Source organism: Lissotriton vulgaris, chromosome 1_1 (genome assembly GCF_964263255.1).
Source record: "Lissotriton vulgaris chromosome 1_1, aLisVul1.2, whole genome shotgun sequence".
Lineage (NCBI taxonomy): Eukaryota > Metazoa > Chordata > Amphibia > Caudata > Salamandridae > Lissotriton > Lissotriton vulgaris.
Genome location: NC_141685.1, coordinates 55730705 through 55874883, shown reverse-complemented (window position 1 = coordinate 55874883; position 144179 = coordinate 55730705). Strand labels below are relative to the sequence as shown.

Here is a 144179-nt window from a genome sequence, read left to right as displayed (position 1 = left end):
TCAGCGAGTGAGTGGGTGTGGGGCAGGCTCAGATCTCAGTGAGTGAGTGGGTGTGAGGCAGGCTCAGATCTCAGTGAGTGAGTGGGTGTGGGGCAGGCTCAGATCTCAGCGAGTGAGTGGGTGTGGGGCAGGCTCAGATCTCAGTGAGTGAGTGGGTGTGGGGCAGGCCAGATCTCAGTGAGTGTGTGGGTGTGGGGCAGGCTCAGATCTCAGTGAGTGAGTGTGGGGCAGGCTCAGATCTCAGTGAGTGAGTGGGTGTGGGTCAGGCTCAGATCTCAGTGAGTGAGTGGGTGTGGGGCAGGCTCAGATCTCAGCGAGTGGGTGTGAGGCAGGCTCAGATCTCAGTGAGTGAGTGGGTGTGGGGCAGGCTCAGATCTCAGTGAGTGAGTAGGTGTGGGGCAGGCTCAGATCTCAGTGAGTGAGTGTGGGGCAGGCTCAGATCTCAGTGAGTGAGTAGGTGTGGGGCAGGCTCAGATCTCAGTGAGTGGGTGTGGGGCAGGCTCAGATCTCAGTGAGCGGGTGTGAGACAGGCTCAGATCTCAGTGAGTGAGTGGGTGTGGGGCAGGCTCAGATCTCAGTGAGTGGGTGTGGGGCAGGCTCAGATCTCAGTGAGTGAGTGGGTGTGGGGCAGGCTCAGATCTCAGTGAGTGAGTGGGTGTGGGGCAGGCTCAGATCTCAGTGAGTGAGTAGGTGTGGGGCAGGCTCAGATCTCAGTGAGTGGGTGTGGGACAGGCTCAGATCTCAGTGAGTGTGTGGGTGTGGGGCAGGCTCAGATCTCAGTGAGTGGGTGTGGGGCAGGCTCAGATCTCAGTGAGTGAGTGGGTGTGGGGCAGGCTCAGATCTCAGCGAGTGAGTGGGTGTGGGGCAGGCTCAGATCTCAGTGAGTGAGTGGGTGTGGGGCAGGCCAGATCTCAGTGAGTGTGTGGGCGTGGGGCAGGCTCAGATCTCAGTGAGTGAGTGTGGGGCAGGCTCAGATCTCAGTGAGTGAGTGGGTGTGGGGCAGGCTCAGATCTCAGTGAGTGAGTGGGTGTGGGGCAGGCTCAGATCTCAGCGAGTGGGTGTGAGGCAGGCTCAGATCTCAGTGAGTGAGTGGGTGTGGGGCAGGCTCAGTTCTCAGTGAGTGAGTAGGTGTGGGGCAGGCTCAGATCTCAGTGAGTGGGTGTGGGACAGGCTCAGATCTCAGTGAGTGAGTGGGTGTGGGGCAGGCTCAGATCTCAGTGAGTGGGTGTGGGGCAGGCTCAGATCTCAGTGAGTGAGTGGGTGTGGGGCAGGCTCAGATCTCAGTGAGTGAGTGGGTGTGGGGCAGGCTCAGACCTCAGTGAGTGGGTGTGGGGCAGGCTCAGATCTCAGTGAGTGAGTGGGTGTGGGGCAGGCTCAGATCTCAGTGAGGGAGTGGGTGTGGGATAGGCTCAAATCTCAGTGAGTGAGCGTGTGTGGGGCAGGCTCAGATCTCAGTGAGTGAGTGTGGGGCAGGCTCAGATCTCAGTGAGTGAGTGGGTACGGGGCAGGCTCAGATCTCAGTGAGTGAGTGGGTACGGGGCAGGCTCAGATCTCAGTGAGTGAGTAGGTGTGGGGCAGGCTCAGATCTCAGTGAGTGAGTGGGTGTGGGCAGGCTCAGATCTCAGTGAGTGAGTAGGTGTGGGGCAGGCTCAGATCTCAGTGAGTGAGTGGGTGTGGGGCAGGCTCAGATCTCAGTGAGTGAGTGGATGTGTGGGCAGGCTCAGATCTCAGTGAGTGAGTAGGTGTGGGGCAGGCTCAGATCTCAGTGAGTGAGTGGGTGTGGGGCAGTCTCAGATCTCAGTGAGTGAGTGGGTGTGAGGCAGGCTCAGATCTCAGTGAGTGAGTGGGTGAGGGGCAGGCTCAGATCTCAGTGAGTGAGTGGGTGTGGGGCAGGCTCAGATCTCAGTGAGTGAGTGGGTGTGGGGCAGGCTCAGACCTCAGTGAGTGGGTGTGGGGCAGGCTCAGATCTCAGTGTGTGAGTGGGTGTGGGGCAGGCTCAGATCTCAGTGAGTGAGTGGGTGTGGGGCAGGCTCAGATCTTGGGAGGCCGTGGGGTCAAACGATGAAGTCCTAGAAGGTGGAATCGGAATGATGCAGAGTGACTTTGGGTGTGATAATAGGGTTCGCTTTGGCAATTCTCCTACATGACTGCCACATGTATGTTTTTAGGTAGTCCACAGAAATGCTGAGGGGCGCTTTGAATATGATTTTCAACAACTTGTAGAGAGTGTTCTTTGCTTTATGCGAGAGCCCTGCAGCTCTGTGGTGAAAGGGTGTGGTCGTAGTATTGGGTCTTATCCAGGGGGGAGAACGGATACTGAGAGACTTCAACAGCAGTGGTAGTAACCCAGTCTGCTGTTGAGCAGTGAGTGAATCAGTGCATTAGTAGCGTGGAATAGTAGACGTGGACATATATCATTCATCGATGTGTTACTTGGTTTCATCCTGTGGTGACAGTGATAGTAATGAGCGCTGTTATACACAGTGAATGGTTGAGAAGCACTCCTCAGTTTCTAGCAGAAGAGGAGGACAAGGTACGAGGAGGGACGAGGACCAGGAGAGAGTTACGTGAGGTGATGGTAGCAGAAGAGGAGGACAAGGTACGAGGAGGGACGAGGACCAGGAGAGAGTTACGTGAGGTGATGATAGCAGAAGAGGAGGACAAGGTACGAGGAGGGACGAGGACCAGGAGAGAGTTACGTGAGGTGATGGTAGCAGAAGAGGAGGTCAAGGTACGAGGAGGGACGAGGACCAGGAGAGAGTTACGTGAGGTGATGGTAGCAGAAGAGGAGGTCAAGGTACGAGGAGGGACGAGGACCAGGAGAGAGTTACGTGAGGTGATGGTAGCAGAAGAGGAGGACAAGGTACGAGGAGGGACGAGGACCAGGAGAGAGTTACGTGAGGTGATGGTAGCAGAAGAGGAGGACAAGGTACGAGGAGGGACGAGGACCAGGAGAGAGTTACGTGAGGTGATGGTAGCAGAAGAGGAGGTCAAGGTACGAGGAGGGACGAGGACCAGGAGAGAGTTACGTGAGGTGATGGTAGCAGAAGAGGAGGACAAGGTACGAGGAGGGACGAGGACCAGGAGAGAGTTACGTGAGGTGATGGTAGCAGAAGAGGAGGACAAGGTACGAGGAGGGACGAGGACCAGGAGAGAGTTACGTGAGGTGATGGTAGCAGAAGAGGAGGTCAAGGTACGAGGAGGGACGAGGACCAGGAGAGAGTTACGTGGGGTGATGGTAGCAGAAGAGGAGGTCAAGGTACGAGGAGGCACCAGGACCAGAAGAGAGTTACGTGAGGTGATGGTAGCAGAAGAGGAGGAAAAGGTACGAGGAGGCACCAGGACCAGGAGAGAGTTACGTGAGGTGATGGTAGCAGAAGAGGAGGACAAGGTACGAGGAGGGACGAGGACCAGGAGAGAGTTACGTGAGGTGATGATAGCAGAAGAGGAGGTAAAGTAGACCTCTGTTGAGGATGAGTTCAGCAAGAGGGTCTCAAGGGCTGTCAAATGTTGAAGTGCATTGAGACATGCTTGATTGGATGTGGGAGGACAGGCAGTTGTGGCACTTCCGCTAAGGCAGAGGGACGTTGCCCCACTGCTGCCAAGCAATGAAAGAAAGAACAAATACATTGATAATAACTTGAGATTATCGTTGTATTTGTTTCTGCTGGGCAGTTTTGTGGTACGGGCGGGGCTGCTCTGCTCTCAGAGCAGGGGAGGTAGGGTTTGCCCACTCCCAAGTGCACAATGACTGTTTGGCCGGCCTCTCGGGCCGGTAAAACAGTCATTTTTTTGTTTAGGTTTGTTTATTGGGTTTTAGCATTCATTATGACAGTTATGGTTCAGTACATTAGTGCTATGCTGTGAATACACAACAACAATAATCACCAGATAAACATTCTTCTACATAAGCATTGCATTGTCCGACCTCCCACCATTCAAGTCAGAGGCCACTGAAGTCATTTGCGGCGTGCCTCAAGGATCTTCACTCAGCCCCACCCTCTTCAACGTTTACATGAGCCCCCTCGCGGCCATCGTGCGCCAACATGACCTCAACATCATCTCCTACGCTGACGACACTCAACTGATCCTCTCACTCACCAAAGACCCTAACACCGCCAAAACCAACCTACATGAAGGAATGAAAGAAGTAGCCGAGTGGATGAAGCACAGCCGTCTGAAGCTGAACTCAGACAAAACAGAAGTCCTTATCTTAGGTTCCTCCCCCTCCGCCTGGGACGACTCCTGGTGGCCAGAGGCCCTTGGAAAAGCACCCATCCCGACGGACCACGCACGGAACCTGGGCGTCATCCTGGACTCCTCACTCTCGATGACCAAACAAGTCAACGCCGTCTCATCCTCTTGCTTCAACATCCTCCGCATGCTCCAAAAAACATTTCGCTGGATCCCCACCGAAACTAGAAAAACGGTCACCCACGCACTGGTTACAAGCCGCCTGGACTACGGAAACACCCTGTACGCCGGTACCACCGCAAAACTTCAGAAAAAACTCCAACACATCCAAAACGCTTCAGCCAGACTCATACTAGACATCCCTCGCAAAGACCACATTTCTGGTCAACTGAAAAACCTCCACTGGCTTCCCATCAATAAGAGGATAACATTCCGCCTCCTAACCCACGCACACAAAGCACTTTACGATCTTGGACCTGAATGCCTCAACACGCGACTCTCCTTCTACACCCCCTCCCGCCAGCTGCGCTCTTCCAATCAAGCCCTTGCTGCTGTACCTCGCATCAACAAAACCACCATGGGAGAAAGATCCTTCTCCTACCTGGTGGCTAAAACCTGGAACTCACTTCCCACTCACCTTCGCCTTACTCAGAACCACCTAGCATTCAGAAAGCTTCTTAAAACATGGATATTCAACAAGTAATTTCCCCACCCTTCCTCAAGCGCCTTGAGACCCTCTGGGTATGTAGCGCGCTATATACATTTAATTGAATTGAATTGAACTGTTTGGTCCGTGTTTACATACATCCTATGCCTGTATCGGCCATGTTGTGCACCTTATAATTAAGACCGGTCGGGGGCAGTTGACACCTCCCTTCCAGCGCATTATCGCGTACTTGACGGGTTCAATGTAATGTGCATCTCATGTTGTGGTCCTGTCTTGTTTGTCAAAATGCCTCCCCCCCCCCAAAAAAAACTCTGGTGGAGTACCCCTTTCCAACTGAGCCTTGGTGGGCTGTCCTTCAGCTGCCGTGAGGTGCGGGGCTGTGGCAGCGCGTGTTATGTGGAGGGGGTCGAGGATTCGAGTCGTTGTGGTGATCCTTACTCTGTCAAGGGGTGGCCATTCTGTATGGGTTCCACTCCAGATTGGGCTCGGGGTGGCGGGCGTTGTTGTGCTTCCTCTAAAATAGGGGATGCCGGAACAGCGGCTGGGCCTGTACGTGGGCCTGTGAGGCTATGAGTGTCTCCGGTGGGTTTGTTGTCTGTGTAAATTTGTGCATTAGTTGTGCCCATTCCAAAGAAATAGGGTGTTTGCGGACTCCCTTCAATTCTTCCTCCCGATGTGTCTCTTCCTCAGCTTTTCCCCATTTGATCATGGCGCCTATCCAGGCTGCTTCCGGAGGTCCCGTAGGGGATCTCCAGTACATGGCTTTCCCCTTTTCGCCAATAGGATGGCTAGGGACATGAAACGACATTGTACTTTCTCAGTTTTCCGCCTGCTGAAAATCCCGAGCGTACCTGCCTCCCATGTGGACATTGTTGTGATGTTGGTAATTGCTGTGAGTGACCGATGAACCCGGTCCCAAAAGCCTATAAGTGTGGGGCAGTCCCAAATCATGTGTTTGAAGTCTGCTGCTGGGGCTTGACAGCGGAGGCATGCAAAGTGTGTATCTGGGAAGAATTGATGAAGGCGGTGCGGTGTGAGGTAAGCTCTGTGGAGGATATTTAACTGTATGTTCCGGAATCTCGCGTTTCTTGAGACTTTTTTGGGGTATTCCAGAGCTGTGTTCCATTCTTTATCATGGACTACCCTCCCTATGTCCGTTTCCCACTTTTGACGTAGGGGCTGAAGGGATGGAAGGATTAGTTTGCGCACTGCCTTGTAAAGCCAAGTAACCAAATGGCACCTCACTCCCTTGTGTAGTATTGTGTGAATTACTGGGTGTGTTGGAGGTTCCCCTGTGTTAGGATTCCAGTATCTACGGCTGCTATCTAAAATTTGCCTATGCATTAGAAATTGCCCGGGTGGGAGATCATACTGTTCCATCATTTGGGCATATTTCTTCAGCTGTCCCTCTTCAAAGAATGATTCCATCTCTGTGACCACCAGATTCGTCCATGCCTGGAGGGCGCCCGTTGTGTAGTATGTGTCTCCTTTTGGAAACCTCACTGGAGGCAGTAGGGGCGAGTACGGCAGCCGCGTCCCAGACATACGATGTATTCTCATCATACAGGTGCAGGCTATGGACACCTGCAGTGGCCGTGTGCGTATGGGTTTAGTACCCGGCAGTAGTAATCTGTGGATTGCCTGTTGCGGCACGGGGGCCCACTATGGTGATAGTCTCTCCTATATGGCGCCCCGCCGTCCAATACGATAGCCATTGGAGCTGTGCCGACAAGAAGTATGCTTCGAATGCTGGCGCTCCCAAGCCCCCCTCCGTCGTGGGTAGGCGTAATGTGGATAACGCAACCCGTCGCCGCCCTCCTCCCCATATAAGCTCAGTGAGGAGACTATCCAGTTCTTTAATGAATGATCTCGGTGGGACAACTGGGAGGTTGGTGAAAAGATACAATATTCGAGGGACCATTATCATTTTTGCTAGTGACATGGGAGCCAGAGGTAACGTTTTCCAAAACCTCACTGCCGACCTAAGTCCTGCTAGCGCCTTACAATGGTTCCCCTCGTACAGATCCTCTGGGGTGTGGTGCAGCCGCACTCCCAGATCCTTAAGGGCCTCTGTGTTCCATATGAGAGATTGGGTCCTGATCCTGGCCTCGAATGGGGCCAAGGGATGGCTCAGTGGGTAGAGCGAGGATTTCTCCCAGTTCACCTTAAGGCCTGAGACTTCCGCAAAATCTTTTAGTGATCTCCAGATGGCCGTCAGGTCTCTAGTGGCGTCCCGGACATATATTAATAAGTCGTTCGCATACAAGCTCAAACAGTCATGCGCACCTCCATGTTCTTATTCAGGCTGCATTACAGCCTGCGTGGAGAACATGCCCGGCCCCCATTCACTGGCGAGCACCGATCCACGGCGCTCAGCCCAATTACAATGCTGCATTTCAGTATTGTGATTGGCTCAGGGGAGGGAGCATGGCTGCTTCCTGTTCCGGGCCCCAGAGAGACAACATGGGAAAGAGCAGAAGAGGAGAGAGGAGGTATGGTCCCTCCCCTTCCTCCAGCCTGCCTGACGATCCCTGATCCGTGCAAGCTGCTACTGAGAACAGGGAAGGAAAAAGAAGCAATTATTTGGGTTCTCAATGTAGCAGTGTCAGGAGAAGTTAACTGGCATTGGCAAAAAAAATAGGTTTCGCCTATGTGAGATCTGTTGGCTATGTCGATGATTTTTTAGACCTGTTGTAACGGTGGTTAGTAAAAGTTGCTAAACCTTTATCTTTTCAAAATACTGAACAAGCATTTGCAATGCAATAGGTCTTGTATTTTTTAAAGTTAGAGCGATTGGCGTTGAAAATAAGAATGTTTTTTGCTTTTGTTTTTTAATTTGCAGTGGAGTTGTTTATCTGCTTAGCACTATTACCAATGGTCTAAAAAAGCAAGAGAAACAAAATTGTCATTTTCAACCCCAACAGCTCCAACTAACAAATACAAGACCTATTGCATTGGCAATACAATCGGTCTCGCATTTGTTGGAGTTGGAGTTATTGGCAATATAAATGGCAATATTTTTCACCTAGCCATGTTGCAGGGTGTCGTACCATATGTGGCCAAAAGTGGGCCCATGAGACCTCTTTTGGCCACATATAGTACTGCACCCGGCAGAAGATATGGTAAATCCTCGCTACTACATTGCATGTAAGACAGTGCCACGAGTACATTCAAATAGCTATGCCCATATATACAATTAGTAGCTCTAAAATGTGACAAAAGAATTATTATATTAATTCCGGGTTAGGTTGACTCTGTGTTGTTTTTTTATCTGCAGTGGAGTTATCATATTTGCATACCACTATTGTCAATGGTATAAAAAAGCAAAAGTAAAAAACACTGTCATTTTCAACTTTATAAGTTGGGGGATTAAGTCCTGTCGGCTTGTCAATAGAAATAATCACACTTTGTCTACAGAGTGAAAACAACTCTTGAAGCGAAGCTCTTCACTGTAAGAACCCACAATAGTCTGCTATAGAGCATGTCCAGCTCTTACACATTAGGCACCGAGCCTGGGCTCGACAAGGCACACTCAGGAGCGACGTTTATAATGTTTACATGTTAGATTACTATCCTACTGCAGGATATTACGTTTCATACAGCCAAAGCACAATGGTGACCCTGGAGCCACGCTTTTACAGTTAAACATGTAGGTGTGTACATGTACTTTGCAGCCCGTGCACAGTGGAAGGCCCCGTGTAAAGTTTGACTGGTTTCATTTATTTTGCTATCTTAACCCCTTTTAGATCACTGCAGTTTGAGGATCAGGGCCCTAAGGTGACACTCGGAGTTAGGAGGTCGAGTTTTCTCAGTTTGAGACCTCCGCTTCAAATAGATGGCGTCATTGCAGATCATGCCTGTCTTAATTAAAAAATAAAAACACGGCTATTTCAGTTGAAGTGCAGTGTGTGTTTCAATTAGGTCCTCAGTGGCAGCCCCAAATAGTCCTAGTTAAAGTAATCCCATCAGCTGAATAACGTGCACATTACTATTCATCAAATTATCGGGCCATCACTGTATCTTGATTATAATTCCTGCCTTCATGTTCTGAGTGCAGATAGGACAATTCACGTAAAATGTAGCTTAAAGTAATGCAGGCACTGTTAGCAGCAGTCGTAGCTGAAGTCCATAACCAACTGAAGCTCACACATCATCTATAGTCACTTGCATATAAGGTAAAACTCAACCAGTCAGCTCAACGCCCACTGCTACAAAAAGTGAAATTCCATAATAAAATAAAGTTGCATTGATCCATTACATAGATATTATAAAAGAAGCTCTGGCAGCATAAGTAAGGATGTACTTGTTCAAAGCTGTCCCCAGGGTTAGCCATTGCAGTCAGGCAAACCCGAGCCTCATTCTCATGATAGCACGGATATAGAAAGTACAGTATTTAAAACAGAACATTTTTGCATATGATAGCATAGAAATCAAAAGTATAGTATTTAAAACATAACATTACGAATGCTGATGATAGCATGGAAATCGAAAGTATAGTATTTAAAACATAACATTACGAATGCTGATGATAGCATGGAAATCAAAAGTATAGTATTTAAAACAGAACATTACGAATGCTGATGATAAGAAAACTTTGATGCAGGCCTTGGTGCTTAGTAGATTTGACTACTACAATGCCCTCCTATTCTCAGCTAATCAATCTGCCATAAAAAGACTTCAGGTGGTGCAGAATATCGCTGCCCGACTTACTGTCAACGCCCCAGCTAGAACACCCTCTGCACCTCTCCTGAACCAACTCCATTGGCTCTCTATAGGAAAAAGGGTAAAATTCAAAATAGGCTGCATTATTCACAAAGCCCTCAATGGTCAAGGCCCTTCGTATCTTGCAATTAAACCCTCTGCTTACACCCCGGCATGAACTCTTAGGTCATGCTCTGATCATCTGAGTCAAAAAGGCACGTAGTGGTGGGAAAGCATTCTCTCATCTTGCTCCAGCATTTTGGAATAATTTACCCTTTCACCTGCGCTCTGGACTTACTCTGGCTCAGTTCAGAAAGATGTTAAAAACCCACCTCTTTCAATCTTTCCTTCGTTTCTGGTATTCCCCACTGTCTTAAGCGACGAGATACCCTCATGGGTGATTCAGCGCTATACAAGTCAATAAACTTCAAACTTCATATAGGATATACATGAAAAGACAGGGTCTGTGGAGCAAATACCTATAATGACAATAGAAATTTAACTAAAACACAATATTCAAAAATAACAAGTAACACACCAGGGTTGTCAGCTGTGCCCACAGATCCTGGCGATCAAACCGGACCCGGCAAGATGGTAACAGCAAGGGTGAAGAACTAAATATACAGCCACAATAGACAAAGAGTTAGCAAGGAGGAGTGCTTAACAGGAAAGAATTGAAAACAAAGGGCACACTTGGCAGAAAGTGAGAAGCGAAAACCACTAGGATACAGGAAGCTAAGACTAAAGGAACAGGAAGACAAGAAGGTAGGAACTGGAATAAGAGGTAAATTTTCAAAAAAAGGCAGGGACTCGGAATAGATAAATACAAACGGAGAGAGACTAAGGGTGCACTAAATTGTACTGGTTCAGGAATCAAGAAAAGAAGGTAGCACTGAAGGCAGTGTTAGTTCAAGGAACAAGGAATTAACTCTATCTCAGAAATCAAGGAATCAAAGTACAGAAAAAAAGGGGAAGAAATTGCACACTTGGCAGAAAGCAGGTAACAAGCATACAGGGGAAACCAGTAGCAAGACCGTAGGCACAGGAAGACAGCAAACTTGGAATGGGAACAAAGGTAATGGGAGGGGAAGCAAGGACTGGCAAAACGGAAATACAGTAGGGAGGCTGCAGGGGTGCACTAAACAGTACTGGTTCAGGAATCAAGCAAACAAGAAGTAGCTAAGGCTCAGGAGTGAAGATAGCTGTGAAAGCAGTGCTAGTTCAGTAACAAGGAATCGCTATAGCTCAGAAAGCAAGGAATAGGTATAGCTCAGGAACTTTGGAAACATTGATAACAAAAGCTCAAGAAACAAGGGTCGGCCTCGCAGGAACACAGCTACAGTGACCAACACTGGACTGAAGGGAGCTGGGGCTTCAAAGAGCTCACAGTATTCACATGCAGCAGGTGTGAACAGGCTACCAGTTGCCAGCTACAGGTGTGCTGTATTCCTCCACCCATGCTTGGCCTGCAGGGGCGAAGAGGGAGTAGTGAGCAGGGCATTATAGGTAATGGAGTTTCAAGCATGATCAGAGAGACTGGCTTCACAAAACCCGGCATGGATTGGGAATGGATGGGAAGTTCCAAATAGCATCAAAATGGCTGGAGGTCAAGATATGCATAGATGGGAAGGTCCAGAAGCTTATTAAAACACTGGAGAGTCTCACAATTCAGCACAATGGTGGTGGGCACAAGAGAGCAGGGAGCGAGTCATGACATTTAGCATTTGGACCATGAGGACTGGAGTCAGTTGGCCAGCGTCTACGCCAGGAGGATAAGGGACCAGGACAACAAGGGTATGCAGGACTGAGAAGACAGAGGGAGCCATAACCAGCGAAGACTAGAACCAGTAGTCTCGGCTACAAGAACAAAGACGAGGAGGACAAAGAATACTAGGACATGGCCCAGAAGCACTTTGACCTCAAGAATGAGCTGCAGCGACAGCAGGACCAGTGGGCACTTGAGGACTAGGATCAGGAGAAAAAGCAAGAACATATGGACCAAGACCTGGATATCCAGATGTTAATGGTTGGGACCCGGCCTTGAGGACCAGATCTAGGAAAACCAAGGATCTAGATTAGTGAGACTAGAATGAGTTCCAGCTGGACGACTAGTGTTGTGATATCCCTCTAGGGATGGGTGTTGCGCTCTATAAATACAGTAAACAAAATAGAACCATGACGGCCAAGTGTACAAGTACCAGCGCCATGGAGGACAAGGAGAGCCTGTGGGACCAGACCGAGAAGGACCAGTTCCTGAAAGACCAGGACTAAGTGACTTATACTGCCTGGTGCCCACCAGACTTATACTCTTTCCAAGTCAGTGCCTGCCCCCCCTCGCCCCAACTCCACCTCCAAAAGATAGAAATTAGTGCTGCTGCTTTCACATTTATCCGGGATCCAGCAGCACGTCAAATACCTGCTTCCAGGCGATATATTTTGGCAGAAAAATCCATTTGAGATATCAAGTTTGGTTTTGTATTTTTTCCACACAATGTTGTTTATTAGTGCGACACTATGTGTATTTTGTACTACAAATGTGCGACTTTCTGTGTTCAAGTTTCTGTAGTTTAACACTAGACTATATGAATGATCGTATTTCATCACAGGAAACAAGGGATTATTCATTGATGAGGTGCAACTTTTTATTACACCCCGGTACTCAAGTTCTTGCAGGATTTCCCTAACTTGTTTTTTAGCTTCATGCTTAATGGAGTATTATCTTTGAGGTTATGGAATTGTCCTCAGTGGTACTTCATGGTAAGGGCAACTGTCATACCACCCTCAGGGTTGGGGTATAACGTAGGAGCTAGTTCTAGTGCCCACTCCTTGGCATACAAGTGTATAACCGATGCTTGAAAACTTGAGCGCGTATGGAGGAAAAATTGGTCAACGGAATCCAAAAATGAGTACAGAGCCGCTATCAAGCTCTACAAGAACTCCATAAAAATTACACAGGCCACCTTCTTCGAAGGAAAGATTGCAGCAGCGGCCAATTCTGCGAAGGAAACTTACCGCATTGTACGCCTCCTGACAAAAATCCAGGATCCCCTACCACCGCCAGACCCAGAGGGCGTTAGATGCAATCAAATGGCCGACTTCTTCTCCGCAAAAATCAACAAAATACTTACTTCACTCCCTATACCCATTGCCCCTCACCATGCCACCGCACCTCCCCTTCATCCTGAGGCTCCATACCTACGAGCCTTTGATCAGATCACCACGGAGACTTTCTTAGCCACCCTGCAAACTGTGAAAAGTGGCTCCCCATCTGACCCAGCCCCCATCAGCAAGTTAAAACTGGTTGCCCCCACGGTAGCCCTACCCTTCACCAACCTCATCAATGCCTCTTTCAACCAATTGGAAGAAGGCTACCGTCAAGGCCCTCTTAAAAAAACCCCACCTAGACCCCACGGATCCCAATTTCAGACCCATCTCGCTCCTCCCCGGGATCAGCAAAGAGGCCGAACGAATAGCTAACCAGCAACTTTCCAACTTCCTGGAGTCGAATCACTTACTACGCGACTCCCAGACCGGTTTTAGACCGGGGCAAGGCACCAATACCGCCCTCCTGGCAGTTGTCGAAGAGGCGAGAAGCATCATAGACGCAGGAGGATCAGTGGCAGTGATCCTCCTCGATCTAAGTGCCGCCTTCGACACGGTGGACCACGCCATTCTGGTCCACCGGCTAAGTCGAGTGGGAATCACCGATTCTGCCCTTGCCTGGATTAAGTCCTTCCTTGAGGGAAGATCCTTTCAGGTGTCAGATGGCACTTCCACGTCCAAAGCTCTGCCCATGCAGTGTGGGGTTCCCCAGGGCTCCTCCCTGAGCCCCACACTTTTTAACGTCTATATGTCCCCCTTGCAGACGTTATCACTCTTTTCGGCGTCAAGACAGTGATGTACGCTGATGACACTCAGCTGGTGGTCTCCATCAATCAATCAAACACCAGCCTAGAAAATCTCGCCAGATGTCTCGAAGGAATCTCACAATGGATGTGTGATTCTCGACTAAAACTTAATGGTGACAAATCGGAGATCCTTCTCCTTGGCAACCCGAACAAACTACCTACCAATCTCTCCTGGCCACCCTGCATGGGTACCTACCCAACCCCAAAAACCGAGGTCAAAAGCATAGGCATCTGGCTCGACCAGGACCTTAATTTCAAAACCCAGGCTAGAAAAACCTCAGGGTCCTGCTTCGGCCTTATTCGCATGTCCAGAAAAATCCTCCACCTGATCCCCTTCCAGTCCAGGAAGTTACTGATGCAGGGGCTGGTCAACTCCAGGTTAGACTATGGTAACGTCTTGTACCTAGGAGCCCCTGCAGCAGTCATCCAGAAACTTCAGGTGGCTCAGAACGCGGCAACTAGAGTCCTTACAGGAACCAAAGCGAGATGCTCGGCGAAACCAGCCCTCAAAAGCCTACACTGGCTCCCAGTGAAGGAGCGCATCACCTTCAAGACACTATGCATCTCGGAGGAGCCTAACCTGAATCCGAGATGGCCGCCTGATCCCTCGGCTCCGCCGATCTCTCCGCTTCTCTCCCGGCCCGTGACTTTTTCTGCTGCCCATCCTGTTTTCACGCTGCATTTTCGGGGCCGGGAGACGATTTGCCATCCAGCGGTGTGCTTCCCTGCTCGCTCCGTGGAGTGGAAGTGCCGTGACGCCCTTGTCTCTTACTCGGCGCTGGCGGCAGCTGGACGGTTCCTTTGTTTGCGGCATGACCGGCCATCTTTGCGTTCTTCATGGAAACGCTGCGGAGGTGCTTTGACCGGCAGGGAAAGACAGCGGCGCCGTGTTTTATGCTGCGGGGCTCAGTTTAGCCTCGACGGATATTGTGCTTTGATACAGTTGTAGCCGGTACTGGTACATTGTATCTGCGCCCTAATTCCTTCTCGGAGCTGCTGGCTCGCTACCCTCCGAAGGCGGAAGGGTTGATGCCGTATGGTTCATTGTGCTCCTTGCCCCTGTGATTCCTCCGGGCTGCTGCCAGCGAGATGCCTTGCTGCTTCTACTGCGTTGGCGCCGTGCATGGCGCCGGAATGGCGTGTGCTGCTCCTGTGCTCCACGAACGCACGTATCCTGCACCCGGACTATACGTCCGTCCAGACGGGAGAGATGGTGATGACCAGCCTCGCGAGCTGCTACTCTGCTGCGAGCCCATTGATCGGAGATCTGATGCCCGATGCGCCTCTGCAATGCCGGTGAGTTTGAACGACATCATGCGGGCGTTGGGCTCTCTCCGCTCTGAAGTGCTAGCCAGTGCCCGGGACTTAATGGCTCGCCTGGATGCCTGCGCCCCCCATACTACTCCCATTGTCTCTGATTGTGCCCGTCCGCAGGACGCTTCTCCGTATCCTGATCCCTATTACAAGGGGGAGCCTACCCAGTTGTGTCCGTATATCCTGACAGTGAGGGAGACTGGTGATGCTCCGGCACGGCTTGATCTCCGTGAGCGGCTACCTGTGGACGGAGACTTTGAGGTGTGGCTGGCGAGCTGTCCTTGGACGCCATGTTTGGTTCTTCCTCTGTGTTCAGCTGGCACTGATCGCAACTCTCCCCTGATGCGGATGGCTTTGTTCTGGCTGGCTGCTTCGAACGCTCTGAACCGACAGGGGATCCCCCTTCCTGGTATCGTGGATTGCAGGACTTTGATGTGGACATGCTCTGCTGGGCGACGTTGTCCTATGTTAAGATCGCTTCAACTATCTCTCCAGTCCACCATGGCCATTGTACAGTCTGACCACGTCGGTGCCCCAGATCGTAGGGGCCAGGGCTAAAGATGCTATTATTATCCTGATCTGCGGTAGAGTGTACTGTCGGGGTTGTAGGACTCAAATGGTGAAGCTGATTCTTTGTGTTCCTCTGTGGTTCGAGGGTCCGGGTGTGGGTGGCTGAGGGTACACCAGCTGGTTGTTTTCTGATTGCTCCTGTTTATTGAGGTGGAGGGTCGGTGTGGGTTGTGGGGTCAGAGCTTCTGATTGATTTTGTGCCGACACTTTAGTAATGGACGACAACTACGCTGTGGGAGTCTGTGGAGGGCCGGGATCTCCGGGTGTCCTGCTATCGAGTGGGCTCCTCCCCACCTTCTTTTCTTTGGGAGTTTAGGTTGATTTACTCTTTCCTACTCCCTATATTATAGGTGTTACTGTTATTCCTTTTCCTTTCTCTTCTCTCTTCTTTCTTGTCTAAATTTCGGGTTCTTAAAGGGCGACAGGCACTCTGTGGGGGGGGGGGTAGGCCGTAGCCTCCACAATGTTGCAGGGTGGGTGGGGTATTTTGGAAACTTTTTAGTTCTATGGGCCTTCTTTTTTCTATTTTCTTCGCTTTTTTCATCTGATTCGATTCTGGGTCCGGGTTGGGGTTGGCAGGGTAGGAGCGGCGCTGGGTGAGGTGCGTAAATGATGGGTGATGACTTGCAGTTGTTTTGCACCGCCACATTGTCATTGATGTTAACCTCCATTATTGTTTTCAGATACAACGCCGCTTACCCATGGTGTGAAGTTATTGTGTGGACTCGAATCTTCTTAGTTCTTAATCTTCACTGACTTATATTATGATGAAAACGCAAAAAAACCTAAAAAATTAACCTTCAATTCTCCTCTTCCCTGGCGTCATGATTCTTCCCAGTGTAGTGCTTATTGATTGTTGAACTTTTAACTATTGCTGCTGGGGACCTGTAATGCTTGCACTTGTGCTGACAAAGTATCGTGGCCGGCCTGACGGTTGTAGGCCCGTATTTGTTCTTTTATCCATGCACAATAAAGGTTTTCAAAAATTAAAAAAAAAAAAAAGACACTATGCATCTCGCACAAAATTATGCACGACAAAGGCCCCCCAATTCTCAGACCCCTGATGAAGCCCCACCAGTCTACCAAAAATCTAAGATCTGACGCACTTGCCCTTGCCAACATCCCAAGAATAAAAAAGTCAAGATCCGGCGGCCGTTTGTTCGCCTACAACGCGCCAAAGCTCTGGAACACCCTTCCAGTAGCCATGAGGAGAGAACACAACCTCTTCTCCTTCCGGAAACAATTAAAAACTTGGCTCTTCCCTTAAAACCCTGTCTTCCCAACCGTCCCCCTCCCCCCTGGAAAAACTAGGTCCTCTCAGCGCTGGGATGCCCAAGGGTAGCTATGCGCTCTACAAATCCAATTCCAAATTCCAAAATTGAACAAGCTCGGAAAAGGCAGGTAAAATCACAGTTTCTCCGTTTAGGCAATCCATTACGAAATCAGGTCGACAATCCTTTTTAGCCAAAAGAATATTCTTAACCTTTAGTGAAGTCCTTCCAAAAGAGAAAATTAATGTTTCTAGGTACCTCCCCCTCCAATAGAAGTTGTATTTTGTATAAAAGATGGGGGACGCTTAACCTAATATCGGTACGAGCATCATGGCCTCTGGGGTCTCTTCCTCCTGGTGAGAGAGCGCGGAGCAGTCAGCCACCGGAATTCAAACGAGAGAGGAAGTGTAGCGCTGCGAAGCACATCAAGCAACTACAGCGCATTTGGCTATTTCTCCCCTGAGGCGGAAGCCGGGGGCGCTCTGTACTATCCCTGTTTACTCGTGAATTTCCCGTTTTTAAAAACTGTAGATATTTTAATCTGTAATTTTTAATTACCTAGTCATCCGTACTTCGGGGCGAGATTTGCGTCGCACTGAAGGCACCAACACCTCGTTTCCTCGCACGGCGCAGCCGATTCAGGCGCTGACACCGTGACTTGATCCACCTTAGCCGCCATCTTGCTGGGAGGAAAGGGTTGCGGTCCAGTTGTTGGACGCCTCCCACCCTCCTCTAACATGTATAAAAACACCTGGCCTTCCCGTCTGCGCCCGTCCGCGCCTGGACCGGGCCCAGGGCCGCTACCCCTGGTCCAGACGCCCCAGCTCCACGTGTCTAATACTCAAACACTATGCTGCACAAGTTGCGCCCACGCGATCATAATGACTGCCTAATGCTTGATCCTATATTCATCTCTGGTCCATCCATGCAGTCCTGCCCCCATTGTAAGGCCTCCATTCTTCTGGCAAATAAAACAATTCTCTCCGGCAACAAAAATACCCCTAAGAGCACACTGATAGCCCTTACCAATGTCCGTTCACTTGGTAAACATAGACAGGATATAGCAGACCTGATAGAGGATCGGAAATTAGACATATTATTCATGACTGAGACATGGATGGACAGCCCATCTGACCCAGACTTAGTCATTGCGGTCCCAAGAGGCTTCACGGTTCATAGACAGGATAGACAGCGCAAAAAAGGGAGAGGACTAGCCATCATCGCTCGCGACACATTTAATGTGAGGACCATCGCTATCTCCTCATCCTCTTGTGAAGCCATGCAATTTGCCATCAATCTATCCCCCTCTAATAATTTCAGAGGGATTCTCGTATACAAACCACCAGGACCATGGTCAGATTTCCTCACTGATTTAAGCTCTATCCTCGAGTCTCTTGCACTTGAAGAATCACTAACAGTACTGGGTGACTTTAATTTTCACTTAGACAAATTAGAGGACAGGGACACGTCCTCCCTTCTCTCGGACATGAACACCCTTGGTCTCCCCCTATTGGTCAATTCCCCCACTCACGACGGCGGTCACACTCTGGATGGCATTTTCTCCAATTTGGAGGATTTTCATATAACTCACATCCTCCCACTCACATGGTCGGATCACAATGACATTCTGGGCTCAATCACCATCTATGAAACACCTACACCCAAAGTACCCATTACCTGCCACCAACCTTTTAAAGCCTGGAACGACATAGATAGCTCAAGCCTAAAAACTTTACTCGATAATTCCCAGCCTGTATTTTCTACTGACCCCAACACAGCCACTAAGCAATTCCAGGATTGGCTGGGCACTGCCACTAATTCATTGGTTCCTCTCAAACATGTGACCAGAAATAGATCGGCCCCCTCTGCCCCTTGGTTTACCGAAGACCTAGGGACCCAGAAACAACACTGTAGGAACAGGGAGAGGCACTGGCGGAAGTCCTACAGCGAAGAAAACAAAATTCGCTATAAGGAGACGTTGGTCAAATACAAATCCATGATCACTGAGGCTAAGAAGAAGTACTTTAGCGAACGGATAGAGCTAGCCAAGAATTCCTCCAAAGAACTTTATGATACTACCAAGTAGCTAGCAGGGTACTCCCCTGATCTAAACCCACCTCCCTCTCAATCCCTCTGTGATGCCTTGGCCACTTTCTTCTTTACAAAGGTCAACAAATTTTTTTTCAGCCTTTTCAGATAATATCAATACCCCCTCAAGTACCACTAACCTCAAACACCCTGTTCCCAAATTTACTCACTTCAAAGACATCACCGACGCTCAAATAGCGGATATCATCACCACGATCAAAACTGGTTCTGCATTAGACCCATGCCCCTTTAAAATTCTCCCACCAATCATGGATTCCCTGATACCCGCCATTACCCAAATCTGTAATGCCATGTTTAGATCAGGAACCTATCCAGATTCACTCAAAAAAACTCTCCTTAAACCATTATTAAAAAAAACACATCTTGATAAGGACGAACTGAAAAATTACCGGCCAATAGCAAGCCTCCCATTTCTGGCAAAAGTCGCTGAAAAAGCTATGAACTCACAGTTATCTGAATTCATAGAAGAACATCACCTACTTGACAACACCCAATTTGGGTTCTGTAGGTTCCATGGCACTGAGACCGCCTTGATTAAAGCCGCAGATGACATTAGAACTATCGAGATCAGGGAGGAACAGCAGTACTAGCACTACTAGATTTATCTGCAGCTTTCGACACGGTCGATCATTCGATCTTGGTCGACCGTGTCGAAAAAATGGGCATTCAGCAAACAGCTAAAAAACTATTGGCATCTTTCCTGTCTGAAAGAACTCAGGCTGTTATACTGGGATCGTTCCAATCGTCCAACCTGTCTCTGCCATGCGGGGTTCCACAAGGCTCATCCCTGAGTCTGACACTCTTTAACATCTATGTGTCAGACCTAGCTAACATCATTCGAGCACATAGGATGAGCCTAACCTCATATGCGGATGACACGCAGTTAGTCCTGGCCATCAAAAACAACGGCGACAAGGTGGCCGAGAGTTTTAAAGAAGGAATGTTGGCAATTGGGGACTGGATGGCCTCCAATTGTCTAAAACTCAACTCCAAAAAGACGGAAGTTGTCATATTTGGACAACTTACTCCAAGTTGGTCCCCCGCATGGTGGCCAACGGCTTTCGGAACCCTGCCTAAACCTGCCCTCAAGGTAAGGAACCTGGGAGTTGTCTTTGACGACCACCTCAACTTCGTCTCCTATGCCAACCAAATCGCCTCCTCAGCCTTCCACAAATTACTTAATAAAGAAAATCATCCCCTTCCTTCCTGAAACTGCCGGTAAAACCTTGGTGACCTCTCTAGTGCTGTCCACTTTGGACTACTGTAATGGTCTTTTTGCAAACGCTCAGGTCAGGGTCATCAAAAAAATGCAGACTGTTCAAAACTCAGCAGCAAGACTACTTGCTAGAATCCCTAAATACAAGTCTGCGACTGACACCATCAGAAACTTTCATTGGCTCCCTATCAGAAGCAGGATTAAGTTTAAAACTCTCTGCATTGTATACAAGGCACTGCATAAACAAGGACCCTTGTTTCTCAAAGAACAATTAATCCCTTATTGTCCATCCAGATTGCTTCGATCTACCACCCTCAACGATCTAGTGGTCCCCCGCACCAAAACTGTTTCTTGGGGAGACCGCAGGTTCTTGGTCTCGGCACCTAAATTGTGGAATACCTTACCCCAGTCAATCAGGACCAGTCCCACTCTCTGGTCCTTCCGTAAACAGCTAAAGACCTGGCTGTTTAACCAGTAACACCGGAACACACTTTACGCAGCAGGAGAATTATTTGCAGATGTTGCAGCGCCGAGACGCCCACGGGCATTTGTTCGCGCTTAATCAAATGTCATAAAATAAATAAAAAATAAATCGGGTGTCTCAACGGTGATGTACTCACTCAGCGCTACTTCTACTAGACAATCCATCAGGTTCTGGCGAACTATTGTGACTGCTGTTGCGCTTTTTAGCATGGTCACTGCCCAGTCCCTGCTCAGAAGCAGTGTCCTGAATATGCGGGGCATCCCTGACTGTAAGTCCAGCTACTTTCTTCTTTTTGAATTGAGGTTTGGAAGGTTTAACTTCCTGTTTAATGATGTAGTCAGATGAGCATTGGGATCCTTCGGTTTCACGTTCTCCCCCGATCTGGGCTTTGACCGTCCACCTCTCTCCAAATGTTTTTCGGATAACTCCTGAAAGGAACGAGATGAACATGTATCAGTATCCTGATACCTCCTAGGTGGTCTAATGTTACCGCAGTTAAGCAGATTGTAGTTTTTTTCAGTAGCTTCCTGTGTAGGAGACCCACCCTGTAGTTTTATTTTATATTTGTTTTTCTTATTCTCCTTCTACTTCTTTGTTCAAAAGTCAGGTGCTTGTTTAGAGTTATCATTTGCAGAATAACTCTTCATTGTGGTTTACCAGGTCTGGCACTCAAATGATCTCTATCCAGCGTAGCTTATGTTTCTTCGATAATTATAGGAAATGTGTGCTCCTGCTATGCAGGAGCCAAATCCTTAAACGCTGGCATATAGCCAACGCTGTTGCTTCCCTCTTTATGTTAATCAACATTATGGAGGACATCGTTGCAAAATTGCCCATCAGTTTTATTCCCAAGTCCAGGGCAGGTACTACCCCGTACATTCTGGATCGGATTAAGCACTTCTATCAAAACAGCCAATGAAGGGGTACCATGTGCTCTGAATATACTGCAGCAAAAACTATACCTCAAATTGTACAGTCTTCTAGTGAGGGAGCCATCCCCATTGGCAAGCTAATTGTTAATATTCTATGTTTTTCTAGTGAGTCCGCATGGGAAACACTGTCTTGAGCTGTCTTGTTTTTTGTACTCGCTGCCGTAGACAACATCCACACCCTCCTCGACCAAAGGCACACTGCAGCTCTGATCCTACTCGATCTCTGTGCGGCATTCAACACCGTCTCCCACTGCACCCTCACCGGCAGACTTTATGACGCCGGCATACAGGGAACCGCCCTTGACTGGATCTGCTCCTTCCTCACTGGCTGAACCCAAAGAATCAGACTGCCACCCTTCCTCTCCGAACCCACAGAAATCAATTGCCGAGGACCTACAAGGATCGTCGCTCAGCCCCACGCTCTTCAAAATCTACATGGCCCTCCTCGCCACCATCATCAAACAGTACGGACTCAGTATAGTATCCAACGCACATCCAGGTCATCCTCCCTCTCACCAAGGACGCTACACAATCAGACAATAGTACATCTACTTAACCAGTTGGGTTTTACAATCATTGCACAAAAATCTCACCTGTGTCCGGCACAAGTGCAATCCTATCTGGGTGCTTCCATCAACACTCTCAAAGCTCTAGCCACTCCTAATATAGCCAGGATTCACAATATCCAGGCCACACTATTACAATTTCAACCCCACCAATCATTACCAGCTAGAGTCTTCATGCAACTGCTGGGAATTATGGCATCCTGCGTTGCAATCGTACCTCATGCAAGGCTTACATGCGTCCTCTGCAACAATGTCTAGCAAGTCAGTGGAATCAGTCACAGGGGACCAGATGTACGACGTTATTTTGCATGCGCAAACGGGTTTGCGAACCCGTTTGCACGTTCAAAATCACTGTTGGCCATGTACAATTCCAAAATAGCGAGTCACAGTTTATTTGCGACTCGCTATTTAGGAATTGAGAGTCACAGTTAGTTAGTCCCTTCCTAATTGCGTTCTCAATGCTATGTGTGAATGTATTGCAACCACAATTGCGGTCGCAAATTACCACCCTTTTCAAGAGGGTTGCTCCCTCCTTGCTCCTCTCCCTGTACTGCTGCTATCTTCCTGGGGATCGCACTGCTGAATCAACTTCACGGTATCGCCTGCATTCTTTATTTCAGTGGTATCGTCTGCATTAGACTAAATAGTGCCGTGTTTAAAATCGGCTCGCCTGCATTTCACAAATTTGCGCAGTGTTTTGTTTAATCTCATAGCTCTCAGCGCTTGTGACTATAGCGCCGCCCGCCCTGCACTGCATTTAACTGTATTGGCCCACCTGGCAGCAACGTGCATAATTGGATTTATTTTCGCTGGCGACCTACTGCCCCTGCCTCGCCTCCCCTCTGACCTCCATCTTGTTTGCTGTTGTTGTTTTCCCTGCCCCTCCTCCCCGCTACCGCCTCCCATCTGCTGACCCTCCCACGCTCCGCCCCCTCCACCCTCCATTTATGGCCAATGTCTCCACGCGCAGCGTCAACGCGCTTCGGACACGCCGAAGGTGCGCCAAAGGTAAGCCCGTCTACGCCCGTCCGCGCCTGGACCGCGCCCAGCGCCAGACCCCCTGCCCCTCGCGCTGCCCTGCCCCCCGCGTTACCTACGATGCCGCCACCCTCCTAGCCCTTGACTCCGGTCGCGCCCCCAACTGCGTCCAAGCCGCTCCTGGACGCACCCACGGACCGTTCTCCTGCTTCTCCTGCAAATTTAGCGGCACCGACAACATCTCCGCTACGACCACACCACAGATTCCCGACCCCAATCACCTAGAATGCATCCTTCTCAACACCCGCTCGGTCCACAGGCACGCCATTGACCTTTGGAACCTACTAGACACCATCTCTCCTGACGTCGCCTTCCTAACGGAAACATGGATGAACGCTTCCTCCGCCCCTGACATCGCCATCGCTATCCCTGATGACTATAAGATCACACGCAAGGACCGCACCGACCATACAGGAGGTGGAATCGCTATCGTCCATAAGAAAACAATCCGCATCTCAACCAGCTCTGATGCCAACCTCGCCAACTCCGAACACCTTCACTTCCAGATCCACATCGACCCCAAGACCACACTCAGAGGCACCCTCCTCTACAGACCACCTGGACCACGCGCAAAATTCAGTGAAGACATCACGGACTTCATCACCCCACACGCGCTCCCCTCCAAAGACTACATCCTTCTGGGAGACCTCAACTTCCACCTTGAAAAGATCAACGACCACAACACCGCTACCCTCTTGGACAACCTCGCCAACCTCGGACTTAAACAACTGGTTACTTCCCCCACCCACATCGCAGGTCACACTCTCGACCCCATCTTCACCTCCAGCAACCATGTCTCCTTCAGCCACACTACGGATCTCCTCTGGACTGACCACAGCTGCGTTCACTTCACCTACAACAAGCCGAAACCCATCAACCACCCCCAACCAACTCTGCAAAGAAACTGGAACAAAATCACCACAGAACAGATCTCCACATCACTCCTTCAATCCTCCCCAGCCCTCTCTTCTAACGCCAACGAAGCCGCCTCCAACCTCACCCTTTGGTTATCCAACACCGCCGACACCTTAGCACCACTGAAAAAACGTCAACACAAACTTGGCTTCAAGAAGGCCTCATGGTTCAACGACGACCTCAAGAAATCCAAGAAACTGTGCCGCTCCCTTGAAAAGGCCTGGAAAAAAGACCCATCCACCAGCAACAAGGACGCCTTCAAAAGCGCCATCCGTACTCACCACCAACTGATCCGAAAAGCCAAGAAAACAGCATTCAAAGATCGACTTGACAACAACGCCCACAACAGCAAGGAACTTTTCAACATCGTCAAGGAATTTTCCAACCCCTCGGCCAACTCCAACGACATCACCCCCTCTCAAACCCTCTGCGATTCCCTAGCCTTTTTTTTCCACAACAAGATTGCTGACATCCACAACAGCTTTGACAACCAACCCGGAAGGCAACCCACCCTACCATCAGCTGACCATCTTCCCCCCGTTAACTCCCTTAACGCCTGGAACCCAATCTCCACTGAGGACACCATCCGCCTGATGAATTCCATCCACTCTGGATCCCCCACAGACCCATGCCCTCACCACATCTTCAACAAAGCAGACTCCGTCATAGCTCCGCACCTCCGAGACGTCATCAACTGCTCCTTCAACTCCGCTACCTTCCCAGAAGACTGGAAACACGCTGAACTCACCGCCCTTCTGAAAAAACCAACAGCAGACCCCCACCGAACTCAAAAACTACCGCCCCATCTCACTTCTTCCATTCCCGGCCAAAGTCATCGAGAAAGCTGTCAACAACCAGCTCGCCGCCTTCCTCGAAGCCAACAAATGACTCGACCCCTCACAATCTGGCTTCCGAGCCAAACACAGCACTGAGACCGCCCTCATCGCAGCAACAGACGACATTCGAACTCTACTGGACAATGGAGACACAGTCGCCCTCATCCTCCTCGACCTCTCTGCAGCCTTCGACACAGTCTGCCACAGCACCCTTCTACAACGCCTCAGAAACATCGGAATCCAAGGAAAGGCACTGTCAGCGCCGTATCCTCTTCCTGCTTTAACATTCTTCGCATGCTCAGAAAAACATTTAGCTGGATCACCTCGTTCCTCACCGGAAGAACCCAGAGAGTCCGCCTCCCACCATTCAAGTCCGAGGCCTCTGAAATCATCTGCGGCGTACCACAAGGATCCTCACTCAGTCCCACCCTCTTCAACGTATACATGAGCCCCCTCGCAGCCATCGCCCGCCAACACAACCTCAACATCATCTCTTACGCGGATGACACTCAACTGATCCTATCTCTCACCAAGGACCCCAGCACCGCCAAAACTAACCTACACGAAGGAATGAAAGAAGTCTCCGAATGGATGAAACAAAGCCGTCTGAAACTGAACTCAGACAAAACAGAAGTCCTCATCTTAGGTAAATCCTCCTCTGCATGGGACGACTCCTGGTGGCCGGAAGCCCTCGGAAATGCACCCATCCCGACAGACCACGCTCGGAACCTTGGCGTCATCCTGGATTCATCACTCTCAATGAACAGACAAGTCAGCGCCGTATCCTCTTCCTGCTTTAACATTCTTCGCATGCTCAGAAAAACATTTAGCTGGATCCCCTCCGAAACAAGGAAAACAGTCACCCACGCTCTAGTCACGAGCCGACTGGACTACGGAAACACCCTCTACGCAGGTACCACCGCTAAACTCCAGAAGAACCTACAACGAATCCAAAACGCCTCAGCCAGGCTCATATTAGACATCCCACGCAACGAACACATCTCTGGTCACCTTAAAGACCTCCACTGGCTACCCGTCAATAAGAGGATTACTTTCCGACTGCTTACCCACGCACACAAATCACTCTACGACATCGGACCAGATTGTCTCAACTCTCGACTGTCCTTCTACACCCCCTCCCGCCAACTTCGCTCTTCCAGCCAAGCCTTCGCCACTGTACCTCGCATCAACAAGACCACCATGGGAGGCAGATCCTTCTCATACCTGGCTGCCAAAACATGGAACTCACTCCCCGCTTACCTTCGCCTCACCCAGAATCACCTAGCGTTCAGAAAGCAGCTTAAAACGTGGATATTTGACAAATAATCCACCTCCCCTTCCTAAGCGCCTTGAAACCCTCTGGGTATGTAGTGCGCTATATAAATGTTATGACTTGACTTGACTTGACTAATGCAGTTGCAATTTCGAATGGGTCCCCTTACTTTGTGACTGTGTCTAAAAATATTTTTTAAGAGCAGGCAGTGGTACCAGGGACCACTGCCTGCCCTTAAAGTATGAAACGAAAACGTTTCACTTTCTAAAAATTAAATGCATCCCGTTTTCCTTTAAGAAAAACGGGATGCATTTAAAAAAAAAAAGCTGCTTCATTAAAACGCAGTCCCAGAAGTGGTGGTCTGTTGAGCCCACCATCCGTGGCCTGCTGAGCTGGGGAATTGCGAGAGGCTCATTAATATTAATGAGCCTCGCAATTTACAAGCCCATTGGGAACCGCTAATTAGTGTAATAACAACAACTGTGCATTTCATTTAGCGCCTCACAATAAGTCGCAAATTGCGAGGCTCAAAATGAAAGGGTCGTACATCTGGCCCAGGGTCTATTAACTGATCTAGTGTTGGTAGACCGCCGCAACCATCGCTCGCTGCAGTGGTGGAACCCTCAAAACTTAGCAAAAGGACAGCCTTTCATAGACCCGATTCCACAGACACATCAATAACCGGTTGGGGTGCCCATCTTCAACATTACAGAGTCCACTGGCTGCGGTCGGACAAACACAAACGTCTCCACATCAACTACCTGGAACTTCTAGCAGTGTTCCTGGCACTCAGCTTTTTTAACCCAACGCGTAGGCAAGACTGTCTTAGTGTGCACTGACAGCATGACAGCAATGTACTACCTACAGAAACAGGGAGGGACTCACTCTCTCCAGCTGTCGTGCCTTGCACAAAGCATTTGGTATTGGGCGATTCACCAGAAAATCAATCTCCTAGCAGAACACCTCCCAGGAGAAGACCATCAGATGCAGACCTGCTCAGCAGACACAGGCAGCAAGTCCACGAGTGGGAACTTCATCCCCACTTCTTCTTCCCTACGTGCAAAAATGAGGTTTTCCACAGATAGATCTGTTTGCCACATTGCACAAAGCAAAATGCCCAAACTCTGCATCCAGATTCCCACACCCAGCATCCAAAGGCAATGCCTATGGACGATTTGGTCAGGGATATTTGATTACGCTTTTCTGCCTCTCCTGCTAATTCCATTACTAGTTCGGAAGCTCAGACAAATGTCCCTCACTGATCTTATTTGCCTCCACATGTTCTCGTCAACCTTGGTACTCTCAACCTTAACACTATCAGTGGTTCCACATCAAAAGCTACATCTCACAACGGGGCCCCTGCGGGAGAAGTGGACGCATGATTGTGGGAACATTGAGGATTCGGAGTGGCAAGAGGCGATTGCGTCCCCGAAAGAATTAGGCATCCCCTCACTTCTCCGCTTGGTACAACTACGCATATTACATAGATCATATCTCACTGGTTAGAGGCGGCAGACCCGAGAGCAGAGGACGGCCCGGGACCAGGGCTCGATTCCCGGCGCGGCAGGTTTCTGGACCAGGGTCAGCGGACTCGTTAATTCTCTCGCCTCGGTGCCCACTCTGATCAGCGATCACACTCGGCAACTCTGGGCATTAGCTTGCCTCATCTTCACTAACGGCCCTACCAGACCGCCGGGGATGCCTGGTCTCACCCTGGAGATACCCATTAAGGGACCATCTCTCAGGGAAGCCAGGAAGGGTTTCGCAGCGGTCGAAGCGCCTTGGGACCCTACGGGTAAGTAGTGCGCTATATAAATGCCTATACATTTACATACATTTACATACACTGCATAAGATGAGACGAATAACACATCCTTACTGCCTGCGGGGTTGTGGTGAGGAAAGGACCTTCTATCACACTATATGGGACTGCCCGAAAATTGCACCCTACTGGACACAATTGATGCGAACCATGTCTCAATCGGAGGGGGTCTCAGTACTACCAGATCCTAGACTTAGACTAGACTATCGCAATCAAAATCCCCCCCCCCACCCTGCCTCCCTGCCAAGCAGATACAGAACCATCCACCACCCCCAACTGAGCAGAGTGCTTACTTCCCAGAACAAAATGTAGTGTTCTTGAGGGTGAGACTACCGTGACTGCTATAGCCTCCTTCCCACCCATCAATGTCCATGCAGCGATACCAACATCACGGTAGGTCCTACCTGTAGGAGTCTTCATAACTTGCCTGTGTATCGCGTCCTTAATCGACCCATTGTAAGGAAGGTCAATGTAACAGTACCCACCACCTTGTGCTCACCGCCCAATCTCGGGCCGTGTCCATATCATAGTCTCCTACTGCGTTGTTGTGAAGCGTGGCAGCCTGTGAGTTCCTTAATCCTTAAAAAGCCAAGTCATAGCGTCGCTTCTGTGATGCAGTTTGTTGTGGGCTTCTGTCTTTTCCATTATCGGTTATTATGTCTTGCGTCCCGGTTCCTGGGTTTCTCTGTCTGCCGCCAGCCCTCCAACCATTCTTGCGCATCTTTGGGCGATTCAAAAAACCAAGTTTTTCCCTCCGCGTCAACACGCAGCTTCGCTGGGAAGAGCATTGAGTATTTGAGTTCCCTAGAACGGAGTTCCCTTTTCACTTCCGTGAAATTTTGTCGTTGTTGTGCCACCGCTGCCGTGTAGTCTGGATAGAAGGTGACCTCTGCGTTGTCAATTTTGACTGTTGGAGCCATTCGAGCTGTCTGCAGGATGGCATCGCGGTCGCGAAAGTTGAAGATCCTCGCTAAGATTGGACGCGGTGGTGCCCCTGGTTTCGGTTTCCCCCCTGGCACCCGGTGGGTACGTTCCACTGAGAAATTATTTGACAGGCCCTTCGGTTGCAGCGTGGTTTGGATCAAGTCTTCTACAAATAGGTCCAACGCAGGCCCCCTGTTGTTTCCGGTACACCCACCAGGCGTACGTTGTTGCGCCGTGAACGGCCTTCCTGTTCGTCAAGTTTCGCCTTTAATAGCAGATTGTCATCTTCCAGTTTCTGTACTTTGTGTTTCAAGGCCGCCGTGTCGTCAGTTAGCCCCGATGTAGCTTTTTCCGCCTCAATCAAACGGTCTGACAACTTGGAGAAGTCCGCCCTTAGCAGGGAGATATCAGTGGAGATAGTGCCCATTGAAGTTTGCATTGTCTGCAATGCCGCCATGACGTCTTTCAGGGTGACCTGTTCGGCGTCACCAGGCGGGTTGGTCGTCTGGGATGATGTGCGTGGCGCTTTGCTTTCGAGTGACCATTCTGGGGTTCTTTTACATAGGCATATTTTTCCAAGCGCGGAGGCTGTTGCACCTTGGGCCCCTTGCCCGTCATGGTACTTGATCGCAGTGGACACGCACCCAAAAATTCGTGAGGACAGGAGAAGAGCCCTGTTTGTCAACTGTTCCTCGATGTGTTGTACAGTGTGTTCCTTGGTGACTCCGGGAATGCGTGTGGGCCTGCGCTGCGCTGGGCTGGTCCGCTGTGTAGGACCAGCGGCCTGTGGTACCTCCAGCTCCTGTCTTTCAGCCTTGGAACTGCTCCCTATAGCCCCCGCTGAGCTCGTGAGACTGCGCCGGTTGTCTTCTCACAGTGCTATCTAGGGTATGCCCCTTAAAATGCCTGCTGGTGTCACTGATTTGCAGCTAGTGCTTCGTGTGGGGCAGGTGAGCAGGCTGGTATGCTCAGCGGCGGTAACAGAGAGGCCGGTGGTTCCAGGATTAAGCCGCCATTTTGTGCCGCCATTTTGTGCTGCCGTACTGCGGCGTCCCCAGTCCCTGCCCGGTAACATCGGGTTTTCACTCAGAGCCCCCTCGCTGCCTCCTCTAGCAGTCGCCAGTACCTTGTAGTCCGAGGATGTCCTGTGCGCGCAGCCGCGTCCGTTTTGGTTTTCGCCGTCTTTATTCTGTGTTCAGGAGCAGTTCTTGTCGGGTCATCTGTATGCCGGGCCGCCGTGAAACTTTAGTCCCCGGCTTCCGTAGTGCTGTTAGGCCTCGGTTGCACTGTCTCGTAGCCGCTTGAGTTTTAGGAGTCTGGAGTAGCGGATTGCTTCACCGGGAACCAGAAGATCTCCCGTTTTTATACAGCCGTAGCAGCGCCTGCTGAAGTCAGGATTATTGTGCGGATTGTCGAGGAAGGTGCCCTGCAGTCACGGAGCTCTGCTGGAACGCGGCCATCTTTCTCGGCCGGTAGCCACGCCCGGAAGTGGTTTTTTTATTAGTTTTTTTTCTTTGTTTCTTGTTAGATTCATAATTACTTATCCCATGTTAGGATGAGTTTGTTCACACTTTTTGGCTATTCCGCATACAACACCTCGGTGGAGCAACCTGGAGAAATTACCGTTACAGAAGGCCGTTGAGTTTTCTTTAGACCTATCTGCTGGCTTAGCAAAGTTGCATGATCTTTTTTTTCTTTTTTATCTTTCTCTCTAAGCTCCGGGGCATTTAGAAGCTGTATCTTTCATTTGGCTTATCTAATAAGAGGAGGAGCTGATTTATATTGATCAATGCACTTTGTCCACCTGTTATAATTCTGTTGAGGCTTTCTGATCCCCTGCGTGGGACCAAGTGATGATGTAATTTTTGCCTGTGGAAAAAAAAATTAATAAACACATTTTTGACATAAATCAGGTGTCAGGCCAAGGCTCCTCTGTGCCCTCTGTGCCCTGCAGCAGCCACCGCATGAGCAGCACCAGCAGCGCCTTAGCACCGCGGTGCTGGCAGCGGCCATTCCTGCCTCCATCGCAGATCTGTAGAACCTAAAGGGCCCGTATACCAGGACGCGGGTGAAGCGGGAACCGGTCACAAAACAAACACTGGCAGTCGTCCCAGGCTCCGCTCCGCTTGCTCGTCAACTCCTCCTTTGCTCGGCCCCTCGGCTCTAATCGATACGCTCTGCACTCAACACCGAATCACAGGCCGACAACAACTGTGAACACCAACAGAGGGAAGAATTGTGTGTTTCCCCCAGTTAGTGAAAAAAAACAGCATAAGTCTTAGCTGCTTCTCCTGCACCCAGAGTCTTATGCGTCTTTTCAGTCTAAGTTTTCTGTCTGGAAAAAGATTGTGTCCTAGTTTTCTGCGCCCAGTAAATCCAGGTGCAGAAAAACCTAACAACTAATGATCAGGTGGAATAAAATGAACACATGAAAGTACGCCTTAATTTCATTGCCCTTGATTCACACTCTGGACCATAGTTGAGGGATAGGTCTAGGCATAGTCCTCACAGCACACAATAGATTTGCTTGAGGCAGAGGCCAAAGTAGGTGGTAACTCAGGGCAGGGGAAAACGCCTGTTGTCTGTGGATGAGTCATTCCCTTCCCAGAAATCTGCATTACAAATTAATTAATAGTATATATTTTTTAAATATCTGTTTGGTGCCAGTCCATATGACTTTCATATCTGCCTTTGGGATTCTATGTTGCAACTCCATAGGGTACATGTATCCTTTGTGAGCTTAATAAAATGTTGAATATTCTACAAAACCTCATTCCTACATCCAAGTACTCTCAGGCTACCATTCTACACTCTGCTCTGTCTGAAAAACAGCTCAGCATATTCAAAATTCTGCATTGATTTGGCTTGTAAATTATATTTTTGGAAATGTACATGTATTAACTATTTAATTTTAATAATATAAGTGATTGAAATTACGGACGAAGAAAGCAAGATTTAGCACTAAGCAACTGAATGTCAGTGCCATAAGAAGGATTATTTTGAAAAACTGAAGGACATCCAGCATTCTACGTTTAAACAATTTCCAAAAATCTAAGTGTGGCGAGGAAAGTACTATACCTGTAAGTGAAGTCTCTAATTTTGCATTTCATTAACCCAGAGCAGAGCCATATCTGTGCACACAGCATCAGAAATAATGTAGAAAGACCGCTTCAGCATCCTCATCTGAAATATTATCAGAAAGACAAATTGCCTCAGCATGACAGAATAACGTTCATCTGAAGCATCATGTAATTCTAGAGAGAAAGCACACACTACATAAAAGAAAGTTACAACTAAAGGCTTCTTCTGGATCCCATCAAAGAAAAGGCGCTGAAAGGAGACTCCGAAGCTGACACGTTAACAACCAAAAGATTGGAAAATCACCTTTGTTCAACAACCGTTTTTAACCAGTTATGCAAGTTTGAGACTATCTGCCTCGGGATATAACACCTCGACCCACTCTGCTCACTCTTGTGAAAACCTTAAAAATTCACCACTTTATTGTGTTCATGACCATCTCAGATTGTTTCCTTTTTATTGTGTACTGTTCTGTAATTCTATGTAAATCGCCTCAACATTATCTGTTGTGCAGGAGTGATATGTAAAACTGTTAAATATAAAAATGGATTAAATGAGCACCGTTGCGCTAGCTAATGTAAATAAATCCTCATCCTCAGAACTACAAACCTTAACCTTACCCCAAACATAGAAAGGGTAGAAGGAACTGATGTTCTGCGACTAATGATCCACAATAGTACTCTGCACGTTCTAACGCCCTCAGTTACTGCCATTACACCAGTGCAAAAAGGTGCTTATCAGTTTAATCATTAAATATCAGACTAACACCTTAATACTGCATTGCTAAGAACCTATACAAATAGATTTGAGAAAAACTTTAGTCACAAATTAAGTTGATGCCGGAGAGGCTATTACCTAAAGACTCTTATCTGTTAGAAAAATTTCAACAGGTGTTACAGGACTGCTTCCCGACATTTTTTGTTCCATTCAAGTGTTGAGAAGATTACACACAATTTCTTTTAGAGATAAGTGCTGAACATTATCTAAACAAGCCCGACTCTAAAATCGAGGCAAAATAACCGAAGTTAGGGAAAAAAGTTACCTGTGCCCAAAAAGAAACAGCCATAAATCTTATCTCACAGAATTTGACAGAATGCACACAGGGGAAAACCACTCTCAGTGCAAAATATGCCAAAAAAATTTAAGGCGTAAATCTTATCTCACTGAGCATATGAGAATCCACACTGGGGGAAAACACTCTCCGTGCAAAGTATGCCACAAAAGTTTCAGGCGTAAATCTTATCTCACTGAGCATATGAGAATCCACACTGGGGAAAAACTTTTTCAGTGCTATGAATGTCAGAAAAGGTTTAGTATCAAACCGAGTCTATATCGACATGAGTTAACCCACTCTGTGGAAAAACTTTATCAGTGCTCTGAATGCCAGAAATGTTTCAATGAAAAAAGACATCTCATGCTGCATATAAGAACCCACACTGGGGAAAAACCTTATCAGTGCTCCGAATGCCCAAAAGATTTCAAACTTAAATCACTTCTAACTGCACATGTGAGATCCCACACTGGGGAAAAACCTTATCAGTGCTCTGAATGCCAGAGATGTTTCAGTGACAAAATGAGACTCACTAAACATACAAGGACCCACACTTGGGTAAAACGTTATCGGTGCACTGAATGCGACAAATGTTTCAGTGAAAAAAGCAGTCTCACTCAGCATATAAGAACCCACACTGGGGAAAAACCTTATCAGTGCTCTGAATGCCACAAATGTTTCAGTCAAAAAAGCAATCTCACTGAGCATATAAGAATCCACACTGGGGAAAAACCTTATCAGTGCTCTGAATGCCAGATATGTTTCAGTCGTAAAAGCAATCTCACTGAGTATATAAGAATTCACACTGGGGAAAAACCGTATCAGTGCTCTGAATGCCAGATATGTTTCAGTCAAAAAAACGATCTCACTGAGCATATAAGAATCCACACTAGGGAAAAACCTTACCAGTGCTCTGAATGCCAGAAATGTTTCATGTACAAAAATAGTCTCACTAAGCATATAAGAATCCACACTGGGGAAAAACCTTATCAGTGCTCCGAATGCCAGATATATTTCAGTGTAAAAAGCCGTCTCACTCAGCATATAAGAACCCACACTGGGGAAAAACCTTATCAGTGCTCCAAATGCCAGATATGTTTCAGTGTAAAAAGCCGTCTCACTCAGCATATAAGAACCCACACTGGGGAAAAACCTTATCAGTGCTCCGAATGCCAAAAATGTTTCAGACAAAAATCTCATCTCACTGAACATGTGAAAATCCACACTGGAGAAAAAAAATTATCAGTGCTCTAAATGTCAGAAAAGATTCAGAGGTAGAGATGGTTACAAGGGCCATAAGAAAACACACCATCAAAATAATCAGTTCTCTGAATGCCAGAAAAGCATACATTTTAAACTCAATCTCACTCTACATGAGCAGACGCACACAGGGGAAAAACATTACAAATTTCTGTGAATGCCAGAAATTCCTATTTGATAGGCACAGCCTCACTAACCATAAGCGACTCCATACTGATGAAAAACCTTATAAGTGCTCTGAATGCCAAAAAAGCTGCAGAAAAAACGCTATTTCACCATGAGAAACTCCACATTAGAAAAATCCTTATGCCATAAAAGGTTGAATCTGAAAGACAGTGTTATGCTTTATGAGCGATCTCACTCTGGGGAAAAACCTTATGAGTGCTCGAAATGCAAGCAATGTTTTGGGTACAAATTACTTCTCACTTGACATGAACGAACTCACACGGGGGAAAAAAGCCTTATGTGTGTTCTGAATGTCAGATAAGGTTTAGTCTTGAATACAATGTCATTTCACATGAGAGAATTCACACTGGACTAAAGCCATATACAGGAGGGGAAAGCCAGAAACGTTATACTCAGAAAGGAGATATCACTAAACATGAGAAATGCATCCACACCAGGTGAAAAGTAAGGCGTATATTGAGTTGCAGAAAAGCTTCTAACAACATGACTTTACATGAGAGAGCACATATTGTAGTTGCAATAGAATTCACCAAGAAACTCTTGCAGGATAACGTAGGCTGCCGCATGCAACCTCCAAAGAAATGTCAGGCCTGGAAATATTTTTCATTGCAACAGAATCCACAATTTGAGTATCTGAAAATTACAAAACTCTCAAGGTCTTTACTTTACACAGGGAAGTGTTAGTGCTTGCAAAAATCAACTAATTGCCCAAAAAATCACAATAATAATGTCTTATATTTTACTTCACCCAAAAGGTTTCTACTCACCCTTGTTTCTTAACATATGACTGATATCTATTTTTTCATGATAAGATTAAGCCTATGCGGAGTTCCTCAGTGAGGAACTCCGCAAAGTGACAAAAAAACTCTGGCGGTCTACGCGGAGTTCCGCAAGCAGCGGAGTGCGTAAGGGTCATGCAGTTTGTGGTGATTTCATCCCATGTCGGAGGATCATGCGGCCTCGTGTACCACTTCTGCCAAGATTGCTGAAGAAGATCAAACGCGATCAGTCCCAAGTCTGGTACCCCGAGCTCTTGAGCATGGCCTTCGCTCCAATTATTAACAGATTTCTGATGTGCATTACTCATCTCTTTTCTCCTTCTCCTTTCGTAATGCCCTAGTGGGAGTTGACCTCACTTATCTTATGTGTGCTCCCTTTGAGCGCCTACATAATTGTCCTCTTCGCCTCCTTAGAAGACTGCTTTTTTGCTTGCCATCACCTCTGCTTGCAGGATGAGTGAGATTCAGGCTTATCTTCCAGACCTCCCTTTCTTGCTGTCCATCCGAACAAAGTAGTCCTCCGTGTAAGCCCTATTTTCTGCCCAAAGTGATTGCCTCTTTCCACATAGGTCAGACCATCAGATTACCTACCTTCTTCCCACCTCTGTTGTGTTTTTCTCTGCCAGGCGCACGACATATAGACTGTTCACACACTTTCTGTAGTATGCTTTGTTCTGGGCAGATAAACTCAATCCCCACTCTACTTCTATCCTCGTGTTAGTGCAGACCGATGTAAACAGTAATTGTAATGTATTTAGATTTACATAACACTTACTACCCCATACGAACTTTGAAGCGCTTTTTCGGCGAGTAGCACACTACTCTAGGATCCAAAAATGATTAGTGGTGAATTAGTATAGGGAAATATAAAATGTATATGAGAGCTGGACATGTTGGCCTGTTAGTTGGGTTAATAAAGAATGTGGGGGGATAGAAGAGGGAAGGTTTTGCATTTATATAGCGCTTGCTACCCCTGATGAAGTGCTTTTCGGCGAGTAGCATGCTAATCCAGATCCCAAAAAGACGAAAAGACAGATCAATTATGGTGGGGAGGTTGTTTTATTGTATACACACAACTGTACACAAATTAATAAAATTCCGTTGTAAAGTTGTATCCAAGAGGCAAGTATAGTCTCTTATAATAATGTATGCAATATTGATAAGTTTTAAGTTGGCTTGCCATCAAGACTGATGCCCCGTAATGTTGATGCAAAGTCATCTGTGCTGGAGTATCTTAGACTCTTGTTGAATTGTACCATCCACCTTGTAGGTACTGCTATTTGTATCAGGTCCACGTTGTAGGCAGACACAAACGCCTAAATTGTGCACTATTTAAATTAAGCATAATAAGCATAATGTAAGTGAGCAGATGACAAAAAGCACCTTACAAGCTGTATTAGGTGCTTAGAAGTAGAGTGACATAGAGGGCAATAAACACTCACTAAATCTTTTTTTATTATTATTAACAGTCCTCATAAGACCATACAATTCAATACGATGTACAAATAGCCCATTGGGGAACAGTTCAGGCATCATCTGGGGATTACACATCCGAGAAACACAAGTGTCTTTCATGAATACAAATTGACTACTCCTCCAAGGACTGCACTGTATTATTGACACGGGCGAAAAGGCAAACAAGCAGTCAGGAGGCGCACTGATTGTATACCCCCCACCTGACAGGATAGTGACAGACCCCAACCACCTGCAGGGGAAACGTGCCACCTCATTTAATAGCTGCCAGACGCTTTACTATGTTAACAGACTGGTGGTTTACAACTGCGCCTATGTTGGGGCACCACATGTTTTTTCCAGCATAATCTGGTGTGCTCCCCCCTGTGTGGGATGATAGCACCCACTGAAAACTGCACCGTTGTGTAGTCTGGGACAGTGCACCTTCCATGTAATTCTGAACTGGGCCTTTAAATACTGTACTATTTTGTGTGCCTATTTAATTCAGGTATACAAAGAATGTGGCACTACTTGTATACTAAGGTAGGGCAAGGAAGATTGAATTCCTACGGTGGCGGCAATGTTTTTTGTCAAAGTGCTTTATGCCCTAAATACTCTCCTGTACCCTGAACATAATGAGATTACATAGAATACACCTCTGTGTGCCTAATGCTGCCATTTGTATTTCAAGACCAGTGATTAATGTGGCTTTATCAAGTTTAAAGCCATTAGGCGTTTCCGACCTGTCTGATACTTGCATATGGAAAAGATGGGTCATTTGAACCTAAAGATAGATAAACATATTCATAGGTCACGATTTATGTCTGCATCTAATATAAAACTGTAAATTAGGAAAGGTGATAAGTGAGAAGTTAAAGGCTGCCGCTAATCGAGCTGCATTTGTACATAGGCATTCCTATATTATGATATCTATTCCTGCTTAAGTCTTTAATTGTAATGAATACTTTAATACCCAGGCATGGTGCCATCGTCGAGCTGTTTAGATAATCCACCTGTCTCGCCACCTCTTCCCGACTGCATCCTTAACCAGTGGCCTAGCCAGTGTGCCCTGGGCCCCAAGGCAAGAAAGGAAATGTGACCCCTGCCCTTTATTTGGACTGTGGAAAAAAACAATAATCATTGTTCTGTGGGCCCCTCAGGCCTCTGTTTGAACTGTGACAAACAGTAGTTATCAGGGTTCAGTGGGCCTTTAAGGCATCTGGGACCTGGTGCCACTGCACCTGCTGCACCAATGGGAAGCTAAGCCCCTGCCCTTAACAGCTTCTATTCTAGCCCCACTGGAGAACCGAAACAGCCAAGTACTGATCTGGCCATATATGTAGGCATGCAGCCGCCTCTTCCATTGAAGGGATTTAAGTCGCATGAAAGCAGCATGCGGGAAACAACCATTATCTGAGGCAAAGTCAACCAAAACCTCTTCTGTTCCAACCTGAATCCATTTAAAACCAGGGACGAAAAAACGGTTCATCGTCATCCCTTGCTTATCAGAAGGGTAAAACAGATGAATCCAACATTACAGTGTACCACATAACAAATTGTGATTCTGTTTACAAATTAAACTTGCAAGCATATAGAAAGGGCAGCCTTTGGCCAAAATAGCCATTTTCCCTACCCATACTTTTAACACATCTTATACAAAAAATGGTAATTACATTGTCATCCAGAAATAGTCAATAGCGCCTACTCATAACCAAATGCCACCCATAGAATTGTCTTTCACTTCAAGCTTTCAAAAGTAAATTGATATAAAAGCAGTATTGAATTTTTTGACGTTGTGCACTCTTACCAAAATTTAGAGCATCAATTTTATATGACGCCATAGAAAAAAGGAGTTGTTTATATATACTAAACCTCCAGAAACGTTTGACTAAACAGTTATAAAGTCACGTCTAGCTTAATTAGTTTATAGTCTTCTTTTTTTTAATAGTAATTATTTCATATTGTTACTGAATGTGCATGGCTAAACACTTATGAGGTCCCAAAGGCGAGACCTATTGGCTATGACAATGCTTGTTATTGATTGAGTACATTGAGCGGCAGAACTTTTGATTAAGTCCTGAAGAATGCTGCAAACACCTCTTTGGAGGGTTAATAGGCTGAAACATGTTGACCTCTTATTGACTCTAACAGTGCATATATATTTCTCCCAAAGTGTCCTGTTTTTAATCCTGGCCCAGGGGCGTACAAATAATGAAAACCAAATACCCTTTAGCAAGTTTTAATTTTCACTCTGCTGCCCCCACTACCCTGAGCTCATTATTGTGATATTTAGTATACCTTTCTCTATAACAAAATATGCCTGAACTCCTCCCTCTTAGTGAGTGGGTTGTTTCATGGTGCAAAGAGATTCCCAATAAGGAAGCATGCCAACTATGTTGGGTGAGGGAAATCGTCCTTTTAAAGGGATATTTCATCTTAGCTAGGTCTTCATTTGCAACAGTAATCGTCAGAGACCCAAGGGTTTCCTGATTGTGGTAGAAATGCATTTTTACACCTTCATTGTTCGTTCAAGCACAGACCATTGCATGAAATGTTGTGATCTATGTAGGGAAAATACTCTGTGCACTGAGAAAATGTGTTAAAATAACAGAAAGTTGATACTCTCATTTAATACCTTCTCATACCTGGATTTATCTAGAAGAGAAGTCTGTTAATTCTATCATATTTTTGATACCACAAGGCATAAGAAATTAGGGGATCTTTATCTGATATCTTTATCAGTAAATTATCTGAAATTATTGAACATAAACTTTTCCAAGTATTATTTGTAAAGATTAAGGAATTGGTCTTTTCTAAACTAACCCAGTGCCTATGACTACAATAACCACCTCTCTCAAATCAATATTGTGCTTGTTTTAGTGAGAAAGCTAAATGATCTAGGAGAAACCAGGAACTGGCGTCAGTATTTTTCTTAGGAAGCTTCAAGTTAGAGAGTGAAAACACTTAACACTTTTTAGAATGCCCCAAAAATTGTGATAAAGATATTTCAATATGTTTGACAAAAATAATAGGTACATTTCATGACAATATTGAAAGGGGAACTAACAGGAACAAATATTTACACAACATTACAAAAATATTTGAGACTAAATTTCAGCAATTTAGGAAATACTGAGATTCATGTACTAATAATCCATTTGGTTAAAAGTGGTTGCTTGTAGAGTCTGCACACCACTTTGTCTGTGATAGCTTTTAAATAAGGCATTTTTAATGCACCCCATTTTACTTTCAGATTCACAAATGTCCCCTTGGGTTACTACCTCCTGTTACTGTTTTTCAGTCCACATATGGTTTCAAAGCTCAATATATTCCTTAACAATGTATTAAATATTCAGAAGGGAAACTATTAACATTCCCCTTCCAAATTCTGAATTGTTAATTGGGATTAGTACATTTCAAAAAGGGGTTTAGCATTTGCAAATTCTGTGAATCACTGAACCAGTGTATTTTTTTAACAATAAAACATGAGGCCATTTTTCTCAATTCCCTCCAAATTAAGTTTGCTAATAATGTTAGTTGGATGATAACCGGTGCATGTACTTATTTAGTGTTAGTGTTGCTTCAGATCAAATAAAAACCATCACACATAACTCTTACACAATACTTAAAGACAGAATTTCTGACATCCAGCGTTAATGTTGTGTTAAATATAATTGCAAATGTCACTTAAACAGGAAAGCAGCTAAAGCAGTCTCTGGACATAAAATAGGATGTAATCATAATCTTTAGATACATTTTCTGAGTTTCAGGAAAAATGTGTGTCTTCTGGGTTTACTCTAAACCACTATAATAAACATATTCAATGATTTTAGATTTGATCTGTTTGTACTGGTTTCTATTGCAGACAATAATCTAGATTTAGACTAAGGATCGATTCCACCCATGGCTTTTAAAATCTATTTATCAATGATCTCTATTAGTGTTATCGCAACTAAAACTGTACTAGAACTGATCTGAGAGATGGACCTTTAAGTATTATGCTCAGTCAATTTATTGAACACACTATGGAGTTTAAATCTGAATAGATTAGATGCACAGGCATTGCCTGACCACTGTATTTTACATCAATAGATTACTTATCAGCACATTTTCTCTAAGTACAATTCAGTCATCTTCTATTTTTCGGTGAGCTTGTGCTGGGTCTAATAGAACTCTATCAAAAATATGACATTTAAATGTCCAAAAAATCAGGAATTCTAGTTTCAAGTCTGGTCAAACCTTAATAAATGCTACACCAAAATATGCCCTTGTGTTCCTACATTTTATTGTGCACCATGATTCAGAAATGGCATGTTTTTGCTTTCGGAGGTTAAATTCTAAACATATTTATTGTTGTTGCCAGCCGAAACATTATCACTAATTGGGAAGATAACAAGTGGTCTTATGATGCTTGCTGGAATGGGGAGAGTTTAATCAAAAAGTGGATGGAATTCAAGTTTAGAAGACAATTTTACAAAAGTGTATGGATTTTGTATATATTTCAAATTGTTGATCTCTAAAATGGCCTAAATCAATAAATTGAATTGAAATTCAAGTTTATCATTTGAATCCTATTGTTGGAAAAGATGTGATTTTGAACCCCATGAGGTGGTTCCTTTCCAGAAAGCATTCAGGATGTAATCATGAGTCAAATAATGCTGAGGAGGATACAATATTCAAATTGAATTCTAATTACATATGAAATGTTCATTGTTCAATATATTTCTCTTAGTATTATAATGTGAGGACTTTATTGCCTAAGCAAAATAATTAGTATTTTTGTTTTTCTATATGTAGGAAGCATTATGTTATGTTATGTTAAGTTGGTTTTATATAATGCTCAGCTACTCCGAGGAGCAGCAGGGGCGGACAGACCGAACATAAGACTATTGGACAAAGGGCCAGGACTTTAGCTCCCTCCTGAAACCCAGAAGATTAGTGTTCAATCTCAGGGAGACAGGCAAAGAGTTCCAAAGTTTAGGAGCAAGATAGCGGAAGGAACGACCACCAATTCGGGCTCTTCTGATAGATGGAACATGTGCCAAGGCCAGAGAAGCTGACCTCAGAGTCCTCGAAGGCAGGTAGAAATCCAGTCGGTTTCTGATGTATTTTGCTCCTTCGCCATGGAGAGCCTTAAAGGTCAGTGTGAGAGCCTTAAAGGCCACGCTTTTTTTGATGGGAAGCCAGTGAAGTTTTTTTAATAATGCCGTTGCGCTTGTTCTGCTGTGAAAGCCAAAAATGACTCTGGCAGCAGCATTCTGCACAACCTGCAGGCGAGAGAGGAGAACCTCCGGCAGGCCCAGGTAGAGAACGTTGGAGTAATCCAGGCGCGGACCTATCAAAGCCTGAACAGTCACTTTCCAGTGACAGAGAGAAAGCATCGGAAGAAATTTCCTAAGCATCTTGATGATGCTGAAACACTTGCCGACGAGGCCCAAGATCTGGGGTTTCATCGTGAGGCCATCATCGATCTGCACTCCCAGATTCTTGGCCATGGGGGAGGCAGCCGTGGGGGGAAACATGGCCGGCGGCCACCAAGATTGCCATCTGGGGTCAGAAGGACAGCCGAAAAACAGCAGCTCCGATTTATCGGAGTTGCATTTAAGGCTATGTTGTTCAAACCACTTGAAGACAGCCCCCAGACAGCCTGTGATCTGCCCGCCATTGAAGTCTGCACCCTTCTGACCGGTGAAGAGAAGCTGGGTGTCGTCAGCGTAGGACACGATCTGGGCGCCGAAAGACTCCGCCAGAGCCGCCAGGGGTGCCAAATAGATGTTAAACAAAGTAGGGCTCAAAACAGAGCCCTGGGGCACCCCTACCTCCAATGGCGGCATCTCGGCCGAGAAGGGGGGGGCCCAGACCGTTTGGCGGCGGCCAGCTAGGAAGGACTTAAACCAATGGAACACCGCTCCCCGCAGCCCGATCTCCCTTAATCTGAGAAGGTGACCGTCGCGGGGAACGGTGTCGAAGGCCGCCGCCAGGTCCAACATTACCAACATGGCCTTGCCTCCTGCGTCCAGCACCTCTCTGATGGCATCAGTGACCTCCAATAATGCCGTCTCCGTACTCATATTGGCACGGAAACCCGACTGGGTATCATGCAAAATGTTATTGTTTCCCAGGAAGTTTGAAAGAGAGGCGTGGACGTGCTTCTCCACAACTTTAGCCAAAGCCGGGAGGAGGGAGATAGGCCTGTAGTTAGCGTGCAGCAAAGGGTCTAGATTAGGCTTCTTCAAAAGCGGTAGGATCAGGGCATGCTTCCAGGCCTGAGGGACCACGCCCGTGCTCATTGAACAGTTGAGCACCGGGTTGATAAGATCATTGATCACTGGGGCCATTTTTCCCAGGCACTTTGCAGGACAAGGATCCAGAGGTGAGCCAGATTTGAGTTTAGAAATCAGATCTAGAGAAGAAGTCGACGAAAGAGGGGAAAAGTTGGCCAGAAAAGAACCATCATCAGGAAGGAACATAGAGGAAGGGGCACCTATTTCAGACGGAGTTGTTAAAGTGGTAGGGGGAAAGGAATGGTCTTGATTTTAGAAATGAAGAATTTGGCCAGTTGAGACACCCAGGGTTCAGAGTGATGGTGCGTGGGCAGAACAGAGCTAGGTACAGTAAATTCCTTAACAATAAGGAAGATTTCCTTGCTGGCAATAGCTGCGGCCTCAATTCTTTTAGCGAGATATGCTTTCTTTTCTAAAGTGATGCTGCAGTGATAGAGCTTGATGGACTCCCTATATACATTCTTGTCCGAAGGATCATAGTAACGGCGCCAGACTCATTCCGCTTTCTTACAGCTACGCCGCATATCCGCAAGAGAAGCTGTAAACCACGGGGCAGAAGCCCGTTTACAGTTTTTACGTGAGGTAGTAGTGGGAGCTAGTTCGTCAAATCTCTCAACCAGCCAGCTTTGTAGGAGGTCTAGATAGGCTTCGAGGCTGCCAGTCAGCTGGCAGGGGTGGGAAGAGAGAGCTTGCACCAACATATCCGGGGATACTCGATTGAAGGCTCTCGATGTTTGACGCGAGCATTCTAAAAGTCGGGATGGATGTTTATTGGCCAAAGAGATCTGGAACTTAACAAGATAGTGGTCCGACCATAAAACGGGTTTGGGGGGAAACACAGCAATGGAGGTGGTGGAAAACACTTGGTCCAGGGTGTGTCCTTTGTTATGTGTGGGAGTAGTGATGAAAGGGACCAAACCCAATGGGGTGCTAACGTCTAATACCTTGATGGTATCAGCATCAGTGCCTGAGTCCATGTGTATGTTGAAGTCCCCCAGCAGCAGACACTGGTCCGTTTTAAGGCACAGAGCTGTCACAGCTGTGTAAAGCTCTTAAAAAAAAAGAGCCTAGGGGTCCCGGGGGTCTGTAAACTAGAAGCCCAGCCCAAGTTTGATGAGGGGATAAGGAGAGAGAAAACCCCAGGGATTCACAGCCCGCAATATCGTCGGTGGAAATGATAGTGCAGGGAAAACGTTTATCGACTATTAGGGCTAAGCCGCCTCCTCTGCCCTGAGCCCTATCTTTCCTGAAGATAGCATAGCTGTGGGGAATGGCTGACGCTAGGTCGGGTCCCGAACATTCACCCAATCAAGTCTCTGTAAGAAAGAGACACAGAGGGTTTGTGTCGGCCAAGAGATTGTAAATGTCCAGGGAGTGTCTAGTAAGGGACCTAGTATTAAGAAGAAGACAAGACAGAACTATGGGCTAGTCACGAGGAGATGACACAGGAGGGCCACCCGTACCCCATCCGCAAGCCGAACAACGTTTTTTACAGACATGTCTTCCGGGGAAGAATCTGTAGCAATTACTAGACTTTCCTCTTAAGGAAAGAAGCTCCTCAGAAGTGTATGTGCGCATGCTGTAAGAGGCCTAAGACCAAAAAGGATGAAGCTCCGCCCGCACCCGTCCGCCTATGGGATGCTGACGGGCGCAGACGGGCTTACCTTAGGCACTCCTTTGGCGCGATAGTAGGTGCACCCGCACCGCGCGTCTGCTGCGCGGAGATGAGGGCCTCTAAATTTATAAAAAATCCGACGAAGGTGAGGAAGACCGCACCACTGGTCCGCCGACCAGCGTGCCAGAAATCCTCCTAAGATGGCCGCTGAATACAGAATGCAGCCTACTAGCCTACTGGTCCCAGGATACCTTGCGGCCCCTAGTCAGCCGGGCAGGTATGGGGAAATGAGCCAGAAAATCCACTGCGATGCTGATGCCACCCAGCAAGACGGGGAAAAGAGGTAAGGAAAAGATACGAAAGTCAGGAGCAGGAGAACACCCGGCTTTCCGCCTCAGGTGGTGAAAATGAGGAGAGCAGGAAAAAAGATGTACCGTCAGGTAGGCAGTGACACACAAATGAAACCAGCGCTAGCAATCAGCACGCAGAAGGTACAATACAGCACTAGAACAGCTATCTGAAGCGCTAGCAATCAGCGGGCAGTAGCAATAATGCACCAAAACAACAAAAAACGATTTAAAAAGTTTTAAAAGGCGCTCTAAGTCAGCGCAAGTAACAGTTGCATTAATGAAATCACTGTATCCTACCTTCTTTGTTTCCTTTCCTGTTCTTTATGTACATTTCTATTGTTGAACTTTAAAGATTGCCCGAAATTAGGAATTATGCTCTACAAAACTTTGCTGTGTTACAGTATGTTGATTTTTATGTACTACTTTTGTGTCTTATGTGTATGGCAACTGACGTTTTGTTTTGCTTTAAAAATCAGCTTATGTTTATTAGGTTTTATTATTTAATAAAATGTTTCAAACACAACAAATGGTAGTTGATATGTATTTACAACTGCAGCATTTTTATTGTATGGGCAGTTTCAAAGGGGCCAAAAATATGGTCTGTGGGATGACGGAGGACCACATTGGCATCAGCAGGGAGAGGTTTGGGCAGGTGATTGGGGGTACATGTAAGGTTGTAAGTAGGGGGGAACAAAGCATGTATATTGTGTGGACTGTGACTCCTAGAGTTATTGTGAGGGATACCATGCTACCCTGAAAATGAATCCCCTAGTGATTATTATCAACAAACTTTATTCGGTTTTATAAAAAAAAAAACATCTTCCAAGTTACAGATTGACAAATATAATATGTCCAAGTTAATCAGAACACAAGATAAAAATTCATGAATTACAGCAGTAGCATTTTGCGTCTGTGAGATCTCAATGAATGCAGTTATCAGAATCAGTAGCCGCTGGGGACAACACAGTGCATGGGCCGTTACTGGTTCAACCAAAGTATCAACATCCGTTGGCATGACTGATGGGAGTGTGAGACATGTGTCTAACACACATTCTTCTCCGCATAGCAGGCAGCATAGAACAGGTAGGATGCAATCTTGCCAAATTGGTCTGAATGACAGAAACCATGTGGTATTTAATTCTCTTAGACGAGGTAGTCCCAACATTTGGACGATGCGCTCACGACACTTCGTTGCTAGTAGAGTTTTCTCCATGGAGAACTAGGTGTCGTTTGTGAAATGACTTGCCATATCGCAGCAATAGGAGCAAAAATAGTATTCCTGCAGCGAGTTCCAAAATGAGAGGCAATCCGCCAAACACAGAGTGCCCCAAGTTTGGAAATATTACTAGGACTGCTTCTAAAGGTGCTAACAGTCCAGAAAATACGGTCTTAAATACATGTACAATACCACTCGTATCCGACATGTTTAAGATACGACTTAACATTTCTGAGAAACCTATAGGGCAATTTGTAGTTAAGAGGGCATGTAAGTCTGCAGAAGTCCTTGCGACTTGCAGATCATAGGTTTCTTTGGCCGAGGTCAGTGGCACAGTTTTTAAAAAAAAGAATGGCTTTCATTCTGCTTAAAGTATCAATTTGTATAGAAGAGATGTTCAGTGAAGGCCAAAGTGGCGACTCGTGGCTGTCTTGGTTTTAGGAAACAATACTTGCATACAGCAAGTGACCCTGGCTGACAGTTACTAGATATGGTATGCCTGGCAACATGCCACAGCAGCTGCGATCATTCAATGTAAGGTAACTCCCATTCCAGAGTTGTCCAAAAATTGGATCAATCACCGCGGCTGGTGAACCTTGCAGGTGGCAGGATAAGTTTTTAAAGGAACTATTGCAGGCCCCGTTTATGCCCTGAAATAGGAGTGAACCGCTTGGTACATTTTTACAATTTTCCCCGCTAAGAAGCACTTCACTACCCCCACTCCAACATCTGTATGTGTACGGCAATTCCCTGGATGTCTTGATGTATTATTTACCCAACCTTTTATATGTGCCTACTGGTATATGTTGTAGGCAATATTGAAAATAGAAAATTGTAACAGGCAGAGTGATTGTTCCATGTATAATCCATTCCATAACTGGCTTTTCAGCGACAGTAAAATGGCAATCTTTCCAGTTTTTCAATGCTCAGCACCGTATTGTCTGCTCCCCTATGTGCCAATTTGATCTGTTTATCAGTGAGATTGAATTCTGAAAACAGAGACGTAGTATTGATTAAATGTCACAGCACATAGCCTGAATGAAGGTTTTGCAACGTCCAGCCTAATAGCATGATAGAACGTAATTGCGACTGACCATGTTGCAACATGACCGAGTCCTGTTCCATGATGTCTATGGCAGAAGACACTATGCTACATAAAGAATATATCCTGGACCACAGAGTTGTTAACCCATTGTCAACCACAGAGAGAGATTTCTCAAAATGAATACGATCAATTTCTCGTATTCGTTCTGCAGTCTCTGCTTGCGTAATTTTCCATGCTTCATTATAAGCAGCAAAGACACCGGCATATATAAAATGTTTATGACGTGATGTTCTTGGTCCTAGCAACAATTCCCTAAGATCAGCGCCATCTTTAAGTAAAAATAAGTGTTGCTTTACTTCCTTAAGTGTAGATCTATGTATCCAATCAAGGCAAAGTTTCCCTACACTGTATGTTGTTACTATTCCTGGATGCTGTCCTTGAACATATCTTGGTTCTGGCCTAATGAATGTGAACCCCATTGTTTTATTCAGGAATCTATCTTGACAGTTGTTTGTGTCTGTGGGCCAAGATCAACCATTTATTCCAATCTGGATCTGTTCTGTTGTGATGCAAAATAGTATGTACATCGACTCCCCCCTCTGAAGTGTTATCACTAGCAGGTGTAGGAGCAGGTATAGACGGATTGTTCAAGTCTTTTATCTTGGCTAACCCAAGATAAGACATCTGTTGGACAGTGTCATTCAAAAACATAATTTGCTCAGGGACGATGTGTAGGAGAGTAGGGTCTGCTATCCTATGGTCACCCCATTATTTTTTGCTTTTTGCTTCACTTATTTTTGACTTAATGTGGCTGTGGGCCTGCTAATCAGACCCACAGCCCTGCTGTTCTCTCTCTAAATTCACAACCATGTATTTTAGGTACATCACCAATTGGGATTGGGTCACCTTATGAGCCCCTGTACAGAGTACTATAGGTATCCAGGGCATAAGTGCATCCAAGGCCTACCAGGGGCTGCAGCATATCTTTTGCCACCCCTGGCTGGCCATCCAAACTGACATAACTGGCTGATCACTCAGATGGGGCAAGGTCGTGTAATCACCCCTTGCTTAGATATTGTATACCTATGTCTAACCTTATATCTGGACACATATACACCTATAAGTCACTCCTATGGCCGGCCTTAACAATCCTGGAGGCAGAGTGCTTGGGTTTATGTGAGATGGTGCTCTAGCATGAGCTGAGCCTGTCTGCAGCTTTCGAATCCATGTCCTTATAGCTGTTCTGGGATATTGCCATACCATATACTCTTAAGTGCATTATAATCCTCGCGATTAGATGCTATCTTTGGTTTGGCTTTATCAAAACATGTCGTGTAAGGTGTCATACGCTTTGGAATACTACCCCCTCGCCAGTTCTGGCAACGGGGGTAGCATTCCACCCTTCTAGAGGGAGAAGACATGTTACTAACCTTAATCCCGGTTAAAGTTAACCAGAGCCTCAGCATCACAAAATGGACGCTGCTGCCACAGACACAAGTCTGGCCTCCTGCTGCTGACCGAAACTCTGGCAGGGGAGGCCTGGACAATAGGTTTCCTGTCACAGGGAGGTGCTAGCACCACCCCAGACAGGAGATAGTGGATTGGGGCAGGGAGGGCTGAATGAAACCAGACACTGCCTGGGGCACACAAGGTGGCCCATGCATAGCCCAGTTCAAACCGGTGCTGGGGCACTCCAGCCCCAGCTCTGGCGCGAAACTGGACAAAGGGAAAGGGGTGTAGCCACCCCCTTCCTGGGTCCCACCCGTAGGAGGGACCTAGCAGGTAATCCAGCCCCTTGATTTGGAATAAAGGTAGGAGCTGTGTACATAGACTTTAGATAATCCTGACTGAAACTTTGAAACGGAACTCTGGACCCTTCGACATCCTACTCGACGTAGAAGACTGAGGAATCTCCTTTGTGGTCAAGGAGGGACCACCCTGTGCAAGCAGGCACCATCAAGCGCTCAACGGTTTGCTTTATCGTTGCTCCCGCCGGAGCTCAAACAACAGAGCTGAAAAACCGGGCCTTATGGGTCTGACGGCGCAGGGCATGCCTAAAATCTCCGGGTTCACCTGCCTTGTCGGACGGAGACACGAGACACTCCGTTAGGCGTAAAAAAACAGGTTTATTAGCTGCAGCTGAGCACAGTTGTCCCAGAAGTACAGAGTAGGTTCTCAGGAGACTGCCACTTTGTGGCGCACAAGCTTTTATAGCACACATATTTACAACATATACTCCCAATACATACAATGGTAACCAATAGGAAAAGTTGGAAAACAAGCTATCAAGTGTCCCAAATACGCCCTTCTTTCAGGCCCTGTGTGTTACCCCTCCCCACAAGTTAATCAGTGCTAGTGCCTACAATCCAATTTGCAGGTGGCGGGACGTATTCGTGTGCCTCAAAGGATAGTTGTGTAATGAGAATACAAGAAGAGAATAGCGAAGGCCAGTCGGATAAGATAAAGTAAGGGAAGAATTGGGAAAGCCAAACAGTAAGTCAAGACAGGGATCAATCAGCCTAGAAATTGATTAGTGGACTTGGACAGACCCTGACATCGGTTTCCTAAGCCAGGGCAGGGGATTACTTTTTAACAGAAAGACACATAGCAGCTGGAAAAGGCAAAAACACTCAGTTCGCCGCTTCGCCTGAGTGAGGGCAACACAAAATGGTGACAGGACACAAAATGGCGGCCGCATAAGGCGATGTCGGAAACCAAAGAACCTCAGAGCCTGACAAGAACCGGACTTCCAGACATCCAACAGCCCGATCCACACCCACAGCAAAGCTGAGACCCGTGGAGGAGACGTGAGACGTGGGACCGGCCATCTTTGAAAGCCAGCTAAGTGCTTTCTGTGCAGCTTCTGAGGCACCCTCAAAGCTGTGCATTGGGGATTGAGAAGCCCCAGCCCCGAGCAGCTTTTGCACCGAAGATCCCCTCTCCACACTCACCGAGTGCTGCGTGGAGCCCTTTTGCATTTTCCTGCTCGATACGTCTGTCCGGTCACTTGCCCGTTGGCTAGTGGCCTCTGTGACGACGAGCCTTCGAATTTTCAATGCTTGTCTGGTTGCTCCAGACTGGCCCTTGCTCCCCTGAAAAGGAGCAGCCCATCAGACCTTGCTGGTCTGATCCAGAAGCCATCTTCGAATCCTGCGTGGGTTGCATTTGCCAAGGCCTGTTGACTCCGAATCGAGAACCAACACCGCCGACAGCGAGAGCCTTCGTGGGACAGTTTGTGTCCACCACCTGGTCGTCGTTGACACCTCCTGGTCCACGTGGCAGCGGAGACAAGCTTCACGACATCACCTGATAGCAACCCGACATCACCTGGTTCCTTCCTGGTTCCTTCCTGGTCACTGGCTAGTGACCCAGACTCTGCCCCCTTTTCTTTCAGGTACTCTACATCTTCGATCAACCCATAGATCCAAACGGACTCTTCTCTCCTGGTCGCCTGCAGCACCTTTTCTCCAAGGCTCCATAGAACTCCACGACGAAACCCGACACACTTTGACACCTATGCACCTGCTTCCTGTGGGTGAGGTAACGCGAGTACTGTGGTGCTCCTGTAGAGATTTACATCCCTAGTGTCCTAGTTTTAAGTGGTTAAGTTCTAGTCCAGCCGGAAGACTTCCAAATCTGCAACTTTCTAACTTTACGCACCCATTGACTTCTATAGGTGCACCCATGTGCATTTAGATACTGCACCCGCATCCTGTGGGCCTCCTGCTCCCTAACTGCTGTTAGTCCAGTGTAGCCCCAGCGATTCCCAAGGCCCTAGGCCTTACCATTGTTTGTGACGTGGTTCTTATACCACTATTTTAATATATGGTTTTAGGGGCCACCAGGGCCTATCCATATTTGTGCAACTTTTGTATGCTATATTAAGTGTCTTGTTATACGCTTGTGCTCCTGTGCTCATAAAGAGTTAAGGGGATTTGTTTAGAAATAAATACATATATATTTTGAATATATAACCTGTGTGGTGTCCTTTCATTTGGTATTACAAGGTTTGCATATGGTAAAACAGCTGGCTTCAATGCCCTCTTGAGTTTAGCCTAAGACTGCTTTTGTCCATGCTACCACTAGGATAGCTGGTCTATAAGGTTGACTTTAAACCATCAGCATAAGGGTTGTTTGGACTGGTGCAAGGTGCTCACTAAAATAGTGAACATCATATACCAGGCTAACTTCTCACATGATGCAGGCTCTAAATAAAGCTTCTATCCCCTGCACTTGCCAATCTTTTGTGCCCCAGACAGTTTTTGTCTCAATATTGTCTTTCCAAGATTAAAAACCTAGTGAAGACAGTTGAGCATAAAAGGCTGGAGAATAAATGTGCTTGGTATTTGTTAACATACTTTTCATTCCTGTTTTTGTTTACATTTTTTTAGTGAAATGATTCCGGATTGGATACATTGAACTCTGAAAAGTACGGACATTTTCTAAAAAACGTTTTTGAGCTACCCTTTGGTGGCGTAGGACAATGTTCCCATTGGTTATACATTAATAAATTTCTAGGATTTGCATATTTGTGCAAGAAATGATGACCATAGTGATTATAACAATACATGTGTTCATAATCTGATGAACTTTCTAAGTATCCATGATTTGTAAAGTCCGACATCATATTATTAACAGTCTCGAAGTCCCAATCATCAGAAAATTTACTAGATGAAACAAAGTCATTCAAGGAAATCTTGAACTGGTGTGGAATCTTCAACAGCTCTGACGGGCCAAACATGTCATAATTAGTTCTGTCCCAAGCTATACTCCCTGGTATAGGACCCGCTGTGATGTTCACTGATGACAAGTCTCTTTGTTCACGATGAGATGATTTGTGTGGCTTGAGAAGTAAGTTGATGTTCTTACTTGCTGTGTCCATTGTGACATATCTTCCATTTATCAGCATTCCCAAAGTTATTACCAGAGTCAACCAAAGTAGAATAAAAAGCACACCCAACATAATCCAAAGTTCAATCCATGGTGAAACCAAATAAGTCTTTTCCAGGTGATGAAAAAGGTCTGTTGCTTGTTCTTTCAAAGATCTTTTTACTGGCGCAGTTTTAGGTTCGCTTGGATCCTCGGAAAATGTATCAAAGTTAATGAAATAGCCAGAGGCAGTTCTGTCAATTGTTGGGATTGCATCGGGATTCGTTGAACTCGCTGGAACCTCAGGATTACTTGTAACATTTGTGCAGTCAGATGCTACTTCATTGTAGACAGGCGTTTCTTGACTAACTGTTATTTGGGTTTCAAGAGGTACAAGTGCCATAGCTTTGTTGCTTAGTCCTTCATTTCGCACTGCAGATTCTTCAAAGGTGATGAGTCTCTCAGTTTGAATCTCTTGGATAGGAGCCAGAGCTGGGCGTCTGCTACATTGGCGGAGTCCACTTGGCCTACTGCTTATGATCGGCCACATGAGGTGGTTTGACCAAGTTGATAGACACGAACCTGCTCTCCTTTTTTCCAGCAAGGGGCGGCAGTAATACTGTTCTTGATCCGTGGATTGCTAGGACAGGTACGGGTTGTCAGTAAGAATGCCCAAATTCCTTCTTGTCCACGATCTTTTCTCTGACCAGATCACCAAGCATTGGGATCCAGAAAGGCCTTGCTGGGACGGTCCGTTTCTCTTCAGTGGTGGTTGGCTTCAGGAACACGTTACTTTGTTTTCTTCTTATTTCATTTAAGTCCTGTAAGACAGCCAAACTATCTTTGATATCAAAGAGTTTTTGGTCTACCATTAAAGTCTGACAATCGAGGTCCGCTCATCGACGCAGGCCGTTGGGCCTATCCACGCCGTGAGGCCCACACCTCATGGAAAGGATGCCATTCAAGAAATGCCCTGTGTGTGAAGCAAAGTTTCCATGCAGTGACCACCACGAGGTCTGTAACCTGTGCTTATCGCCAGAACACGACGAATTCAGCAGTACAGCCTGCGCGTCCTTTCGATCCAAGAAAACCATCCGAGATCAGAGAGCCCGTCGACACGACATGCAGAGATCAGCTCTGGAATCGGTGGATATCTTCGACGAGGAGGTACCGCTCGTTCCTGAAGAGGATTCCGATGATCTCCAAATCGAGGCAGACGACTCGGATGACTCCATACATTGGGTCAGTGCATGAGTACTACTGCCCCTGCACCACACACAGCACCCAAACCGAAGGCAAAGGTCAACACTCCGCCTCCGGGGCCCAGTCGAGACCGAAAAATCACTTCGAAAGCCCCGCCATCGAGCCCGGCTCCGAAGAAAATAAGTAAGCCTTCCGAGCAAGCCGCACGTGCCGATCCCACCAGCTCCATCGGCAACGAAACCGAAAGTAGTCTCTGCTCCTTTGACTTCTAAAGACAAAGGTGCGAAGCCAGCATCTGAAGCCTCGAAGCCGACGAGACCAGCTTCCACTCCGAAGCCATCTCCTTCGGTATCGAAACCGACTAGGTCTGATTCGGATGCACCCAAGCGCTCGAAATAGCCTACCACACCGAAAACAACACCTTCGGTGCCGAAAACTACGCCAAAGGACACTGTAACACCTCCTAAGGCTAAAGACAAGCAGCAACCTCGTTTGGATTTGAAAAAATCGGCGCCGGCAAAGGTTACACAAGGAGAAGAACTTTATCAACCTGATCCTCTGCAAAAGAAGATCTACATTGATCCAAAGACAGGTGCTGTATCCACCATACCACACAAGAAGAGGAAGGCAGATACAACACCCACTGTAGTACCTACCAAGAAGAAGGACTCTGCCACATCTCCTGTGCACCGTTCTTCTCCTATACTTCCTTCTCCTTCATCCCCTGTTCCTCTTAACAATTCAATATAGTAATACCAACAAAACAATCTGGTGGTCTATGATATCTAAAAAACCAAAGGAGAGAGGAAACATAGAAAGAAAATGTTGGTACTTACAGACAAGTCGAATTCAAATTTAAACAACCCCTATTCAGGGAAGATGAAAGAAGGATTTCCATCAACTGCCCTTCGTGGCCAGTGTCATCATTTGGAATCCTAGCTTCCCTGTCACATCACCCCATTAACTCAGGGGATGATACCGTGATCTGAGATTGTGACCCAGAGAGTCAGAACATCTTACACGACAATGTTAGATGACTAAAAGCCTGTAGTCCCAAGTACTCAGATTGAAACAAAAAATTGCAGTGCAGTGTTAGTGAGAGAATTTAAAAAGAGCATAGTAGTGAACCCAACAATTGTATTAATGTCCACTCATATGCCTTTTAAAAACAGTGCAGGTGCTGCGTTTCTAACAAATATGCCGCAGGTCTTAGGTCAACTAGTTTCAGCCAATAGAGCACACTGCCCCGGCTTTCTTCAGGACCTTCTTATATATTAGCTACTGCAACAAATAAAACAATAAAGAAATTGTAAAAAGAAAAAACATAATCACAGTGTTCACATTTGTGAATACCACAAATACCTCTATACAGGATGGAGGATTCCCACACCTACAGAGGAAGAAACACAACTATACCTTTAGATTAATCATGAACTGAGTACCACACAGTCCCCTCTCTTCTCCAATATAAAACTTGTAAGTAGGTACACTCACCTATCCTGTGTAGGGTTAGGCCTCACCTCACCTGGCACAGACTCAGGTTTTGCAGGAGACCCCGCCCTAGAAAAGAATGTGATGATAAACTCTCATTCACATTAAAACACATAAAAGCTATGTATGAACCACAGTGATTGCCTAAATGACGATCTCTGATACACTGTGATCTCTATCCTGTCTCCCTAACAAGCTAGACTGTCTGTCCTATTCTGTCAATGTGTATATACAAGGCATCCACAAGGTTTGATTTTAAATCCTGTGTCTTGTAAAAATGGAAGAGCTCGATTAATTGTGTGGAAAATGGTGTCACGAGGATTTCAAAGCGCTTCCCTTGTCAAACAGAGCCTGATTGACTCGGAAAAAGTAACCTGCCAACTGAGCTCAGACATTGCTCACGGCATCACCAGAAACACATGCGTGAGTGAGAACCCAGCTCCCAAGAATATATTAACCACAGCTTCATTATGCCGATTTGGGTCCCAATCCAAAAATAGAAAGCTGTAAAAGGAATATGAAATGCTACACCGAACTGAAAGAAAAACAAGGCCTGAGGAATATGTTAAATATGTAAACCACAGCTCCATTCTGCCGGTTTTGGTACCACCCCAGTTACCAAGTGCTGTCCCAAAAATATGCGATGCTACACAAAGCTACAAACCACTTGACCTAAGTAATTTATCCACCCTGCTTACCTTTCCGTCGGTGTCCCAGTCTGTCTTCTGAGCCCGGGGAAGGTAGCAAACACCAGCAAGCGGCCATTGTTAACTTTGAGTACGAGTCACATGAGACCAGTTACGTGGTCTCAAAAAACAAGACAACTACAAAATGACATCATCGCCATTCAAGGAGTAGTTCATTTATTATTCGAAACACCCTCACTGATCATAAGTGCAGATCTTCAATACCCGCTCTATGTCTAATGTGCGTGGTTCGTAAAGGACCAAAAGTCATGTTTATGTAGACTAAAAGAAGAAATCTAAATGTTCATAACCCTATTGCAAACGGCAGAAGCAGAAATTCTTACTGTTGCCAATTCTTAAGGTCACATTTAGGCATTTGTATGTTGATAAACACAAGCTGTAATTCATTTTGCCACATTCAGTCTGTTACTCCTATTTCTAGTTTGAAACACAGACTGCTCAATATCGTCGTCATGTCGTGCACTGTAATTGCCCAATATCGAGCTTCCAGAAATAAAAAGATATTTATTAAGATATTTATTTGAAAAAGCGAGGTCCAAAAACTTTGTGCTAATGTGGCCCTATCTTGATGTCTTAATGTTGCCTGCCTACCCCTAGGTAATCCATGTCGATATTTTGCTGTTAATAATTCCTAAGAGTGCATACACACATTTGCATGGTGATAAACATAGAAAAGGGGCCTTTTGCCAACTACAGTATGATACTCCTATTCTGAGGATAAGCCACTCATTGACCTCATCATATCGTAAACTGTAATTTCCAAATTTAGCACACTTGGAAGAACCCAGAAACTCGATAGTTGTACCACACCAGCGCGGTTTAGCAGTTGTCTATCCTTCTAGCATCTGCAGCTGATAGATCTTCGATCCATCTCCATAAGACAAAGTTTAATGTGCCCACCACTAGAGTGGAACTAAAACATTGGGACGAACAGTGTCTATATGGGAATCAAGTGGCCCTCATAATAGGGTCCAAGGAATCTATGCAACCCCTACTAGTCTGGCAAGTGAACTATTCCGTAAATCAATGGCATGTAAATCACTACTGCAATATGACAGCCAACATCCCAAGTCTTTAAGGGACAATTTACCGTTTGGCAAATTTTTGCGCGTGAGGCGCAACTGTTCCACTATGGACAGGTATAAACATCATGCCAGTAACTTATCGATACACCAGATTGTTTTGTTGTTATTAAGTAGAGGATTGGGGGATTCAATCTGCTGTAGGTCTTTAAATATGTTCCCCTTGACCCTTACTTCATAGAGGATTTGTGTTTGTGGCAATTGTGTGCAGCTGATGGCTGCGGGTCTTTTATTTCACATTATTTGTTACCGGACAAGTACACACACGTGGGTGTATTGTGTTCTGTCCTGGTTCTCTAAAAGTAAGAGCCAGTTGATCTCTATATCCTGTCTTCCTTCTATTTGTGACTAGACGTTTTTATCCTGTTCCAATCTTGCTGATCAAGACGTCGTCTGATCATGGCGGAGTTCAGCGGTTTGGCATTTGATGATGCCACCTATCAGAGTATACTTGATAATACTCCTAGTATATTAGACAACTTTATCAGTCCATCTACATCTGCAGCTGATGACTGGGATTCGGTTACCACCCTGAAGAAATCCCACTCACTCACCGTCATACATGGTGCCATTATGGCGAAGTATTTGCGCGGTAATTGCGCACCTCCAGGATTGATTGTGACCAATGCATCCAGGCTACTTTTTGCAGGACAAAGCAATTCGCAAGCATTGGTCCCTAATAGCCTGGGGGGTGTATCAGGGACTGGTTACTTTTAATTATATGCACTGCCAAGAGGATAGCTGATGCTATTTTGATGGAAATACAGGTGATGGAAGCCCAGATAAAGACCAAGGTCACTAGCATTATCTTCAAGAAAAATCAAGAAGAATCCAACAAAGCCAACAAAGATCTTAAAGATTCCATTCTTAAATCCAAAATTGATAAATTCAAAAAGGATTTGGCAAAGTTCAAGCATGAGGTGGTGTATCCTTACACCAGTGACGATTATGTGGAACCTACCTTTAACAACAGGGGTAAACGCCTGGGCTCTACATACTCTGGGAGTAGTTTGGATGGGATTCAAGTGATTCTGATCTCACAGTTAATAATTGTCAAAAGTATAGAGGCGGGTGGAGGAGATCTTTTAGGAGAGGATACAGTGGCCCAGCTTATCAACATTGGTGGCCACCGACCCCATGGGGTTTTCCTCCTCATTTTCAACCACCAGGCCCTTGGCAGTCATATCAACCGGAATTTCCTCACCAGCCTTTTTTAGGGGCAGGCCAAGGCAGATCAAGGGGCCGATGTTGGAACCAACAGAATTATCAAACACAGGTCCATTGGAACCAACCTCCGGAAGTACCCAACCAGATTGAGACCCGCTCCAAAACCAAACAAGGCCAGAATCAGGGGTAGAGGGAGGGACAATGCAACAAGATTTGATAGTCAACTTGAGTAAGAGGGTACTGACACAAAATGAGATTGCAGTCCTGAACAGGGGCCTGGGTTTTGTGACAACTAATAGTGGAGATGATTTCACAATACATTGTGAACTAGCACATTTTTTCCGCAAGGTTTGTTTGCACCATTTCTTTAAAGATAAAAACAGCCTGAAAATGAACAAGATCTTATCAATACGGGGCTGAAGAATCGGTCTACATTTAACCCTCCTCTGCACAGTGTGCCCCCTCAAGTACTAGCGTTTGAAAGGGTGGTACTAGAAGAAGTCAAGACCCTCTGTGCCAACAAATTGGCTTTTGTAGTTTGGTTTGCCCTGTTCCCATCATGCACTGGGACAGGAACAGACTAATTTGCATACAGCCAGGTTCTGAAACTGGGATGGTGCAGTGAGCTAAAAAACGGTGTTGGATCTAGCCCAGATCTCTTGACTGGGTGAGAGTTTTCTGCTTAATTCAGAGACTCTGTCCCTCACCACCCCTTGTTGTAAATATTTTTGTCCACCCTAAGCGTGGAAGGGTATACTCAGACATGAGTCCCTTGCTCATTGCACCATCAGGATTCAAGCAAACCGGGCCGAAGACGGCTGTAATGCCAGAAACCGGTCCCCGGGAGCTTGTTTCCTTCCCAGTGTAAGAATTGGCTTTTGTAGTTTGGTTTGCCCTGTTCCCATCATGCACTGGGACCGGAACAGACTAATTTGCATACAGCCAGGTTCTGAAACTGGGATGGTGCAGTGAGCTAAAAAACGGTGTTGGATCTAGCCCAGATCTCTTGACTGGGTGAGAGTTTTCTGCTTAATTCAGAGACTCTGTCCCTCACCACCCCTTGTTGTAAACATTTTTGTCCACCCTAAGCGTGGAAGGGTATACTCAGACATGAGTCCCTTGCTCATTGCACCATCAGGATTCAAGCAAACCGGGCCGAAGACGGCTGTAATGCCAGAAACCGGTCCCCGGGAGCTTGTTTCCTTCCCAGTGTAAGAATTGGCTTTTGTAGTTTGGTTTGCCCTGTTCCCATCATGCACTGGGACAGGAACAGACTAATTTGCATACAGCCAGGTTCTGAAACTGGGATGGTGCAGTGAGCTAAAAAACGGTGTTGGATCTAGCCCAGATCTCTTGACTGGGTGAGAGTTTTCTGCTTAATTCAGAGACTCTGTCCCTCACCACCCCTTGTTGTAAACATTTTTGTCCACCCTAAGCGTGGAAGGGTATACTCAGACATGAGTCCCTTGCTCATTGCACCATCAGGATTCAAGCAAACCGGGCCGAAGACGGCTGTAATGCCAGAAACCGGTCCCCGGGAGCTTGTTTCCTTCCCAGTGTAAGAATTGGCTTTTGTAGTTTGGTTTGTCCTGTTCCCATCATGCACTGGGACAGGAACAGACTAATTTGCATACAGCCAGGTTCTGAAACTGGGATGGTGCAGTGAGCTAAAAAACGGTGTTGGATCTAGCCCAGATCTCTTGACTGGGTGAGAGTTTTCTGCTTAATTCAGAGACTCTGTCCCTCACCACCCCTTGTTGTAAATATTTTTGTCCACCCTAAGCATGGAAGGGTATACTCCGACATGAGTCCCTTGCTCATTGCACCATCAGGATTCAAGCAAACCGGGCCGAAGACGGCTGTAATGCCAGAAACCGGTCCCCGGGAGCTTGTTTCCTTCCCAGTGTAAGAATTGGCTTTTGTAGTTTGGTTTGCCCTGTTTCCATCATGCACTGGGACAGGAACAGACTAATTTGCATACAGCCAGGTTCTGAAACTGGGATGGTGCAGTGAGCTAAAAAACGGTGTTGGATCTAGCCCAGATCTCTTGACTGGGTGAGAGTTTTCTGCTTAATTCAGAGACTCTGTCCCTCACCACCCCTTGTTGTAAATACTTTTGTCCACCCTAAGCGTGGAAGGGTATACTCAGACATGAGTCCCTTGCTCATTGCACCATCAGGAATCAAGAAAACCGGGCCGAAGACGGCTGTAATGCCAGAAACCGGTCCCCGGGAGCTTGTTTCCTTCCCAGTGTAAGAATTGGCTTTTGTAGTTTGGTTTGCCCTGTTCCCATCATGCACTGGGACAGGAACAGACTAATTTGCATACAGCCAGGTTCTAAAACTGGGATGGTGCAGTGAGCTAAAAAACGGTGTTGGATCTAGCCCAGATCTCTTGACTGGGTGAGAGTTTTCTGCTTAATTCAGAGACTCTGTCCCTCACCACCCCTTGTTGTAAATATTTTTGTCCACCCTAAGCGTGGAAGGGTATACTCAGACATGAGTCCCTTGCTCATTACACCATCAGGATTCAAGCAAACCGGGCCGAAGACGGCTGTAATGCCAGAAACCGGTCCCCGGGAGCTTGTTTCCTTCCCAGTGTAAGAATTGGCTTTTGTAGTTTGGTTTGCCCTGCTCCCATCATGCACTGGGACAGGAACAGACTAATTTGCATACAGCCAGGTTCTGAAACTGGGATGGTGCAGTGAGCTAAAAAACGGTGTTGGATCTAGCCCAGATCTCTTGACTGGGTGAGAGTTTTCTGCTTAATTCAGAGACTCTATCCCTCACCACCCCTTGTTGTAAACAACAATAAGCATGCATATAGTAACATCCCCTCCAAAGAGTTGAAAGCCTTGACTGCACTGACCAAAGATCAGACCATTACAATCAAACCCGCTGATAACGGCGGGGCCACGGTCATCATGGACACTGAGATGTACCGAGCTGAGTGTCTACGCCAACTGAGCGATAGAAGGTGCTATCGCCCCCTCAAAGAAGATCCTACTCCCAAGCTAAGCAGGATAATAATGGATTCTGTGGATGAGGCCCTGAATGAAGGATGGATCACGAGCCAAGAGTCGACTTATTTACAGACAAGTCACCCTGTGATGCCCTATTTTTATATCCTTCCAAAAGTGCATAAAGCACAGAGGCCACCACCAGGAAGACCCATTATATCAGATATTGGCTCATGTTTGGAACCATTGTCTACCTTTGTAGATTTTTTCCTGAGACCCATTGTACGGAAAATGCCCACCTATTTGCAGGACATAAAGGATGTGCTGAGGCTTTTACCAAATGTGGATTTCGACCCTGAATGTGACCTTTTGGTTTCATTCGATGTCGAATCCCTCTATACCTCCATACCCCAGGACGAAACCCTGGAAACTATTTCAGACATTCTAAATAATACTGAATTGAATTCCATCACCCCAGTAAGTTTCATTATGTCATTAGCATTTTTGGCTATGAAGGAATTTTTTTTCCAGTTTGAGGACACGTACTATCTTCAAGTGTCCGGCACGAGTATGGGTAGTGTTTATGCGCCCAGTTTGGCGAACTTATACGTGCATAATTTTGAACAGAACCATGTGCTGACAAACACCAACCCCTTCCACAAGACGATTAGACTGTGGAAACGTTACATTGACGATATCCTGGTGGTATGGCGATGCAATAAAGACTCTGTACAATCATTTCACTCGTGGCTAAATGCACAGAGTGACTACCTGAAATTCACCCTAGAGGTGGATAGGTCCAAAGTCTCTTTTTTGGATCTGTCAATCTATGCAACCCCTACTGGTCTGGCAAGTGAACTATTCCGTAAATCAATGGCATGTAACTCACTACTGCGGTATGACAGCCAACATCCCAAGTCTTTAAGGGACAATTTACCGTTTGGCCAATTTTTGTGCGTGAGGCGCAACTGTTCCACTATGGACAGGTATAAACATCATGCCAGTAACTTATCGAAACAACTGAATGATAAAATGTATCCTCATAGATTGATCAAACAAGCGTGCAAACGGGCCTCTAACAACCACAGACAGGTTCTTCTCGAACCGAAAGTGGAGATAACTCCTCTGGGCCGGATGACTTTCGTAAACACCTTCAGTACCCTGAGTAATGGGATACAGAAATGTATCCGGAGAAATTGGCGGTTTCTGAATACTAGGACAGAAAAAATTCCAATGCCCCTGTTTGTTTTTAAACGCGGACGGAATCTGCGTGACACCCTTGTACATACCCGTCCAAGTATCCAAACACAAATTGAACCTAATACCCTGTGGAACTTGCCTCCGGTGCAGGGGCACTTTCCAAGTTGAAATTGTTCTGTATGTCCCCAAACAAGACAGTCGAAAACGGTAGACATTGGGACACCAAGACCATGGATACAATCGCATTTCTCGAATTGTAATAGCAACAATTTGAAATACGTCCCTTTCTTCCGGAATCAGCCATTAAAACATTGGTCACCTCTCTTGTCCTCTCTGCTCTGGATTACTGTAACGGCCTTTTCCTCAATGCCCAATCCAGAGTAATAACCAAACTACAGACAATCCAGAACGCAGCAGCACGTCTGCTCTCTGGTAAAACAAAATACGAATCAATATCCAAAAGTATAAAGGATTACCACTGGCTCACCATTCGAAACAGAATCCATTTTAAGTCCCTCTGTATCGTGTTCAAGGCGCTTAACAACCAAGGACCCCACTTTCTGAAAGAACAGCTACAACGATACAGACCTAGCAGAGTTCTACGCTCAAATACTCTCAGTCAACTGGTCGTTCCTCGCACAAAAACGGCATCTTGGGGCAATCGTCGCTTTTTGGTGGCTGCCCCAAAGCTCTGGAACACCCTACCCCTAAACATCAGGGAGAGTTCCTCCCTCCTTCAATTCCGCAAGCTCCTAAAAACGTGGCTCTTCGATCAATAACTGCTCCTTCCTCACGCTAATTATCATAAATAACTGGTTTTATTAGCGCCAAGACGCCTGAGGGTATATGATGCGCTTTACAAATACCAAAAATAAATAAATAAATAAACATGATCGAGTGTCCCTGTAGAGATCGTTATGTGGGAATGACTACCCGTAAAGTGCGTCAGCGGATGTTGGAGCACAAAAGCACCTTGCGCTGTAGAAAGTCCAACACTAAATTGACAAAACATTTTACAGAGGCTAATCATAGGCCAGATGACTACCAATGGACGGTGTTAGAAAAACCCTGTATACCACCCCATGTTAAAGATAGAACCAAGTTCCTATTCCAAATAGAACAAAGATGGGTTTTCAGGCTTAATAGTGATACCCTAGGTCTCAACGACACGATTCCTTGGACCCTATTATGAGGGCCACTTGATTCCCATATAGACACTGTTCGTCCCAATGTTTTAGTTCCACTCTAGTGATGGGCACATTAAACTTTGTCTGATAGAGATGGATCGGAGATCTTTATTTTATTTATTTCTTTATTTTATATTCTTGTAAAGCGCCAGACTAGACCCTCGAATGGGTATCTCCGCGCTATTGCTGCAACAAGGAGAGTTCTGATTTAAATTGTATGTCCAAACTAAAATAAAAAGCTACAGGGCATTATTTGCTAGGGTACAAATAGGTTTTTAAAATTTTCCGGAAAGTCAGGTGACTAGAGAGAGATCTTAATTCCGGAGGCAGAGAATTCCAGAGTATTGGTCCGGCATGGGCTAGTGCACGGCCGCCTTGTCTGGTCTTTTTTACTCTGGGTACTTGCAGTAACTGCTGATGACTTGAGCGCAAAAGGCGCCCTGGGGTGTAGGGCTGGAAAATTTTGGTCATGTATTTCGGGCCCTCCCCTATCATACTCTTATGGATAGTACATAGCGTTTTAAACTGGACTCGTTTCCTCACTGGGAGCCAGTGGAGTCTCATCAGCAGGGGATATGAGGGTGTCCTTGGAGGGGCATTCAGGATAATCCTTGCAGCTGTATTTTGGATTACCTGCAGTTTACTAAGTTGCTCCTCGTTAGCTCCAAGGAGCAAACCATTGCAATAATCAACCCTGCTGATGACAAGAGCCTGTACAAGCGTCTTTCTATGATGGTCCGGTATGAAGGGGAAAACACGTCTTAACATACCAATAGCCCGAAAGCAGTTTCCAGCAACTTGGTTAACGTGGCCTTTGAAAGTAAGTTGCTGATCAAAAAGCACTCCCAGGTTCCTGACTGTACTCTTGGGAATAGGGACAGGGCCCAGCTCTAAGGGCCACCAGTCGGATGCCCAGTGTGTCGCCGCTTGCCCAAAACACATGACCTCCGTCTTCCCTACATTACACTGCAGACAGTTAGATGACATCCACTCTGCAATGGCTCTCATGCCATCTGCAAAAGATCTTTTTATTGCAGGTGTAAGGTTTTTGAAGGGAAAAAGGAGTTGGGTGTCGTCGGCATACGACACTGGGGTGAAGCCGAAAGATCTAGCTAAGTTGGCTAAGGGGGCCACATACACATTGAAGAGTGTAGGACTCAAGCACGAGCCTTGTGGCACTCCCTTATTGAGCTCCCTAAGAGTGGATTTGTGGGAGCCCAGCCTAACTTCTTGATAACGACCAGTCAAAAAGCTCTTCATCCATGCCAGAGCCTCTCCCTCTACACCCACCTCGCCTAGGCGGCTGAGGAGCACCGTGTGAGACACCGTATCAAAAGCGGCGGAAAGATCCAACAGCACCAGAATCATTGAGCTGCCTTCATCCAGTGCCATTTTGATGTTGTTGGTCACCGTCTGAAGGGCTGATTCTGTGCTGTGGTTTGGCCTGAACCCTGATTGCGAATGGTCCAGGCCGTCCGTCGCCTCAAGATGTTGAGAGAGATAGGTGTTCACATGCCTCTCCGTAACCTTGCCCAGGTAGGGTAGGAGGGAGATAGGTCGTAAATTGGAGAGGTCTGTCCATGGGGAAGATGCCTTTTTCCTAATCGGGTTCACCACCGCCTTTTTCCAGTCTGCTGGAACCTGACCTTTAGTTAGTGAAATGTTCACCAAATCTAATATGGGAGGTCCCAGGAGGGAAGTCATGGGGCCAATCATCTTGGCGGGAATAAGGTCACTTGGCGATCCTGATTTAATTTGGCTGCAAAGGGAGAGGAGCTCTGTATTAGTAATTGGGGGAAAGGATGTTAGAAGTATTTTATTGTTGTTTGTTGCCGGGGTCAGAGGATGACCATTGGTAGTTTTATTTATAGCGCTGTTGGCTGCTACTATTTTTTCATAGATGTTATTTATTTTATCCTCAAAAAATGTCGATACTTCATCACATAGGTCTTGTGAGAAGTCCTCTGAGCTCTCACATGCGGTCGGTTTAATGAAGTTCTGAAGAATATTAAAAAGCTCCTTAGAGCAATTGCCTGCTTGTGATATCTGTAGCGTTATGTGCTGTTTTCTGGCAAGTTTAATATTCTTGTAGTACTTTGATTGAGCGTCTAAGAAAACTGCTCTGCTACTCTCGGTTTTCCTTTTTCTCCAGGCTTTCTCAGCTCGCCTACAGTTTTGCTTTTCTGCTCTCAGTTCGTGGGTATACCAGCTATCTTGTTTGGACACAGGATATTGTTTATGCTTTTTTAAGGGGGCTACAATGTCGATGGCTTGCTTTATAGAAATGTTAAGTTTAGCTAAAGCCGTATCGGCTGTGTCTGTTGCCAAAATTTCCGGATCTTTCCAGAATTCCTGGATTTTGTTAGCAGTGACTTTGTGCCATTGTCGTCGCCAGATGGGAGGAAGAGAGACACTCTTAGCAGTACTTAATGGAGTTACTAATAAAAATTCTAACATTGAGTGGTCTGTCCATGATACTTCTTTTGCTGGAGAGCAGATGACTTTGGCACAATTAGAAAAAAGTAAATCCAGCATATGTCCTCCTCTATGAGTGGGACCTTGGTTTTGTAATTCTAGACCTAGATTAGAAAGGTCAGTAATCAGGTCAGTGGATTCGGAAAGTGTGGGTAAGTCTACATGTATATTAAAATCACCCAAAAGAAGAAAATCTTCTTTGGATTTAATGTGAGGGGCTAAAATTTCCTGCAGAGTAAGTGCAAATTTAGGGTTAGGTCCTGGGGGTCGATAGACCAGAGCACCTTTCCAGGTGATGTGGTTAGTAAGTGTAAGTTTAAAAATCATTGTTTCTAGCTGTGGGTGCATATGTTGTTCACTAATAGTCACTTTTATACAATCTTTATATATAATAGCAAGACCCCCTCCAGTTTTAATGTCTCTGTCTAAATGTTTGATTTTATACCCAGAGGGAATCCCCATAGCGATGGCAGTGACTGTGTGGGGTTTTAGCCATGTTTCAACAAGAAAACAAATATCTGGCTGCATAGTATGAATTAGATCCCAAACCTCATGTTGATGTTTGGGTAAAGATCGCACATTTAGTAGAAAGCTCTTAAGGCCCGGTAAGGGGGATTTAGGGTCTGAGGGAGGTATGTCATTCTTTGCAAGACGCCGACATTGCAAACAGGAGAAGGCTCCCTCTACACGGTGCCATGGTATTTTGGTGCTACATAGCAACGGTGGTCTAAGGGTCAGTAGCGTTTGGCGGGAATACGTAATTAGCCGTGAACCCTTACCGGTAGAGGCATTTTGCGAAATATCATAGTCCATAGCCCCTCGCCCCGTCCTGTCGCGGACGGGCGCAGACGGGCTTTTCTTCGGCGCTTCTTAGGCGCGCTTCTTAGGCGCCCCCTGCGCGCAACCGCTGCGCGCTTCCTGGAAGGGCGTGGCTAAATAGCCCGGAGTGAGGTAGCCACTAGAGCGCTAACCTCAACTCCGGGACAACCGGAAGTGCTGCCTGCCTGGCTCTGCCTGTCCGCCCTCCGCTCAACGGCACTGGTTGCCGAGTCGGACCGAGGCGGGCAGGCGATGGAATCGAGCCCAGGCTATCAGCTGCAGATGCTAGAAGGATAGACAACCGCTAAACCGCGCTGGCGTGGTACAACTATCGCGCTTCTGGGTTCTTCCAAGTGTGCTAAATTTGGAAATTACAGTTTACGATATGATGAGATCAATGAGTGGCCTCGGGATAAGAGTATCATACTGTAGTTGGCAAAAGGCCCTTTTTCTATGTTTATCACCATGCAAATGTCTGTATGCACTCTTAGGAATTATTAACAGCAAGAATATCGACATGGATTGCCTAGGGGTAGGCTGGAAACATTAATCATCGAGATAGGGCCACATTAGCACAAAGTTTTTGGACCTCGCTTTTTCAAATAAATATCTTTTTATTTCTGGAAGCTCGATATTGGGCAATTACAGTGCACGACATGACGACGATATTAGGCAATCACTGTGGTTCATACATAGCTTTTATGTGTTTTAATGTGAATGAGAGTTTATCATCACATTCTTTTCTAGGGCGGGGTCTCCTGCAAAACCTGAGTCTGTGCCAGGTGAGGTGAGGCCTAACCCTACACAGGATAGGTGAGTGTACCTACTTACAAGTTTTATATTGGAGAAGAGAGGGGACTGTGTGGTACTCAGTTCATGATTAATCTAAAGGTATAGTTGTGTTTCTTCCTCTGTAGGTGTGGGAATCCTCCATCCTGTATAGAGGTATTTGTGGTATTCACAAATGTGAACACTGTGATTATGTTTTTTCTTTTCACAATTTCTTTATTGTTTTATTTGTTGCAGGAGCTAATATATAAGAAGGTCCTGAAGAAAGCCGGGGCAGTGTGCTCTATTGGCTGAAACTAGTTGACCTAAGACCTGCGGCATATTTGTTAGAAACGCAGCACCTGCACTGTTTTTAAAAGGCATATGAGTGGACATTAATACAATTGTTGGGTTCACTACTATGCTCTTTTTAAATTCTCTCACTAACACTGCACTGCAATTTTTTGTTTCAATCTGAGTACTTGGGACTATAGGTTTTTAGTCATCTAACATTGTCGTGTAAGATGTTCTGACTCTCTGGGTCACAATCTCAGATCACGGTATCATCCCCTGAGTTAATGGGGTGATGTGACAGGGAAGCTAGGATTCCAAATGATGACACTGGCCACGAAAGGCAGTTGATGGAAATCCTTCTTTCATCTTCCCTGAATAGGGGTTGTTTAAATTTGAATTCGACTTGTCTGTAAGTACCAACATTTTCTTTCTATGTTTCCTCTCTCCTTTGGTTTTTTAGATATCATAGACCACCAGATTGCTTTGTTGTTATTAAGTAGAGGATTGGGGGATTCAATCTGCTGTAGGTCTTTAAATATGTTCCCATTGACCCTTACTTCCTAGAGGAGTTGTTTTTGTGGCCTCTTAACAATTCACCACAGATTTCCCCTTCACATTCTCCTCTTCTGTCTTCACACTCACCTGAAAATGATGATGAGTATAGTTTAGGAAGAGGGATAGACCCAGATGAGCCTTTCCCATACCCTATAGATGATACAGACTGGGAGTACCCGAACCCACAGGATGCACCAGATATTCCTGACCCACAGTCATACCCATCAAAACCTTCTCCCTCAGAAGATAATATTAGTTTTGGACACCTGCTGAACAGAGCTGCCATTTACCATGGAGTCACTATGCACTCTGATGAGGCAGAGGAAGATTTTCTTTTAGACACATTTTATTAATCGCAAAGGTCTGTTCAAATTCTTCCTATGATTAAAGGGGTCATCAAACACGCTCCAGAGATATTTAAAGACCCTGTACGTACTAGGATCCTAAACCCTAGAATTGAGAAAAAATATAGGCCTGCACCTGCAGATCCAGCCTACATTAAAGGACAACTACCATTAGATTCACTAGTTGTATCAAATGCTAGGAAAAGGGCAAATTCACAAACGTCAGGTGAGAGACCCCCACCTGACAAAGAATCTAAAGTAATAGATGCTTCAGGCAAAAGAATAGCTGTGCAAGCTTCGAACATATGGCGTATAGCTAACACACAAGCCCTCCTTTCAAGATATGATAGGGCTCACTATGATCAGTTAGAGAAAGTACTGGAACATCTACCTCACCAATATAAGGTGCAGGCAAACAACCTTATACAAGAAGGCAAGCTAATTTCCAATACCTCAATCAAGTGTGCACTTGATGTGGCAGACACTGCATCCAGAGCTGTCAACACTAGTGTCATACTTAGAAGACATGCGTGGCTACGCATTTCAGGATTTAAACAGGAAGTGCAAACTACCATTTTAAATCAACCATTTAATCAAAAACAATTGTTCGACCAGAGGTAGACACATCACTTGAAAAGATGAAGAAGGATACAGATACTGCCAAATCTATGGGAGCTTTACAGTCCACACAAGCTAAAAGTTCCTTTCGTCGCTCCTTCTACAGATGAGGCTCCAAACATTCTGGAGCAGACAATACAACATCCTTTAAATCAAACACACAAACATCCTCTAACAAAGGATATTTTAGAGGAGGATATAGAGGATTCAACAACAAAGGAAGAGGTTGGGGTAACAACAATAATCGAACCTCCTCCAACACAAAACAGTGACTTTCCTCTGCTCCCCAACAGCATTTCACTCCTGTGGGGGGGCAGATTAACACAGTTCCTACCTGTCTGGAATTCCATCACAACAGACAAGTGGGTAAGACAAATTATCCAGTCTGGCTACTGCCTGGAACTTACAGCAACCCCTCCACACATACCACCCAGACAGCGTCCAATGTCGGCAGAACACCTTACTGTGCTCAAACAAGAATTCCTGTCACTTCTTCAAAAGGACGCAATAGAAATAGTTCCTTTACAACACCAAGGAACAGGGGTTTACTCACTGTATTTTCTAATACCCAAGAAAGATGGGACTCTAAGACCAATTCTAGACATCAAGCCCCTCAATAATTACATACAATCAGATCATTTTCACATGATCACTTTACAAAAAGTGCTCCCACTGCTGCAACAAGGCGATTTCCTTACAACACTAGATCTAAACGATCACATTCCTATGCATCCTGCTCACAGGAAGTATCTAAGGTTTGTACTTGAAGGACAACATTATCAATTCAAAGTCCTTCCATTCGGAGTTACAACAGCACCAATAGTATTTACAAAGTGCCTAGCAGTAGTAGCAGCACATCTAAGGAGACAACAAATACATGTCTTCCCTTATCTAGGCGATTGGCTCATAAAAGCCAAGTCATTCAATCAGTGTGTTCAACATACACATCAAACAATTCAAACATTGCACGACTTAGGGTTCACAATCAACTACACCAGGCCACACCCTCTCATACACATCAGTATCTAGGGGCTACAATAAACACGTCAACAGCTCTAGCGTATCCCAGTCCAGCAATGATACAGAGCATTCAGTCCTTAGTCGCAGTCTTCCAACATCAACAATCTCTGCAAGCCAGAGTGTTCATGAGACTGATAGGCATGATAGCATCTTGCATTTCCATAGTACCATATGCAAGACTGCAGATGCGTCCGTTACAGGAATGTCTAGCACAACAATGGAACTAGGCTCAAGGGCAACTAACAGACCTAGTGTTGTTAGACAACCGCACACATCGCTCTCTGCAGTGGTGGAACACCAAAAACTTGACAAGGGGGCGGCCGTTCCTCGAACCAGTTCCAGAAATAGTACTCACAGCAGACGCATCTCTCACAGGATGGGGAGCTCATCTCCTACATCATACAACTCAAGGGCAATGGACCACTCAACAAAGACTGCTCCATATCAACCATCTAGAGCTGCTAGCAATATTCCTAGCACTCAAAACATTCCAACTACAAGTACAAAACAAAGCTGTCTTAATCCGGACGGACAACATGACAGCCATGTATTATATACAAAAACAGGGGGGGGGGACGCTCTCTACAACTGTCCCAGCTCGCACAGAACATTTGGAGATGGGCCATCCCACAAAACATATATCTGATGGCAGAGCACCTTCCAGGAGTTCACAATCAGATAGCCAATCTGTTGAGACGGCAGACACAACAAATTCACGAATGGGAACTACATCCGCAAGTTCTTCAACCATTCTTTCACAAGTGGGGGCAATCAAACATAGATGTGTTCGCCACACATGAAAATGCAAAATGCCCACTCTTCGCCGCCAGGTTTCCACACCCGCTGTCCAAGGTCTATGCGATATGGATGAACTGGTCAGGCAGATTTGCGTACGCTTTTCCGCCAATACCACTAATACCACTAGTAGTACGCAAGCTCAGACAACAGTCTCTCAAATTAATCCTGGTAGCTCCCACATGGGCATGCCAACCATGGTTCACCACACTGTTAGAACTCTCTCTAGTTCCACACCAAAAGCTACGTCTCACACCATCTCTGCTAACGCAGAACCATGGAGACATCAGACATCCAGACCCAAATCATTTGAATCTGGCGATCTGGCTCCTGAAGTCTTATAGTTTGGTTATCTTAACCTACCACCAGACTATATGAACATCATTAAAGAGGCCAGGAGACCTACTACTAGAACTATGCTGCTAAATGGAAAAGATTTGCCATTTATTGCACCAATAACCACATTGATCCTTTGGATGCTTCTATCCAAAATATTATTTGTTACCTTCTACATTTACAAAGATGTAACTTGTCACATTCATCTATACGCCTGCACCTATCAGCAATTGCAGTATATTTACAAAACAGACAACATCTGTCTCTTTTTAGAGTACCTGCTATTAAAGCATGGATGGAAGGATTAAAGAGAATCATTCCCCACAGGTTACCACCTTCTCCAGTGTGGAACCTAAACGTTGTTCTTACAAGGCTCATGGGACCACCTCATGGGGCCACCTTGTGAACAAATGTGAACTGCAATTCCTCACATGGAAAACAGCTTTCCTTATTGATATTCTCTTAGAAGAATTAGTGAGATTCAAGCTTTCACAATACAAGAACCATTTTTACAACTACATCGTAACAAAGTGGTTCTAAGAACTAATCCCAAATTCCTTCCAAAAGTCATTACTCCTTTTCATTTAAACCAATCTGTAGAGTTACCTGTGTTTTTCCAAAACCCTGACTCTGTAGCAGAAAGAGCTCTACAAACACAAGATGTTAAACGAGCTCTTCTCACCTATATAGATAGGACTAAATCTTTTTGAAAAACAAAACAATTGTTTGTATCTTTCTCTCCACCGCATAAAGGCAACCCCATCTCAAAGGGTGGAATTGCAAGGTGGATTGTAAAATGTACACAAATATGCTATCAAAAAGCAAAATGTACATTAACAGTTTCTCCTAGAGTGCACTCCACACGCAAACTAGGAGCCTCTATGGCTTTCTTAGGGAACATCCCCCTAGAAGACATATGCAAGGCAGCAACATGGTCTACAACACACACCTTCACTAAACACTACTGTGTTGATGTGCATGCCAAGCAGCAAGCTGCAGTAGGCCAAGCTGTCCTAAAAACTCTCTTTCTAACTACTGCAACAGATACAGGTGACCACCGCTAGGGTAGACACTGCTGCACAATCGATGCAAAGTGTAGTATCTGCAGCTCATATGCCTGGAACGGACAATGCTACTTACCAGTAGGCATCTGTTCTTGGCATGTAGAGCCTCAGATTACTGCACGCCCTCCCGCTTCCCCGGGACCTGTATCTGTTCCAGTTTTATCTTATTTAGATGGACATCCTTTTCTTTACTTCTGCTAACTCCATCATTTCCCATGGCGAAAAACAATCTAAGGATGGAGCCGATGCCCATGCGCACTATGCCCAAGGGAGGAGTTACCTATCTCCTGACTACAAAAGACTTCTTCCAAGACGACAACAACATGCAATCATCTGAGCCCAACACCAGGTGGCGATCTAATGCAAAGTGTAGTAATCTGCAGCTCTACATGCCAAGAACAGATGCATACCGGTAAGTAGCATTTTCCTTCTCCCACATTGCCCCGATTTTAATCCTGGTCCAGGGGCGTACAAATAATGGAAACCACATACCCTTTAGCAAGTTCTAACTTTCACTCTGCTGCCCACACTACCCTGAGCTCATTATTGTGGTATTTTGTATACCTTTCTCTATAACAATACATGCCTGAACTCCTCCCTCTCAGTGAGGGGGTTGTATCACGGTGCAAGGAGATTCCGAATGAGGAAGCATGCCAACTATGGTGAGTGAGGGAAATCGTCCTTTTAAAGGAATATTTCATCTTAGCTAGGTCTTCATTTGCAACAGAAATCCTCAGAGACCCAAGAGTTTTTTGATTGTGGTAGAAATACATTTTCACCCTTCATTGTACGTTCAAGCACAGACCATTGCTTGAAATGTTGTGATCAATGTAGGAAAAATACTCTGTGCACTGAGAAAATGTGTTAAAATAACAGAAAGTTGATACTCTCATTTAATACCTTCTCATACCTGGATTTATCTAGAAGAGAAGTCTGTTAATTCTAGCAGATTTATGATACCACAAGGTATAAGAAATTAGGGGATCTTTATTTGATATCTTTGTCAGTAAATTATCTGAAATTATTGAACATAAACTTTATTTCTAAAGATTAAGCTCTCAAATAAATATTGTGCTTGTTTTATTAAGAAAGGTAAATGAACTAGGAGAAACCAGTAACTGCGCGTCAGTATTTTCCTCAGGAAGTTTCAAGTTATAGAGTGAAAACACTTTTTAGAATGCCCCAAAAATTGTGATAAAAATATTTCAATATGTTGGACAAAAATAATAGGTACATTGCATGACAATATTGAAATAGGAAATAAAATAACAAGAACAAATATTTACGCTACATGACAAAAATATTAGAGACTAAATTTCAGCAATATAGGAAATAATGAGGTTCATGTACTAATAATCTATTTGGTAAAATCGGTTGCTTGTGGAGTCAGCAAACTACTGTGTCTGTGATTTAAATATAGGCATTTTTTAATGCACCCCATTTTTTTGGGGGGAAACAGATTTTATTAGTCAAGTAGCACATATCAAGCAGCACCCTGTAACCCAGAGGCAACTGCACAATCATTACAACAAAGTCACAATTGCCCTTGACTGTTCGGTTCAAAGTCTTTCAGCCCCCCAGGAATTTCTGTCCCCAAAACAATAGCGTACAGAAACCCCCCCTCCCATACTCCCAACTCCCCCCCAAACATCCCCCCCAGGTCACTCAAGTTCACAGTTCCATAATCATAGTTATACAGAATAACCATATACCACAAGGCACTCACAGTCCACCCCACCACTCCTTCGGCACATTCCTTTGTATTCGCCTGCAATCTCCCCCTAACCCGGCAGTAACTGCTCATCAGGAGGGTCCAGCCACAGTCCCCGATATTCTGCCCACCTGTTCCAGATTTTATAATGCTTGTGTGGACACCCCCTCGCCACAAAAATAGGCTGCTCCAGCCCCATGCAAAAATCTAGATAATTTTTCCAGACTGCTACTGATGGGGCCCTTGTCGGTTTCCACGCCTGTGCAATGTCTCGTTTTGCTAAGGTGAGTCCTAACAATAAGAGGTGCCGTTTGTATCTGTTACCTCCCACCCCCTCCATATGCACCCCATTTTACTTTCAGATTTACAAATGTCCCCTTGGGTTACTACCTCCAGTTAATGATTTCAGCCCACATTTGGTTACAAAGCTTAATACAAACCTTAAGGATTTACTACAGTATCCTGAAGGGACCCTATTAACATTCCCCTTCCAAAGTCTGAATTGTGAAGTGGGCTTAGTACATTTCAAAAAGGGGTTTAGCATTTGCGAACTCTCTGAATTACCGAACCGGTGAATTTTTGAACAATAAGACCCTTGGTACATGAGGCCATTTTTCTCAATTCCCTCCATATTAAGTTTACTAATAATGTTAGTTGAATGATAACCTGTGCACGTACCTGTTTTGTGTTAGTGTTGCTTCAGATCAAATAAAATCATCACACATAACTCTTACACACTACTTAAAGACAGCATTTCTGACATCCAGCTTTAATGTTTTGTTAAATATATTTGCAAATGTTGTGACTTAAACAGGAAAGCAACTAAGGCGGTCTCTGGACATGAAATAGGATTTAATCATAATCGTTAGATACATTTTCTGAGTTTTAGGACCAATGTGTGTCTTCTGGGTTTACTCTAAACCACTATAATAAACATATTCAATGCTTTTAGATTTGATCTGTTTGTACTGGTTTCTATCGCAGACAATAATCTAGATTTAGACCAAGGATCAATTCCAACCATGGCTTTTAAAATCTATTTATCATTGATCTCTTTTAGTGTTATCGCAACTAAAACTGTAATAGAACTGATCTGAGAGATGGACCTTCAAGTATTAGGCTCAGTCAATTTATTGAACAAACTATGGAGTTAAAATCTGAATAGATTAGATCCACAAGCATGTATTTTACATCAATAAATTACTTATCAGCACGTTTTCACTCATCTTCTATTTGTCGTGGAGCTCGTGCTGGGTCTGTTTGAACTCTTTTAAAATATGACATTTAAATGTCCAAAACTTCAGGAATTCTAGTTTCAAGCCTGGTCAAACCTTAATGAATGCTACACAAAAAGATGCCCTTCTCTTCCTGCATTTTATTGTGCACCATGATTCAGAAATGGTATGTTTTTCCTTTCGGTGGTAAAATACTAAACATATTTATTGTAGTTGCCATCTGAAACTTTATCACTAATTGGGAAGATAACAACAAGTGGTCCTGTGATGCTTGCTCGAATGGGAAGTGTTTGATTAGAAGGTGGATTGAATTAAAGTTTAGCTGACAATTTTACAAAAGTGTGTGGAATTTGTATTTATTTAAAATTGTTGATCTCCAAAAAGGCTTAAATCAATAAATTGAATTGAAATTCAAGTTTATCATTTGAATCCTGTTGGAAAATATGTGATTAGGAACCCCATGAGGCGGTTCCTTTTCAGAAAGCATTCAGGTTGTATTCATGAGCCAAATAATGCTCAGGAGGTTGAAATATTCAAATTGAATTCTAATTACCCATGAAATGTTCATTGTTCAATATATTTCTCTTAGTATTTTAATGTGAGGACTTTATTGCTTAAGGAAAATAATTAGTATTTGTTTTTCTATATGTAGGAAGCATTACATTAATGAAATCACTGTATCTCACCTTCTTTGTTTCCTTTCCTGTTCTTTATGAACGTTTCTATTGCTGAACTTTAAAGATTGCCCGAAATTAGGAATTGTGCTCTACATAACTTTGCTGTGTTACAGTATGTTGATTTTTATGTACAACTTTTGTCTCTTATGTGTATGGCAACTGATGTTTTGGTTTGCTTTAATAATCAGCTTATGTTTATTAGGTTTTATTATTCAATAAAATGTTTCAAACCCAACAAATGGTAGTTGATATGTATTTACAACTGCAGCATTTTTATTGTATGGGCACTTTCAAAGGGGCCAAAAAGATGGTCTGCGGGATGACGGAGAACCACATTGGCATCAGCAGGGAGAGGTTTGAGCAGGTGATTGGGGGTACATGTAAGGTTGGAAGTAGGGGAAACAAAGCATGTACATTGTGTGGACTGTGACTCCTGGAGTTATTGTGAGGGATACCACGCTACCCTGTAAATGAATCCCCTAGTGATTATTATCAACAAACTTTATTTGGTTTTATAAAAGAAAACCATAAAAGTCATATATAAAATGATAAAACATTTTCCAAGTTACAGATTGAAAAAATATAATATGTCCAAGTTAGTCAGAACACAAGATAAAAATGTATTAATTACAGTACAGAAGTTAATCGCAGCTTGACCTGAGTCTAACAGCGACCCGTAAAAAGTTAAGCGTATGCAAAACAGTGTCATCAGAGCAGTTATTAAAAGATAAGAGCTGGTCTCACCCTCCTAAAGAGGGAATGGGAATAATAAATAACTTTCTAGGAACAGCATAAAAACTACAAAACCTTAAAAAGTGCATCATGTCCTGAGGAGACTTCCCATTGCAGCCACAGGGCATGAGGCACAGGCCTCTGTGGGAGCCACGAGGGTGTGCCAAGAGGTAATGGAAGAGGTTGAGCCGAAACAGGGTCAATAGAAAACGATCATGGATGCTTTTAAGCCCTAGAAGATAAGGTTCGGTGGTTGGTACAGTTTTTAACACAATGTACTTACTCACACTAGACTTACACAGCTCATTTCCCTCTCTTTCACAGCAGCTCATTCTTAAAAAACACTCTTTGACCAGAGAAAGGTCCCTCTTACGTATGCACTCGGTTTAGCAAATAGTTTCTACCTACCCTGGAGAGACCAACTCTTATAACTGGAGCCATCGGATGCTTGAGACATGATCAAGTGAAAGTCATTCCGTAGGACATCTTTGCAAGTGTATTTTCTTAAACCCTTGGCTGCAGGGCATATTCCCCTGCTGTGCCGGGGGAGGGGAGGGGCGCGCACAGTGTTCCAGTGCTCATGACGAGCTCAGCTCGTCATAAGCCACGGTTCTTGTGTGCTCATGACGAGCTGAGCTTGTCACAGACACGCCCGTTTCAATAGAACGCTCAGCACAGCAGGGGAATAATCCCCGGGTGTGAGCATTCTAACGGCCGTGACGAGTTCAGCTCGTCATGAGCACACGGGAACCGTGGCTCATGACGAGCTGAGCTTGTCATGAGCATGGGAGGGGTTCATAAGCCCAAATATTAAGCCACAAAGACAGGGGACGGAAAGCCAGTACATCTGAGAGGAAAGAAATCCCCAACTCTTCGTGCATGACATAAAATGGGTTGCTTTGTGGGCAAGTCGCTGGAAAGAGTTTTCAACACTTTGCACTGACCCTACCCCAATGTGACCGCATATCTCACTCCCATAACTAACCTTTGAGATATATTTGGCTTCATATATCTTCAAAAGAGCCCCTATTGGCTTCCCTTCCACTCTGCTGGCAAAGTTAAGAACAGCTGCAAAAGCTTTCACTAGATCCCCTTTCTTGCAAGTCAGCAAAGGGCACCAATTCAAGGAATCGTTACACAACTCCTAAATAGGAGAAAAAATTGGTCTTCGGTATTGACAAAAGGTGAACTGCTTAGCTCTACGAGGTCCCACCTGCAAAAATGAACAAATTGGAATGATTAAACGAAATGTTCAAGTCCTTCATAAAAAGGACAAAAGAATTAAGAAGAAGTTGTTGGCCCCTAGTTGTCCTCGCCCAAGGACTGCGTCGTCCGCGTAAAGGAGGACTGGCAGGCTACGCTTGCCTACCTGGGGACAATCAGCATTTGTGCTTTGCAACATCTACATGAAGTCATTACCGGTACTGATCATTCAATTTCACCTCACGTGCTATAACTATGCAGACGACACACAAATACTCCAACTGGAACACCCCAAAGACATTGGAAAATCCCCAATTTTCTGTTGTCTCAGAGCTGTGGATCAGTGGATGACTTGGAGCCATCTCAAATTGAATGCTTCCAAAATGGAAATACGCAAATGTGGCGATTGGAATCATTATGATCGCTTGCCGCCTGGCCTGATGAACTGGGATCACCGCTTAAAGTATCGAAGGAAGTTAGAAACCTCGGAATGACCATAGACTCCAAGCTATCAAAGAATACCCAAGTGGACAAACTAGCAAGATCAAGCTTTGTCACTATAACAACACTGCAACAAATTTTCCCTCATTTGGGATTTCCACACAAGGTCCAAGCTATGATCTCCCTTGTTCTGTCCAAACTCGATTACTCCAATAGCCTCTACCGCGGATCACATTTAATGACCATGAAAAAACTACAACGGATCCAGAACTCGGTTGCCAGACTACTCTTGCATATCAAACCAGGAGACCACATCTCATCTGCCTTGAAAGCCCTGCATTGGTAACCGGTTGCCAGAAGATTCACATTCAAGCTACTTTGTATCACCCACAAAGCACTACATGGAATGGGACCGCTCTTCATTAGGAATAAAATCACCAAACATATTCAACAAAGGAACCTCTGCTCTAAAGGGGGTTCTTGCCTCAAAATCTTAAGATACCAGAAAAAAACATGGGTGGCACATCCTTCTCTGTTCAAGCAGCCAAACTATGGAACTCTTTACCACCCTGAAGGAGGTAGACTTGAATGTGAACTCTATACCAAACCAATGGCGAGGAACTCTCTACTTGTTTTCAATAGTCACCACCCACGGGCCCTTACGTGAAAACCTCCCCGTCGGCCAATTCCTGCGGGTAAGAAGAAATTGCTCCTCCAAAGCATTGTTTGATAAACATGCAAAAACTCTATCCATGCAACTAAAAGAGCAACAATATCCTAAACATCTGGTCAAAAAGGCTTGGAAACGGGCATCCAATAATAACCGAGAGGCCCTTCTGGATAAGCGGCCTGAGAAGGCTCCACTAGACAGGCTCACTTTTGTAAGCACATTTAGTGCCCTCTCAAATAAAATACAAAAAGCAGTACGTAGGCACTGGGGCATCCTCAATGTAGCAGACACTAGCATACCTCTTCCTTTGTTCTCCTTTAAGAGAGCACCGAGCTTACGTGACAGCCTGGTCTATACGAGACCTAGAGTACAAACAATGGACAGCACCAATACACTTTGGAACCTCCCACCAGTCCAGGGTCACTATCCGTGTGGCTCTTGCAGCGTTTGTCCACAGACCTACAAAACAGATAAAGTAGACCTCTGAATGGGAAAACCTTGGCTACTCAAAAAACATACGAATTGTAACTCAGAGAGAGTTATTTATATGATAACTTGTCCCTGTTCACTTGGGTACATTGGTCATACAACCCGTAAAATTAAGCTTAGGATTAGTGAACACAAAAGCACTATCCGGTGTCACAAACAATCCACTCGCCTAACGAATCACTTCCTGTCCATGAAACATACACCTGAAGACATGAGGTGGGTGGAAATTTTTAATAACAGAATTTGTGGCTCCTGAAGAAGGCGTCCCTTGAAACGCCGAAACTCGCGTTGAGAAAGCATTGATTGCCACTCCTTGGTTCTTTTAAATATTATGTGATTATATTGCTGTAAAATTGTATAATCTGTTTTTTCTGGTCTTTGTCTAATTCTATGTAATGTTGATGTATGTGATATTTGGTTTTAACATGAACACTTATTAAATGAAATAGAGTTTTTTGTATCTAATTGAATTTGTGGTTCTTTTTTGCAATTACCCTTCCCTTCTGCTTGCCATGATTATGCTGTGATATACGCATTGTTTATAAACAGACACAACATTGGTGGGCAACTTGCAAGATCAAAAGATGCCTTAAAGATAAGCAGCAAAATTTGATTTATTCACCGTTTCAGTACAATTCGGTGATTGAGTTCACCACCTATCAGTATAAACATGTATATTGTAGAGGTATCATTGTAAGCCGCCAAAAACAAAGGCACTGGATGTAACCACTTGGTAGCAGGGCTCGGAGAACAGAGTAGCACAGCCCTGCCACTGCTGCTTTGTCTAAAAATAAAGAAAATGTCTTTACAACCAATTGATCTTCAATAGCCCAGTACGTCAATACAGATACATGGCCTAGAATACTCAAGTCGTTCTAATCTTACTGGCACTAGTCCTTTGGTGTAAGCTGTAAGACCGTTGTGCATTATAAGCAAACATCCAATTCATACATATGCCAACAGTCAGTTTGGGCTCCCACAGGGACTGAACAACCATATATCTGCAGTGGGGCACTCAACCTTTGAGTGAAAGACGGGAAGGGGGCCAGAAATGCTGCCCAATTTCCCATTCAGGAATACCCACCCTACACCATCAACCAGGTACTGGGCTGTGCCATCTGTGCCCCCTCTGTTTGCACCTGTGGCCCCTGCGCTGTACTGCCTTCACTGCCTACTCAGCTCTCCCCTACTGTGCCCCCTTGAGAAGCACTGAGGTCCTGGAAGCTATTGTGCCGTGAAGCGCTGTACCTGAGAAGCGCTATTACTTAGACTGCCTGTCCTGCTAGAACTGCTGTGACTGCCCCCATAGCGCGTGTCACCCAAGCGCTGGGCCCCCAGGAGAAGCGCTGCGTAGCCTTGCTAGCTCTGTGCTTTGAAGCGCTGAGGAGAAGCGCTGGTGGCCCCACTCACCGCCGTGGCCCTTGCCGCCCCGCCAGAGCCTCAGGCGCCGTTCGCGGCCTGTGCAGGCCCAGAAGCGCCGACCTCATCACCCCCACGGTGGCTCCCGGGGGCCAGGAGAGGACTGCCGAAAATCTTAGTCAGGCCGCGATCTGAGGAGAGGGCCGCGCTAGGCCCTGAAGCCTGCCTCCACCATCACGTCACAGGGGCATCGTCCTGGATCCTGCCCCCGTCAAACGCCACACAGCCAATGGTCCCCCACACCGTTGACATCACGACAGGCCCGGGAACCAGCAGCTTCACCATCGGAGGGCTCCGGAAGAGCCTGAGAGCCCCTCCGAGTTGTGACGCCCTCTGGGCCGGCCCTACCATCAGCGCGGGGCCCGTGCCGCCCTGCTGTGTCTGCAGCCGGTCCCTCTCACCCAGAGGCCTGCTGACATCGCCGCAAGGGGCCGAGGAGGCCTGAAGAGACCAGGTAACACCCAGGGAGGAGGGAGGAAGGCTATTGGAGGCCCCTAGTTCACCCCTCCCCTGGGGAATACTGTTGTTGGGCCCCGTTGGCCCTGTGAAATCCTTCCAAAGTACTGGAACTGGGCCGGAGCCCCAAGAGACACCTTTGGGGCCTAAGTTGGTCCAAGTTAACCCCTGGTTGGGCAAAGTAGTTGGTTACAGGTGACTGTTAGACCCTACTACCAGGAGTGTGCTGATTGCCTTACATAATGTTACTCCTGAGTAAGGAAATGTTTATACCTGCCGAAAGAGGAGGTTCACGCTGATTTAAGGATGTTGCCTAGTTTTCAATGGAAATGTCTATCCTGGCCTGATGTAATGTTCATACTGCTTATTTATTGAGAAGCTGATTGTGACCTCATGCACCAGATCTGCCCCTGCTAAATGCAATATTGAAGGAGGTTCCCACTAGTGAATTCCTTGAAGGGGGTGATACGATCTAATTTTGAAAAATAAGTTATTACCGTGTATTTTCTTACAGGTACTGACTAGGAGCAAGGCTGATGCCAGGCCTACAGTTATTTACTATTTATGTTTTATTTATTTATCTGTTTATGGCTGAGAAATGAAAAGTATACTCTTTCAAGGAAATGTGAATTGAGTTAATGCTATTGTTATAATTCCTAAGTTTTTATGTACATATTACACATTGCTACAATTGCTACAATCCACAATGTATTTATATACATGTTATAGGTCGCAAATAATCCTTTTATTAAGGTTGGCTATGCGCTAGCCCTACACAGGTTAAGGTATGTATTTTAGGTATGATGTTATTAATTACTTGGTATCTTCCTCCACCCCTCCCTCTCATTCCCCGTTGGAATGTTCCTTAGCCCTGGAGGCTGCTTTACAATGTTGACAGCCAGGAGTTGGATCTTGAGGAGAGCGATGTACTGAAGGGTCCTGTTATACTGGTGGCACTGTGGAGGCCGTGATTAAAGAAGAAGTTTAATCAGCTACCTGTCTGGTTTACTTTTTAACACTGGCGACATCTGGTCTGCATGAGGGAGCAGAGCGGCCATCCTTCCCTTTTTTATCATCCACCAGCTAACCTTGTGGCCCGCAAGGTTAAGATATTTTTATATTTCAATGCCATTGGACATTTCCTCTCCTTCATCAAGATATTAAGCAGTAGCAGCAGTATCAGCGCTGTAAATTATATTTTTCCTGAAGTAAAGCTGCCTTTGGAATAAACTGTCTTAGAGGTTAATTGAGACTTTGACATTTCCCTGCATTTAACACGCTCGAGAATTAAAGGCTTGTTGTTTCTGGCTATTGTCATTAATAGATCCAGTCTTTTTTTTTTTTCTTTTTTCTTTTTTTTTGTGTACTCATATATGCCACCAGAAAGTATCAACTCTAGATGGGATCTCTCAGGGCCACTGGACAAACCAATTTTGATTCCGCCCCTGGATTGAGTGCTAGGCCTACAGAGGTCACCCAGAGTTAGGCTGTCTCCTTGTCCAACTCCCAATGCTCCCTCAGAGGACCGGACCACAAACCTCTGGCATAATCATATTTTTCGGACCATGCTTTCAACGCAGACCAGACCTTAATAGCACCCTCTTCCCTACATAACATATCAGACTGACTAATAGCCATGATGTTTCTTAGGCAATCGGCAAATCTTGGGGGGGGGCTCAGATTTCCACTCTCAGCATATCTCCCTCCTTGCAATGACAAAAACATAGAATAGAAACTGTGAGGTGCTGTCTCTGATGTTATATCCATGTGGCAGGCCGAAGAGGATAAATCTTGAACTGCAAGTAACTGGTGTTAATAATACCTCCTCTAAAAACCCACACACCTGCCGCAAGTAACTAGTAATTTCTGGGCAGTCCACAAACATATGTATATCGTCGGCTGTAGGGAATTTACATCTTGGACAATAATATGAGTTCGCTGAAATCTTTGAAAGATTTCCGGGAGTCCAGTATACCCTACATGCAGTGAACAGGTGGTTCCTTCTGAGATTAGCAGGTTTTATGATCTATTGTGAGATTATAAATGAGTCTGTCCAGACCTTCAACATCTCATCAATATTGTCTATTAACAAGTTATCCCAAAGTTTCGTAATTTCAGACTATACTATCCTTTGCACCCACTAATGAGTTGTACCAAAATGAGACTTCCCCTTTCCATCCTATCCCTCTATTGACTGAGTCTAAGATCTGGATCTCCTCCTCTTTCCCCCAGCACTGCCTCCCCCACCAAGAAGACAATTGATAGTATTTAAATCTTGTGAGGGACCCCCCGTTAAGTTTGATAAAGATTCCCAGTCCATTAGTTGAAAATAATCGCTGAGGTCACCCCATTTCACAAAGCCTGCCTCCCTCAGTGGGAGAGCCAATCAACATTCTGGGGTGCCTGGGGAATCCCATATTGGGGCTTGGACATTATAGTACGGGATCCCCATAATCTTGCACTTAGACTGCCAGTTCTTAAGTGCCGCCTGTAAAAGCTTCAAGCGGACCTTTTTGTAGTATTTTTGGTCTCCAAATTTGTAGAGGAAAAATTCAATGCCTTGTGGCTGGTCTGATAACATTGCTCGAAAGAGACGGCCATGCGAGGAAGGGTCCAAGTTATTGGCGAGGAGTCTGAAATTTTTAAACTGAAAAGCATAACAATAAAAGAGCAAATCAGGGAGAGCCAGACCCCCCAATTTTAACCTCCTTCTTAATTTCCTCCACGCTATCCTACGGGATTTAGTGGCCCAAATAAAGGACCCGATCTTCCCTTGAAGATTACTGATGTCTTTATGATTAAAGATCAGAGGAATATTGTTGAATAAGAAGGTGATTTTAGGGAGGATGATCATTTTGATCAAATTAATTCTACCATAAATATTCAAGGATAAACTGCCCCATCTGATTAACAGCTTGCTTATCTCCTTTACCACTGTCTGCCAACTAGTTTTTGAAACGTCCACTAATTTCTGGGTGAGGTATATGCCCAATTATCTGATTTTTTGTTTGGCACCTGGTATCGGGGTCGGAATATTCCAACTCATTATGTCAGTTTTTTCTTTGTTTATTTTATATCCTGACACTGTGCCAAATTCTTCTGCTAGCTTAAATAATCTGGGAATAGCCTCAGCGGGGTTGGCAGTGTAGAGTAGAAGATCATCAGCATATAATTCAGTCTTTAATTCTAATTCTCCCAATTTAAATGGTATGATTACAGGATCTCGTCTCAAGGAGCAGACAAAGGGCTCAATATATATATCAAAAAGAAGCGGGGACAGGGGGCAGCCCTGCCTCGTTCCTCTGGAGATATTAAACCAGTTGGTTAAGCCGCCATTGATCAAAACCTTGGCACAGGGGCTCCTATATAGTGATTTTACTCCTTCAATAAAGGAAGATGGGAACCCAAACTTTGCCATAGTCTCCCATAGAAAGACCCAGTTGACTTGATCGAATGCTTTTGCAGCATCAATCGCTACAATGGCAAGTGGCAGTCCTCTCTCCTCAGCTACGTCTATTGCTCCAATCACCTGAAATGTAAGCTCGTTTAGCTGCCGGCCAGGTATGAATCCCCTCTGGTCTGAGTGAATTATGGTCTTGATCACTTTAGCCAGTCTAGTTGGTAATAATCCAGAAAATATCTTAAGATCAGAATTAAGGAGGGAGATAGGTCTAGAGGATTCGATCTTTTTAGGGTCTTTGTTTGGTTTTACTATCAAGGCGATGGTGGCTTCTGACCATGAAGGTGGAATATCACCTCCCTGTCGAAGAATTCTATTAAAGAGTGACAATAATACAGGTAGAATTTCCTCGAGATTGTCTTTATAAACCTCAGTCGGTAACCCAACCGGGCCTGCAGCCTTACTTCTACTCATCTTATTCACTTGTGCTCTCATCTCCCCCTCAGTGAAATCACTGGCTAAAACAATTTTATCAGACTCGCTCAGTTGGGACAGTTCCCTCGAGTTCCACCACTGCTCCAAATCCTCAACTCCCAGACAACTATTTTCTTGATATAGTTCCTTCATAAAACCTCTTGCTTCTTCCCTGATCTCTTCATCATTCGTTAGCAACACGCCGGTGTCTCGCTGGATTAAAGAGTTGATGTTATTCCTACTCCTCTCAGATCTTGCTTTCCAGGTGAGAAGAGCACTGCATTTCCATACTCAAAGTTCCTAAGGTTACTGATCTCCCATCTGTCCTTGATTAATTTTTCCGCTCTTGCTTTGAATCGTGACTGTAAATCTAAAAGTTCCTTTTCTAATTTCGGGATTTTTTCTCTATTCTCCAGGACAGCCAGCTGTAACTGTTGTTCCTTCTTTTTAATAGAATCAAGGTCGTTAGAGTCCCTTTCCTTGATAGATCTTCTTTTATAGGCCATCTGAGAACTCAAGATTCCTCTCATATAAGTCTTGAATGATTCCCAGACTATTTGTTCTGTAGCTGTGCCTATATTAAATAAAAAGAACTCAGTTGCACTATCCTTGACCCTGACTATGATTTCCTCATCTAGAAGGAGTGTTCTATCCAGAGTCCATCTGCAATCTAGAGGTCTGGCCTTAGAAGTACCCTTTAATTCTACCACTGAGTGGTCAGGGAGACCTACTGGGATATATGCGATTGATAACTATGTCTGGTATAAGCACACGGTCTACCAAAAAATAATCAATTCTGGAATATTGCCTGTACTTTTTGCTGTAAAAGGAATATTCCCTTAAAGCTCCATGTTTAGCTCTCCATACATCTTTCAAGTTAAACTCCTTCATGATATTATTAAGAGCCAGAAAAGAGTTTCTTGGAGCATTATGCTTAGCTTTAGAGGTACGATCCAACTGACTGTCAAAAACTAAATTAAAATCGCCTCCAAATATTAGTGGCGCTGTGTGCTGTATCAAAATTGTAACTTCAGAAGGAAGCTGGAATTATCGTCATTAGGGCCGTAATATACTGCACACGTATAGGATAGACTGCCAAAAAAAGGACTGCCACCAGCCATCTTCCAGACTGGTCAGTATCCCAACTCTGGACCCTAATCCCCTTGTTTGCTCGAACAATTAAGGCTACCCCCCTTTTTATTCTTTTTTTGCCTGGAACATAACACATCCTGAACCCAACTGAGTTTCGCGAAAACTTGATTACATAACTCGGCTTCTAGATGTGTTTCCTGTAATAAATGGACGTGGGCTTGAGTATTTTTTAGAAATTCACAGACCATTATTTGTTTTTTACAGCTCCCCATACCATTTAAGTTCCAGGAGAGAAATGTATTATTTATTAGTATGCTAACAGCCATTATCTAGTTTAATCCAACAGGTGGCCCCTCTCTGTAGTTTAAACTGCTGGCAGAACAAGTTTTTTCAAGTTTCAAGGCTTTATTCAACAGCATTGTCATAAAAGCATTTTTGCCCTAGTCTATACATAATAAATACTTTTCTAATTTGCAACAATTAAAATACACATTAAACAAAAAGTGCTGTCGCAAACATATTAAAAGGTGTACAACCGATTTAAAAGTAGAAACCTGATACACAAAATGGATAAAAAAAGTCATCTACAGACGTTCTACTAGTTTTAAACACAATTCATTAAGATAAAGTGCGGGTGCGTAAGATCCATGCCCAGCCCAAATATTTGGCTAGTGCAATGGCGAGACAAGGAGAGCAATTTCTTCTTAAAATTCTAAGCGCTTCTTGATATGTTCTAGTCCCTAAGTTTCTACATACAGGTTTTAACCATCTTTGCCTTGGAGCCGCATAAAGAGGACAGGCGAACAAAAAATGTGGAATGTCCTCAACAAAATCCTTGCAACGAGCACAGATGTTAACGTTACCAGGGGACCATTTTAATGTAAATGCATTAAGTGGTAGACAACCCACCCTGAACTGAAAATACAGCTTTCTGTCCAACGGTTTTGTAATCAAGTCCCAGTAATGTTCACAAGTTGGGACTAATTTATGTTCCAAATACTGGGTTGTTAACACCGAAGGCTGGTTAGATGACAGAACCGAGCTGAGTATCATGTCCCAGTACATTTTCTTTAACAAATCCTTGGAGGGAAAAGCTGCAGGGTCAGTAATGGTCCATAAGTGGTCAAGATGCAACTTGTTTAATAATTTCCTGATTTCTTTTAACCACGTGATTGTATGGAACGGTCAGAGTTGACAATGTCCATGAGTGCAGCAGCGTAGTGGCCCAGTTCAGGCGTGGTCTTTATGCGCCTCCAAAATAATAATGGGCGCAGCCGAGCCTGGTCCTCGGTTTTTTTCCTCCCTAGATCATAGAGGAGAGGATGGATGGAGTGCTCTGCCGAACGCCAATCAGCCTACGTAGAAATGTATTCTCTGCAACTGTCAACTCATTGATATTGGCAAACCTCTATAATTCTGCTCCATAAAGACATGCACCAAGAACTTTCATGCTATAAATCTCCATAACCGGTTGGATAGGTTTTGTCAATGAAGATTTATGTTTCAGCGCTATAGCCCCTGACAGCTGATTGAACTTTAAAACCGCGGAGACAATATGCAATTTCCACTGCATGTTCCCTTGCAGATTAATACCCAAGTATGTAAAGGCATCCACCTCTTCTAGAACGGCCCCATTAAAATACATAGCTCCCTTAAACGACTTGGCAGGGTTCATGTTCATGAACTTGGTTTTTGCAGTATTTAGTTCCAAACCCCGAATCCTACAAAAGTCCCCAAAAGCGTTAATTGTCTTTTGTAGCCCACTAGGCGTTCGCGATATCAGCAGGGTATCATCCGCGAACATGAGTACCGGGACCAGCACCCCATCTAAAATAGGGGCATCAGTTGGTGATTTTCTAAGATGGTCCACTACTCCATTGATATAAAGAGAGAATAAGGTGGGGGCCAGGACACATCCCTGTCTCACCCCACGTTCTATGGGGAAGGGATCAGTGACTTTGCCCTGTGTCCCCCATCTAATCTTGGCGTAGTTACCCTCACGCATACGCACTAGTAATGACAATAGTTCAGGGCTAATTCCAAGTTCGCCTAGCACATTCCATAGTTTTTGCCGCGGAACTAGGTCAAATGCCTGTTTTAAGTCTACAAAGACAGCAAACAATGGGCCATCTGCAATAGTGACATTTTTCCAATACAGGGTTAGGAAGTGGAAAACCTGGTCAATTGAGCTGGTTAGGGGGCGAAAACCAGCTTGGTATGGCGAGAGAACTCTGTTTTCATCTATCCAGTCTTGTATTTTATTTTGAATCATTCTACCCATCAATTTTTGCGCTGAATCGATAAGGCTGATGGGTCTATAATTAGATGGTAGGGCCTTATCTCCTTTTTTAAAGACTGGAATGAACTCTGCGCCTTTCCACGAGGCCGGTATTGCTGCTCCTTGTGCTATAGAGTTTGCAAGCCAGGAAAAGTACAGGCACCAATTATCCCGGTCCGATAAAAATACGTCGGCCGGTATGCCATCAATGCCCGGTGCCCTCCCTCTTGTCACCCTGTCCAGTGCTACACTTACATCGTTTTTTGTAAATACTTCCTCTTTGTAGAATACTGTGGGCGGGGTAATTTGACACTCAGGGGCATTGTACAGGAATATTGCGGCTTAAAGAAGTCAACCCAACATTCATTTGCCACATTGTTTTTTGGGCATTCAGCTATTCCACCCCTATCCCATTTTATAATTGACCAAAATTCTTTTTGTTGTTTAGCTGCACAAGCATTCTTTAAATCCTGCCACTGGCTTTCATCCCACAATCATTTTGCCCTGTTCTGGGCTTTTCTGTACTCGTCCCTAGCCTTCAGGACTTCTCCTCTATTTTTACTTCTTAATACCATGCTTAGATTCTGTCTCGCCCTTCTGCAGGCTTGATCATACCATCCTACCATTTTTAAAGGATACACACCCTTTTTCTGCTTGGCTTCCTTTAAAAAGAACCCCTGTATCTTTAAGAAGAATTTGGGATGTGCCTCTTCAATTAATTTATAAAAATCGGTGTCATTGCATCGGTCCTGCAAACCACTCACTTCGTTTGCCACCACCGCTTTTAAATCTTGCAGTTTTTCAGGCCTATCTAACAGTGCAGCCCACTTTATATGGCGTAGATTGTTAGTGGAGATTAGATCCAGGGGCAGGAAGCCCTTACCCAAACCTGGCACTGATACCCCGTGATTTAATTGGAAGAGCAAGCACAACGGGTTATGGTCACTCTCCACTCTAGGGGTGACCCTAATGTCCCTGACCCTGTTCCAGACTCTGACATCTACAAGGATGTAATCAATCCTGCTACTTGCCCTGAGGTTATCAAAAGTAGAAGCACCATGTTGGTCTGAAGGAGTGCGTCCGTTTGCAGCCCTCAACCCCCTGGCTAAGCACATGCTCTTCAATTGAACGGCTGCCTCAGACCACTTCTTTATCGGAGTAAGTCTAGCTGCGGTATTCCCCATTTGGCATCCTCTTCTTGGGAAAGTTCACTATCTTCAGGACCCAAGGGTTCAAATGTGGTATTCACATCACCCCCCACCATGATTGTAGTATGCTGTGGCAGGACTTCCATGTTGTTATCTAGTGCTGTTACCACATCTGAACCTTTCCCCCCAGGAACTCCCCTGGCATAAATGTTAAAAAGGGCCATCTCAGAACCATTCCCCCAAGTAATCACAACTGATATTATGTCACAGTTATTCACTGGCCTTACTTTTATGGTACATTGTAAAGATTGCCGTACCCATATGATTAGCCCGCTGATGGACACCCCTTGGGGTTCTTTTTTGCAGGAATAAAAAAATGTAGAAACCCTTGCCGATGGACAGGGAGCACTGCCCAGGTTTCCTGTAACATGATTATATCATGGAGCTGGATGAACTCCCCCATTCTGAAGACTCTATTTTGCTCAGGATTCCCGCCAAGTTCCATGATAGAATTTGGAGGCCCTCTTTAGCTAAGCCAACCCTCTCTTCTGGTGACAACAAATTGTGACTACAAAGAGGATATTGTAAATTAAGTGGAGGGCTACACGCCCTACGGTCATTGGGACCGCTGGCAGCAGAGGCTAAGTACCTAGCTGGGCCATGCACCACCTTACCCCGAGAGTGTTTACTCCCTTCTACTGATTTGGTGGCAGGTAGGGGGATGAATTTAGGTACACTCCTCTCTACAATGACAGCCTCTCCAGATGGAATGTTGGCTGTGCGATCCATCAAGTCACTCTCCCTCTCATGCAGTCAAGCACACTCGTTTAGGCCTGATAGGGCTGAGAATCTGTTCTCCAAGGGCATACCCCAGCTACTTTTTGCGTCAGAAGGCTTTCCTCTCCGTACCACCGTGTTCCATTTCGTTCTCAGCACAGAGGGATTAAATTTATTACCTCTCCTTGCATAAAAGAAGTCCAAAGTTAGGGGGACTATCTCTGTAGATCTACGCTGTGGGGGATATATATTAGCCAGGACATTTGGCAACACCTCTGGATCGGAGAAGTGTAATACCACACAGTCCCCTCTGTATTTTTTGTTACTTCCCCCGATCCACTCTACTCTTCTAGCCTTTACCACCTCTTGGGCCAGTTGATCCATACCCCCCAGGGAAAAGGCCATATTTCGCGAAAGCCAGTGCAGTGATTTATTTATCAGAGAAGATGGATTCTCTATGTGCCCAGGTTCCAGATGAGGGACATTGGCAAGGACAAATACTAGTGGCGAGGCCTCGACGATCAATTCTACTGGGCCCTTTTCTATATTACACTCTTCGGATCTATCCCTTCTCCCCAACTCTTCAAAAGCCCCGCTTTCACCCAGTCCTCCCGGATCCTCCCCTCCAAGAGCATTACCCAGCGTGGACATAAGGGGGATGTTAACCAAGGGTTCTAGCCTGTGGGGTGTCTGGGTTTCTTTCGTCTCCACTCTCAGGATCTCCTGTCTAGGGGGATTTTCCTTTTCCTGAGTTGCTTTATCCAGGAGCCCCCCTAGTCTAATTACCTCTTCGGTTAGGTAGTCATTTTTGGTCAGGAGGGGTTTAGTTATGTTCTTAATTTTAATTTCTAGGGCACGCTTACCAGCCTCTTGAATTGATCATCGTCCAGCGTTGCCTTCCTTTCAGTAATATCTCTTTCATCTTCTCTACTCTTTTTACCTGGGGAGATGTCAGGACGTTTTTTGCCTGATCGGAGCCCGCCCCTCTTTGGCAGATTTTTGTCCCCCCCCTTAGTACCTCTAGGGGCTGGAACCGGTACTGGGGGCTCATCTTCTAGTAGAATGATTTCTTCATCTGGTATAGCATCAGCATCTACCTCAGCTAGGACCGCTACTAGCTGTGTCAGAGAGTTATTCTCCTGGGATGGCTGATGGAGTACCGTGCTACTAGTGTTAGGATCAGATGTAACAAGAGGCAAAGTTTCTAATGATGGAGTTTGGGGTGTTAAACTCAGGCCCAGGGAAGATCACCTATCGTTATTTATCTTAGCGACAACTTGGACGAGATAATTGTCAAGTGTATTAACAGTTTGGGGTGTTTTGGGTTTTGACATTTTCAATAGATATTTCACTATGTTACCACAGTTATAACCCTTAAATGTAACAGAAAGGAAAACGCTATGTCCAAAGTCGAACAGATATTACGAAATGTGATTAATAGAGGTGGAGACTCACAGATGAAGAGTTGGGCAGAGTCCCTGGCCCAGTCCAGTACCGGCTGGTCCGGGACTGTCATAGACTGTCCCGCCCTTGTCCCGGGCTTAGCCCAGGCGCTCCCGCGCTCGTCTCGCGGGGTGAGAGGGCGGACTGTCCTTAAATGGCGCCTCCGGGCGCCCTCTGAGCGTCACGAGCGCGCCGCCCCAGAGGCTGCTGGGGGATGTGGTCCTGCGGGGCTGGGAATCTCCCGGCGCTCCCTCTCTGCCAAGGGTAGATGCAACCTGGTGCAGCCGCCGCCGTTTACCTCACGGCTCCGCCGACCCCAGAAGTCAGGTCAATCAGGGCTGGGACCTCCGAGCTGCTTGCAGGCGAAGACAAGTAAGTGGTTCGCACCCAGGGGCTCCTGGGCGGACTGTCCTTAAATGGCGCCTCCGGGCGTTCTCTGCACGTCACGAGCGCGCCGCCCCAGAGGCTGCTGGGGGATGTGGTCCTGCGGGGCTGGGAATCTCCCGGCGCTCCCGCTCTGCTAACGGTAGATGCAACCTGGTGCAGCCGCCGCCGTTTACCTCACGGCTCCGCCGACCCCAGAAGTCAGGTCAATCGGGGCTGAGACCTCCGAGCTGCTTGCAGGCGAAGAGGCGAAGACAAGTAAGTGGTTTGCACCCAGGGGCTCCTGGGCGGACTGTCCTTACATGGCGCCTCCGGGCGCTATCTGCGCTTCACGGGCGCGCCACCCCAGAGGCTGCTGGGGGATGTGGTCCTGCGGGGCTGGGAATCTCCCGGCGCTCCCGCTCTGCCAAGGGTAGATGCAACCTGGTGCAGCCGCCGCTGTTTACCTCACGGCTCCGCCGACCCCAGAAGTCAGGTCAATCAGGGCTGGGACCTCCGAGCTGCTTGCAGGCGAAGGCAAGTAAGTGGTTCGCACATTTATACAATGTTATAATTTGAATGTTAAATGTGGGTTGTATAAAGCTTGGGAAAATGAAATTAAGGGGAGGGAACATAGAATCACGAATTTAAAGGAATGACTACATTAGTATGGTGTGGTGACCTCACCTCATCTTCTTGTCCAATCAGAATGGGGGAATACACGAATATTGAAACATTGAGGGGTGGTACATACACTAGAAAAGGGTATAACTAAGGTAAGGTTAGTTAGTTAGATGTCCGACTTCTCACAGACCTGTCACTGACCCAACTTGCTGTAGAAAAAGTGGATGTCGCTGAGGTTAGAGGGCTAATCGAGCACTCTGGAAGAAGAATCGAGTGAGGTAGAGGGAGAAGAATCATTGAATGCAGATGAGGAATCGATCCACTTAGAAGGGGAATCGTGAGAGTAGCATCAGAGAGGGGTGTAACGCTGGTGTTGCACTTAGAAGAGGGAACCTGTCCTATCCTGTACCTGTCCTGATCTCGGCTCCTTCAGCTGAGGAGTCTTACTTTGCAACCCTTGGACAGGGGTTGATCACCGCATTATTCTAGGTAAATATAAATCTGTGTGGTATGTCCTTGTACTGTTTCCTTTTCTCACCCATCCCAGGTGCCACTGTCATGAGAGTTTACTAAGTCATATTTTTGCTTTTGAAGTAATATGTCCTCTTAAATCTTGGTGTTTTGACATGTATTGGTATTTGACTCACAAAATATTTTGCATAGATAAAGGTTTTAAAAATCTCCTGCGTCTGTGATTATTTAGAGAAATATGATAAATGTTTTTTTATGCCTATTATTCTAACTACTTGATCCATTGACCAGAGGAAATCGAGACTAAGGATTGATAAGAAACAGGTATAAATAAATCCTTCAAATTGAGGAAAATTTGTTTTCTGATCATAGCGTGGTATGGCCAGCTTATGTATGAATGTTTATGGGCCCAGGTGAGTATGGTGTATTAAATAACCCAAGCTGGCATCAGGTGCCCTGTCTCTTCACTCAGACCTTGGTCAGCCTGTGGGTTCACTGTATGTTCACTCAGACCTTGTTCAGCCTGTGGGTTCACTGTATGTTCACTCAGACCTTGTTCAGCCTGTGGGATGTTGTATGTTCACTCAGACCTTGTTCAGCCTGTGGTCACGCTGTATGTTGACGCAGACCTTGTTCAGCCTGTGGGTGCGCTGTATGTTCACTCAGACCTTGTTCAGCCTGTAGTCGCGCTGTATGTTGACTCAGACCTTGTTCAGCCTGTAGTCGCGCTGTATGTTGACTCAGACCTTGTTCAGCCTGTAGTCGCGCTGTATGTTGACTCAGACCTTGTTCAGCCTGTGGTGGCGCTGTATGTTGACTCAGACCATGTTCGGCCTGTAGGTGTGCTCTATGTTCACTCAGACCTTGTTCAGCCTGTGGGATGTTGTATGTTCACTCAGACCTTGTTCAGCCTTTGGTCGCTCTGTATGTTGACTCAGACCTTGTTCAGCCTGTGGTCACGCTGTATGTTGATTCAGACCTTTTTCGGCCTGTTGGTGCGCTGTATGTTCACTCAGACCTTGTTCAGCCTTTGGTCGCTCTGTATGTTGACTCAGACCTTGTTCAGCCTGTGGTCACGCTGTATGTTGATTCAGACCTTTTTCGGCCTGTTGGTGCGCTGTATGTTCACTCAGACCTTGTTCAGCCTGTGGTCGCTCTGTATGTTGACTCAGACCTTGTTCAGCCTGTGGTGGCGCTGTATGTTCACTCAGACCTTGTTCAGCCTGTGGTCACACATTATGTTGACTCAGACCTTGTCAGCCTGCGGGCGCGTTGTATGTTCATGCAGACCTTTTTCAGCCTGTGGGCGCGTTGTACATTCACTAAGACCTTGTTCACAAGGGATCATGGTTCATGCTGTGTTCATTGTAGTGCAAGGTTTGGATTTGGAGGAAGTTGTGTGTTTCGTCGTAAATACCAGGAGAATAAAATAAAAGGTTTTTAAAACAATTCTATTTAGCTGTAGACCAAAGGCGCTTTACACTGGTTTTGCTGATAAAAAGTGTTCCTTTAGCTTTGTAAGTTAAGGACGGTTGTTTGAAAGACAGGATGGAGTGTGATTCATGTTTGATGCAAAAAAGCTCTGGTTGAAGCGTCTCTACTTCCTTTCAAGGTATTCTGGGACAGACCAGGCGGTGCGGTTGCCTCCCTCAGGGGGGGCAATCAAAAACAAAACAACCGTCAGGTAAGCTTTCCTTTTACCTTCTGTTTCCTTTTCTCCTATTTCTTCTCTAATCTGTCTCTCTCTCTCATTTTTAGGTCTCGCCTACGCAGCGCTGCTTAAGAGCAGTCCTTTAGCCATTGGTCCCCTTTTTAAGCCACAACTGTGCACGCGTTCCATTGCCTTCAATGGCAACGCGTGCACGTGTGGCTATTCCCTTGCGGGCTTGAGCGCTGACACCATATGTTTGTAATTAAATTGCAAACATATGGTGTCAGTGCTCGTTCCCGTAAGGAAAGCAGGCGCAAGCCCCCTCCCCTCTCCCTCCCCCTGCTGCCAGCGCGAGGCGCAGAGCGCTTGTTTTTTTATGTCAGTCCCCCCGAGGCACAAGCAGGCATCCGCTTCTGCCCTTTTGTCTGCGATCAGCTGTAATGACAAAAGTGGATGCCTGCTTGTGCGCCCGGGGAACTGCAGGACTTCAGACACAGCTGCACATGCACAAACAACAAAAGTGCGTGCATGCCTGTCATCTGTATTCTTGTGTAGTTCATATAGCATGCGCGGACTCACCTCCAGGCACAATCTTCTGTTCAGATTTCTTTCATGCCTTCCCCAGGGACCGCCCCCAAGCCCTCCGATGGCCCGTGTACCGAGCCCAGCGCCGTGCTAGATCTAGCAGGGCCCCGCCACGCGCAGACTGTGCGCCACGCACCACACCGAGTGCAGCCGGGCACTACCTCTATATTTAATATTCTGATTATCGCACCCTCTTTATTGTAGACTCTCCGTGGCATTTATCACAGTTTAGATGGTGATCTAAGGGGGGTTGGACGTGTGCACTTAAATACACAAATTAATTCGTTTTTCAGTATATTTTATACTTTACTTTACTCAAAATTATATTTTTGCATTAATGAATGTGTATATCCATGTGTGCCTTGGTATGTTTGTATGTGTGTGTGCATACACATATATATGTGTGCGTGTTGTAGTGCGTACACGCACAAGTGCCAACTGAATTATACGTTTCCAATTATGTATATTCAACCATTGGTTATATTCTGTAATACACAATATCATTTCTATTTAAAAACAAACACATGCCCATACATTTTCGCGTATACAGATTTATGTGAATGTAGGCGTATGCACGTTATGTTATGTTAATAACAACTTCTAAAGCGCACGGTCACCTGTAGGTTTCATGGCGCTAATCATAAGGAATGTCGCAGCGGAGCGACTTTGCATAGGCCTGCTCGAACAGCCAGGTCTTCAAGGCTTTCCTAAAGCCCAGGAGGTTGTCACAACTCCTAAGTGCTAGGGGAAGAGAGTTCCAGAATTTTGGGGCGAGGTAAGCGTAACAGCAACCTTCTTGCCGTTTCCGTTTAAAAGAGGGGGTGGTGAGCAAGTGGAGGTGGGCCGATCGGAGACTTTGTAAGGGTACATGCTTTAAGATCATACTATTAATAAATCTGGGGCTTTTACCGTGTAGGGCTTTGAAGGCTAAGCAGCCAGTCTTAAAGGCAACCCGCTGGGCCATCGGTAGCCAATGGAGTTTCAACAGCAAGGGTCTGGCAGAGAGCCACTTTGGCTGTTTGTGAATAAGTCTTGCTGCCTGATTTTGAACTATTTGCAGGCGTTTTAATAGAAAAGCAGGCAGGACGAGGTAGATTGAATTCGAGAAGTGAAGCCGCGAAATGACCAAAGCTATCACCACCTGCATAAGGGCGAGTGAGTCAACAAATGGGCAATTTTCTTGATTTTATGTAATTGATGGAAGCTTGAGGAGATCATCGCTCCCACCTGTCCTCTGAGAGAAAGATCTGCATTGATGGTAACCCCTAGACTTTTCAACGAGGGGGAGGGAATAGGAGGAGGCCCCAGTTCCACCGGCCAATAATGCGGATCCATTCAGCGCTGGATGTGAAGCATGGTGGCCTGGAACTCAGCAGCGGAGTCAGCGGAGTCCAATGGGAATACAAGCTGAAGTTTGTCAGCATAGTTGAAAATGGTGAACTTTATATTTTTTAAAGCGTGGATCAGGGGCCTGAGATAAAGATTGAACAGCAGCGGGGAAAGCGAGGAGCCTTGTGGGACTCCACACGTGGAGGTGAGCTTGGGGGCAGTGAAAGCCTTACTGATTGAGCACGATCAGCGAGGAAGGATTTGATCCAGCTAAGTGGGGGTCCTCGCAGGCCTGCCTTCTCAACGCGGTTCAGCCGGATGTTATGGTCGAATGTGTCGAATGCGGCCGACAGATCCAGGAGCACCAGAGCCTGGTGGATACCCCCGTCTGCATTTGCTCTGATAGTGTCCATGACTGCCAGAATCACAGCCTCGTTGAGTGCGCTGGACGCAAGCTTGCTTGATTTGGCTCTAAGTATTCTGGTAATTCAATGAAGCTGGACAGGCAACTGGCCACATAGGCTTCCAGTATTTTGGCCAAGAAGAGGAAGAGAGAAATAGGACGGTAGTTCGAGGGATTTGCAGGGTCGGCACCTGATTTTTAATAAGGGGAACAACCGTAGCATTCTTAAAGGAGGAAAGGGAGTACACTGTGAGGCATAACGGAAAAGATGTCTTTTAAGACATGAGGGGGGCAGCTGTCGTTAGGTGACCCAGATCTAACACGGGTCATAAGCTCTGATAGTATTTCGGGGTCAATAGGTGGAAAAAAGTCTAATGTGGATTGGTTACTGGACATATCTTCCAGAGGTTCCAAGCTGGCGGTATCAGGCATGCTGACTTTGATGGCGGAGATTTTGTCCAGAAAGAAGTTGTTCAGGGAGTTGCATAGCTCTTGAGTAGGTGCCTGTGTGGGCAAGGTTCTCTCGTCATTGCACAAATCATTAACTATCTTAAAGATTTCCTTAGATTTATTGTGAGGGTTAAGTATTCTAGTACAGAAGTAGGCCACTTTAGTGTCCAAAATGGCTTTTTTATACTCTCTACGTGCTTTCGAGTACTGCTCCATGTCTTCAGTGGAGTATCTTAATCTCCATTTCCTCTCTATTTGGCGCAACCCGAGTTTTTGTTTTTTGAGGACGGAAGTGAACCATTTGTGGGCTTCTGAGTGGCGGGTGCGGGAGAATTTAGCAAGTGGGACGTGTACATTACATGCTGACAGTAGCCATTCAGAGATCTCCTCTTCCATAGATTGACACCAGAGCTGAATGTGAGTAGAGAGCTGGCTAGGGTGTTGATAAATTCAGCTTATTAAAGGACTTCCACTTCCTTGTCACACCACCCGCCGAAGTAAAGGGCTTGTTCTGACCACCGATAGTGATTGTGAACTGTATTAAGTGGTGATCCGACCAAATGCAAGGGGTGACTGTGGGCATTGAAAGTGAGAGATTGTGGGACCAAATTTTATCCAAAATGTGTCCCTCTACGTGTGTAGGAGTGTGTAGATGCTGGGCCAGGTTCAAGTTGGAGAGGAGCTCGGAAAGTTCTGCAGCGGGGGGGCCTGCCCGAGGCATCATTGAACCAGTAGTTCAAGTCTCTAACGAGTAGAACCTTGTCATGATTTACAACTAGGGTGGCCATTTGCTCACTTAAGGAGATAGGGAAGGTGGGCATTGCCAGAGGTGGTCGATAAATAAGTACTAGCGCTAATGACCCTGTGACAACAATATTCTCAACCTCCGGAAGGATAAGGGAGGTAATGGTGGTAAATTTGTGGTCTTTGTGGATTATGGTGGCAACACCGCCACCCCACTTCCCTGGGGGCCGGTTAGCCGACAGGATGTAGTAATCCGAGGTGAGCGCTGCTAGGATGTTGGGCAAGGAATCCTTGGTTAACCAGGTTTTGGTAATTAGGAGAACATCAGGTTTGTCCGAGGTAAACCGCAAGAAGATGTCGAGTTGGTGCTTTACCAGGGAGCGTGTGTTGTGGTAAAGAAAGCGGAGGATGGTTTGACTCATTGTTGTGAGATCAATAATTGATGGGGGATGAGGGCTGGGAGTTGGAGGAAAGACAAGCTCCGGCTGAATTTGAAGGATGCCGTTAGCCAGTATACGACTGTATGAAGCAGGGTCCTAGGGAGGGCAAGATTGCGTGAATGATCTTAGCTTCCTGGAGGAGTAGTTGGTGATTTCACCATAATCCGTGGCCCTTGGGCCCGGCCGGTGGCGGACTGGCGCAGATGGGCTGGCCTTTGGCGTGACATCGGTGCACCCACTGCGCGCGTCCGCTGCGCTGCCCCAACATGACAGCGTTTTATACCTAGCCCCGCTTCTAGCTCCTCCTCCTTACAGCCGATTGGCTAAGGCCTAGGGGATGGAGAACGGGCAAGGGACGCCAGGGCTTAGCAGTAAATTATTGCAGTTTTAGTTTCAATTCTATGTTTTAATTCTATGCACAGGTAATTTTAAAACAAAGCAAATTACGAAGAGATTAATGCGATTTTAAAAACAAACGCTGGCAGACAAAGGAACTCGCAGCAACATTCAATTCAATTGCCCGTTTCCCGCGCTGCAGCCGCTTTTATACCTAGCCCTACTTCTAGCTCCCCCTCCTTACGGCCGGTTGGCTAAGGCCTAGGGGATAGAGAATTGGCAAGGGACGTCAGGGTTTAGCTGTGAATTATTGTAGTTTTAGTTTCAATTCTATGTTTCAATTCTAAGCACAGGTAATTTTAACACAAAGCAAATTGCAAAGAGACTAATGCGATTTTAAAAACAGACGCTGGCAGACAAAGGAACGCGCGGCAACATTCAATTCAATTGCCCGCTTCCCGCGCTGCAGCCGCTTTTATACCTAGCCCCGCCTCCAGCTCCTCCTCCTTACAGCCGATTGGCTAAGGCCTAGGGGATGGAGAATGGGCAAGGGATGTCATGGCTTAGCGGTGAATTATTGCAGTTTTAGTTTCAATTCTATGTTTCAATTCTATGCACAGGTAATTTTAAAACAAAGAGACTACTGCATTTTTAAAAACAGACGCTGGCAGACAAAGGAACGCACTGCAACATTCAATTCAATTGCCCACTTCCCGCGCTGCAGCCGCTTTTATACCTAGCCCCACCTCTAGCTCCTCCTCCTTACGGCCGATTGGCTAAGGCCTAGGGGATGGTGCATGGGCAAGGGACGTCAGGGCTTAGCGGTGAATTATTGCATTTTTAGTTTCAATTCTATGTTTTTATTCTATGCACAGGCAATTTTAAAACAAAGCAAATTACAAAGAGACTAATGCGATTTTAAAAGCAGACGCTGGCAGACAAAGGAACGTGCAGCAACATTCAATTCAATTGCCCACTTCCCGCGCTGCAGCCGCTTTTATACCTAGCCCCACCTCTATCTCCTCCTCCTTACGGCTGGTTGGCTAAGGCCTAGTGGATGGAGAACGGGCAAGGGACGTCTGGGCTTAACAGTGAATTATTGCAGTTTTAGCTTCAATTCTATGTTTGAATTCTATGCACAGGTAATATTAAAACAAAGCAAATTACAAAGAGACTAATGCGATTTTAAAAACAGACACTGGCAGACAAAGGAACGCACTGCAACATTCAATTCATTTCCCCGCTTCCCGTCTGTTTCTTGTTTTTGTCTGTCAGATTCCTTCTGACTGTGGTGAGTTTTTGGATAGCGAGGCAGTAGCCTCATTACTCCATATTCATTTTGAATTTTTTTAGTCGCTGTTTAGGTTGTCCTATTGATGTGTGACGCTTTGTCACAGTTTAGGTTGTATCACAAGGTCAGCTCAGTGATGGCCCGCGCTGCAGCCGCTTTTATACCTTGCCCCGCCGCTAGCTCATCTTCCTAACGGCCGATTGGCTAAGGCCTAGGGGATGGAGAATGGGCAAGGGACGTCAGGGCTTAGCGGTGAATTATTGCCGTTTTAGTTCCAATTCTATGTTTTAATTCTATGCACAGGTAATTTTAAAACAAAGCAAATTACAAATAGACTACAGCGATTTTAAAAACAGACGCTGGCAGACAAAGGAACGCGCAGAAACATTCAATTCAATGAGGAGCAGCAGCTGTCGTCTCACGCACTCGGGGCACACACCGTGCCCGGGGTTCTTTTGCAGCTCACTCGGGGCGCACGTGCACTTGTGGCGGCCGATTGTGCTGCAAGCAGGCGCGGTTCCTCCATTGGGGCATGGGGGCGAAGCCCCCTCTGCCGCCCGCAGCTCCCTCTGCATTTTTGAGTTAAGACTGACAATCATGTCAATAAATCAACATGACGTCAGACCGCCCTGCCCCTTCAGAGTCTGAAGGGGTGGGCGGTCTGGCGTCATGTTGATTGATTGACATGATTGTACAGTCACCAGGCAGGCAGCAACACAAGTGCGCATGAGTGGGGACAGAGGGTGAATTTTTACTCGTGCCCACTCATGCGCACTTGTGTTTCTGGTTCGTTACGCATGCCCATTAGTAGCCCTAATGGGCGTGCTGCGGGCGAGAAGGTACCTGTGCCCCTGGCGCCAGGATTGGCCGAGAGGGGCTGTGAGTCACAGGCTCAACCCCTCTCGACCAATCCTGGCAACAGGGGCGCTGTGAGCCTGTGACGTGAGGGGAGCAGAGCCCAGAGGTGGCGCGGACTGGGACCGGCTGTAAGATAAGAGTGTGTGTTTTTCTTTTATTTTAAAGTGTTTGGTGCGAGCGTGCGTGTATGCATGAATGTTTGGTGGAGAGTGTTGAGAATGGATGTGTTTGTGTGTATGCGTGTGTGAATACATTTCTTTGAGTGTTGTGTATGTGTGTGGGTCCTGTGGGGGATGTATATGGGGGCTATTCTGATACGTGTCCAAACGGGCCCTAACAGTCAGCACTGGGGACGAGCGAGACAGCTGGAAGTTGGAGAGTATAAAGAGGATGACACCCTACTTAATCTCTAGGAGGCAGGATAGATTTTTTTTGGGGGTGGGGGCTGACTATTGATCACTGACTCGGAGTTCTTGAAGTGTATTTGACATCCGACCAAACAAACATATCAGGCGCCCACTCACCTGTCTACAGGCACCTGGAACACTCAGCAGGAAACGGGATTTACAACTGACAGATGAATAAAAGGGTCCAATTAAATCGTTGTTTTCTCACAGAGTGTGAAGGGACCCGGAAAGCCCCTTAGCTCTATCCATACAGAGCACACGAGGTTTCGGGATGTTTACCTTCAGTGCGTATTGATATTTGAAGGGCAGCGAATCCCTTTTGACAGCTTATACAAATGTGCCTGCGCAGTGTTTTCAAAATACAAGTCGAATATGTTTATGATGATGTATCTATCTTATCCAGAGGTCTGCATTTGTGCACGTTTTTGCAAATTGCATTTTGAACATGAGCATTTCAAACCAGACAGCAGGACTTGTCATTAAGTGCATTTCTGTCAGAGTGTCGTGGCCGTGGGCCCTGAGGCAAACCCAAAACATTGACGGAATGGACAGTATTCATTGCATGCAGGCTTGCTTATCCGTTGGGTCCTCTTTAGTGAGGGAAGCAAACAGGCCATAAAGCAGAGGTGATCGGAGGGGCTTGTCATTTCTGCTGGAAACTTTTGTTAAATGGTGATATTGGAATAAGGCTTAATGTCGATTAAAACGCATGTTTAACGGTGCAAGTTTGCCACTATCCATGTGTGCTATCTTCAAAGACATTGCACCGGCTCCAACCGCTAGCTTTATTGGAAATTGGAAATGCAAATGTCACTGGAACGAAAAGTTGAATAGTAAACATAAAGAGAATACTAATTGAAGAAAGACTGTTCTTTTATTTTTCAAGGGAAATACTTCCTGACAATCTTAAACAGTGATTTGTAGAGCTGCTTATCAAGTATGGTGATTTTTAGGTTTGGCCTTCGAGAGGACCTTTTATTTTAAAGAAAACTATATATACTATGCATGCTTACTTATGGGGCTGTCAGTCAGCTCTCTTCATCCACTGGCCTGCTGTATTGTTACTCACATTTTGCTTCCACCCACCACAGCATACCGCATGGGTTACAGCATCAGCATGGGTTACAGCATCAGCATGGGTTACAGCATACCGCATGGGTTACAGCATTAGCACGGGTTACAGCATCAGCATGGGTTACAGCATACCGCATGGGTTACAGCATCAGCATGGGTTACAGCATCAGCATGGGTTACAGCATTAGCACGGGTTACAGCATCAGCACGGGTTACAGCATCAGCATGGGTTACAGCATACCGCATGGGTTACAGCATCAGCATGGGTTACAGCATCAGCACGGGTTACAGCATCAGCACGGGTTACAGCATCAGCACACTTGCACCATTGGCTTACCTGACTGTGAGTGACCGCATCCATTTCTTGCACAAAGTGCACATCTACATCTAGCCTGTGCGTGTGTGTGTGTGTGTGTGTGTCTGCATATATATATATATCTATATCCAATGCTGGTTTTACTTAAGCAGTGGACAATAGCTCCCCCCATCACGGATACCGGGACTCTTGTGTGAAAATATATGAACTAAATAAGCAAAGCCCAAAGGTCGGCAGCTAATGCCAATCCAGCTGGCTTTGCCAATGTTTGTTTTAGTTTTACACATACTTAAATGCATTGAGGTTGCTGTCTGCTTGTGTAGCCAAATGATATCTAATTCGTGCAAGACAGTTTGTTGATACATAGGAAAATGCAACCCATTACCTTTACTTGAATGAGCGTTCATAGGGCATCTTATTAGTTCAAAAAGCAGAGGCACATTTTTCCTTGTGTTTTTTTCTAAAAGCATTCCTCTTCCCTGTTATTGTTGGCTATGAACCGTGTGCACATTTTGTTTTCCATGCATGCGGTGTTACTGTTGGTCAATGGATGTCTCATGAATGGTTTAAATGCTACATTTCTGTAGATTGGTATAACTAAGACTCCGAGGGGCATATTATCAAGGGGGTTTATCTCCGCTTTTTTGGCTTTAAAAGCCAAGAAAGCGGAGATAAAATTATCTCCCTATTACCAAGCTGTCGCTAACACCAGTTAGTGACAGCTAATAGGAGATAGCGACCATCTTGGGCCCCGCTTTGCATGTCAGTGATATTTATCACTAATGACATGCAAAGTGGGTGTGCCAAGATGTTAGCTACTGGAAACAGTCCCTAACATCGCTATCTCCTATTACCAACTTTTGGAGATATTCGCGCTAAGCGCGAATATCTCCAAAAGCTAACACCTGCCCTGAGCAGTTCTTAGCCATGTTATCCAATGGGAGGTGGATAACATGGCTAAGAGCATTTGCTCGATAATGCATGAATATCGCTGACTTTTCAGCGATATTCATGCATTGCGGCCGTTTTTTATCGCATTTGCGATAAACCTTGCTAATAGCAAGGTTTATCTGCGATAAAAATCGCCGATGTGCGGCGATAATTTTTGTCTCTAAACAAGTTAGAGACAAAAATTATCGCTAGTTGTTGGTTATATGCCCCTTAGTCTTTTGGCCACACACTTATAATAGTGTGAGTGTGCCCCGTCTGCCCCAGTGGAACAGGGGGCAGAAAGGCAAACAAGACGTTATTTGCAATGGCGGGTTTTCGAACGGGTTATGGGGTTTCCTGTCCTCTTATGTAGAGGGTCCAATCACCGACACTACAGGCCACATCAGCGCTGGATAATGTCACCATCATTCCAAGCTATTCGCTTAACAGAAAAGGCCCCTCGGTGCTCATTACTCGATGAGAGGGCCATCTTCCCTGCATCTCAGCAGCACAATTAGTCTGACACCTGCATCTATTGATGTGAAGGGAAAATACTGCCATTCTAGCCTACCAGGGTATATACGTCTCGCATTCCAATGTACAATTCATATAGCGCTTCATGCCCCTGAGCTTGCAAAGCTCTCCAGTTTGTATCGGGTCCCTTGTTTATTTTATCACAGCAGTCGGTGCTGCAATCATGGCGCTTCTCGGCGCTGTGAGTCGCAATGTTGCCTCAGGAGGGTGGCTGAATCTAGCCTATGGTCTTCAGGTTTCACACCGATCTCTGCAGCAGGGGTATTATCCCACTGAGATATAAGAGCACAGCCAGAGCCACTGGAGGACAGGCAAGGTCTTCCTGCAGTACCAGTCATACGGGGAAGCAACTTGTCTGTATATAGTGTTTGCTGTGAAAGTCCCGTAGGTTCGCAGCACCATAAAAATGCTACAACACACTAACAAAAGCATGCACCCTAATATGACAATTCCCCTTGCATTTTGAATATACTAGTGTATTTGTTTTTTGAAAGAAGTAATTCTAATGGTTGAGAAAAGGTCAATGCAAGGAGAATTGGCATATTAGGGTGCATGCCTTTGTTTTTAAAAATGTATTACTACCCGGAAGGCCGGAAATATCATATTATGTAAATTATTTGTTTTTTCTTACAGCGTCTTTACTTAAGTTACCATGTACTTTTGGGTATGCATTTGCAATTTGTTATTATCTAGACCGTTAGACCAACCTAGTTTCCTAAATTTCTTTCAGTTTGTCTGCGCAGGCTTTAGCAACTCTGCTGATTGCAGCTCATACTTAATGACTTTTCATTCCAGCGCCACCAGGTATTGCTTGGTGCTATGCTCATCCCTTTCTTCTGACATTTTCTCATCGTTTATGAAGGAGCAAATCTTCTTTCTTTCTGTCATTTCCTGAATTCATTGTTGTTGTGTGTCTTTTCTCGGCCTCTTTAGCTTAGCTGGGAGCAGGTTTTTGCGCAGGTCACAAAGTAGAAATAGAGCAGGATTTTTATACGAATCCTTGCTCAAACCAGATACATTACTGGCATCCGTTTCTAGCACTTACATCCCTGTAAGAACAGAGAAGCACCAATTTTGCATTTTTTACATCCATGGTATGGATCAGAACTCCCTCATGAGGTCAGAGCACTGCCAAAGCCAGCAACCGCCCTGCCATCCTCAGGCACACCTTCTTCAACTTGCCACGGTCCACCCAAAGATGCACAGAGTACCCTTACAGCCAGGAACTGGCTCCAGATAGCAAAGCACAACCACCTTGTCACCGGTCAACCTATCTGATAACCAGGCACACCCCATTCCTGTCAAGGAAGCCAATTTGACTTGGAGAGAGCACTTAAAAATGCTCTCTAATGGGAGTGATCAGGGTGTTTGAAATTCTAGAATTGTCACTTTTCAGTGGTAGCAGGACCACAAGAGTATATTACCTTAACATCGAGTATTTGAACAGCTAAACTCTGATGACAAGATGGACCCAATGAATGTCTTTTCTGTTAGGGCTATGTATGTGCTCACTCTCCAGGCCCTCAAGCAGTGTCTGTTTCAGTGCCTCCAGCAACCTCTATGGCACAGTATTTGTGAGAAGTTGGCCTGATATGTAGTGTTTCCAATTCTGGAACCACTTGGTATCAGTCCAAACAAACCCCAAAGATGTCTGGTTGTAAGTCAACCTTGTTAGACAAACTATCCTAGTGGTAGCATGGACTAAGCAGCCTTAAAGGCTTAACTTAAGAGGTCGTGTTAAGCGAGCTGTTTTACCACATACAATCCTGTAATCAAATGAAAGGACACCACACAAGTATATATTATAAAAATATATGTGTTTATTTCTAAAATAATCCCTAGTACTCTTTATGAGGAAAGGGGCACAAGCGTTAAATCAAAAGCACAGTATAACATACAAAGTTGCACAATTTTGGATGAGGGCCGGTTGCCACTCAAACCATATACTAAAAAAATGGTATAAGAGATACCAATCGAACAGTGGTTAGGTCTAGGGAATCGCTGGGAGCAGTCAAGACTAGCAATGCTGAAATCGGGAGTAGCCCACGGAATTCGGGTGCAGCACGGAAAGTGCGGCTTGCACCAATGCAATGTCAATGGTGCGTAAAAGTTACACAAAGTGAGTTTAAAGATACTTCCGCTGAACCTAGAGGAACAAAACCTAAGACACAGACCCTAGAGGTGTGTACCAATGTGGGAACACCGACGTTGCAATGTTACCTCACCCACAGGAAGTGGGTGCACAGGGTCAAAGTGGCGTCGGGTTTTGACACGCAGGCTCTTGGTGCTTGGAGCTGAAGAAGCTGCAGGCGATGTGAAGCAGAAGTGTCCGGTGTGATCCAAGGGTGGATCGAAGTCGAAAAGTACCTGAAAGCAGAGGGGACAGAGTCTGGGTCACTCAGCAGTGACCAGGGTGGAACCAGGACGGAACCAGGCAATGTCGGGCGCAATCAGGTGGTTGTCGAGAGGCTTCTCTCCGCTGTCACGTGGGCTCTGGGGCATCTGCGACGTCCAGTAGCAGGTCACGATCTGTCCCACATAGGCTCTCGCCGTCAGCACCGTCGGCTTCAAGATTGCAGCAAACAGCACTTGGCAAAAGCAATCCACGCGGAACCGGGAGATTGCTTCTCACTCAAACCAGGAGGGTCAGAGTGGGGGCTCCTTTTCACAGGAGCTGGTGCAGATCTGGAGCAACCAGAAAAGCAAGTCGTATTCAAGGTTTCGTCGGCACAGGGGCCACAAGCCAGCTGGCAAGTGACCGGGCCAACACGTCGAGCCAACACAAGCAGAAGGGCCCCACGCAGCCCTCGTCGAGTGTGGAGGGGGTAGCTTTGGTGCAAGTGTAGCTCGGGGTGGGGGCTTCTCAAACCCCGGTGCACAGCTTCGAGGGTCACTCGTGGGCTGCACGGTCAGCGTCTCGTGGCCTTTTCAAGATGGCGTGCCCCACGCTTCCGGTCGCCTCCACTGGTCTCAGCTCTGCAGGGACTGTGGATCGGGCTGGGAGAAGGCAGGCAAGCTTAATCTCGTCGATCTCTGTCGCTCAAGTTCCGGCGGGAACTGCAACAAAGCAAGGGTCGAGGGCTGGATGGTGCCTGTTTGCACAGGGTGGTCACTCCTTGACCACAAGGGAGATTCTTCCGTCTTCTATGTTGAATAGAATGTCGAAGGGTCCAGAATTCGTTTCTTATGTTTCTTCAGGATGATCTGAGTTGCATTGGCACTGCTCCCACTCTTATTCGAATCTGGTGGGCTGGACATCCTGCTAGGTCCCCTCCTATGGGTGGGACCCAGGAAGGGGGTGGTTACACCCCTTTCCTTTGATCCAGGCCGCGCTGGGACTGGGGCTGGAAGGCCCCAGAACCGGTTTGGCCGGATTATGCAAGGGGCAGCCTTGTGCTCCCCAGGCAGTGTCTGGTTTCTTTGAAACCTCCCTGCTGCAATCCACTATCTCCTGTCTGGGGTGGTTTGACACCGCCCTGCGACAGGAAACCCTTTGTCCAGGCCACCATTTGCTGAGTTTCGGTCAGCAGCAGGAGGCCAGACCCGTGTCTGTGGCAGGGGCATCCATTTTGTGGATCTGAGGCTCATTTTAAATCAACCGCGTTTCAGTAAAGTAACATGTCTTATCCCTCTAGAAGGGTGGAATGCTACCCCCGTCGCCAGAACTGGCGAGGGGGTAGTATTCCAATTCGTGTGACACCTTACACGACATGTTTTGATAAAGCCAAACCAAAGTTGCTATATAACCGCGAGGATTATAAGGCGCTTAAGAGTATATGGTATGGCATTATCCCGGATCAGCTTAGGGAGTTGTTCCCGACAGCTGCAGACAGGCTCAGCTCATGCCAGAGCTCCATCTCACATAAAACCACGCACTCTGCCTCCAGGATTGATGAGGCCTTCCATAGGAGTGGCTCACAGGCTTATATGTGTCCAGATATAGGTTTAGATATAGGTATACTATATCTAAGCAGGGGTGATTACACCCACTTGCCCCCAGCTGAGTGATCAGCCAGTTGTGTCAATTTAAGAACCAGCCAGGGGTGGCGAAAGCTATGCTTCAGCCCCTGGTAGGCCTTGGTGGCACCTATGCCCTGAGCACCTATAGTGCATGGTACAGGGGCTGACAAGGAGTCCATTTCCAATTGTGGTATGTACATATAGCACATGTATTATAAATTTAGAGAGAGAACAGCAGGCTGGGGGTCTGATTAGCAGGCTCACAGCCTCAGTAAGTCGAAAACCAGTGATGCAAAAAGCAAAAATTGGGGTGACCATAGGATAGCAGACCCTACTCTCCTACACAACCCCCCCCCCCCCCAAACGCAGGGACATTAAACTTAACCTTGACCAGATAAGTCTTCATGTTCTAAGTGGAAGTACCTGGAGAGACCATCTGCATTACCATGGTCAGTCCCTGGGTGGTGCTCCACTGTAAAGTCCATCCCCTGTAGGGAAATGGACCACCTGAGCAGTTTGGGGTTTTCACCCTTCATCTGATTTAGCCACAATAGGGGCTTATGGTCTGTCTGAATTAGGAAGTGAGTACCAAACAAGTATGGCCTCAACTTCTTCAGGCCCAAACCACAGCAAAGGCCTCCCTCTCAATAGCTGACCAACATTTCTCCCTGGGGGTCAGCCTTCTGCTAATAAAAGCAATGGGCTGGTCTTGACCATCTTGATTAAGTTGTGAAAGCACAGCTCCCACCCCCAACTCAGAAGCATCTGTCTGTACAATGAACTGTTTGGAGTAGTCAGGACTCTTCAGGATAGGTGCAGAGCACATGGCCTTCTTCAGGTCATCAAATGCCTTTTGACAGCTAACTGTCCACTGAACCTTTTTGGGCATCTTCTTGGATGTCAAGTCATTCAATGGTGTCACAATGGACCCATAGTTCTTTACAAATTTTCTGTAATACCCAGTCAGGCCCAAGAAGGCTCTGACTTGTGTCTGGGTAGTTGGAGGAGCCCAGTCCTGTATGGCCTGGATCTTGCTCTCCAGTGGTTGAACTTGACCCCCACCTACTAGGTGGCCCAAGTACACAACCTTGCTCTGCCCTATCTGGCACTTGGTAGCTTTGATAGTCAGGCCTGCCTTTTGCAGGGCCTCCAGAACCTTCTTCAGGTGGATCAGGTGATCTTCCCAGGTGGAGCTAAAGACAGCAATATCATCTAGATATGCTGCACAAAAGTCATCCAACCCAGCAAGGACTTGATTCACCAACCTTTGGAAGGTGGCAGGTGCATTCTTCAAACCAAAGGGCATTACCACAAACTGATAATGCCCACTAGGGGTAGAGAATGCTGTTTTGGCTTTTGACTCTTCAGCTAGTCTGATTTGCCAGTAGCCAGCTGTCAAATCAAATGTGCTCAGAACCTTGGCAGAAGCCAATTTATCAATGAGCTCATCTGCTCTTGGAATGGGATGTGCATCTGTCCTAGTGACAGCATTGAGACCTCTGTAGTCCACACAAAACCTCATTTCTCTCTTCCCATCTTTGGTATGAGGTTTTGGCACAAGGACCACTGGGCTAGCCCATGGGCTCTCTGATGGCTCAATCACTCCAAGCTCCAACATCTTTTGCACCTCAGCCTTTATACAATCCCTGACATGGTCAGGTTGCCTGTAGATCTTATTCTTCACAGGCAGACTGTCACCAGTGTCCACCTCATGGGTGCACCAATTTTTCTGGCTGGGTGTGAGTGAAAACATATGTCTGTGGGCCTGCAACACTTGTCTGCAGTCCACCTGTTGCTGATCAGTGAGGCTGCCTGCCAAGGCTACTCCATCAACTGAACCATCATCAGGGTTCTGAGAAAGCAGGTCTGGGAGAGGGTCACTCTCTTCCTCCTGATCCCCATCTGTGGCCATGAGGAGACTCATGTCCTCCCTGTCAACAAATGCTTTCAAACGATTTACATGGAGCACCCTGTGGGGGCTCCTAGGGGTGCCAAAGTCAACCACATAGGTGACTTCTCCCTTTTTCTCAATGATAGGGTAGGGTCCAGTCCATTTGTCCTGGAGAGCTGCTGGGCCCACTGGGTCCAACACCCACACCTTCTGCCCTGGCTGGAACTCAACCAGAACAGCCTTTTGGTCATGCCAAGCTTTCTGTAATTCTTGACTGGCCTCAAGGTTTTTGGATGCTCTCTCCATGTACTCAGCCATCCTGGAGCGGAGACCAAGTACATAGTCCACAATGTCTAGTTTAGGCTTTTTGAGAGGTAACTCCCATCCTTCCTTCACCAAACTCAATGGACCCCTCACAGGGTGGCCAAACAAAAGTTCAAAAGGGCTGTAGCCAACCCCCTTCTGTGGGACCTCTCTGTAAGCAAAGAGCAAGCAGGGTAAAAGGATGTCCCATTTCCGCCTAAGCTTCTCTGGTAAACCTTTTATCATTCACTTTAGGGTCTTGTTGAACCTTTCAACAAGCCCATTGCACTGTGGATGGTAGGGTGTGGTAAACTTATAGTTTACTCCACACTCTTTCCACATTGCTTTTAAGTATCCAGACATAAAGTTGGTACCTCTGTCTGAAAGAACCTCCTTTGGAAAGCCCACTCTTGAGAAAACTGCAATGAGGGCTTTTGCCACCACAGGTGCTGTGGTGGTCCTCAGGGGAATTGCCTCTGGGTACCTGGTGGCATGATCCACTACCACCAGTATAAATCTGTGCCCAGATGCTGTTTGAGGATCCATGGGACCCACAATGTCTATTCCAACTCTTTCAAAGGGTACCCCCACCACAGGTAGTAGTATCAGGGGGGCCTTTGTTGTGCCACCTGACTTACCACTGGCTTGGCAAGTGACACAGGAACGACAAAACTCCTTGACATTTTCTGACATGTGAGGCCAGTGAAAGTGTGGAACAAGCCTGTCCCAAGTCTTATTCTGGCCTAAGTGTCCTGCAAGGGGAATATCATGGGCCAAGGTAAGAAGGAAACCCCTAAACTTCAAAGGTATAACTAACCTCCTGGTTGTGCCAGGCTTGGGGTCTCTAGCCTCTGAATAAAGGAGTCCTTCATCCCAATAAACTCTATGGGTACCTTGAGCATTCCCTGCAGCGTCAGCAGCAGCTTGCTGTCTGAGGGGTTCAAGTGAAGGGCAATCTAATTGGGCCTGCCCCAGGTCTGCCCTTGAGGGTCCCCCTGTCCCCAGAAACTCAACCTGGTCAGGTTCAAGCTCCTCTGAGACAGTCTCCTCTTGGACTGCAGAATCAGTTTCCTGTGAAACTTGATCCTCAACCTGGGGCAAGTGGGAAGGCACAGCTTTAACCCTCTTGCTCCTTCTCTTGGGTTGTGGTTGGTCTATTGTTTCAAGATCCACCACTGGTTCAGGAAGGCACTTCTTAGCCTGAGACCTTGTCACTGCAAGGACATGAGCTGAAATCCCTAGCATTTCTGCATGAGTCCTGTACTCCACTTCTGACCAAACTGAGCTTTCAAGATCATTGCCTAACAGACAGTCTACTGGGAGGTCTGCACTCACAACAACTTTCTTTAGGCCATCTACCCCTCCCCAGGAGAAGTTCACAACAGCCACACTATGTGAAGTAGTGGAGTTGCTTGCATTGGTCACTAGGTAACTTTCACCTAGTACAATCTGACCAGGGTCCACAAAGTCTGGTGTCACCATAGTGACACTGGCACAAGTGTCCCTGTAGGCCTGATCCAGTTTCTCATTGATTAAGGGAGTCTGCCTATATTTGCCCAGGTTACTGGGGCTTACTGCAGTGGTCAAAGATAAGTCCACATCATATAGGAGAACTGCCTGTGTGGGGATTCTGACTAGGCCAGATTCCACCTCAGTGCCCAAGGTTAACCCTACTATCCCCTTAGGTTGTGTACTACCACTACTGACTGTACTAGGGGGTGGAGTTGCTTTAGGAGCTGCAATGGTAGGAACTGAATTTTTCTTAGTGCATTCACTGCCCCAGTGTGAAACTGATTTGCAGGTATTACACCAAGGTTTCTTTGGGCCATCATTTTTCTTTTTCTTGTTTCCATTTTGGGAACCCCCCTCCTTATTGCTAGTTTGGGGGCCTGAAGACTTCTGGTCCTTTTCTTTGTCTTTCTGATTCCCACCCTTCTGGTCTGTTTTCTTCTGGTCACCCTGGTTCTGGTTTTTCTGCTTAATCCTTGTTCTGACCCATTTGTCTGCCTTCTTTCCCAATTCTTGGGGAGAGGTCAAATCAGAGTCAACAAGGTATTGATGCAACAGCTGGTTCTGACAGTTATTAAGGAGCTGCTCTCTCATTATAAGATTGTACAATCCTGTATAGTCTGAGACTTTACTTCCCTGCAGCCAACCCTCCAGAGCCTTAGTGGCACAATCAACAAAATCAGTCCAGTCCTGAGTCTGTGCTTTTTGGGTGTCTCTGAACAACAACCTGTATTGCTCAGTGGTTAGGCCAAACCCTTCAATAAGAGCACTCTTCAGGACAGAGTAGTTTTTGGCATCCTCAGGTCTAACAGTGAGGAGCCTATCCCTCCCTTTCTCAGAAAAGGAGTACCATAAAATTGCTGCCCACTGGTCCCCAGGGACCTGCTGTACCATGCAGGCCCTCTCAAGAGCAGTCATCCATTTGTGGATGTCATCCCCTTCCTTGTAGGGGGGCACAATTTTTGTCAGGTTTCTATTGTCCTAGGCCCTGTCTTTTTCTTTAGGAACTTTGCTGCCACCAGTGGCATCTAAGCCACACAATTTTCTTTCTCTTGCTAAAGCAAGTTTAGCTTGAGCCAAGGCTACCTCTTCCCTTTCTATTTGGAGTTGGACAGCCCTCATTCTGGCCCTATGCTCTTTTCTCTGGGAGGGAGTCATCCCTCTTTGAGATTCTCTTGAGGTACTAGAAACATGAGAGTCCCTTGATTGAGATCTCACCCTCCTGTTGCCTGGGAGAATTAGGTTATGAGATCTGGGGAGGTGCTGGCCCTCTCCATTCCCATGTAGGTCTAGGTTGGCCTGGTTAAGCCTGGCAACCTGTACCTGGGACCTGGGTCACCCTCTGATCCTGATCTTCAGGCTCTTCTACATCTGAGCCTTCCTCTTCCTCTTCCTCCTCCTCTTCTTCTTCATCTGGAAGATCCTCATTCTCAGGGAAGTTTATCCCCTCACCTGAATCTAAGGGAGCCTGACTCACCTTATCTAAGTCATCCTTTTCCAGTATAGCTATCAGGGAAGGAATGGTAGGGCCTCTGCCCTTTTTTAGCCCCCTTGCTGTGCACAAGGCACTCAAGTATTTGTGGCTAAGGATGTCATATCTGGAAGTTGCCTTGGTAGGGTCAACTGCTACAGGAGCAGAGCCTGAGTCTCCACATGTATCAGACATGACTGCTAGTGAGGTGTAAGTGGTGCATTTACCTACACTAAGTGTTTTCCTACTGTACCTTGCTAGTGAGTTGTAGTCAGGGTGTGCTAATCCCTTTTATCTACAACTACTAAGTTCAGTAGAACTTAATATGCTAAGCTTTTTATTTTATATGTACCTAAGGTACTTGATGTGATCTTTCAATTTGATGTAAAGATTGCAATGGTAAAACAACAGCAAGCTCAAATCCGCACCGCTGCACACCAATGTGAGAAGTTGGCCTGATATGTAGTGTTTCCAATTCTGGAACCACTTGGTATCAGTCCAAACAAACCCCAAAGATGTCTGGTTGTAAGTCAACCTTGTTAGACAAGCTATCCTAGTGGTAGCATGGACTAAGCAGCCTTAAAGGCTTAACTTAAGAGGTCGTGTTAAGCGAGCTGTTTTACCACATACAATCCTGTAATCAAATGAAAGGACACCACACAAGTATATATTATAAAACTATATGTGTTTATTTCTAAAATAATCCCCAGTACTGTTTATGAGGAAAGGGGCACAAGCGTTAAATCAAAAGCACAGTATAACATACAAAGATGCACAATTTTGGATGAGGGCCTGTGGCCACTCAAACCATATACTAAGAAAGTGGTATAAGAGATACCAATCGAACAGTGGTTAGGCCTAGGGCCTAGAGAATCGCTGGGAGCAGTCAGGACTAGCAATGCTGAAATCGGGAGACGCCCACGGAATTCGGGTGCAGCACGGAAAGTGCGGCTTGCACCAATGCAATGTCAATGGTGCGTAAAAGTTACACAAAGTGAGTTTAAAGATACTTCCGCTGAACCTAGAGGAACAAAACTTAAGACACAGACCCTAGAGGTGTGTACCAATGTGGGAACACCGGCGTTGCAATGTTACCTCACCCACAGGAAGTGGGTGCACAGGGTCGAAGTGGCGTCGGGTTTTGACACGCAGGCTCTTGGTGCTTGGAGCTGAAGAAGCTGCAGGCGATGTGAAGCAGAAGTGTCCGGTGTGATCCAAGGGTGGATCAAAGTCGAAAAGTACCTGAAAGCAGAGGGGACAGAGTCTGGGTCACTCAGCAGTGACCAGGGTGGAACCAGGACGGAACCAGGCAATGTCGGGCGCAATCAGGTGGTTGTCGAGAGGCTTCTCTCCGCTGTCACGTGGGCTCTGGGGCATCTGCGACGTCCAGTAGCAGGTCACGATCTGTCCCACATAGGCTCTCGCCGTCAGCACCGTCGGCTTCAAGATTGCAGCAAACAGCACTTGGCAAAAGCAATCCACGCGGAACCGGGAGATTGCTTCTCACTCAAACCAGGAGGGTCAGAGTGGGGGCTCCTTTTCACAGGAGCTGGTGCAGATCTGGAGCAACCAGAAAAGCAAGTCGTATTCAAGGTTTCGTTGGCACAGGGGCCACAAGCCAGCTGGCAAGTGACCGGGCCAACGCGTCGAGCCAACACAAGCAGAAGGGCCCCACGCAGCACTCGTCGAGTGTGGAGGGGGTAGCTTTGGTGCAAGTGTAGCTCGGGGTGGGGGCTTCTCAAACCCCGGTGCACAGCTTCGAGGGTCACTCGTGGGCTGCACGGTCAGCGTCTCGTGGCCTTTTCAAGATGGCGTGCCCCACGCTTCCGGTCGCCTCCACTGGTCTCAGCTCTGCAGGGACTGTGGATCGGGCTGGGAGAAGGCAGGCAAGCTTGATCTCGTCGATCTCTGTCGCTCGAGTTCCGGCGGGAACTGCAACAAAGCAAGGGTCGAGGGCTGGATGGTGCCTGTTTGCACAGGGTGGTCACTCCTTGACCACAAGGGAGAGTCTTCCGTCTTCTATGTTGAATAGAATGTCGAAGGGTCCAGAATTCGTTTCTTATGTTTCTTCAGGATGATCTGAGTTGCATTGGCACTGCTCCCACTCTTATTCGAATCTGGTGGGCTGGACATCCTGCTAGGCCCCCTCCTATGGGTGGGACCCAGGAAGGGGGTGGTTACACCCCTTTCCTTTGATCCAGGCCACGCTGGGACTGGGGCTGGAAGGCCCCAGAACCGGTTTGGCCGGATTATGCAAGGGGCAGCCTTGTGCTCCCCAGGCAGTGTCTGGTTTCTTTGAAACCTACCTGCTGCAATCCACTATCTCCTGTCTGGGGTGGTTTGACACCGCCCTGCGACAGGAAACCCTTTGTCCAGGCCACCATTTGCTGAGTTTCGGTCAGCAGCAGGAGGCCAGACCCGTGTCTGTGGCAGGGGCATCCATTTTGTGGATCTGAGGCTCTTTTTAAATCAACCGCGTTTCAGTAAAGTAACATATCTTATCCCTCTAGAAGGGTGGAATGCTACCCCCGTCGCCAGAACTGGCGAGGGGGTAGTATTCCAATTCGTGTGACACCTTACACGACATGTTTTGATAAAGCCAAACCAAAGTTGCTATATAACCGCGAGGATTATAAGGCGCTTAAGAGTATATGGTATGGCATTATCCCGGATCAGCTTAGGGAGTTGTTCCCGACAGCTGCAGACAGGCTCAGCTCATGCCAGAGCTCCATCTCACATAAAACCACGCACTCTGCTTCCAGGATTGATGAGGCCTTCCATAGGAGTGGCTCACAGGCTTATATGTGTCCAGATATAGGTTTAGATATAGGTATATTATATCTAAGCAAGGGGTGATTACACCCACTTGCCCCCAGCTGAGTGATCAGCCAGTTGTGCCAATTTAAGAACCAGCCAGGGGTGGCGAAAGCTATGCTTCAGCCCCTGGTAGGCCTTGGTGGCACCTATGCCCTGAGCACCTATAGTGCATGGTACAGGGGCTGACAAGGAGTCCATTTCCAATTGTGATATGTACCTATAGCACATGTATTATAAATTTAGAGAGAGAACAGCAGGCTGGGGGTCTGATTAGCAGGCCCACAGCCTCAGTAAGTCGAAAACCAGTGAAGCAAAAAGCAAAAATTGGGGTGACCATAGGATAGCAGACCCTACTCTCCTACAGTATTGGACAAGGATGTAATGGGATTCTATGTGCCATTTGCACCCGAGAGTCCGTATCCCAGTCAGCAAGGTCTTAGAGCTGAGATTTTCATGAAAGTCTTATAGTCTGAATTCAGCACCTGAGCGTAATAGGACGGAATGTATGAAGCTCTGTGGTTATACTGAATAAGCAGCTACCTATGTTATGTCATCTATTAATGTAATAACTGCACTTTTCACAATTGCTTTATTAACCTTCCTGGTATCTCAAATTTGCTTGAAAATTCATGATTTTTCCCCCCCAAACCCCCCTTATGGGGTTCGGGCTCGCTCGCTACTGTGCAGTATGCACATCAGGTTGCGTCTCACCACTTTAAAATGTCACCAGCCGCCCCTGTTCACATGCAACAATGTCTAGTGAGTCAGTGGTGAGTCAGTGCAATCAATCACAGGGGGCCAGATATATGACGTGATTTTGCATGCGCAAACGGGTTTGGGAACCCATTTGCACATGCAAAATCACTGTTGGCCATGTACAATTCCAAAATAGCGAGTCGCAGTTTATTTGCGACTCGCTATTTAGGAATTGCGAGTCGCAATTAGGAAGGGTCATTTCCTCCCTAATTGCGTCCGCAATGCTATTTGTACATGTTTTGTGACCACAATTGCGGTCGCAAAACACTTGCAAATGACCACCCTCTTCAAGAGGGAGGCATTGCAGTCGCAATTTCGAAGGGGTCCCCAGGGTACCCCTTCCACTTTGTGACTGTGTCTAAAAATATTTTTTAAGGGCAGGCAGTGGTGCCTGCCCTTAAAGAATGAAACAAGAACGTTTAATTTTTTTAAAATGCATCCCGTTTTCCTTTAAGAAAAACGAGCTGCATTTAAAAAAAAGAAAGAAAAAAAAGCTGCTTTATTAAAAATCAGTCCCAGACATGGTGGTCTGCTGAGCCCAGCAGGCCACCATCCCTGGTAGGGCTGGCATTCCCAATGGGCTCGCAAATTGTGGGAGACTCATTAATATTAATGAGCCTCGCAATTTGCGACCCCGACCTAGTGTTGGTAGACAGCGGCAACCATCGCTCGCTGCAGTGGTGGAACCCTCAAAACTTAGCAAAAGGGCGGCCTTTCGTAGACCCGATTCCACAGTAACCGGTTGGGGTGCCCACCTTCAACATTACAAAGTCCAGGGGCTGCGGTCGGACAAACACAAACGTCTCCACATCAACTACCTGGAACTTCAAGCAGTGTTTCTAGCACTCAGCCTTTCTCACCCAACTTGTAGGCAAGACTGTCTTAGTTCACACGTACAACATGACAGCAATGTACTACCTACAGAAATAGGGAGGGACTCACTCTCTCCAGCTGTCGCACCTTGCACAAAGCATTTGGGATTGGGCGATTTGCCAGAAAATCTATCTCCTAGCCGAACACCTCCCAGGAGTAGACCATCAGATTGCAGACGCAGGTAGCAAATACACAAGTGGGAACTTCATCCCCAAGTTCTTCTCCCTAGGTTCAAAACTGAGGTTTTCCAGGGATAGATCTGTTTGCCACAGTACACAGCGCAAAATGCCCAAACTCTGCATCCAGGTTCCCACACCCAGCATCCGAAGGCAATGCCCTATGGATGATTTGGTCAGGGATATTTGCTTACGCTTTTCCGCCTCTCCTGCTAATTCCATTTATAGTTCGGAAGCTCAGACAAATGTCCCTCACTGATCTTAATAGCCCCCACATGTTCTTGTCAACCTTGGTACTCTCATCCTTAGAACTCTCAGTGGTTCCACATCAAAAGCTACATCTCACATCTTGTCTCCTCACTTAGAGCCATTGAGAAAGCAGACATCCAATTCCCAGAGAACTCAACCTAGCGATTTGGCTCCTAAAGTCATAGAGTTTGGTTATTTACAACTACAACCAGACTGTATGAATATTCTCAAGGAAGCTAGAAAGCCTACTACTAGAGCATGTTATGCAGCAAATGGAAACGTTTTGTTGCCTATTGTAAGAACAACAATATCAATCATCTTGATGCGTTTGTGCAGAACATCATTTGTTAACTGTTGCATTTACAGCAATGTGGATTCACTTACACATCCATTTGTTTACACCTGGGAGTCGTAGCTGCATACTTGCAAAATAGACAACACCTACCTCTCTTCAGAGTACCAGTGATTAAAGTCTTCATGGAAGGATTAGAAAGGGTTATACCGTCCCGTATTCCCCCTGCTGCAGAGTGGAACTTAAACATAGTTCTTCCAAGGCTAATGGGCCCGCCTTCTGAACCAATGCACAAATGTCAGTTACAATTCCTATCATGGAAAGTTGCTTTCCTCATAACGATAAACTCACTAAGGAGAGTTGATGAACTTCAGGCATTAACTATACAAGAGCCTTTCTTTCAACTTCACAAAGATTGAGTGGTTCTACGTTCCAATTGTAAATTTCTCCTTAAAGTATTTTCTGCTTAGGGGTACTTCATGTGCGATATCAAATTAAAATAACATAACATTAGCGTTTTCATTATTAATTGAACCATCATTATTCTTGTATAGAATTTATGTACTGCAATGATAATAGAGCAAAAGCACACAATTGATGGACGGAATGCAGAACAAATCAAAACATTCACCCCCAGTCAAGAGATCTGGGTAAATCCATCATTAGTTTGATCACCAAGCCACCCCAGTTCAGACATGGCCATATGCAAATCAGTCTTGACCCTGTACCTAATGGGAACAGTCCAACCCGAACTGCAATGATAATAGAAGCAGATAAAAATAATTAGCAAAATAAGCACATTGAACAGAATAAATAGTTCCACCATCTTTCTAAAACAATGTACATATGCAAGCATATAAAAACTGTATAGAGCGTTTTCCTACTATGCTTTCCCGTGTGTGTGTGTCTGTTGATCTCTGTGTTTCTGTCTCCCATTTCCTGTAGGGAAAGTATGTAGCTCCCCGTTGTAGAAGAGTCGGTCAAGAAGGAGCACACTGCATTGAATAATTTCTTGGTATGCATTTTTTATTAGTATTACAGGAAGTCACAATGATTGATTGTCTCTGTTATATTCTTCTTTCCCACAGGGTCTTCCTCTTCAGTCCCTTAGGTGTGCCTCGGCCGCCGTCGTCCCTCGGACAGAAGGAAAAGACTCAGGTAAGTGTTTTTGCTTTATGGTTTAGTCAAGGGAGGATGTGAGGGATAAATAATAGCTATGCATAAATGTGAAGGGAGGGTGTAGAGGTTGGAGCAACCAAAAGAAAAAGAGTAGCTGATGATTTCTGCTCTTGTCTTTGTTTCCGTCTCACTTATTTCCTTTTCCCTTGGTCCCTTTCACCCCTCAGCCTCCCCTCCCGTCCCTCTCTTACTCAGCCCCTTTCCAAAAGCCCCGTAGACGCCCACGCACCTGGAAGAGCCACATCACCCCGGGGCCGTGGCGTGGTAACTCCGCGTCCTTCAGTGAGGTCTGGTGTTCTGCTTAGGCTTTCCCTCCTCTGCCAGGTTCGGGTGTTCTGCTCGCCGACAAGCTGTGACCTCCCCTGGGCGCCGGTTCTCTCTCTCGGAAGGCTGTTAGGCCTTCTCTGTCTTTCCCGTCTTCCCCCGCTGGTTTCTCCGCCTCGCGTTCCTGTGCTGCGTGCAGCTGGATCAACTACTGACCAACCTGACGCGCTTTCCACCCCTCCTTCTTTAAGCGTGTATCCTCTGATGTCCGTACTCTGCTTTGGCTTAAAGGGGCTGCCTGCCGATTCCCCTCTCTCCACTTCTTGATGACAGCAAAGTGGGCAACTGGTAAAAGGGGACTGTGTATATAGGAGGGGAGAAATATATGAAGGGATGCCATGGCACTCCTTATCCTCTATCCCATCGTCTACCACAGGGGCTACCTGACACACCCCAACCCCAGACACACCCAAAAATAGCTTATCCTAAAAACCCACCTCCCAAAAACAAGATACCAAACAAAAGGAAAATCTTAGGCGCTTCAGGTGATGTCCCTAGTGTCTGATTACTGGTGTTTGTTTAGGTTTACAGGAGTCCAGAGGTTACATAGCAAACCTTGTCTATGCATGCCGTGTATTTTTCATTCATTATTGTCGTATTTATGTAATCCACTCATCGCGTGCCAGAAGGGAGATGTGTGTGGCTACAGTTGTTTATATAGCGCCAGACTAGATCTGGTCTGTGTCTCCTGCTCCACAGCTTGTACCCGTAAAAGTGCATCAATGTCTCCTTCCCTTGGAAGCAAATCCACTTGTATTCCAGTTTAAGCATATTTATTCTCATAGAATCACTTTCAAAATCCACTGTTCCGCAAGTAAATTCAAATTCAGTCTGCCCAATTCATTTTGGGGGTTCTCCCTTCATCAGGGGGCGCACGTGAGGAATCTATGTTGTATGTTGTGTGTGGAAAATAGTGCCATAAGAATTAACCTGCAATGCAATCTAATCCTACAGATACATAAATTAATAGTTTACTACATGTCCTGGTAGAGACTAACCGCAAGTCTGCGTTTGTGTTATACCAGGGTCTTCGCCTTTTCAATAGTGAGAGCTACTTCTGATCGAAGAGAATCATCCTGATCTACTGCCTTTATCATGTGGCTTAGCTAAGGGTAGATAAATGCCAAGCAACTCCATTGTTCTCTCTTTGTGAGTGTGAAGACAGAAGACTTCTATTATCTGGTGAGCTGCCCTCCTGTTCATTGGCTCCTGTACAGATCCTGGCCCTGCTTTAACAGTTCAAGATTAATGTTCAGTAGTGGCAGTCACAGTATAAGGTCTGTGAGCAAGACCTGCTGTAGAGTTTTCCCTGTCCTAGGAAAAATGTCTCAATGTAGGAAAGGGTCTGTTTTGGACATGGTTAGCCTTCACTTTTTACCGGGAAAATCATATAGTTTTGACTGTAAGTGCACAGGGTCCCTGCCAACCAGGTTCCATGAGCCCGATCTCCTTCCCTTAAGTGTACCTGTCGTTTCCACCATTGTCACCCCATTAGCTCACTTATAAGTCCCTTGTAAAAGATGCCTCTGGTACCAAGGGCCTTGTTGTTAAAGAGGGTCTCTAAAGGCTGCAGCACAAATTATGCCACCCTAAGGGACCCCTCACCAATCACATTACATACATACATACATACACACATACATACTGCCACTGCAGCTGTGTGTCTTGGTGCAGACAAAACTGAAGAGTCGACATGGCACACATCCCTGCATGCGATGCCCATAGGGACTGTCTGAGATATCGGTAAGACACCCCTCTAGCAGGCCTTATAGTGCCCGCTGCTTTATGGATATCTCCTGTGAGGGCATATCTGCATGAGCAGATATGCCCCTGCAATATCCTTGTCAATTCCGGGATATTGCAAGTGACCAGGCAAGCTCTATAGTAAGTACATTGGCTGGACACTTGTCATTACGAGTTCCCCAGCCTCATGAAGGTTTCTCTGAAATATGGGATATTTGATACCAAACATCTCAGCATATTAAACCTGCATTGATTGCAGTGTCCGATTTATTAAAAATTGCGCACAGAGTGCCCCTTAGAGGGGTCCCCTAAGATCTACCAATCCTTAGTGTGATCATCGACTGGCCTGAGCCAGCCTGCTACCACCAGACAGTGTCCTGTCCTCATGGGTAGAGTGCCTGTGCATTCTGAGGTTGATAACAATGCCTTTCCTGAGTGGCGGTATTCACACCTCCCCCTGGTCAGGCAGAGCCATCTGTGGCAGGGATTTTCAAAGGCCTTGCCGCCTTGGTAATGCGACCCCAGCCTCTTCTGTTAGAGGGAGCAAGCGATCTTTCTGTCCTCACCCCCTTTTAGGTGCAATGACAGGTGGGAAACCTTAGATAGAACAGGAGGTGTGCCCCCCGCCGCCTCTGTTAACTCCATCCCTCAGGTGCTGGAGGTGAGGTGAAGTACACTTTGTAGTGCCCACTATCCTGAAGATGATGGGACTTATCCAATCAGGGCTAGGACTGTGCCCCCTTCCCACAGGAGGTGGGCATGATAGAGGGTATAGACACCCCAGGAAAGGGGCCCATTACCTGTCACTGCCTTGTAACACCCTTAAATCAAGATTTAAGGTGGCATCCCCAGACCCTGAATTTCAGTTCTTGGCGACCTAAGGGCACTGCAGCCTTCTCTGCTGGTGTGGATCTGGAGGGAACTATTGTCTTGGTCCCAGTCATACTGGCCTGTCTGCATCCCTGGATGATCCTGAACCAAAAGTTAAGTCGTCTTGCAGCCCAGCGACCCCCAGAACCTTGGGAGGACTACCTGCCTTCGATAAAGGGCAATCTAGTTTTATGTAGTGGGATTTGGCCAGGGAGTGTCAGGACAAGCCAAGCTATGCTACTCACTCTATATTTGCAGACTTTGTGTTTTTGGTCTAATCACTCTCACTAATGTGCACCGTATTTTCGGTGTCAACACCATCGATTGAGCACTAGTTCAATAAAAAGAGATTTACAAAGTACCTGTGTCTTGGCAAGATAAGCAGCGTGCTGGTCATTTATTAAATCGAGTCTGTTGTTGAGCTCTGAGTTCAATCTGCCCTTTAATGTAAACAGGGTCATTGATTTGGCAGTATCAGTATCTGCAGTTAAATTAGACAAAAATGAGTTCTAAATGCCTCCTCCCTAGCATCCTGAATGGCCTCCACCCAATCGCCATCGCCAAGCGTGCCTAGATCCCTCTCCCACACAGCTCTCTGCGTCCCCACGGCATCCAGAGAATTGTAGATCAACTTCCTATAGATGGTTGAGATTGCTTTTTCGGTCCGGGATTAGTTAGCAGCTGGTCCTCCAGTGGGGATGCATCAGGCAACTGCCCCCCTTCCCGGATGTGACTTTGCAGAGCGTGGCCACCTGCAAATGTCAGAACTGTTTTTAGTCACCTAATTTATACTTTTGTTGTAGAATCGTGAAGGACACAAGTGCCTGTCCCCTCCACACATCGCCCGGCCGTTCTAAGCTAATCAATCCCCATTTTGTGAAGCCCTGCAATCCTCCCACTGCACTTAAGAGATCACCATCATACAGTGGAGTAATTTCAGTCAGCTTACCTTCCCAGCCTAAATACTTGGTAGCCTCTCTCCACACCCTTACCACTGTTTGGGTATGAGTAGGTAGGGTGCCCTCAAGCTTTCTTCGATACAGCACCGGGGTGGGGTAACCTCTCTTGCCCATGGCCAATCTATCTACCCGGTAAGCAGGTTCCTCACAGTCCGCAAAAACCCAGTTGTTGACTGCCACCAGCTGCGTGGCCCAGTAATACTTGTGAATACTCCGGACCGCCGGTCCACCTTAATAAACTCCCCTCTGCAACTTACTCAGCGTGACGTGCCACCATCCCACAACAGAAGCTGAAGTTCTCAGACTACCTTTTGAAAAAAAATGTCTGGTGTGATCTTAAAGGACATTTTTTGCACAATGTACAGGAGACCCTGGAGGGTCATCACTTTAAATAGGGCCACCTGGCCCAGTAAGGAGAGCGGGAGCGTCCGCAAGTGTGGGGCATCCCAGCGAAGACGGTCTAATTTCGGGAGTATGTTCCTGCCTGTGCTCTCTTGTAATGAATACAACCAAATAATTAAAGCCATGTAGTGCCCCCCGAACTGTGCACCTAGACTGCAGCCGCAGGGTCCCTGCCACCAGCAGGAATATTAAGGACTTCTTCCAGTTGATAATATATCCTGATCACTTGGAATACCCCATTTGAGAGGTCCTGGTGAACCCAAACAAGTGTGAAGAGCATAGGAGACAAGGAACATCCCTGTCGGACGGCAAAGACTCGGTAGACTGTATTATTGAGGCGCATGCTCGCTAAAGGGGCCACATACAAGAGCTTAATAGCAGCGCCACTGGTTCAGCAAAGGAATCCCCTGTTGCATGTGGTACTCCATTAAGGTGTCGGAGATTTAAGCATGTTCCCTGGTGTGGTATAAAGCCCGATTGATCAGGATGAACCACTGTTGCAAATACAGTCCGCAGGCAGATTGCCAGGGTGTTCGCAAGGACCTTAGTCTCAATATTAAGTGGGGAGATAAGTCTATAAGACCCACACTCAGTTGCCGGTTCGTCCTTTTTGGGATGACCGCCACCTCAGATGTTCTTTGGTCCTCCGGGAGACACCCTTATTTTCATATACTCTGGAGGTACTCTCTGATTTTATCCATCATGCTTTTATATAATTCTAACGGGAGCTAATCAGGTCCAGTCGCTTGCCCTGTTTGCAAGGTTCCTATTGTGTAATTTATTTAGTCTACTGTCAGGTCTTGGTCTAGTGCGTCTAGGTCCTTATTTGTTAGCATTGGCAGGGTCAGGTCTTTCAGGAAGTCTCTTACAGTATTTCCGTCCCCTTGTTGTCTGTGTCCTCAAGGATCCAGTTCCGTCCTATGTCTTGTCTCTCTAACCATGTAAGCAACTCATTGGCTTTATCACCGACATCATAGAAACAATGCTGGGTAGCCAGCGCATGAGTGCCCGCTATTTTCCATTAGTGCTCTTAATGTGTGCTGCTACAGTTGATGGTGTAATGGGAGAGAAACTGATTCCCCACTTACCAAGCGAACCTCCAGGAAAGCATATTCCTTGTCCTGAGCCTCGCACTTCAATTTACGTTCCTTCGACATTCTCCCAATCAAGGCTTGTGTCTCGCCTCGAATCACTGCCTTGAATTCATCCTATAGCACGCAAGCTGATTCAACAGGCCGCCCATTCTCCTTAAAATAGAATTCTGCTCTATCTCTCATATGAGCTTTGAACGTCTTGTCTTTTAAATATCACGGATCAACCCTTGGGGGTAGGATGAAGTCCACAACCGGACCATCAAGTTGCACCTCCACCAGCGAATGGTCTGAGATTCCCCCTGCTATGTGCGTAGCAGCTCTAAAATCAACTTTATGGCTAGTCTGGGTGAAAGGATGGTGCAGGCATGCCAGACTACCATGTGCTGCAGGCAGGTGCGTCTGGTTCTCATACCCTCTTCTCCTCTAGGGGCATTTAGGAGTATCATGAATATAGTATAGGTGCAGTTCTGTCACTCCAGTCACCCCAATGCGTGTATGCTCTGTCGTAAGCGTCTTATCCTTCCAAAGGATGAGTCAGTCTTGTCTGGGTCTCTTTCCTGTTTCCCGGCACTTGAATGGCACGCCCGAGCACTCAAGAGAGCAGTGACCGACCAGCAGACTATTGTGGAGCGCTTTTGTCCTGGATGTAAGGCTGCATACAGTAGGGCACTGACTCTGTCTTTTCTTTGCCTTTGCCTGAAGATCAGCAGTCCCAAGGTAGCAGTCACACCTGGCCTGTCGGTAAGTGCAGCCCCTCTGGAGGCCCGACCGTCAGCAATTAAGCCCACACTGTGGCCGGCTGGACCACAGGCGTAAGCTCAGACAGGGTGTTCGACACTGGAGTAGTTGTAGTCCCTCATGGGCCTCTGACACAGAGTAGTCAGAAATTTAGCAGCTAAAAGCCCAACACAGGCTCTTCAGGAAGCCAGTAGATTCAGACCCTGTTGTGTTAGGAATTTGGCAAATGCAACCTTGAACGGGCCTGTTGGCAGCACACAATCGTCCTACTGGGCCTCAACAATCACGTTGTTGTAGAGTTTTATTTTCTGCCTTGAACTGCTGGGAGAGTCTTGGCATCCCTTAGACTTGCTGGTCCTGCTGGATGGCTCTCCGGCCCGCCCTACAAGTACCGGGGATGTGTCAGACCTGCTTCTTCCAGGACAGCCTTGTCCTCCTGCTGGATAGTCAAACTCCCTTCCCTTTCTTACAAGACAGGCAAGATTCTAGGCAGACTTCTAGGCTCTTCAGGACAGATACACAGCTTCTCTATTAAGTAATTCTGCCTGCAGGTGATGTCCCCTCGACTTAGATAGACTGTCAGGCTGACACAATCCCTAGTGGCACAGCAGGCCCCTGAGTACTTTGTAGAGCACATTATTCCTTGGTAACAGAGGACTTTGAACTAGGGTTTAAAAGAGGGATAGATGGTCCCACTTGCATACACAACTGGCAGGCAGGAGATGCGGTTTATCCTGTCGCACTCTCACATTGCTTTTATGCTACGCACACGAACACCCTAAACACACACTTGATGTTAGTGCAAAGTCTGGGCACAGGCATAGAAATGGAGCATTACATACGTGTGTCAGTAGGACGCCACTCCACTAACCATGATGCAAAGATCTCATCAGGCTATTGATCCTTACAACAGGATTCATTGCCATCACCGCTCTAGCTGTTAAACCCATGACAGTCCTCTGCCTTAAATAAGGGCACACTTGGTGTGACCCTCCAGGTCACAGGACCGGTCCAAGACTTCTCATAGTCCCTTGTTCGAAGTTGCACAGTACTGGGGTGTCAGAAAAATCTCATGTAATTGTTTTGTTTTTTTACTTTGTGGTACATTTACCCCAGTAACGTGCAGTCACAAGTTTGACGCCATGGACTGGGGAGTTGCCACGAGGAACAGATTCTTCTGCCTGTCAAACCACATGCCATTCTCTATTTCATAGTGTTTTTCTGCTTTTATTTACCACTAGTTTTAAGCAGGTGGTAGATATATGCATGTGGTTGGTTGGGGGGGGCGATGGGTGAAGCAGGGGAGGAAAGGGTAAAGAAATGTCCAACAAAGGGAAGAATTGTGTGTTTCTCCCAGTTTGTAAAACAACAGCATAAGTCTTGGCTGCTTCTGCTGCACCCAGAGTCTTGTGCGTCTTTTCAGTCTAATTTTCCTGTCTGGAAAAAAATTGTGTCCTGTTTTTCTGCACCCGGTACATCCAGGTGCAGAAAAACCCAACAACTGATAATCAGGTGGAATAAAATGAGCACATGAAAGTACTCCTTAATTTCATTGCCCTTGATTCATACTCTGGACCATAGTTGAGGGATATGTCTAGGCATAGTCCTCGCAGCACACAATAGATTAGGTTGCCTTTGGGAATCTATGTTACAAGTTCATAGGGTGCATGTATCCTTTGTGAGCTTAATAAAATGTTGAAAATTCTATAAATCCTCACTCCTACATCCAAGTACTCTCGGGCTACTATTCTACACTCTGCTCATCATTTTCAAAATTCTGCAACTCTGCATTGATTTGGCTTGTAAATTATATTTTTGGAAATTTTCATGTATTAACTATTTAATTTTAATACTATAGGTGATTGAAATTACTGACGAAGAAAGCAAGATTTAGCACCAGGCAACTGAAGTCAGTGCCATAAGAAAGATTATTTTGAAAAACTGAAGGACATCCAGCATTCTACGTTTAAACAATTTCCCAAATCTAGGTGTGGCGAGGAAGTGGAAGACGAGGAAAGTACTATACTGTAAGTGAAGTCTCTAATTTAGCATTCCATTAACCCAGAGCAAAGCCATATCTGTGCACAGAATAACCTTCATCTAAAACATCATGTAATTCCAGAGAGGAAGCACACACTGCATAAAAGAAAGTTATAACAAAAAGTTTCTTCTGCAGACCATCAAAGAAAAGACGCTGAGAGAAGACTCCGAAGCTGACACGTTAACAACCAAAAGATTGGAAAATCACCTTTGTTCAACAACCGAGACTATCTGCCTCTGGGTAGAAAACCACGACCCACTCTGCTCACTCTTGCGAAAACCTTAAAAACTCACTACTTTATTGTGTTCATGCCCATCTCAGATTGTTTCCTTTTTATTGTGTACTGTTCTGTAATTCTATGTAAATTGCCTCAACATTATCTGCTGTGCATGAGGGATATGTAAAACTGTTAAAGATAAAAATGGATTAAATGCGCACCGTTACGCTATAGGTAATGTAAATAAATCCTCGTCTTCAGAACTACAAATCTTAACCTTACACAAAACATAGAAAGGGTAAAAGGAACTGATGTTCTGCGACTAATGATCCACAACAGTACTGTGCACGTTCTAACGCCCTCAGTTACTGCCATTATGTCAGTGCAAAAAGGTACTTATCAGTTTAATCATTAAATATCAGACTAACACCTTATCACTGCATTGCTAAGAACCTATACAAATAGATTTGAGAAAATTTTCAGTCACAAAATAAGTTGCTGCCGGAGAGGCTAGACCTAAAGACTATTATCTGCTAGAAACATTTCAACATGTGTTACAGGGCTGCTTCCAGACATATTTTGCTCAATTCAAGTGTTAAGAAGATTACACACAATTTCTTATAGAGATAAATGCTGAACATTATCTAAACAAGCCCGACTCTAAAATCAGGTTCCCTCTTACCGTGGCATATAAGCAAGAGAAAACGAAACATAGAGATATTAACTCTAGGAATACACCTTATAAAAACAATGACTGTGAGAACAAATTCAGTGTTCAAAACCGCCTCAATCAAGGTAAAATAACCTAAGTTGGGGAAAAAAGTTACATGTGCCAAAAAAGATACAGCCCTAAATCTTATCTCACAGAATTTGACAGAATGCACACTGGGGGAAACCACTTTCAGTGCAATGTATGCCAAAAAAGTTTCAGACGTAAATCTTATCTCACTGAACATATAAGAATCCACACTGGGGAAAACCCTCATCAGTGCTCTGAATGCCAGGAAAGGTTTTGTAACAAAGAAAGCCTTTCTCAACATGCAATAACCCACTCTGTGGAACAACCTTATCAGTGCTCTGAATGCCAGAAATGTTTCAGTGTAAAAAGTAGTCTCACACGGCATAGAAAGATCCACACTGGGGAAAAGCCTTATCAGTGCTCTGAATGCCACAGATGTTTCAGTGAAAAAATCAGACTCACTGAGCATATAAGAACCCACACTGGGGAAAAACCTTATCAGTGCTCTGAATGCCACAAATGTTTCAGTTACAAAAGCAGTCTCAATCAGCATATAAGAACCCACACTGGGGAAAAACCTTATCAGTGCTCTGAATGCCCAAAAGATTTCAAAATTAAATCACTTCTAACTGCACATGTGAGATTCCACACTGGGGAAAAACCTTACCAGTGCTCTGAATGCCACAAATGTTTCAGTAAAAAAAGCGTTCTCAATCAGCATATAAGAACGCACACTGGGGAAAAACCTTATCAGTGCCCTGAATGCCACAAATGTTTCAGTGATAAAAGCGTTCTCAGTCGGCATAAAAGATCCCACACTGGGGAAAAACCTTATCAGTGCTCTGAATGCCAGAAATGTTTCAGTGAAAAACGCGAACTCACGGTGCATATAAAAACCCACACTGGGGAAAAACCTTTTCAGTGCTCTGAATGCCAGAAAATTTTCCAAAACAAAGGAAGTCTTTCTCAACATACAATAACCCACACAGGGAAAAAACCTTATCCATGCTCTGAATGTCAGAAATGTTTCAGTTACAAAAGCAATCTCACTCAGCATATAAGAACCCACACTGGGGAAAAACCTTATCAGTGCTCTGAATGCCACAGATGTTTCAGTGAAAAAATCAGACTCACTGAGCATATAAGAACCCACACTGGGGAAAAACCTTATCAGTGCTCTGAATGCCACAAATGTTTCAGTTACAAAAGCAGTCTCAATCAGCATATAAGAACCCACACTGGGGAAAAACCTTATCAGTGCTCTGAATGCCCAAAAGATTTCAAACTTAAATCACTTCTAACTGCACATGTGAGATTCCACACTGGGGAAAAAACTTTTCAGTGCTCTGAATGCCAGAAATGTTTCAGTGACAAAATAGAACTCACTCAACATATAACAACCCACACTGGGGAAAAACCTTACCAGTGCTCTGAATGCCACAAATGTTTCAGTGTAAAAAGCAATCTCACTCAGCATATAAGAACCCACACTGGGGAAAAACCTTATCAGTGCTCTGAATGCCACAGATGTTTCAGTGAAAAAATCAGACTCACTGAGCATATAAGAACCCACACTGGGGAAAAACCTTATCAGTGCTCTGAATGCCACAAATGTTTCAGTGAAAAAAGCAGTCTCACTCAGCATATAAGAATCCACACTGGGGAAAAGCCTTATCAGTGCTCTGAATGCCACAAATGTTTCAGTGAAAAAAGCGGTCTCAGTCAGCATATAAGAATCCACACTGGGGAAAAGCCTTATCAGTGCTCTGAATGCCACAAATGTTTCAGTGAAAGAAGTGGTCTCAGTCAGCATATAAGAACCCACACTGGGGAAAAACCTTATCAGTGCTCTGAATGCCACAATTGTTTCAGTGAAAAAAGCAGTCTCACTCAGCATATAAGAATCCACACTGGGGAAAAGCCTTATCAGTGCTCTGAATGCCAGAAATGTTTCAGTGAAAAAAGCAATCTCACTCAGCATATAAGAATCCACACTTGGGAAAAACCTTATCAGTGCTCCGAATGCCTAAAATGTTTCAGCCGTAAATCGCATCTCACTGGACATGTGAGAATCCACACTGGTGAATAAAATTATCAGTGCTCTAAAGGTAAAGATTCAGAGGTAGTGATGGTTACAAGCGCCATAAGAAAACACACCATCAAAATAATTCAGTGCTCAGAACGCCAGAAAAACATCAATTTTATACTCAATCTCACTCTACATGAGCAGACGCACACACGGGTAAAACATTACCAACGCTGTGAATGCCAGAAATTCCTATTTGACAGGCACATCCTCACTAACCAAAAGCGACTCCATACTGATGAAAACCTTATGAGTGCTCTGAATGCCAGAAAAGCTCCAGAGAAAAACGCTATCTCACCATGAGAAACTCCACACTTGAGAAAATCCTTATGCCATAAAAGGTTGAATCTGAAAGACAGTGTTATGCTTCATGAGAGATCCCAACCGGGGGATAAACCTCATGAGTGCTCGAAATGCAAGCAAAGTTTTGGTTACAAATTACTTCTCACTTGTCATGAGCAAACTCACAAGGGAGAAAAAAGCCTTATGTGTGTTCTGAATGTCAGATAAGGTTCAATCACGAATACAATGTCATTTCACATGAGAGAATTCACACTGGACTAAAGCCTTATACAGGAGGGGAAAGACAGAAACGGTATACTCAGAAAGGAGACCTCACTAAACATGAGAAATGCATCCACACCAGGTGAAAAGTAAGGCGTATCCTGAGTTGTAGAAAAGCTTCTAACAACCTGATTTTAGATGAGAGAGCACATATTGAAGTTGCAATAGGATTCATCAAGAAACTCTTGCAGGATAACTTAGGCTGCCTGCATGCAACCTCCAAAGAAATTTCAGGCCTTGAAGTTTTTTTAATTGCAACAAAATCCACAATTAGGTAGAGTTCCTCAATGAAGAAATCCCGCAAAGTGACAAAAAAACTCTGGCGCTCTACTCGGAGTTCCGCGAGCAGCGGAGTGCGTTAGGGTCATGCTCTTCTTGGTGATTTTGATCCAGGGGTGTTTGTCCCGCCCTGTAAAAATAATCGCGAAAGGCACCATGTGAAGCACAAGAGGGTGCAGTTGCTTCTACTCGAGCTGCAGCTTTGTCAATGTGAAGGAAGGTTTCTCAATGCGAGTGGTTGTGACCTGCCGCACCCACTTGCATTGAGAAATCCGACGACCAACTTTGAGAAATCTCGCCAGGAGGTTGATTTTCCTTGCCAACTAGACCTTGCTACACCCCATGGAGCTGAGTTTTTAGGACTCTACGAGCTCCGCTGAGTTCACCACCCAGAATTAGATAATATACAACAGCAGGAAAACATAACAAACCAGTTACTTGCCTTCGGTAACGCTCTTTCTGGTGGATACTCCTTTACCTGCAGATTCCTCACCCTGTGAATATTCCCCACACACCAGACTGGATCCTCAAACTTTAAAGCAGTCCTGCTACATGCAGTAGGAGACATCATGCAGCTCAGTGTCGATGTCATTCTGCTCCAGAAGTGACAAGCGTAGACGCATAGAAGCACTTCCCATGTGCACTGTGAACAAATACAGGGGTCTGTGAGTTCATTATCTCACAGGTCTGTATCACATATACAGGCCCTGGCCAGATATTAATTCACAATTTTTATCATGATTTGAATTCAAATGAGGCCTTTTCATTTCCAAAAATTCTAATTGTATTCTCTGCAGCAAGTGTATATATAAAGTGTTGAGTGATGACTGCGCAGGGCTCAAGATGAAAGTGATATGATGATAAAACCGTCCGATCCACATTTTGTTCACAAAAACAGGGCTGAAAATACTTTCGTACAATAGAAGTTATGCAAAGGCGATTCTTAGAAGACATAATTTATATGAAATAGTCCCTGTATAGTCAATGTTTCGACCGTTCCAGTTAATTACCGTGGTCTCATCAGGACGGTAGATCGCCGCCTCTCCAATATGCTTCTCAACTATATTCAATACAACCCAGTACGGATTCTTCTGTATCTCGGGGCACCGTACCTGGGAGGAACTCACATTCAACTAAGCAGTTCCAGCGCCCGTTCGTCGGACCAAACAACTGCAGCAGGTGAATCCTCGTCTCACTGTCAAACAAGTTCAAGTGTGACACTTCCTAATGAGGCCATCGTCATTGACTGTCTTGTCTGTGAGAAGCTGCACCAGCCCTCCTGTGATGGTGGGCCGGAAGACCTTCACCGCCAAGTGAAATGCTCGCAACTCCAACAGCTTGTTGTGGAGTTGGGTCTCTGCCGGTGATAAGGGTTCCCTAGTCTCTGTCTCCCATATGGCCTTCCCAACCCAGAAGTGATACATCCGTCACCACTGTTAAGTCTGGGTGGAATAGGGAGAGGGGTCTGCCACTGGCATGATCTAATTCACTGGAGAAAATGTTGGATTCTGCCAACAATAGGGTGAGTCATCGTCTGGAAGGACACAAACAGGTTTTGCAGCTGCACCAGTTGTAGCAGCAGGTCACTCAGTGGCATGATATCCCGGACTTTGCCTTTATGTGCCATGGCCATGAAAGAACTGGGAGACCTGTTGGGTTTGCAGCAGGGTCTGGCGCTGGCAGTGTTGAAAAACCCCTCTGTAGCCAAAAGGGGACGAGATTTGTGATGAAATTGCGTGGCGGAGGGAGACAAGCAGTAAGGAGGCGCACTGATTGTATACCCCCCACCTGACAGGATGGTGACAGACCCCAACCACCTGCAGGGGAAACGTGCCACCTCATCTCATAGCTGCCAGGTGCTTTACTATGTAAGCAGAATGGTGGTTTACAACTGCGCTTACGTTGGGGCACCACATGTTTTTTCCAGCATAATTTGTTGTACTCCCCCTGTGTGGGATGACAGCACCCGCCGAAGACTGCACCATTGTGTAGTCTGGGACAGTGCACCTTCCCTGTAATTCTGAACTGGGTCTTTAAATATGGTAAATTTTCTGTGCCTATTTAATTCAGGTATACAAAGAATGTGGTACTACTTGTATACTAGGGTAGGTCAAGGAAGATTGAATTTCTAAGGTGGCGGAAATGTTTTTGTCAAAGTGCTTTATTCCCTTAACACCCTCCCGTACCCTGAACATAATGAGATTACGTAGATTACACCTCTGTGTGTCTAATGCTGCCATTTGCATTTCAAGACCAGTGATTAATGTGGCTTTATTAAGTTCAAAGCCATTAGGCGTTCCCGACCTGTCTGATGGAGCTGCATTTGTACATAGGCCTTCCTATATTATGAGATTTATTCCTGCTTCAGTCTTTAATTGCGATGAATACTGTAATACCCAGGCATGAAGTCATCGTCGAGCTGTTTAAATAATCCATCTGTCTTGCCACCTCTTCCCCTCTGCATCCTTAACCAGTGGCCTAGCCAGTGTGCCCTGGGCCTCAAGGTAAGAAAGGAAATGCGACCCCTGCCCTCTGTTTGGATTGTGGAAAACATCAGTAATCATTGTTCTGTGGGCCCCTCAGGCCTCTGTTTGAACTGTGACAAACAGCAGTTATCAGGGTTCAGTGGGCCTTTAAGGCATCTGGGACCTGGTGCCACCGCACCTGCTGCCCTAATAGGAAGCTAAGCCCCTGCCCTTACCAGCTTTTATTCTAGCACAACTGGAGAACCGAAACAGCCAAGTACTGATCTGGCCATATCTGCAGGCATGCAGCCTGCCTCTTGCACTGAAGGGATTTAGGTCGCATGAAAGCAGCATGCGGGAAACAACTATTATCTGAGGCAGAGTCAACCAGCACCTCGTCTGTTCCAACCTGAACCCGTTTAAAACCAGGGACGAAAAACAGTTCATCGTCATCCCTTACTTATCAGAAGGGTAAAATAGATTCATCTAACATTACAGTGTACCACATAAAAAAATTTGATTCTGTTTACAAATTAGAACTAGCATGCATATAGAAAGGGGAGCCTTTGGCCAAAATAGCCATTTTCCCTACCATACTTTTAACACAGCTTATACAAAAATGCTAATTACATTGTCATCCGGAAATAGTCATTAGCGCCTACTCATAAGCAAATGCCACTTAGAATTGTCTTTCACTTCAAGCTTTCAAAAGTAAATTGATTTAAAAGCAGTATTGAATTTGTTGACATTATGTACTTTTACCAAAATTAAGAGCATCAATTTTATGAGACACCATAGAAAAAAGGAGTTGTTTATATACACTAAACCTTCAGAAACGTTTGATTAACCAGTTACAAAGTCACGTCTAGCTTAGTTAGTTTATAGTCTTTTTTTTAACAGAAATTATTTTACATTGTTGCTGGATCTGCATGACTAAACACTTATAAGGCCTCAAAGGTGAGACCTATTGGCTATGCCAATGCTTGTTAGTGATTGAGTACATTGAGCAGCAGAACTTTTGATTAAGTCCTGAAGAATGCCGCAAACACCTCTTTGGAGGGTTAATATGCTGAAACATGTTGACCTCTTATTGACTCTAACAGTGCATATATGTTTCTCCCACAGTGCCCTGTTTTTAATCCTGGCCCAGGGGCTTACAAATAATGGAAACCACATACCCTTTAGCAAGTTTTAACTTTCACTCTGCTGCCCACACTACCCTGAGCTCATTATTGTGGTATTTAGTATACCTTTCTTTACGACAAAACATGCCCGAACTCCTCCCTCTCAGTGAGGGGGTTGTATCACAGTGCATGGAGATTCCTAATAAGGAAGCATGCCAACTATGGTGGGTGAGGGATATTTCATCTTAGCTAGGTCTTCATTTGAAACAGTAATCCTCAGAGACCCAAGGGTTTCTTGATTGTGGTAGAAATACATTTTTACCTCTTCATTGTACGTTCAAGCACAGACCATTGCATGAAATGTTGTGATCTATGTAGGGAAAATACTCTGTGCACTGAGAAAATGTGTTAAAATAACAGAAAGTTGATAATCGCATTTAATACCTTCTCAAACTTGGATTTATCTAGAAGAGAAGTCTGTTAATTCTAGCAGATGTTTGATACCACAAGATATAAAAAATTAGGGGATCTTTATCTGATATCTTTATCTGTAAATTATCTGAAATTATTGAACATAAACTTATGCACTTATCTATACTAGTATTATAAAGAGAGAACTTGCACCTTTTGGCCAGGTAAACTCGGGAACCACAGCACCAATCACAACACCCAATACAGCGTTGGAAAGGGCACTTGCAGCAGAAGGACATAGGCTATGCAGACGCCCACCATATACATTTAAAATGTAAAAGAACCGTGCCAGCAAAGTAGTCCCTTTTGGGCGTGTCTTCATTGTGCTGTGGGTGTGTGCTGGGGGCGTGACAATCGCTGGGGGCATTCCGTCACGAGTGTTGTTTTTTCTTCCCAGGTTCTATACATTCCTGCTCCCTTTAAATAGTAATTCAGTGGTGGTCCCATTCTCTTAGAACCACCCCAAGCACAGTTATGGGCAAAAATACAACTAAAAGACCCTGCAAAGCATTATGGGATAAGCTTAGCATAATTTTTAGCATTCATGAAAGGGTTTCAATGTTTTTGAATTTTACTCATCAGGGACATCTTGGGACGACGAGGTGAACTGCAGCTTGATGTATAATATTTTAAATGCTATTGCATTTGCCTCATCAGGGACATCTAGGGACGGCGAGGTGAACTGCAGCTTGATAAATAATATTTTAAATGCTATTGCATTTGCATCATCAGGGACATCTAGGGACATGAGGTGAACTGCAGCTTGATGTATAATATTTTAAATGCTATTGCATTTGCCTCTTGGGGACAACTGGGGAGAACGAGGTGAACTGCAGCTCTTTGTAGAATTATTTGGATACTATAATATTCACTACCCACTGCTAATCTCGTCCCATAATGGTTTGCAGGGGCTTGATCTCAAAATCATCACCTCTCTCACTGCTTGCTGGAAGCTAATTTCACTCTTGTGAAATGACTATATGCATTTTAGCATGTAGAAATACTTGTTATTTTACCTTGAATATATGAGGTTTCTGTTTAAATAATTGGAAATCTGACTGAACGAAATATTGCGGATTTATTGTACCAAGTTTGCGCCAATTCCGCCCACCCCTACTTTAAATACCCCTGCACCCCATAATCATAACCCACCCTTACTCTATAAAAAACCCCAACACCCTTAAACACTAACCCATCTTAACCCTATAAATCTACCATGTACCCCAAACCCAAACCTATCCCTAAACCCTAAAAATACCCCTGTACCCCAAAACCAAAACCTAGCCCTGAATCCTATAAATACCCCTGTACCTCAAAACCCAAACATACCCCTGAACCCTAAAAATACCCCTGTACCCCAAAACCAAAACCTAGCCCTGAACCCTATAAATACCCCTGTACCTCAAAACCCAAACCTACCCCTGAACCCTAAAATACCCCTGTACCCCAAAACCCAAACCTAGCCCTGAACCCTAAAAATACCCCTGTACCCCATAACCCAAAACTATATCTGAACCATTAAAATACCCAAACACCCCAAAACATATACCTCAGTACCCCAAAACATATACCCCTATACCCATTCTTGCCTTATCCAAACATTTTTTAAAAATATGCTTTTACCATTCATGCATTTATAACAAATTTCGTTGTAAATGTATGCGTGGTAAAAGCATATAAAATGTAATGTCATGCATTATAATGGCATTGCGGAGTCATGGTACTTTCGTAATGAAAGTATGCAGAGTGATGGTATGCGGAAAGAAATTTGCGGAATAATGGGTGTTTACCCTCCCCCGTAAGTACATTGGTGGCACGGCGGCCCACATCTCCAGCAACATACTCATATTTTTTCACCACCAATTGGAAAAATGCACAGGTCTCTCTCATTGATGTAAATATCAAAAAAGGACTAGCTTGGTTGTGTTTTACCAGTGGAGACTCAGTACGTATGACGGCAAACCATTTGGTTTGGTTGTTAAGCCCTCACCCACCGACCTAGTCGGTGGCATGCTTCATCATCGGGCCCACCACAGTAACGCCGAATGCGTCCCGGGTGTGCTTCGACTCCAGATTACTGAGGAGCTGGTATACTTCTCTGAGTGTGCTGTGAGGGGGTGTATAAGAAAGTGATTTAAAAGCTATGCTGTAGGTCCCAGTGCCCGAGGGTATACAGAACTTTAATAGCTGGGCCCACGCTAGCGTATAAAAAGGCAAGCGGACGCGATGGAGCGGGTTATGAACTCCCGCGTCCTATGTGGTCGACATGTTTCAGCCAGGCCTTTTCTTTGTAAAACTGGCTTTCCTCAGGACCAATGAGAGTGTGGGTGAAAAAAATTAATATTAAGTGAAGTGTTTAAAAATGTGTCGCACACGCTAAGGTGCTATACGTGTGTGGAGGGGGGTTCCCTCCGCTTTACTGTACACAAAACATAAAGGACGAAGACAGACGTACATGGTAGAGTCAGGTAAGTATTAATTACCAAAAACACAACGTCCTGCCGGCAAGTTAAAGGTGAGTGAACGACCTCTATCGGCGGGAGTATAACGTGGCCATAAAAATATATGGCGGCAGTGAAAATAAAGGGCGTTTTCTAAGCGAAGTGAAGAGTGGTGGACTAAACAGCGGAAGATAGTCAATGGGTGAGAATGGGTAACAATGTTTCCTCACACATGCTATTTGCTGTTAAAGCCTCAAAGGTCACCAGGCAGGGAAGAGCGGACCCTAAAAAGTTTATAGGGAGGCAGGGGTTAGAACCTGTTGGGAGAGAAGGTAGCTTACCTACTCCGACGTGAAGGATGGATCTCAGTACTTACGAGATTACCGACCTCCGTGCTCCATGAACCTGTAGTCCTGCTGCGGTGTCCCGAGTGAGTTGAGATCAAGAGCGCTCTGGTATTTATGCTCGTTCAGAAAGGGCGGTACCTGCAGAGGGGTGGAGCAAGGGGTGGAGCAAGGGGTGTAGCTGCGCATGTTGAGAGAACAGTGTCAAGTACTCATGGACTACGCATGCGCAGAAGTGTATGATTGTTTATAAAGAGTAGCACAGTACAGAGGGACAGGGCCACGAGTCCAGACGGAAACAGGACTCAGCAATTCAGTGAATTCCATGGTATGGAATCGTTAAGTCCAAACAAGTGGGTGGAAAGGCGGTAAATCCACCGTTGTTCCTTGGTGTGAAGGGTTCTTTCATCGCAGTTATCAAATTTCTCGATGACTGTCCACGTGAAGTCGTTAGGGGTATGGTTGTGTGACAGAAAATGTTCTGTCAGTTTGCTGATATTTTTGCCGCACCTCATGGTGCTCCTATGTTCGGTCATTCTTGTCCTTACTTTTCTGGTCGTCATCCCGACGTATCTTAGGCCACAATGACATGTTATTAAGTATACCAGGTTGGCAGAATTGCAATTGGTGAACTGCCGTTGCGTCCATATTTTGCCATCTTCGAGATTGAGGGTTTTCGATGAAGTGGTCAAATGGCAGACACTGCAGTTGTTGCAGGGTTGGTGTCCAGTCAATTTGGGCAGCCCCCATGCATTGAGGATAGTGTTTTCTGGGGGACGTTGGATTTTTCTTGGTCTTGTCGAGACCAACTGGTCCCTGAGGTTTTTAGCCCTCTTGAAGGCAAAGCGAGGGAGGTCCCACTTTCTGGTACCAGAGTTGATTATTTTCCAGTTCTTCCTGATGATACTGGACACCTGATTAGAGGCTGTGTTGTAAGTTGTAACGCAGGTCATCACAGGAGGTTCCATTGGTTTCTGTATGGTTTCCAGGAGTGCATCCCTGTTCAAATTGCGTGCTCGTTTACAGGTTTTAGAGATAATTCTAGTGGGATACCCACGGTCTTCCAGTTTGTGGACCAAGGCTCCCGACTGTAATTTGTAGTCCTGGATGTTACTGCAATTGCGCCTGATTCTTAAAAACTGGCCAAACGGGAGGTTTTCTCTGAGAGGCCTAGGGTGGAAGCTGTCAAAGCGTAGTAAGGAATTACGCGAGGTGGGTTTATAGTAGGTGGTGGTACTTAAACCATTGTTCTTTGCTGTGATATTGAGGTCCAGAAAAGCCAATTCAGTGTGACTGCTCGTGCATGTGAAGCGCAGGTAAGCATCCCGATCGTTAATCCACGTCAGGAACTGCTTCAGGGTGTCTTCGTTGCCCTCCCATATGATGAAGATGTCGTCAATGTAACGACGCCAGGTGATTATGTTGGTCGAGTACGGGTTGGTTGGGGACTCGATGTGGCTGCGTTCGAAGTGGTGAACGTACAGTCCGGCCACGCTGGGGGCAAAGACACTCCCCATCGAGGTTCCATTGGTCTGGAGGTAGAATTTTCCTTCATACTCGAAGTAATTATCCTTGAGGGCCAGTGCCGCACACTCAAGGATAAACTTGCGTGGAGTGCGATGTTGCCAAGTGGTTTCCATCAGAACATCATGTAGGACTTGCAAAGTAGCATCCTGGGGTAAGCTTGTGTACAAACTCTCGATATCCAGTCCGACCAGGAGCTGAGAGTCGGGATTGAATGGCATGTCTTTGATGACATTCAGAAGATGTTTAGTATCCTGGATGTAGGATGGTGTTTTTTGTACAAGGGGATTGAGAAAAAAGTCGCAGAAGCGTGAGAGTGGTTCGAGCAGAGATTGGATGCCCGAAACTATGGGTCTCCCTGGTGGCGGATGTACACCCTTATGTATCTTTGGTAAGGTGTAAAAATACGGTACCCTCGCGTTCTTGGTGCAAAGATAGTCGCCCTCCTGTTTGGAGATGTGTTCTGCATCAACAGCCTCTTTGACGGTTCGGTTGATTTTTAGTTGGAGTTCCTCAGTGGGGTCTTTATTCAGAAGTTTATAGTTTCGAGTGTCACTCAATAAGCGACAACATTCTTTGTCGTAGTCACACTTGTTCATGACCACAATCCCTCCTCCTTTATCTGCAGGTTTTATGATGCGGGTCGAGTCGTTTTGTAGATGTTTAATGATCTCGCGTTCTTGGAAGGAGAAGTTGTTGAATTTGTTTCCTGGTTGTAATTTGTCTATTTCTGCATAGACGGCATTTTCGAAGGTGATAATTTCCACAGGTATGCTTGTCGGTGGCGGAGTGAAGGTGGATTTCACTTTCAAACCGGTTTCATTGATGTTTTCTTGATTGTTATCCTGTTTTTCTTGTTTTTCAAAAAATGCTTTCAGTTTTAATTTGCGGAAAAATTCAGCGAGCTCAACATGCAGTTTGAATGTGTCAAGACGAGTGGTAGGAACAAAGGAGAGGCCTTTATTGAGGACAGTAGTTTCCTCATTAGTTAGGGGTAAGTCTGAAATATTGAACACCAGAGGGTTGTCCAATCGGGGTTCGGTTACTTGCTGGGCCCCGCTTGTTCCCGGGATTTGTTCCGGGTATTCGAGCTGACCGGGTCTTCTTCCGTTTCCCAATGTACCCGTTGTCCGGGATTTCTTCTCTTGCCGCGTGATCTGCGGCCCTGGCCTAAAAAAGGATACCGTTGGTTTTGGTTGTTTTGAAAATATGGCATCTGTCCTGGGGCATACATTGGAGGGTATCCAAAATATGGAGGCATGGGACCAAAAGGAGGAGGGCCGAAATTATGTTGTTGTGGGGGTCCTTGCCAAGGTTGTGGCCAGTTTTGGCCTCTACGTCCCCTTCCTCTTGTGTTGTTCGAGCCCGTGCTGGACCCACTTGAGATGGAGCTGTTGTCATCAGAGTTATCTTGACCTTTGGTCGGTGCAGTGTAATCGTCATCGGCATATGGGTATGTTTTCGAATAACTGAACCTTTTCAGGTCCTTTTCAAACTTTTTCATTTTGGTTTGTGTTAAGTATTCATTATACTCTGAAATCTCACGGTTCTGATCTTCAAGTTTTTTCTTATAACCAGTAAGGGTGGTCTTGAAATGTGTTTCTGATGCCTGAATTTCTATGACTATCGCGTCAGATAAGCGTTTAGCAGTCTTGATGATTAGTACCAGCCAATCTCTGGTGCAGTGCCACGCTATTTGGGCCCAGTCCTTCCTGAAGGTGACATCATCCAGGAAGATCCGGGGGGCGTTGGTAACTAGCAAGCCCCTTGGTGCTGTATTGGTTCGTAGGTATTGAGCGAGGACGATGCCATGTAGGATCGTGCGAATCCTGTTCCGTTTTTTCTCAGTGAGAGCGTCCCAATCTGAAGTCTGTGCTACGGTAGAAGCTGTAGAGAAATCTGCCTGGAGTGACGGGTCTGAGAGGATTTCACTGATGTCATCCTCCGTGTAGGTTAGGCCAAAGTTTTGCGCCATGATGTTACGGTGTTAGTATATCTCTCGCAGCTGTGCGCTGCCAAGTATCAGCAAATCAAAACGGAGAGAGAGGACTAGATAAGCCAGTCCGAATCCCCAATTTAATATGTAAATATCAAAAAAGGACTAGCTTGGTTGTGTTTTACCAGTGGAGACTCAGTACGTATGACGGCAAACCATTTGGTTTGGTTGTTAAGCCCTCACCCACCGACCTAGTCGGTGGCATGCTTCATCATCGGGCCCACCACAGTAACGCCGAATGCGTCCCGGGTGTGCTTCGACTCCAGATTACTGAGGAGCTGGTATACTTCTCTGAGTGTGCTGTGAGGGGGTGTATAAGAAAGTGATTTAAAAGCTATGCTGTAGGTCCCAGTGCCCGAGGGTATACAGAACTTTAATAGCTGGGCCCACGCTAGCGTATAAAAAGGCAAGCGGACGCGATGGAGCGGGTTATGAACTCCCGCGTCCTATGTGGTCGACATGTTTCAGCCAGGCCTTTTCTTTGTAAAACTGGCTTTCCTCAGGACCAATGAGAGTGTGGGTGAAAAAAATTAATATTAAGTGAAGTGTTTAAAAATGTGTCGCACACGCTAAGGTGCTATACGTGTGTGGAGGGGGGTTCCCTCCGCTTTACTGTACACAAAACATAAAGGACGAAGACAGACGTACATGGTAGAGTCAGGTAAGTATTAATTACCAAAAACACAACGTCCTGCCGGCAAGTTAAAGGTGAGTGAACGACCTCTATCGGCGGGAGTATAACGTGGCCATAAAAATATATGGCGGCAGTGAAAATAAAGGGCGTTTTCTAAGCGAAGTGAAGAGTGGTGGACTAAACAGCGGAAGATAGTCAATGGGTGAGAATGGGTAACAATGTTTCCTCACACATGCTATTTGCTGTTAAAGCCTCAAAGGTCACCAGGCAGGGAAGAGCGGACCCTAAAAAGTTTATAGGGAGGCAGGGGTTAGAACCTGTTGGGAGAGAAGGTAGCTTACCTACTCCGACGTGAAGGATGGATCTCAGTACTTACGAGATTACCGACCTCCGTGCTCCATGAACCTGTATAATCAAAATACTCAACTCTGGTACCAGAAAGTGGGACCTCCCTCGCTTTGCCTTCAAGAGGGCTAAAAACCTCAGGGACCAGTTGGTCTCGACAAGACCAAGAAAAATCCAACGTCCCCCAGAAAACACTATCCTCAATGCATGGGGGCTGCCCAAATTGACTGGACACCAACCCTGCAACAACTGCAGTGTCTGCCATTTGACCACTTCATCGAAAACCCTCAATCTCGAAGATGGCAAAATATGGACGCAACGGCAGTTCACCAATTGCAATTCTGCCAACCTGGTATACTTAATAACATGTCATTGTGGCCTAAGATACGTCGGGATGACGACCAGAAAAGTAAGGACAAGAATGACCGAACATAGGAGCACCATGAGGTGCGGCAAAAATATCAGCAAACTGACAGAACATTTTCTGTCACACAACCATACCCCTAACGACTTCACGTGGACAGTCATCGAGAAATTTGATAACTGCGATGAAAGAACCCTTCACACCAAGGAACAACGGTGGATTTACCGCCTTTCCACCCACTTGTTTGGACTTAACGATTCCATACCATGGAATTCACTGAATTGCTGAGTCCTGTTTCCGTCTGGACTCGTGGCCCTGTCCCTCTGTACTGTGCTACTCTTTATAAACAATCATACACTTCTGCGCATGCGTAGTCCATGAGTACTTGACACTGTTCTCTCAACATGCGCAGCTACACCCCTTGCTCCACCCCTTGCTCCACCCCTCTGCAGGTACCGCCCTTTCTGAACGAGCATAAA

General features: G+C 45.9%; 1 protein-coding gene across 1 annotated transcript; it reads left to right on the top strand.

Moving 5' to 3' along the window:
* The first annotated feature begins 29642 nt into the window (after nt 1-29642).
* On the top strand, nt 29643-133359 carry LOC147737233 (uncharacterized). Its single transcript, XM_086923282.1, has 7 exons — nt 29643-29690; nt 33107-34036; nt 57176-57383; nt 60419-61011; nt 119846-119915; nt 129135-130740; nt 133017-133359. Exons 1-7 carry the CDS (start codon nt 29643-29645, stop codon nt 133357-133359), a joined length of 3798 nt encoding a protein of 1265 aa, XP_086779408.1.
* Nucleotides 133360-144179: the final 10820 nt, after the last annotated feature.

Bases quoted from the DNA above. Each gene is read 5' to 3' on its own strand.
- LOC147737233 (XM_086923282.1), top strand. From the start codon at position 29,643: ATGCCTGCTGGTGTCACTGATTTGCAGCTAGTGCTTCGTGTGGGGCAG. The intron at 34,037-57,175 runs GAATGCCAAAAA...ATGGAAATACAG, and splicing joins AAAAACCTTATCAGTGCTCC to GTGATGGAAGCCCAGATAAA. The intron at 130,741-133,016 runs GTGCTCTGAATG...TGGTCTCATCAG, and splicing joins ACTGGGGAAAAGCCTTATCA to GACGGTAGATCGCCGCCTCT.